General features: G+C 44.4%; 2 protein-coding genes across 2 annotated transcripts; both read right to left on the bottom strand.

The window, feature by feature from the left end:
• Window positions 1-4,228: 4,228 nt before the first annotated feature.
• GANAB (glucosidase II alpha subunit) lies at window positions 4,229-88,751 on the bottom strand. The gene is given in 26 exon segments (XM_077455857.1): window positions 4,229-5,124; window positions 13,669-13,769; window positions 14,518-14,627; window positions 17,093-17,130; window positions 17,133-17,184; window positions 17,338-17,412; window positions 17,501-17,577; window positions 17,765-17,829; window positions 17,911-18,154; window positions 18,250-18,351; window positions 20,561-20,657; window positions 31,398-31,541; window positions 31,638-31,717; window positions 35,311-35,437; window positions 35,595-35,830; window positions 36,623-36,776; window positions 36,856-37,036; window positions 37,182-37,278; window positions 43,924-43,990; window positions 45,340-45,427; window positions 46,282-46,347; window positions 48,805-48,984; window positions 49,126-49,253; window positions 58,520-58,628; window positions 63,579-63,677; window positions 88,614-88,751. Coding segments are annotated over 26 exon segments (2,844 nt in total). The 5' UTR covers window positions 88,631-88,751; the 3' UTR covers window positions 4,229-5,014.
• Window positions 88,752-133,508: 44,757 nt separating this feature from the next.
• Window positions 133,509-141,915, bottom strand: INTS5 (integrator complex subunit 5). The gene is given in 4 exon segments (XM_077449990.1): window positions 133,509-133,693; window positions 133,696-135,686; window positions 139,104-139,188; window positions 141,785-141,915. Coding segments are annotated over 3 exon segments (2,217 nt in total). The 5' UTR covers window positions 139,145-139,188; window positions 141,785-141,915.
• Between the last annotated feature and the right edge of the window lie 2,264 nt (window positions 141,916-144,179).

Here is a 144,179-nt window from a genome sequence, read left to right on the forward strand (position 1 = left end):
ACATCCTGCCAGCACACAGCTCCGGTGCGAAAGCCCTCGGGTTTTCATACTGGAGACAATGGTGCAGCCGTTTTAGGGCAGATTGCAGGCGTTATTTTTAACGTTATATCGCCTGCAAATTCACTCGGTGTGAAAAGGGTCTAAATGATCATGGCACCTGCTTGAAGTTTAGCCCTCATTTGTATATGTGGCTGCACGAATTGGGAGGCTTTTACCTTACCTTTTCATTGTCTCATACAATCTCCAGTAGGTTGTCTTAATGCATTAATGTTCATAGACAGCAGGTGTGTAAATGGCTCAGGAGAGAAAAATCTATGGTCGCTGGGACCTTACCAAGGTATATTTATGCAATCTATCAGGCCATACGGACATAAAAATTTGAAAAGTAACTGAGGAGGTGCTCTCTTATATTCTTGTATTTTTGGTATTTGGACTTGGAGTGGATGTGGACCCTCGCAGGTGCCAAGATCTCCCTGCATGGGCTTTACTTGCATAGCTGCTGTCTTCAGTTTTATCTATTCTTTCAAACTTTTTTTTTTTCTGTGTTGGAGAGTTTCTCTTCCTGTTCAGCACTGGAAGTGTAGTCTGGGCATGCAGCCAAGACAGCTGATTGGCTAAAACACACCCCCTCTCCTCATAAGTAGAGACTTTCTCAGCTGTTCGAAAATTTCAGCACTGCCAATTTATTTATTGCACCCTCCCCAACACAAAACTCAGGCTGCTTTTGTCTCAGTTGATGGAGAACTTGTCAGGAGTTATTAGGATGATAATAGAAGAACGGAGCAGGAGACAACTACTGGACTTGTTGCTTTTGAAGAGAGATAGGCATTTGGGGGGCACATGCTGCATTTTGCGGCTCCTGTCATTCATAAAGTTATCAGGTTAATTTTTACCTAGTTCATTTCTAAAACACTCAAAGCTGTCATACCAGCATTCAGAGGGGAGAAAGGTCATGGGTATGGGCGTGTGCGTGCGCGTGTAATTGGAGAAAAAAATCTCACTGGATAGATACAAGGGCCTATTATCTATGTCCATAGATAGCTCATTGAATGAAGATTATGTAGGATAAGAGCTAAAGAGATCTATAGATTGGAGATTTACCTCTAGTTTGCTTGTTCTATTCTGGAGTCCAGATTAAGACAAAGTGATTGAAACATGCGATGATGGAAGCCTAGAGCAGGGGCTATTTCTTGGGCTGAAAAGGTCAGCGCTTCTCCTCCCCAGATCTGAGGAACAGCATCTGGATCCAGCTTCCAAACCTTCATGAAACCTTACCGACCAGGCCTGTTCTATAACCAGGAACAAGATGTCAGGAGGAATGTGCTTAACCACTTAAAACTGATCTCCACCCTAAAGTGGAAGTTGCGCTCATCGGAATCATCCCCCCTCCAGTGCCACAATTAGCACCTTTCATGGGGGGTATCTGCACCCACTTCCCGGAATAGCTAGCTGCAGATGCCCACCCGCCCGCCCCCCCCATTGTGTTCTGGGAAACAGTTCCCAGGACACAACGGGGACCAGTAAGGACACGCAGCGCGACTCGCGCATGCACAGTAGGGTACCAGGCAGTGAAGCCGTAATGCTTCACTTCAAGTCCCTGACAGAGGATGGCGGCGGGGGCAGCCGAGAGACTAGCAATTGCTCGACATCGCTGGACCCTGGGACAGGTAAGTGTACATTTATTAAAAGTCAGCAGCTGCAGTATTTTTAGCTGACTTAATATTTTTTTTGTTTAAGGTGCAGCTCCTCTTTAAGGACCAAGCCTCTTTCTGGAGGCATTTTGCCAAGAGGAATTGGCAGCTTTACCATATGAGAAGATAAAGAGCTTCAGCCACAAATACCACAAAAGACTTCAAGCTGTCATTGATGTTAGAGGGGGCAATAAGCTGTATTAAGAACTAGGGTATGTAAACTTTTGATCAGGGTCATTTGGGTAGTATCTTGTGATGATAAAAAAAAAAAAAAAAAGTGTAAACACTGTTGATTGATAATAAATGGCTTCAGCCAAACACTAACCATGAGTGATAGAAAAGTTTGTGTCATTCATATTCTCTGAAAAATGGCCACGAAATCAAATTCTGCCAGGGTATGTAAACTTAGGGGCACAACTGTATGTGGTTTGAAGCATTACTTTTAAAGTGGCATTTTATAAGTGAAAAGGGATGGGGTCCTCTTCCTTGTCGTCCTGTCTTCAGTACTGGATGCCTGAGTGGTGGAGGAGTGAAGGGAAGAATACATGCCGCTGAAATGGCAGAAGTACATATATAGCATATTTTTTTTTTTTTTTTTTAGAAGCAAAACATTTAACATTGGCTCCAATTCATGAAGTGTGCAAAATCCGATACAGCTGTACATGGTAGCCAATCAGCTTCTAACTTCAGATTGTTCAGTTACGCTTTAACAAAATGGCTTGGAAGCAAATTGGTTTCTATGCAGAGCTGCATCAGATTTTGCACTCTCCAGTTTTAGTAAATCAACCCCTTTATTTTCCTCCACCTAGGTAAAACACAGGTTCACTATAAAAACTCTGGTGTGTGTATTATGATAATGCATTTATGTAAAAAAAACAATACAACCTGATTGATCCACAGGATTCACTTTGAACACTTGCAGGAACTTCTACACTATTAGCAGTATTTTAAAGCGGGAGTCCGCCGGGAGTTCTGCGTTTTTTTTTTTTTTTTTTAAAAGCCAGCAGCTACAAATACTGCAGCTGCTGACTTCTAAAATAAGGACACTTACCCGAAGCCGATCTCTCGATAGTCTCTTGGGTGCTGCCGCCGCCATCTTGGGTATGGGAATCAGGAAGTGAAGCCGTTCGGCTTCATTTCCCGGTTCCCTACTGCGCATGCGCGAGTCGCGCTGCGCAATAAGGATGGTCCCGCTGCCTCTGGGATCCGTTTCCCAGCAGGCAGCGGGGGACTTTCGGAAAGGGGCGTAATCTACGCCCCTTTCCGCAGATAGCTATGCCGGAAGTGGGTGCAGATACCTGTACTGTAAAGGTACCTGCACCCCCCTCCCCCTGAAAGGTGCCAATTGTGGCGCCGGAGGGGGGAGGATTCCAATGAGCGGAAGGTCCACTTTAGGGTGGACCTCCACTTTAAGCCAAGCCTGATCAGTGACGCACTTCAACTGGAATTTGATTACCGTATATACTCGAGTATAGGCCGACCCGAATATAAGCCGAGGCCCCCAATTTACCCCCAAAAAAACTGGCAAACTTATTGACTCGTGTATAAGCCGAGGGTGAGACATGCCTGTCCATCCCTGTGTGTGTGTCCGTCCATCCCTGTGTGTCCGTCCATCCCTGTGTGTCCGTCCATCCATCCATCCATGTGTGTGTGTGTGTGTGTCCATCCATCCATGTGTGTGTGTGTGTCTCCATCCATCCATCCGTGTGTGTGTGTGTGTGTCTCCATCCATCCGTGTGTGTGTGTGTGTGTCTCCATCCATCCGTGTGTGTGTGTGTGTGTCTCCATCCATCCGTGTGTGTGTGTGTGTGTGTGTGTGTGTGTGTGTGTGTGTGTGTGTGTGTGTGTGTGTGTGTGTGTGTGTGTGTGTGTGTGTGTGTGTGTGTGTGTGTCCAGCCTACCTGTGTCCCGAGCCTCCGTCCCGTGCCTTGCCTCCTTGCCTCCGTCCCGTGTCGTGCCTTGCCTTGCCTTGCCTCCGTCCCGTGTCGTGCCTTGCCTTGCCTCCGTCCCGTCCCGTGCCTTGCCTTGCCTTGCCTTGCCTCCGTCCCGTGCCTTGCCTCCGTCCCGTCCCGTGCCCTCTTCGTCGGCGCCTCGGCGGCCATTGTAAAATTCAAAAGCCGCGCCTCCGCCTTCGCCTGTTATAGGCGGAACACTGAATTTCCCAGCAGCCTGTGTTCCGCCTATCACGGACATCGTATCATCCTCGTCCGTAGTACGAGGATGATACGATGTCCGTGATAGGCGGAACACAGGCTGCTGGGAAATTCAGTGTTCCGCCTATCACAGGCGAAGGCGGAGCCGGAGGCGCGGCTTTTGAATTATAGAATGGCCGCTGTCTGTCTGCTCGACACGCTGATCGAGCGGGCAGACAGCGATGACTCGAGTATAAGCCGAGGGGGGCACTTTCAGCCTCAAAAAAGAGGCTGAAAATCTCGGCTTATACTCGAGTATATACGGTACCATCAATGAATAGTTCTAGAATATGATGTACACCGATAAAAAATAAATAAAATAAAAAATCACACAAAGAAAATAAATCATTTTATAGTTTTATTTCTTATTTTATCAAAACATTTCCAATTAAATGAGCTATGGATCCATTGCCCCCCAAACGAAGAGTTTCATAGAAAATCTTTACCACGTGATTAATTACTTTCCTCCAACCTTACACTTATTATCAGACTGAAAGAGGGGGGAGGGATGCAGACGAAGTCTCCCCAGTCAAACCTAGGTTTGAAGGATCACATTACTGGGCTGTATCTTGTCAGATACAAGTCTAGGAAAGAGGGAAGTGAATTTGGGGTTGCTGTCCAGATTAATGCTAGCTTCTAGTGAATCCATTTTCATCTTAAAATCACTCACACATAAATGGCTGCAGCCCTGAGTTTGTCATCTACAGGTTTGTTAGACCTCTCTTGGACATTTGGTCATCCATTTCTCTCATGTTGAGAGATGTGGAGCTGGATGACCGACAGGGGAAGGGGTGGGTATGGTGGACAGGCATGATTGAAAAGGGGCCAACAACAGATTGCATTTATTTTTCTGAGAAGAGGTAATCCCGTGTCTTAGATACTTGGGACAGGTACAGTGCATTAAACAATCTATGTACACTTAAGTGCAGTTGGGCAAAACCCAGGAAAAAAAAAAAAAAAAGGATGACAATCAAACGCACTCACACAGACACACACTCGGCACATTCTACACATCCTCTGGTCTCTAGTCTCACATTTGGTCCATGAATGATGTCCACCCACCAGCCCCCCTTACACCTGGGGAGAAAACGTCTTTGCTTCCCCCTCCCCTTCAAGACTCTATTAGTGATGTTATCGTAGGGACATTGTGAAGTCTGATGAAATATTCACTCCAGGTTTTCTTACAGTAAGTACAGAGGTTTGAGAATCATATTCAAACTCCAGCTGAGTTTCTGTTCCATCTGCAGAAAATAAGTCAGAATGTTAATGCAAGCTCAACCCAGATCATTTTTTGAAATCAGCTGCAAGGCATTCATGTACATTTTTTTAAATAAAATCGCACATGTTGTACTTAATACCCCTTTTTAGTTGCCAATCAAAATTTCTTACTTATTCAGTTATGGTTTTATTGAAATAATTGTTAATGATTGATACATGTACTGTATCAATCATCACACAGATGTTCCTCCTAAACATATAACTACCTTCTGGTTGTCAACTATAGGGCTGATCTAAAACAGGAGTGCGCGAGATCTGCTGCAGCTCTGCATGGAAACCAATCAGCTTTAATGGTATGTTATTGAATGCCTGTTTTTTTTGTAATTGAGGGCTTCTATTCCTCGACATTTTTAAACTTTTGGAAAACGCAATCAATTTTGATTTAAAATAATGAGCTTTTAGATTTTTTGTTAAAAAGGATAAGTTCACCTTTCAGAACATGTTACGCACAAAGCAGCCCCCGCTTCCCAACGCCATGGTAGTTCATTGAAAACTATAAGCCTTCATTAATAAAAGTTTGAGTCTTCCTGCCAGGTTGTATCTGCAACAGGCAAACAGATAGGTCTGCGTGAGACCTGAAATGCTTTACAGGCTCCAGGAACAAAAAAAAAAAAGACAAAGAAAAAAAAAAAAAAAAAAAAATGAAAAAAAAAGAAAAGTGTATTATAAAAAGGTGAACTTGACCTTTAATTGAACAAACTGAAGTTAGAAGCCGATTGGCTATCATGCACAATTGCGATAGATTTTGCACTCCCCAGTTTTGGAGAATCAACCCCAATGAGTCAGTCTAGAGCAAAAAAGGAGCCATTCCAAGTGGCGATGAGAACAATTCATGCAATAAAATGGTACTAATCTAATAAGATTATAGACATGTTTGATAGGTAAAGTATTTGCCAAAACTGAAAAATGATTCCATATTTTGTATTCTCTTTGGGAAATGACTTGATGCAAAAATTACACATGAACACTTTTTTGCAGGTACAGTGAGGGCAAAAATGTATTTGATCCTCTGATGATTTTGAATATTTGCTCACTGACAAAGAAATTATGAGTCTATCATTTTAATGGTAGGTTTATTTTTAACAGTGAAACAGAAAAAAAATATCCAGAAAAAACCCATTTCAAAAAAAGTTATAAAATGGATTTGCATTTTAATAAATGAAAGAAGTAGGTGATCCCTTCCCAAAACATGACTTAGTACTTGGTGGCAAAACCCTTGTTGGCAATCACAGAGGTCAGACCTTTCTTGTAGTTGGCCACCAGGTTTTCCCACATCTTAAGAGGGAATTTGTCCCACTCCTCTTTGCAGATCCTCTCAGTCATTAAGGTTTTGAGGCTGATGTTTGGCAATTCGAACCTTCAGCTCCCTCCACATATTTTCTATGGGATTAAGGTCTGGAGACTTGGTAGGCCACTCCAGGACCTTAATGTGCTACTTTTTGAGCCATTCCTTAGTTGCTTTGGGTCATTGTCGTGGTGGAATACCCATACACAAACCATTTTCAATGCCCTGGCTGAGGGAAGGGGGTTCTCAGCCAAGATTTAATGGTACATGGCCCAGTCTATCTCATCCCTTTGATGCAGTGAATTTGTCCTGTTCCTTTCGCAGAAAAAGACCCCTAAAGTAGTTCTGGTCCAATTCCTCACTGTTTTTATGATCACTGAAGCTCCACACGGTGAGATCTTTCATGGAGCCCCAAACCGAGGGAGTCTGACAGTTATTTGTGAATAAATGGCACCAACTGTTGCCCTCTCACCAAGCTGCTCGGTGATGATTTGTAGCCCATTCCAGCCTTGTGTAGGTCTGCAATCTGGTCCCTGACATCCTTGGACAGCTCTTTGGTCTTGGCCATGGTGGAGAGACTGGAATCTTATGGATTGCTTCTGTGGACAGGTGTCTTATACCGGTAACAAGCTGAGATTAGGAGCACTCCCTTTAAGAGTGCTCCTAATGTCAGCTCGTTATCTGTATAGAAGACAGCTGGGAGCCAGAAATACTGCTGATTGATAGAGGATCAAATACTGATTTCACGCATTAAAATGCAAATCAATTTATAACTTTTTTGAAATAAGTTTTTCTGGATATTTTCGATAGTTATTCTGTCTCACTGTTCAAATAAACATTCCATTAAAATGATAGGCTGATCATTGCTTTGTCAGTGGGCAAACATACTAAATCATTAGGGGATCCAATATTTTCCCCTCACTGAAAAAATAAATAAAAAAGGACCTGTAACGCATTGCACCCACGATCAGTAGATGGGTGTAATGCCACAGTCCTGCAGACTGTATGTGTCTGGCCATACCTCCAATATGAGCAAGTAGTTACACTTGACACAGGAATCTCAATGAACTACCACAGCGCCTAACAGCACGTCAAAGGCTGTCTGACCTTTGTCATTTTTCCCATTAACAGTACACTGTGAATGAATGAGGCGGCCAGCACCCCGCACAGCCATATCTTTTTTTAGATTGTGCCTGCTAGCCATAGGAGAAGATCCCCAGTAGCAGTTAGAACGGGGGAGAGTGGGGGCTGGCTCATTCATAACAGGTTACACCCTGAATAAAGTTACAAAAGGTGAACTTATCCTTTAAGAACTTATGGGGCTTTATAATCTAATGCATAAACATTTTGGAATCCGTGCTAATAAATACTACCAAGAAGCCATTGCAACAATTACAAACAAAACTCAACAAAAATAGATAGCCACACTATTGCATAGTTTAACTACATCGACTTTATAAAAATCTGGAGAGTTTAGTCTTCATGAAAAAGCAACCAAAATCATGCTTTTATTTATAAATGCCCAAAAACATGTCCTAGTGGTGGGAATGTAGAATATACATAGTGCAGCAGTTTGTGGTACATGGTGTGCCTGGATACAGGAGACATCCATCGGGTTGGCAGTGGTAGTGTGACGTGTGAATCAGTGCATTAGCAGTGAAGCGTGTGGGGTTTGTGCTTCATTGACTGCGCTGATCGTTTTTGCGAGATGCCATTTCCCCAGTGCTGAACTATCTAGACAATTTTGGGTGGATAACTTACCCTGCACACTGCAAATGTGTTATATGCTGCAATGGAATAAAGGTCTACAGTGCATGCCCAAACCGTACCATGCATTGAACAAGAAAAGTTCTGTAATTCCTAGGGTCCCGAGTCAGTCACTAGAATCCATGACTGACGAGCCTATTCCTGTTAAAGTCTATTCTACCGCTATTACTCACAAATCAAATGAGACCATTTGGCTGTTATTAATGCAACATGCACAACTATGAAATTAAAGGCCTAGCATACTGCTTCTAGCAGTGCAGTTTCATTCTTGGGTTCTTTAACCCCTTCATGAAAAAATAAAATAAAAAAAACACTTCAGCCATGGAAGGATTTACCCTCTAATAACCAGGCCATTTTTTGCGATACGGCACTGTCGCTTTAACCAACAAATGCGCAGTCGTGCGATGCTGTACCCAAACAAAATTGATGTTATCTGTGAAAAGTCGTGTACTGAAGTGGTTAAATAGGAGTCAGTACACACTTGCCATCATTTAAAGTGCCTCTGATACACCCCAAATAAGGTTCAGCTGTTCTAGTAGGTCTTTCCTGATATTCACTTAGTCGCATCCTACAGCGAAAGCCATGGTCCGCAGAGATCTTCCAAAGCATCAGAGAGATCTCATTGTTTTAAGGGGTCAGTCAGGAGAAGGGTACAAAAGAATTTCCAAGGCATTAGATATACCATGGAACACAGTGAAGAGTGTCATCAAGTGGAGAAAATATGGGACAACAGTGACATTACCAAGAATACGGTAACGTCACCAGTCCCCCCCCCCCCCCCCTTGTCTTTTCATCAATTTTGAAGGGATGGACGTCCCTTCAAAATTGATGAAAAGACAAGGGGAAAAAAAAATGGTCAAGGAGGCTGCCAAGAGGCCTAAAGCAACATTAAAGAAGCTGCAGGAAGATCTGGCAAGTACTGGCTGTGTGGTATATGTGACAACAATCTCCCATATTCTTCATATGTTTGGACCTTGGAGTAGAGTGGCAAGACAGAAGCCTTTCCTTAAGAAAAAACACCAAGCCCAGCTAAATTTTGCAAACATCTGAAGTCTCCCAAAAGAATGTGGGAAAATGTGTTATGCAAAAACACTGCACATCACCAAAAGAACACCATACACAGAGTGAAGCACGGTGGTGGCAGCATCATACTTTGGGGCTGTTTTTCTTTAGCTGGAACAGGGGCTTTAGTCAAGGTAGTGGGAATTATGAACAGTTATAAATACCAGTCAATATTAACACCTCAGACTTCTGCTATAAAGCTGGACACGAAGAGGAATTTTATCTTTCAGCATGACAAAGACCGAACGCATACATCCAAATCAACAAAGGAATTGTTTCACTAGAAGATTAAAGTTTTGGAATGGCCCAGCCAGAGCCCAGACCTGAATCCGATTGAAAATCTGTGGGGTGATCTGAAGAGGGCTGTGCACAGGAGATGCCCTCGCAATCTGACAGATTTGGGGTGTTTTTGCAAAGAGTGGTAAAACATTGCCAAGTCAAGATGTATCCGATAGACTCATACCCCCCCAAAATCAAAAAAGGTGCTTCAACAAAGTATTAGTTTAAGGGTGTGCACACTTATGCAGCCATATTTTTTTTTATTTTTTTTACTTCCCTCCACCCAAAAAAGATTGTAGTTTGTTGTTCAACTGAGTTGTACACTTTATAGGTCACATTAAAAAGGTAGAAAAAAGTTCTTTAATCATTTCACCTTTGTCTTTTTTTTTTTTTTTTTTTTTTTTTTAACAGCACAGAAAACTACATTTTAAAACAGGGGTGTGTAGACTTTATATCCACTGTATGTGGCCTCCAGAATGTGAGCTTTAACCCTTTCGCTGCCAAGCCCTGCACTCCCACTTTTAAAACTCAGATGGCTAGACCATATTTGCAATTTTTCACCATACATCATACATTTTCTGAAAGCACAGAACCAGTAGAATTAAAAAAAAAAAAAAAAAAAAAAAAAAAGTTTTCAATTTTTTTACTTACCGTATATACTCGAGTATAGGCCGACCCGAATATAAGCCGAGGCCCCCAATTTACCCCCAAAAAACTGGCAAACTTATTGACTCGTGTATAAGCCGAGGGTGAGACATGCCTGTCCATCCCTGTGTGTGTGTCCGTCCATCCCTGTGTGTCCGTCCATCCCTGTGTGTCCGTCCATCCCTGTGTGTGTGTGTGTGTCCATCCATCCATCCCTGTGTGTGTGTGTGTGTCCATCCATCCATCCCTGTGTGTGTGTGTGTGTGTCCATCCATCCATCCCTGTGTGTGTGTGTGTGTGTCCATCCATCCATCCCTGTGTGTGTGTGTGTGTGTCCATCCATCCATCCCTGTGTGTGTGTGTGTGTCCATCCATCCCTGTGTGTGTGTGTCCGTGTGTGTGTGTGTGTCTCCATCCATCCCTGTGTGTGTGTGTCCGTGTGTGTGTGTGTGTCTCCATCCATCCATCCCTGTGTGTGTGTGTCCGTGTGTCCGTGTGTGTGTGTCCGTGTGTGTGTCCGTGTGTGTGTGTCCGTGTGTGTGTCCGTGTGTGTGTGTCCGTGTGTGTGTCCGTGTGTGTGTCCGTGTGTGTGTCCGTGTGTGTGTGTGTGTGTGTGTGTGTGTGTGTGTGTGTGTGTGTGTGTGTGTGTGTGTGTGTGTGTGTGTGTGTGTCCAGCCTATCTGTGTCCCGAGCCTGTGTCCCGTGCCTTGCCTCCTTGCCTCCGTCCCTTGCCTCCTTGCCTCTGTCCCGTGCCGTGCCTTGCCTCCGTCCCGTGTCGTGCCTTGCCTTGCCTCCGTCCCGTGCCTTGCCAGGATCGCCGCTCTTCGTCGGCGCCTCGGCGGACATTCTACGATTCAAACGCCGCGCCTCCGCCTGCGATAGGCGGAACACTGAATTTGCCAGCAGCCTGTGTTCCGCCTATCACGGACATCGTCTCATCCTCGTCCGTAGTACGAGGATGAGACGATGTCCGTGATAGGCGGAACACAGGCTGCTGGGAAATTCAGTGTTCCGCCTATCAAAGGCGAAGGCGGAGGCGGAGGCGCGGCGTTTGAATGGTAGAATGTCCGCTGTCTGTCTGCTCGACACGCTGATCGAGCAGGCAGACAGCGATGACTCGAGTATAAGCCGAGGGGGGCACTTTCAGCCTCAAAAAAGAGGCTGAAAATCTCGGCTTATACTCGAGTATATACGGTACAGCTTTCAGCGTTTGTGAAGACCCCCCAAAATCATATTTTCTGAAAGCACACGACTAGTTGAATAAAAAGAAGGTGCTATATTTTTATTTTTTTAAGGCCCTACAACAGTTGCGCAAATGTCTATCAAACTGCCATTTAAAAAAAAAAAAACAGAAAGAACCCACAACGCATAAATCTTTGATCAAAGTATTGGAGACGGGGACTTTTCTGAGGGGGCCCCCTACCCTTGAGTTGATGGCAAGAGTTTGGGAGGTGGGAAAGAAAATTCTGGGCTATAGAAGATTCTCTGAGTACTCCCCCTTGCAGGATAACAAGCAGCTGGGTGAGGTGCAGAAATTGGGCCCAACTAGAGAATGGGAAAGATGAGGTTATCCATAAAGGAAACCGGGAAGCGCTGCAGATAAGGCCCTATAGGAGGAAATGGGAGAAGGACATTGGGGACATATCGGAATTGCAATGGGAAAGGATTCTTGAACTAGCTCCATGGGTATCGCTCTCCCCACCCCAGAAGATGTCACATTTTTTTGCTGTACAGTGTTTATTATATGCCACAAAAACTTTTTTGGTTTGGTCGGAGGAAAGGTGACAGGGGGGAGGGGGGGGGGATCTTATTCATATGTTTTGGAGATGTCCAAAACTATTCCGATATTGGAGGGAGGTAGTGGATACTATTGTTCGTGTTTAAAACTTGAATAGATATGGACCCTTTATTGTGTGTATTGGGGTGGATAGAGGGAGAGGGTAAACTGAGAGACACCGAGTTAGCAACGCTGAGATGCCTTTTCCAGGCTAGGAGACTCCTTGCCCAGAGATGGCAGTGCCCTGCCCCCCCATCCTGTAGGGAATGGGAACAAAATATGGATGTAGTCAGTCTCAAAGGAAAGGACGTTATATATTAAACAAGGAAGTGTTAATAAATATGACAAGATTTGGAAATTGTGGATAGAGAAATAATAACTTAAAACACTGGGGCAACGTGGGAGAGACCAGACATTTGGGATTAAGGATAAACATTTTGCTGAGGGACGGATGAAGTGGTGAGTGATGGAGGTATCAGAAGTAGGTGTAATGGGTGTGTGTTAGATTAGGGGTGACTAAAGGATAGATTTATAAAACTGTTATGAAGAGGGAGCCTAGAAGCCCCCCTCAATACATTGTTTGAAGAATGTAAAAGGCTTGTGTATTTTGTATGTTTTGTAATTTTGAAAATCAAAGCTATATAAAAAAATAAAAAATTCCTACTAATGCCTGGTTCAATGGGGTGTGCTAAAGCATGGAGGGCTAGGTTTACCTGCACAGGGATACACAAGTGTTCTGTGCATCCCTGTGCAGGCAGTCCCATTTATATCAATTTGGACACAGCAGTTGAAAGGACACAAATCTGACATCAGTGCCAGTGTAGGTGTATGGCCCCAAAACACAGAGTGTGAGTTCAGAGGCATGCACCCACACTGATGTCAAGATGGGAGCAGTGGCTGCGTCTATGTAGCTGCGGTGTCCCAACTGATATGGATGGGGCTGCCTGCGCAGGAATGAACACCTGTGTATTCTTGTGCAGATGCTGTGTCCCAACTGAGATAAGTGGGACTACATACATGGGAATAGACAACTTCTGTGCAGCTAAAACGCAGCCCTGCAGTAGTTTTGCTCCTTTATAGCAAAAGGAAGAATGTTTAGAATGACAGGCCCATACAGCATACAGACCTGGCCAGCTGGGATCAGTGCTGTATGCCATATGGACCTGGCACAGAATGTGTTCTTATGTTTGTGCTTGAAGCTCGCTTGGGCGCTCCCAACATAGAGACTGGGCTGTTGGTGACAGCCTCAAGTCTCCAATGATCAGGACCCAGGGGGAACAGATCCTGATCACAGGATTGCTGCGATTTTTCAATCTGTTGGTCGGCTCTGTGTAGAGAACACCACACTTCCCTCTAGCCAGGAGGGGAAGATAGATTACATTGAACATTTTCCTCCTAGCTAGCACATGTCTGCAAAATAAAAAAAATAAAGTTACCTAGTTCAGGGCTTGATCTGAGTGGGAGTTAGTGCCAGTGCCAGTTTCAGTTAATGTGATAATGTCCATCAGTGGCACTGTCAGTCAGTGCCTGGCCAACCATGTCAGTCCGCCTCTGTGGCCCCAATGGCAGTGTCGATGGCAAGGTTCGTGTCAGTCGCAGCGCGCCAGTGAGAATTTGTCCACAATAAGATAAGAATGGTATAATACTGAGTAACTGGAAAATACTTTAATTCAGGGTGCAGGTGCTGCTTACCTGACAGACGAAGGCTGATGGTGTTGGGCTTTGATGCTCCAATGATTACAACTCTTTCTAGCCAGGCAGGAGTCTCAAACTTTCCATGAAGATCTAATGAGCTGATAAAAACATGTTATTTTTCTGTGGTCAATAATCAAGAAACTTAGGAAATCGTTTTCCAATTTGCACTCACTTTTCTCCCTGTTGTAAAATCAATCATTCTGGGCCTCATTTAATAGAATGGCTAAAATAAAGTGTACAGCCACCTGTCATTTCTCCCAGAAAGGCTGCACTTGGATAATGTCACAATCATGTAATAATCAGCAGATATTCTAGATCAGCGATGGCATAGGAGTGTGTGCAATATCCCTGGAACCTCCTGATATTACAGAGCAACTGTTCTCTCTGCCATGAAACATTTAGATCAGTGATGGCAAACCTTGGCACCCCAGATGTTTTGGAACTACATTTCCCATGATGCTCAACTACAATGCAGAGTGCATGAGCATCATGTGAAATGTAGTTCCAAAACAGAGGTGCCAAGGTTTGCCATCACTGCTCTAGATTTTTCATGGTAGAGAGAACAGTTGCTCTGTAATATCAGGAGATCCAGGGATATTGTATATATGCACATATACACATACACAGAGATAGAGCTCTATGTCTCTATCTATAAGGGCATCCAATGACAAAGAAGCACAAATGCCCCATAATAGGCAGATCGGGGTTGTCTGAACATATCAGTTGTCCTTTAAATGTCTAAGGAGAAAAATAAATAAAATAAAAAAACGCCCAAAAATCACTACTACTTTAGTTCATACTAGTTGTTCCAGATATCACAGAGAATTCATATTTTTGTAATCTTACCTTGAAGTTAGCTGTCCATGGCTGTAATTGAATTTTCTATATAAAAACTCATTTTGCTGGTAATTAAAGCTGCGGCCATCATCCAAATACAATTCACCTTGTGCTTCACCCTAAAACAGACAGAAATAACTGAAGTAGACAGACCTAAGCAAAAAGCAATATAAACAATATAAAAAAGGTAAATAAAGGCTTGTTCACACCATGCATGCCTTTAGGCCTCATGTAACACTGCTGCTCCTAAACAGGTTTAGAAGCTTTTGGTGTTTTTTTGCCAAAGCTCTTAAACTCAACTCCATAAAAGCCTGTGTCCCCATGAGCACACAGGTTTTTATCAGAGTTTAGGAGCAGCAGAGTTTAGGGGCAGTTAAACGTCCCTCTACTGAGCGCAGAATAATTCACGTTCAGGAGAGGAACATTTTGGCCAAAAATGTGACTTGCTGAAAAACACGTGCAAGTTTAGCACTTGGGCGTTTATTCGTTTTGACGACATGCATTCTGGTCAAAGAAATTACCAACTGTGCTATACCTGAATGCCAGCTACAACGCAAATAGCTAGTCATAATATGACGGTCTCCTGTGTTTACACGGGGGTGGGGGGTTTGGAGGAGGGGGGATGGGAAGCTCTGTGATCAGTGTCCGGAGCCAATCAGTGGCTCTTTACCATGTGATCAGCTGTGTCTAATCACAGCTGATCGGGAATGCAACTAGAAGCCGGTTATCGGTACATGTACACTGGTTATCATGGTCATCCCTACAGTGCCCACCAGTGCAGCCTCATCAGTGAAGGAGGAGAAAAAGTTTCCCATTTGCAAAAATTATATAACAAAACTATGAAAAAAAATAAATAAATAAAAACTGTCAAAATGTTCAGTCTTTTGTTTTTAATTTTTAATTTTTTTTGCTACAGTAGCGAATAAAATACCGCCAAGCAAAACCTAGTTTCTTCGGACCTAGGCCCGGGTACCATTCCTTAAGCCCATTAAAGAACACTCTGAATGGATCCGGTCAGCATGGTTAGCCCCAGCACAGCACATCTTTACTCGTGGCCAACACCTTAGACACAGGCGAAAAAACTGAGGTACTCCCAGTAATGGGAGGGGTTATATAGGGAGCGCACTTCTGGTCTTAGGGCATGCCAGTGTCCATCACCTAAAGGTGGCCTATTAACCACATAGTAACTACTATGGCTCTGTGTCCCCTGATGTATGAAAATAAATAACCATTTTATTTGGGTATAGTGTTGCATGGCCAAAGTGTGACAGCACTAAAAACTGAAAATTGGCTTGGTCAGCAAGGGGATTAAAGTGGCCAGTAGGCAAGTGGCTGATAAACTCCAAGCGCTAAACGTGGCAAAAAAGCGGTACCACTTTTTCTGCTGCCAGGAGAGTTATGTTTAGGGGTAGCTAGTGTACATGTAGCCTAGGGACTCATGCACAACAATGGCTTATTGTAAAATGCTTTTTCTCCTGACAGGAGAAAATTGGCACTAAAAACGCACCTAAGCTGCAATGCCTAGCAATTAAGCACGTTTAGCAATGCCAATCTTTTTTTCTACCAAAACCCTGCTGCTCCTGGACACACTGGCAGTGGCTTTTCCTCTCTGTCTTTGTTCGTAGACGCACAATTTGTGCACGTAAGTAATATAGTAGGCAATATGAGAGCAATAACAGCTCAATAATCCATAAAGTAACAGTTCTTAGGGCGAGGTGGCAGCTGTCCTCAGAAGAAAGCCAGCTCTGTAAGCAGATTGAGGAAGGGGGAGAGACACAGGAAGTGCCAACCTGAGTGTAGTATATTAGATATGATTAGCAAAAGTAATGCACTTACAAGAAAAACAAAAACAAGCTCATCTGTAAATGGTGGTGTCTGCAGGTGTGTCTGTGCTTCCTAATGACCCAGACTGACTTCCTGGTGGCCACAGGTTGGATTAAAGCTCCCTTAGCTTTCTGCCAGATATGTGGATGCTCGTTTTGGATGCTGATCTACACCGGCAGACATCACCATTTACAGAAGAGTCTGTATGTTGAGTGTATGTTATTTCCTGTAAGTGCATTCATTACGTTGCTAATAGTATCTAATATACTACACTCAGGTTGGCGCTTCCTGTGTCTCTCCCCCTTTCTTGTTCATGCACACACGGGCTAACATGCAGGGGAGTTTACAGGCAGGAAAAAAAAATATCCAGTGTGCATGAGGCCTTAATGTGTATGTAGTTTTGGCTGACGTAGGGAAGGATTAGAACTTGAGTTACGATTTTTCTGTCTCCACTAGGTAGATTACCCCCCTATATTTGTCCTAGTTGCTATAGTTACTAAAACAGAAATGAAAGAAAAAAAAAAAAAAATGTAGCTATGTAGTTTTCCAATACCCTGAACAATTTACAGCCCAATAGCTTCCTTTTTTAATGGGGAAATTGTGCTGTGTCCATCCATGAATTGGACAGGGAAGAACGGTGTGTGTCAGTGGGCAGAGTTGTTTGAGGGTCGTTGGATGTCTTCCCATCCTGGTAGACAAAATGTCCATCTATGGTCACCCTAGACTAAACCAAAGCAATAGGAATTCTACTGGCACTAACCTGGAGGTCCAGTGCTACATATAAAGTAAAGGGATCCGTCTGGGACGGTCCTTTCGTGGAATTATAGATCCACCCCGCTGATAGACTGGTATCTGGAAATAAAGTGTGACGGTTACAAAAGAGAAAATTGGCTGCGCAGAACAGATTGGGGGGCAGAGAGGACAGAAAAACAGATCACAGACGTTACAAAACAAAAAACGATAACATGGTGGTATACATTATGTAAACCGTTTGCTCATACTCACTGAGCTGCTGGTAACTGGCAAGTAAAACTTCTGTGGTGCCTTATAGCTCTGATAGCTACGTACATCATACCAGACCTACAGACAAAAAAAAAGGGGCTGTTAGAAATCATTAATAGCTGACGTGTCATTAGGGGGTGTCAGGAAATTACAACAGTGTTGTTACCTCTCCGGCCCCTGGCAGATATATTTCAACTTCACGAGCATTGGCTTCTGTTACAGGGTGGACCAGGAGTGCGGAGCCTATATGACATGAAGGGAAATAGGCAATAAATTAACCCAAATGCTACCATAGCGATCCAACTTTCCACACCTTAATTCTCCTGTACTCTGATAATGCAAACACATAATATATTACAAAACAAAAACAAAAAAAACAAAAAAAAAAAAAAGAAAAAAGAAAAGAAAAAACTACACTCAGATTACTTACCAAGCATGTACTGGTCATCCATTGCAAAGGTAGACACATCAGAAGGAAATTCAACCCAGAGAGGTCTGAAATGGTCAACATATAGTACTGTAAGATACCATATGAATAACACTTCCAACTACATTTTGCACAGGGACCCAGCTCACCTCATGACAGGCTCTCCATCATGATGGGCATTGTAGAATAATGTATACCAGTAGGGAAGAAGAGCATATCTTTCACGAAGAGCTGTACGTATCAGGTCTGTATGGGTCTCTCCATGTAACCAGGGCTCCCGACGAGGTGTATCCAAATGGGCGTGAGCACGAAAGAAAGGCTGATAAGCACCAGCTTGATACCAGCGAAGCAGTAGTTCAGGCTCTGGGTTTTTAAAGAAGCCACCAACATCAGCTGTGAAGGGAAATCATATAGCAGTATGTTAGATAGTTGTTTGAACTATCAAAGCAACACAAAATGGCAAAGTATCTTTAGTTATTAACACCAACCTCCACAGAATGAAATGCCAGCAAGACCCAAACTTAGACACATGGGGATGGAGATCTTCAAGTGCTCCCACTCAGCAGCATTATCACCTGTCCATACAGCACCTGATAAACAAAACTCAGAGTCACACTTAAAAGCATTTGCTTCCCCAACACTTGATATTCCTGTATATGTGCTGTACCACAGTACTTGCACGAGAAGGTATCCTGTTCCCTTTTGCCGCGTACACACGACCAGACTTATGTCCGACAGACTTCCGAAGGAGTTCTGCCAGAGTTCTGCCAGAGTTCTGCCAGAGTTCTGCCAGAGTTCTGCCAGAGTTCTGCCAGAGTTCTGCCAGAGTTCTGCCAGAGTTCTGCCAGAGTTCTGCCAGAGTTCTGCCAGAGTTCTGCCAGAGTTCTGCCAGAGTTCTGCCAGAGTTCTGCCAGAGTTCTGCCAGAGTTCTGCCAGAGTTCTGCCAGAGTTCTGCCAGAGTTCTGCCAGAGTTCTGCCAGAGTTCTGCCAGAGTTCTGCCAGAGTTCTGCCAGAGTTCTGCCAGAGTTCTGCCAGAGTTCTGCCAGAGTTCTGCCAGAGTTCTGCCAGAGTTCTGCCAGAGTTCTGCCAGAGTTCTGCCAGAGTTCTGCCAGAGTTCTGCCAGAGTTCTGCCAGAGTTCTGCCGGACTTTCCGAATGAGCGGACTTGGCCACACACAATCACACCAAACTCCGACGGATTCGAATGTGATGACGTACGACTGGACTCGAATAAGGAAGTTCATAGCCCGTAGCCAATAGCTGCCCTAGAGTCGGTTTTAGTCCGTCGGAATAGCATACACACGAGCAAATTTTTCGGTAGGAACTGGGTCCGGCAGAGTTCTGGCGGAAAAATTTGAAGCATGTTCCATTTCTAAAGTCTGTCAGACTTTTGCGAATCAAAAGTCCGTTGCAGCCCACACACGATCGAATAGTCTGCCGGAATAATTCCGTCAGACTTTGGATGTTGAAAAGTCTGCTCGTGTGTACGGGGCTTTTGTGTTGCTTCCTTTATGTGAAATCCCTGGTGTTCCTGCCAGTCCCCCTGCTTTCCTATTAAAAATTGGATTTTTGTACTCACCATAAAATACTTCACACAGCTCCTTTAAATGTTGACCTTAGGGTTATATTGCCACCTTCAGGAGAGGACTAGGCAGAACATGTAAAAAACGGCAAGACTGCACAGCACCACCCAGGGGGCGGTCCCACTGGCTATAACCCCTCACTCTGCTTCCTGCAGCTCAGTTTGTCAAAAAGCAGTACAAACATAACTAGGAGGGGTGGGTGCTGTTTCAGTTAATGAACTTCAGAGAAAAGGATTTTACGGTGAGTACAAAGTCCCATTTTACTCTTTCGTTCATCATCGCTCCATGGTCTCTGCACTCCATCAGGGGGACTTCCTGGCGTCCTTGTCATGCAAGTCTCCCTACATGGTCCTCCACAAGGATAAGGCGGTGCTACGTCCGCAGTCCTCTTTTCTTCCAAAGGTGGTTTCAGCCTTTCATCTAAATGAGGACATCATGTTACCAACCCTATGTCCTAAGCCGACACATTTGAAAGAAGTTGCTTTACATTCCCTGGACGTGGTTCGGCTCTCTGGGTGCATCTGTCTGCTACGGTTCCTTTCCGGAGGTCAGACTCTTTATCTCAGTGGCTGGTCCAAAGAAAGGTCTGGCGGTCTTGTTGACCACCATCTCTCGGTGGACCAGACAGATCATGGTTCACGCCTATGCCTGGGCTTTCCGACATCAAGCGTCTGTTTCCCAGGTGTGTAAGGCAGCAGCTTGCTCGTCGGTTCACACTTTCACTAAATTTTAAGTCTTAAGCGCATCCTCGGATGCTTGCTTTGGCCACAAGGTTTTGCAGGCGGCTGTGTAAGGTTGCAATTCACACTTTCATTAAGTTACAAGTTTGATGTGAATGCATCTTTAGATGCATAAGTTGGCCGCAGGCTTTGATGGCGGCCATTTAAGGTGGCAACTTCTGTTTGAGGAGTTCCTCTTGTTGTGGGTGAAGTTATTTCTTGCCATTTCCACCCCTCTTTTTTTTTTTTTTACACTGCTTGGGGACGTTCCTAAGCTCAAGATTTAAAGGAGCTGTGTCCGTCAATGAACAAAATAGAAAACTGACCACACTAAGCAGGAGAGCACACCGTTTTTATATCTATACAAAAATGTTTTGCCTTTCATTTCTATTTTTAACTGACTGGGTTGTTTTACAAGGCGATTGTTTACAATCACTTTAGGACCTGTACATTCATCCAGATCTTTACTTTCTGTATACATCTTCTGTACAGTCTTACCATAACGTTGTGACCCTGCAAAGAATGCTCGAGTTAAGACAAAAGGTCTTTCCTTTCCTCCAGAACGATGGATCAAACCCTCAGCAGTGGCTCGGTGCTGTAATGCAAGAAGTGAATTGCAAATGAACCTATGATGCAACAGTAAGAACTGTACCATTTACATAGAACATCAAGAGTAGCAGATGAAATTGTATAGTAACCAGAGTACCTTGCATAAGTAGGTCAGTAGTGCCACAGCTATAACTCAAAATTATATTATGATCGTCCTGAGCCATGTCAAGATTTTTACTTGTACACAGAAATTGGAACCAATTCTGCCATGAGAAGAATAAGGGGGCTGCCAGTAAAGACTTTATGAAAATGCTTGTTGCTTGACTGTTACAATGGCCCAATGGTTCCAGTTTGTGTCACTGACTGAGCAAGTAACCAAATCAGGAAAGTCCAAGAAAAAAGTCAGAAATTCTGTAGGATGCATTTCATGTCAACAACTTAAAAACAAGTGGGTCAAGCATGATAGTCTAGGAGCATTTTCAGGAGAAGTCATACAGAATACACTTGGTTTCTCTCAGGACAGATTCCTTTACTAGTAGCACATCCTATCACATCAAGTAAAATAATCAGATATTTTCACAGCCAAAATAGCAATCTCATTTGTTAACATTCGTCCTAGCAAAGCGCACTGATATTCATTGTAAACTGCACCCCAACACAGTAGCTGCTGTACAGTAATGGGAAAAAGGGTCAGGTGTGTTTTCTGGCCCTTTGTATTGTGTTGACACAATTAAAAAAGGTAACTAATTCATTAACCACTTCCCATCCAGGCCAATGCTGGCACTTCACTCCCACATGTAAAAGTCACTTTGTTTTGAGAAAATCAGAAGAAATTGTATAATGTGAAAGATAATGTTACACCAAGTAAACAGATACCAAACATGTCACTTTAAAATTGCACACTCGTGGCATGGCGCCAAACTTTGGTACTTAAAAATCTCCATAGGCAAGGCATTTAACATTTTTTACAGGTTACTCATTTAGAGGTAAAGAGGTCTTGGGCTAGAATTGTTGCTTTTGCTTCAACGCACACGACTTATGTATGCATTCGCTTCTGTGCAGGGTGCGTTAAAATTTTTTATTCTTTATTTTAACTTTTAATGTTTCTATTTTTACATTTAAAATTATTTTTTTTGATCACTTTTATAACTATTACAAGGAACGTAACTGTCCCTTGTAATAAGAATAGTGCGTGACAAATCCTCTTTATGGAGAGATAAGACCCCACATCTCTCCTTCAGGCTGGAAAGATTAATAAAAAAAGAAACTCTCAGCCTTTCAGCCGCATTCCTGGCATTGTTTACTTCCGCCGACCCGGAAGTGAGGTCAGAATGCACCTGGGCCTCCGAAGGTTATAGAGATGACTGGAGACCATCTGGTCACCAGAAATCTCTATGCTTAATTTACAGAGACCGATACGTTCTTTGGCTCACCGATCGCAGGGGCGACCAGGTAGAAACACCGGAGGGCAGTCAGAGGGGCCCACCCGCACGTCCCCTCCTGCATGATCGATCAAGCAACTGAACTGCCACTATGATTGTTCTTACGATGCACAGAATCGCCAGCTGAAAAATAGGATTTTTACAACAGCTTACCTGTAAAATCCTCTCTTTTGAAGTACATCACAGGACACAGAGCCATAGTAATCACTACATGGGTTATAGTCCACCTTCAGGTGCAGAACACTGGCACACCCTAAACAGGAAGTTGCCTCCCTATATAACCCCACCCATACTGGGAGAATCTGTTTTATTGCAAAGCAATACACGTGTATACTAGAAAGAGGGGAGGGACCTCTGTGTCCCGTGATGTACTTCAAAAGAAAATAATTTTACAGGTAAGCTGTAATAAAAATCCTATTTTCTTTAATCGTACATCACGGGACACAGTCATAGTAATTACTATATGGCATGTCGCAGACCAATGCCAACTGAGGAGAGGGAGACACAACATAATTAGTGCGCCACGAGATCAGAGGACTTATACTGCTGCCTGCAGTACACTGTGCCCAAAGGCGACATCCTCATGTCTTTTTACATCCACCTGATAGAATCTGGTAAATGGATTGAAGACCAAGTTGTGGCCTTGCAGATTTGAGCCATGGAGGCCTGGTGATGCACTGCCCATGAAGCACCAATAACCCTAGAGGAGTGTCTTGATTTGAGAGGGCAGAAACGACCTCTTTAAACCATAAGCTAGAATGATTATGGTTGAATCCATTTAGAATAGTAGATTTGCATGTTGCCTGTTGTCTTTTAGGACCTTCAGGCAATACGAACAAAACATCCGTTTTTCCAAATCTGAGCAGTCTAAGTAGACTGCTCTCACCACATCAAGAAAATGTAGTGATTTTTCTTCCATAGAACAGGGTTCTGGAAAAAATTAAGATAGAATATCCTGGTTTAGATAAAAACTTGATACTACCTTTGGTAAAAAAAAAAAAAAAAAAAAAAAATTAGGATGAGGGCGCCATACTACCCTATCCTTGTAAACAATAATAATATGGTTCTTTACAAGAAAAAGCAGCCAATTCTGATACCCTTCTTGCAGCATATATGGTTACCAGAAAAAATAAAAAAAATAGTTGCCTTGTCAAAAAAAAACAAAAAAAAAAAAAAAGACAGGATTTTTAAAACCACTTACCTGTAAAATCCTTTTCTTTGATGTAGATCAGGGGACACAGAGCCATAGTAGTTACTATGTGGGTTAACAGACCAGCAATAGGTGATGGACACTGGCATGCCCCAAGAGCAGACGTGCCTCAGTTTAGTAGCCAAGCAATAAAAGTGTATACCAAGAAGGGAGGGGCCTTTGTGTACCCCTGATGTACATCAAAGAAAAGGATTTTACAGGCAAATAGTTTTAAAAATCCCGTTTTCTTTTCATACATCAGGGGACATAGAGCCATAGTAGTTACTATGTGGGATGTCCCATAGCAATGGCAACTGAAGGGAGGGAGACAACAAAAAAAGTAGGGCAAAAAAATAAAAAATAAAAAAGGAGGCTAGAAGACCGTACACTACACCCAAAGGCAATATCCTCATGACCTTTAACATCGATTTGATAAAATCTGGTAAACGTATGAACTGAAGACCAAGTTGCCGCCTTACAGATCTGAGCCATAGAGGCCTGATGATGCACCGCCCAAGCGGCACTAATCGCCCTGGTCGAGTGTGCTTTAAAGAGGGATTCCACCAAAAAAAAAAAATATTAAAAGCCAGCAGCTATAAATACTACAGCTGCTGACTTTTAATAAATGGACACTCACCTGTCCCGGGTTCCAGCGATGCCGAGGCCGATCGATCGCTCGGCCCTCGGCTGCTGCCGCCACCATTCTAGGTGAGGGAATCAGGAAGTGAAGCGAATCGGCTTCACTTCCCGGTTCCCTACTGCGCATGCGCGAGTCGCGCAGCGCAATAGGAAATCTCTGCGCTGTCACTGGGACCAGTGTGTGTCCCAGCAGACAGCGCGGCAGGGCAGGAAATGGCGTAGACTCCCACGGGAGTCTATGACCGGAAGTGGGTGTAAATACCTGTATCTCCACCCCCCTCCCCCCTGAAAGGTGTCAATTATGACACCGGAGGGGGGGGGGGGGGAATCCGATCAGCGGAGGTTCCACTTTAGGGTGGAATCCCGCTTTAACATGAAAAGGACAACAATCACTTGACGAATCAATTTGGAAATGGTAGATTTTGATGCTGCCTGTCCCCTTTTTGGACCTTCTGGCAGTACAAACAAAACATCTGTTTTGCAAACCTGAGCAGTCGCCTTTAAATAGACTTTGATCGCTCTTACTACATCAAGGGAATGTAGTGCCTTCTCTTCCCTAGATTGAAGATCTGGGAAAAAAGGAGGAAGAATAACATCCTGGTTTAAATGAAAACCTGTCACCACTTTTGGTAGGAAATCAGGACGAGGATGCAAAACCATCCAATTCTTATGCATGATCAAATACGGCTCTTTACAAGACAGCCGCTAGTACCGATACTCTTCTAGCAGAAGAAATGGTAACCAAAAAGACTGTCAAAAGAACCAAGGGAATTTACCGTAAAGGCTCAAAAGATTCTGTAAAGCCGACAAGACCAAAAATTTAAATACCAAGGATTTAGAGGTGCCTTGATATGGGGATTAATCAGTGTTACCCCCTGAATAAAACTATGCACCAGAGAGTGAGAAGCAAGAGGCTGTTGAAAAAACACTGACAAGGCCGAGATCTGGCCCTTGATCAAGGCCAGCTTAATTTCTAATCCCATTTGCAGGAAATCAAGGATCCTACCTATGACATACTTCCTGCGGTTCCAACCCCTGGATCCACACTAAGAAATATACACCTTCCAGACTCTATAGTAAATGATTCTGGAAGCCGGGTTCCTGGCATTAACCAAAGTAGCCACTACTGAGGGAGATAACCCACTGTCCATTAAAATGTGGGTTTCAATAGCCAAACTGTTAAATTTAGCACCCATAAGGTAGGATGGAATACCGGACCCTGTGAAAGAAGGTCTAGCCATAATGGCAGAATCCAAGGGACTCCTACCGCCTTTAGGATCTTAGCAAACCAAGATTTTCTGGGCCACCAGAATCGCCTCCTTTCATTCCTGCGGAGAAGGCGCAGAAGTAGCAGAACTGGAGGAGACGCATAGATCAGTGAAAACTGATCCCATGGGAAGACTAACGAGTCTGATCCGCATGCTAGCGGATCCCTTGTTCTTGACACAAAGTTGTCGACTGTTGAATCTGGACACGAACAGGTCCATGTCTGGAATACCCCATCTCTGACATATCACTTAGGAAGATGTCGGGGTGAAGAGACCATTCCCCCCCCCTGGAAATAACTGTTGGCGACTCAAATAGTCTGCCTGACAATTTTCTATTCCTGGAATGAAAAATCGCCAATAGGCAAGGAATGTTTTCTGCCCAAGCTAAAACATAATTCACCTCTTTTTGGGCTGCATGACTTCTTGTGCCCCCCTGGTGATTGAAGCCACCGCCATGGCATTGTCAGATTAAATCCTGACAGGACAATCCTGTAACCTTAGCGTCCAGAAGTCTAGGGCCAGACGCTTTCCAGGATACTGGCAGAAAGGATTTCCCCTTTTGGAAGTTGCTGGATATCAACCACCAATTTAGGCTCCGACATACATCGGGGGATAAGCGCATTGGAAAATCCAAAGCCTGAACCTTCTTGTTCCATACCGACAGAATAGTGTTTTGTAGCAGTCTTGAGTGAAACTGCACGTAAGGGACGGCCCCGAGAGAGGCCAACATTTTCCCTAACAATTTCATGCACAGCCGAATGGAAGGATTTTTCTTTGTTTTGACAAGTTGATTTAGTCCTTAACCGGAACAGATTCTTGCCTAGGGTAAGAATACCTTCTTCTGTATGGTATCTAAAGCCAGCCCCAAGTACTGTAATCTCCTTGATGGTTTTAAGGAGGATTTTTCTAGGTTGAGTATCCATCCCAGAGATTCCAGGTAGTTTACAGCTGTGACTAGACTTTGGTTTAGACCAGAGACTGAATGAGCTATTAAAAAGTAGATTATCTAAATAGGCTAGGACTGTTATGCCCTGAGCCCTTAATCTGGCTAAAGGAGGTGCCAGAATTTTTTTTAACACACCCGCGGTGCTGTGGCTAGACCAAATGACAGACCACAAACTGAAAATTATGATTGTCTATCTCGAAGCGTAGAAATTTTTGGTGAGCGGGGAATATTAGCACATTGAGATATGCATCCTTGATATCGATTGATGCCAAAAAACTCTCCTCCTTGCAGGATGGAAACAACCGATCAGATTGATTCCATACAAAATGACTGGATATTTAAGTGCCGATTCAGATCTTTGAGACCCAAAAATGGGTCTTACCCCTCTGTTTGGTTTTGGAAACGTGAAAAGGTTTTAATAAAAACCTGTGCCCTGTTCCTTTAAGGGAACCTCTGATGTCACCAAGCGAGCCGGGGTGCCCCTTCATAAGGAGGCTTTAGTATTCTGCCTTGTGGGCTCTGTCCCAAGACCTCTTTTGACCCTGGTGTTGCCCTTGGGATCTTCCCCTTGAACCTGATGCTGGAGGCCGTCGAGGCTGCCTAGAGGCTTATGCCTCGGGCACAGGTTAGGAAGCACGCTTAAAAAAAAAAAAATAAAAAAAAAAAAAAAAGAAGGAGAAATGTTTCAACTTCTTTACTGGTAAAAGAGCTTTTCCCATTAGAGATCCTTTGATGTATTTATCCAGATCGTCCCCAAATAGCCGTTCACCATGAAAGGGGAAACTGGCAAAGAGTTTTTTTTTTTTTTTTATAAACGGTGCTTCGGCTGACCAATTTTTCAGCCACAGAACTTTGCAAGAATGCACTAGAATAAGCCGTGAGGCTTGAATGATAGAATCTTTCACAGCATCTACTGTGAAACATATGCGTCGAATGAACCAATTTAGTAAGAGAGTGTACAAGCAAACTGTCTTGTGATGCTACTCCCTCTATATTAGGATTCTCAGAAGATGATATATTAGTATCTTCCAAATCTCTTGGAAGATCTTCCTGATCCCCTGCCCCTTGCACTTCAATGAGAGGGTTCTGAGCACTAGATGGGAATCTGCTACGTTTAGACCCACTATGGAGAGTGATCATAGCATTCATCTTTTGCAAATTAGAAATGGTAGAGAGAAAACCTTGCGTGATAGATAGAGAAAAAAAACATATATATATATATATATATATATATATATATATATATATATATATATATATATATATATATATATATATATATATATATACACACACACACACATACATATACACATACATACATACATACACACACATATATATATATACATACACACTGAAGTGTCCAGCGCAGCTGCAACAGTCTCCCCTGACGGCTCAATCTGACCGGCTCCATCACTCTCAGAGGAGGATGACATTCTTTTGTAAATGGATTTAGTTTGTTGTGAAACCATTGACCCTTTAGAACACTTAGAGTCCCTCTTCCACTCATAGCCTGAAGCACAAAAGCAGAGGCACTACCAAAAAGAATGTACACTTCTAGGTTATAGTTCAGCGCTATAAGCCGCTATTAATACCTAGCCTGGTAAAGTAATAATGTGTCAAAGGGAAATGCCTGTGTCATCAAACCTGCAGTAAGCCAAATCTGCTCATCTGTCCCTCCACAGCCAGCAGCATCCACACACACAGTGCTTTAACAACTTCCCTCCACGTGCAGCCAGCGTCTGACGCAGTTAGCGCGCGCGGGCACCCCCCCGTTTTCAAAAGAAAGTGCCTCCCGCGTGAGTGGCGTACTCCAGGCGCCCAGCAAACAGCCGACATGGCAGCGGGGGGGTAAAAACCACCACTGAGCAGTAGCACGGGTTGTTTTTGTTTAAGAAAAATGTTTTCGGCATACAATTCCCCCGAAGGGGTTAATTTCGACATAGGGGCGCAGGAGGAGAGACCAGTCTCCCCCACCCTTTCTTACCGGTGGAACAGCCTGCTTTTGGCTGGAGAAAGAGGAAATAATGGCTCCTGACAGTGCTGTTTCCAGCATAAAGGCAGTGGGTGCTCAATACAGCCCCCAGTGGTGACACATAGGCATGACAACATTATAAACAAAGGAGAAATTCATAAGAGAAAACCAAAGATATATTTCTTAGAAATCTCCACTTACCTTTTCACCCTTCATGGTGGGCACCGAAAACCTTCAGGAACAGGGGAACCTAGAGGTTACCCACAATCCTGGACCTGCAACAGCACCCTGCCAGTAAAAAAACAACAAAAATCTACCAAAAAGTACTGGATCCTAGGGCCCAGCTCTCTAAAAAGAGAAGCATTCACAAGCAAAACCTCGTTTCTTCGGACACGAGGCCCGGGTACCATTTCTTAGGCCCATTAAAGGACAATCTGAATGTATCCGGTCAGCATGGCTAGCCCCAGCAAGTGGAGCTCAGCATAACACATCTTTACTCGTGACCAACACCTTAGACAATGGCGAAAAAACTGTAGTACTCCTGGTAATGAGAGGGGTTATATAGGGAGTGCATATCTGGTCTTAGGGCGTGCCAGTGTCCATCATCTATTGGTGGCCTATTAACCAACATAGTAACTACTATGGCTCTGTGTGCCTGATGTATGAAAAGACGATTTTAACAGGAATTCCAACTTATCTGTTGGATCTTTAAGCATTGTCTTTTGGACAAGTTAGACTTATTCACATTGGAAATCGCAGGGTCAATTGCTGGAACCTTCCATTTTTTGGTGAATCTTTCCTCCATGGGATAGAGAAGTGAGAATCTCTTGAGGGAAAAAAATGCTTATCCGGATGATCCCATTCAGTATAAATAAGCTATTCATGTAATGCCAGCACCTGGGGGTGGAACGTTTGGTGCCTTAGTAGTAACCCTGGAAGCCATAGTGCTAAGCACAAAAGCAGAGGTACTCTAAGAAATGTTCTATTTGTTGAACAATAGTAGGAAAAAACAAAACAAAAAAAACAAAAAACAAATGGCAGCATAGATTAATCTGATACCAAGCAATGATGTATTTTCCTGTACTGAAAATGCCTGTGTACAGCCCTACGTGCTCCAGCATTCCTGTGTCCTGTGGCAGCTCTAGCTTCAGCTGCTCTGGTAGACATTTAGTTCTTTAAGCCCTTTCAGGTGTAAACCTGATTGCCTGTGCGCTTTCACAAGGACGCCGAGTCCGCAGCCAGCGCCTGACTGCTTTAGCCACGCGGCTTCCTTGACCCTCCCTCCTTCCTTCCAAAAGAATAAACTTCAGCCAGCGCAGACAGCACAGGATTCAGGTCTGAGACAGAGCAGATGGAGGAGAGGAGGCTGCCACTGCCATGCGGGTTACTGTCTTCTTGGCTTCTTTTGCACTGGCAAGTAAATGTTTAGCTAAGAAAGCTGCCCCGCACCCCTCGAGGGGGGGTGAGCAGAGGTTTTTTTTTTTTTTTTAGCAGTCTGTCAGCCTTTCGTGCTTGTCACACTGTATGGCAGCATAGCATTTCAGTAAAACAGTACTGTACCCCCAGCCACTCAGTTTCCCCAAATGGGGGGAAAGGAAATAAAGAAACTCTCTTCCAGCTGCTAGGACGCACGCTGTTGTAGCACAGACAGGGTATATGCTTTCTTACTCCCTCTAGAGGAGAATTTAAGGCATCACAAAGTAACATATGAAAGAAAAGTCATAAGTGGACTGTGCAGTTCCTAAGCTTTTCTCTTACCTTTTCCTCACTGCAGGATACTGCTGAAAACAGACAGATCCAAACTTCGACCATCACGGTGGGTAGCGTAGTTAAACCTTCAAAGACCGGGTCCCTTTTAACAGGGGATCCACTCCTTTGGACCTATATAGCACCCCTCAGGACAACTTTAGGTAATGTATCAAGACCAAAAAGAGTCCTGGTTCCTAGGGTCCAGCCCTCAAAGAAGAGTTACAGACAAAACCTTGTTCTTCTATGCAAGGCCCGGGTACCATCCTGTGGCCACAGTGGCATGGATAGATCCGGTTGTGGAGGGTCTTTAAATCCAGCATGGATCCCTCCTGGAGCTCCTCAGAGCACATCTTCACGCGTGACCTTAGACACTGGCGAAAAAACTGATGTGCTCCTGGAAGGAGGAGGGGTTGTATAGGGAGTGAACTTCCTTGATTGGGTATACCAGTGTCAACCCCTGATGGTGGTCCATAACCAATTACTTAAGGCTCTGTGTTCCATGATGTACTGCTGCTTCTGTGACACAGCATGATCTCTGAGCAAAGCATGAGAAGGTACGTGCTCCATATAGCCCCCAGTGGTGACACTTAGGCATGACAACATTTACTTTAAAAGGAGACATTTCATAAGAAAATTTAAAGATTCCTCAGAAAACGCCACTTACCTTTCCCGAAGCAGGGTTTTCTGTGGTAAAACCAACAGACCCAATCTTCACCCTTCACGGTGGGTTCCGTTAAACCTTCAGGAAATGGGGACCCTCGGGGAACCCACAGTCTTGGAACTGTAATAGGACCCCGCCAGTAAGACTTTATAGCCTTAATAACAAATGTACTGGATTCCGGGGTCCAGCTCTCTAAAAAGAGAAGCGTTTACAAGCAAAACCTGGTTTCTTCGGATACGAGGCCCGGGTACCATTCAATTTGGCCTAAAAGACACTTTGAATGGATCCGACTGCATAGCTAGCCCCAGCAAGGTTTGCTCCAATGGAGCTCAGCACAGCTTCACTCGTGACCAACACCTTAGACACTGAAGAGAATAAAAAACAAAGATGCTCCTGGTATGGGAGGGGTTATATAGGGAGGCAACTTCCTGTTTAGGGTGTGCCAGTGTCCAGCACTTGAAGGTGGACTATTACCCACATAGCAATTACTATGGCTTTGTGTCCTGTGATGTACGATTAAAGAAAACGATGTCTGGATGATGCCTGTAGCCGGGCATCATTCAGATAGCCCTACTCAAAGTCCAGGACCTCATATGATGGCCTATGGGCGGGAAGTAGTTAAGAATAAGCTGCCTTAATGCAACGCATGTCAATGCTCCATAACATACCAAATAAAGTTTGAATGGACCCTAAAAGAAACAGAGTTTAAGTTTAACAAATTCCGCAGACTTCACCATTTAGACTGCCTACTGCACTTTTTTTTTGCATTGCACACGCCAATGTCTAGTCTTCCACAAATTTTCCCCTCAGCAGCCTCTTTTGCGGTTTCACAATGTTTTTCTCCTATTAATCTTCCACAAAGCTAGAATCTAGCATCTGGACAAAAATGATAAGTTTTCAAGTTTTATACTCACCACATAGAGTCCATATATATTATGTACATCACGATGCTCCCATTCACCCCAATGTACAGCATCTTTGTGCATTGTCACTTCTGGACCATTAAACACAGACGGCTCATTCATATCATTCCAAACAAATAAATTATCCATAGACCCCTAATGGCAAAAGGCAAGAAGAGGGGTGAATTTATAAATTACAAAAATGTAATAAAGGCTGCAGATTCAAAATAGACTGAAGCACAGGTAGTTTACCTCATACTGGTCATACGAGAACATGCTGGACCACCAGGCCCTCATATCTGGATTAGTGAAGTCTGGATAGGCAGCAGACCCTGAAGAGAAAAAAAAAAAAAGGGGGGACAACGTGTCCTGGTGAACAGCTTCATCAAGTATTCTTATGTTGGGCTGTTTGCTTTTAGAAACTAAGCACATGCAATTTCACCTACACACCTATGCTTTGCAGAAAAAAAAATGTAATTGGCCAAGGATTTTTGTGAACTAGGGAGAAGTGCACTTTTAGCACACGGTGAAGCCCACATGTCCACCCCTCTGGGTCAGAGCAGGTTTGAAATAGGAAACACTTAACTAAAACAGCTTCCCCACCAAACACAAAATGGGACAGCAAAGGCTGGCGAAGACTTAAAAGCTAGGCTCTACAGGGGGCGTGGCCGCAGCATGAGAGCATTAAAACGTGCTCTCACTGAGCCCTGGGAGACCCACTCACAGATCTGCAACTGCAGCAGTTATCTAGGGGAGATAGTCACCCTCAGCGATGCCCCCAAAGAGGAAGTCCTGGGGAGGACCTTAATCCTGCACTTTAGGCCCTTACAGAGAAGTGTAAGATACAGGACCACAGAATTCCCTACTGGATCATATAGATGATCTGGAAAACTGAACCTGCAGAGAGAATAGGGGACTACCTGAAGCCACTGCGCCCTGGGACATAGTCCCTAGCCTGCAGGGTGTTTTCAAGCAAGTGGAAAAAACAATCCGCACTGCGATTGTTACTCTTAAACTTTCTTATTTTTATTTAATGTTTTCAAGCAAGCTCCTCCTTCCGATCTTGGGCTGCGGATTGGAAGATGTGGTAGATTTGTGAAAGACCATGGATTACGACTTCTGCATGCTCCGAGAGCACAGTGTGGCAGTTTTCCTATGGAGGAATGGTGTTACAGGCAGCTCCAACATTTCCTTCAGAGCCTGCCCCAAGACATTTGCTCTCCCACCTCAGCCTCCCCGTTCGAGAAATTATGCATGTCAACCTCAGCGATTCCTCATTCCATTTCTTCACTATATGGGATGTTGCAGTCGCTAGAGATTAGGGGGGGGACCAGCTTATATAAAGGAGTGGGAGAGAGACCTGCAGCACGTGTTTACCGAGACCCAACTTGACAACCTTTACTGATTTACTCATTCTAGCTCTGGACACAAAAATGCAGGGAAATTGGTATAAGATACTTACTCGTTGGTATAGAGTCCCTTCCAAGTTGGCTTAGGTTTACCCAACTGTGATGCCTGTTGGAAGGAGGGAGTGTGCACATTCTACACATTTGGTGGGAGTGCCCCAGGTTTAGTGAACGAGATCATGGCTGCAAAGGAATGGATGGTGCCCTGCAAGGATCACCATTTTATGTTTTACAGTATCTGGGCCACCTGGATAAATCATGCTAATACCATACTGAGCCCTCAGGATCACCCTCATTCAACCTTGGCATCATGTATGGTCAGGGTACCTCAGGACCACTGATCCTTAAGGCCTCAAAAAAATAAATAAAATAAAAATAAATAAAAAGCAGCAAAATGGCAACTGAGTGTATGCTCTAGAGCTGGGCTGTGTTCGTCCATAGATGCAGTGTAACTCAGTCAAGCCTCACAGGATTTGAATAACAGCAGGATGAGCCAATGGCTCCACTCAGCAAAGGAGGTGAAAGCAGGAAGAGGGGAGGAGAAGACCTGCAGCCTGGACAGCGCTGGATCGATAGAGAACTCAGGTAAGTGTTGGGGGTAGGCAGTACAAAGTTTTACTTTAATGCAGAGAATGCATTACGGAAAAAAAACAAAAAAAAAATAAAAATAAAAAATAAAAAACACCTTTAGTGTTTAGAACCATTTAAAAAATGAATCCTGAAAACATTTAGGCCTCATGCACACTACAGCTGTCAAATGACCGTTTTACAGGACTTTTTTTCTATCCCTAAATGCTCTTTTAGGTTAGCTTATGTGTCCATGCACACAGGCATTTACATGAATTGGCAGAAGCACCATAATCGTGTTAAGAGATAAGAAAAAAAAACACGCAGGCACGTTTAGCGCTTATTTCAATGGTCAAAATAAATAAAAAATCTGGCAAATGAAATTGATACATGCCTGGGACCCCTGAATGCATTCGAAAAATGGGGCTTTAGCAGCATTTTTAATGCTGCTTTTCTCTGATCAGAAAGGTGTTTAGAGCCTAGTGTACATGACAACTTAATTTAAAAGGAGAAGTCCAGCCTGGGCTCATTCGGCTGGGATTCGCCTATGGGTCACAGAAGTGCAATTCGTTTTGTACTCCTGTGACCAGTTTCCAGCAGAGAGTGGTCTGATTGTCCACTCTCTGCTGATGTCACCAGGATTAGTCCAGGCACCGCATCATGCAGACCTTGACTGGCTGAATCTGCCAGGTGCTTGGACTGATGGCAGTCTCAGCCTCATCGAGTCGCTCTCTGCTCAGGGAGGTGAGAGCCGAGCCATCGGTGGTGTTCGGTGGCTTGGTTCTCAGTGAAGAGGCAGCAGGGGACAGATGCAGCATTGGTCTGATGCTGCATCCACCTAGGTGAGAATGAAGATGGGATAAATAAATAAAAAAAATCCCATACACCTCTTTTAACCACTTCAAAAACTGGTCCAAGTTTGACATTTCTCATACACATGTAAAAAAAAACTGGAAAATTACTTAAAACCCCTAAACACTATAGATTTTCTGAAAGTAAAGTCCCTGGAGACTAAACTGGTACAATTTTCTATAGAAGATATATTTGCACCCAATTTTTTGGTAAAATATAAAATGATGATCTTCTGCTGAGTAAACAGTGGAATGGCAAACTACGGTAACCTAAAAATCTTAAGTCAATGCTATAAAACCTTTTATAGGTTATCGGTTTTAGAGTTACACAGGAATTCTGGCACTGGAATTGTTGCTCTCACTCCGACAGTTGTAATCATACAAAACCTCAAATGTGTGATGCCATCACTATTCACATATGCCCACGGGACCTACATGCGCATTCACATTTGTGCACGAGTTAGGAGGTGCTTTAAAATCTTTATTTTATTTAAATTTATTGTTTTAACACAGTCTATTTTTTTTATCAACTTTATTGCTATCACATGGCATGATCATCCCTTGCAATAGCATGGGCAGTGACAGGTTCTCTTTACTTAGAGATTTGGAGGTCTATTAGGCCTCCAATCTCTCCTCTGCCATCCAAAGCAGCTGATCAAACCAAGATTAGCTTGACCGGTTGCTTTACTAGCCACTAACAGCCAGTAAACAAAAAAAACTAAAGCAGTAGTGACAAAATCCTTGTTGCTTCCAGTTTCATATACTATAGACAAGATCGGGGAACAGAACTAATTTGTTGCTATGGTCAGCTGGCATAACTGCTCACAGCAGCCACGGGTGTTGTCCCTTTACTGCTTGCAAAAGTGATCAGGTGGCCATTTAGCCGCTCTGATCACTTTTACAAGAAATTGCATGGCCGGCTGAAAAGAATGATAATCAACATCATGGCTGCTGCAGCTATGGTGTTGATATCACCACCACTTCCCAAAGATGTATATTACACGTTGATCAATAAGTGGTTAAACACAATAAATAATTCCTGGTGCCTGAAATAGTAGGTATACCTTGTCTACAGTCATTCCAAAAACGACTAAAGCCTACCTGGCCAGCACCAGCCCTCATAGTCACTTGCATCTTTGGTTTTAACATAGAAGTTGCGGGATCGAATTTCGCTATGAATCCGGTAACCGCTATCAATCTTGATATGAGGGTCCACAATAGCTACCATCTGTAGTACCACGAGAAATAAGGAAAATACATGAACAAATTCAGCATTCACCCACAAAACCAGAAATAAACTGATAACCAAGTTTTTAAACTGAACAGTTGATCCAAATTTGAGTATAAAGATAAGAAAAGGCAGCATGACATGGAAACTAACTCACCTTCCGCCTCTTCTCCTTCAAGCCAGTAAGCATATTTTTTGGTGTGGGAAACTTATTAGCGTCCCAAGTGAAGTATCTCTTTCCATCAGCATGCTCAATATCCAACCAGATAAAGTCATAGGGAAGATCATGTTCATCGAACCCAGCGTCTACATTGCGCACATCCTCCTCATCATTGTAGTTCCATCGGCACTGGTGGTATCCAAGTGAAAAATATGGTGGCAGAGCTTGGGTCCCTGCGCGTAAACAAACAGCAAGATAGTTTTAAGTGTCTATGCAGATGGACATTGTGGCCTTTTATAAAGAACAGAGTCTAACTTAAAGTAAAGCAATTGTAAATCTTACTTTTTTTCTATAAAAGAAAATGGACATATTTTTACTTACCTGCTCAGTGCAATGGAATTGCATAGCATGGCCCTGATCCTATTATTGGGTCCCCCCATCGGCAATGCTGGCTTCTCTGGCAAGTGCTACCATAGAAAGCTATAGACACAGGCAGTAGGACTAGATCCCACCTCCCAGTCACTGGCTGACAGCAGTGGGAGCCCTAGGCTCCTGCTACATCAGCAGAGCCAGTCAGACTAGGAAGAAAGGGGAGAGAAGAGCTGCAGATGGGCACAGTGCAGGATAAAATGAGGGTTCAGATCAGTAAGGTGTGGTGAAGGGGCGATACAGAATGCAAAGAAAGCGTTAAGGTAAAAGATGCTTAGGCTTTATAATCACTTTAAATTTTTCAGCTGTAATTTTTCATTGGAAGGCTCTATTTTTTCTATTAAAAAAGAGGCATAATGGTCTGAATATTTGGTTGGTTATAATTACTATATACAGTAATCCCATAAAAAAAAAAAAAAAAAAAAAAACAGCATAGCAGCATTCTTTAGAGCTTTCCAACAAAACGAAATATACTTAAAATTTGATGTTTAGTAAAGGTTTACTTTAAAAGGGTCTTTCTCAAGGAGATACTTATTTGCAAGTAAACAAAAACAGGACAATAGGTAACGTTATACAGGTTATATATATTTGAATACCTGTGAGACTGGCATATTGCTTAAACACGTCACTTGGAGAAGGTCCTAGCAGGAGGAATACATCAATGATGCCACTCTCGGACATCCAGTGCACATCTGTCTGAGGGGTCTCTCCACCTCCCTGCATATACTGCAGCATCTTCCCAAAGAGAGTCTGATGACAGAATGGTAAAATGATCGAGTGCTTGAGATTTCAGTATTTTCTCTTTAAATTTAGTATCCTATTTGCTCACCTTTCCAGCAGTGTTGGAGCTAATATCTACCCAGGTTTCAGCAGCATTGAGCCAGAAGATACCTAAAGTGCGGTGAATGTTGTGAGCTAGCAGCAATGGCACAGCCCCATATAAGGCCATGGTGTTATACAGTTCATACTGAAAGACATCCAAGTTATACAAGCGGTAGGGATCTGTGCTCCTGAAAAACCAAGGGCAGATTTAAAAAAAAAAATATATATATTCTATTGGAAGTTATGAACAAACAAGCCAGTTGAATTACATAAGAATCTACCCGTCTGTACTGTACAAACATGAGGAAAAAAGGTAAATAATTTTGGACTTACTCTGTTGTGCGCAGTCTTAAATTGTCTGCATGTTCTGGAATGCCATAAACATGTTCAAATCCAGGTAAGGAGAAGTCTAGACCCACTGAAGAAGGTCCTGTAGAGGATTTACATAAAGATGCAAGACTATTACCTACAAAAATCTAACAGTTCTGAATAAAGCGTGCAATAACTGTCCAATCCTGTCCCAATATAAACCTTTGCTGGGTATCAGAAGTGTACCTTTATAAAAAAAAAAAAAAAAAAAAAAAATTAAAACTTTGTTCAATCCCAATGCCTCCTGGCTGATGTTTCTCTTGTAAGGTGTTAAAGGATAAGTTCACCTTTCATAACAGGTTGCTTCCATATGCAGGGTGTAATGGGTTACGAATGCACTGTCACCCCCGATAGTCGCCGAGACAGACTGAGAATATTCTCCAGGTCTACTGCCACAAGTAAAAAGTGGCACCGGCCGTGCAAGGCTCTGCCCACTCAGCCGCGTCACTCATTCCCAGTCCTCTGAATGGAAAACTACAATTGCCCAGCAGCCTTTGCAGCTGTCTGCTTGTAGCTTTCAGTGAACTACCACGGCGCTGTGAGTGCTGTGGAGTGCTGTGGTAGTTCATTGGGTTTTCCTGTCAGAATGTATCACGTTCCTCGTATGAGGTACAAGCAAACCGATACACCAACAGATCTGCAGCAGACCTGCATGGCATCAACGATCTGCTGATCGCTGGTGCAATTGCTTTACAGGCCTCACAAAACAAAAAAGCATTTTTTTTTACCTGCGAAAATTTTTTTTTGCCAAAAGCCACACTAGCAGCAGCAGGTCCTGAAACTGCAAATGATAGGCAGATTTCTCCCCACTCACTCTTCAGAGGATAGCTGGCAGTCAACAATAAGCCTAACAGGTCTAGTCAAGTACGATATGCCACCAGGCAAGAGATCGGTGCATGAGATGAGATGCAGATATTTGAGCACAAAACAATCTGCATGAAACTGGTAACATAAGTTGAATGTGAAGGAACAGTCAGACTACAGAACTATTTGTGCCCCAGTGGTTATGTGCAGGATGCATTATTGGATACCTATACCAAAAATTGAAGACCGACACCTTGTAGGAATATACAGTGGGAAATCTGATGCCCTGCAGATTTTGTAAGTTTGCTCACTTACAAAATTATAGACCCTTCATTTCTATTATAGGTGCAATTTAAAAATGATAGACTATCAACCAAAAATCCAGAAAAAAAAACACTTAAAACAAATGCTATAAATGAAAACAAAATGCTATAAATTAGGTTGCAGTTCAGAGAGTAAAACACTTATTTGATTCCCAACAAAACATGACTTCGTACTTTGAGGAGAAACCCTTTGTGGCAAGCACAGAGGTAAGGACATTTCTTGTAGTTGGTGACTATGTTTGCACACATTTCAGGAGGGATTTTGGCTGCCAAAAGGACAGCGTGTCTCCAGAGAGGCAAGGCTCTCATGGACATTGCTGGGTCGAGAGGGGGCATAGAATGCATGAAGGTAAAAATCCTTGTGCCTTTACAACCACTTTAAGCCGTTCTGCTCTGTAGCTTAAAGTGGAACTTTAGTCAGAAAATTAAGTCCTGCTATAGCTACCGTTTCCCCGAAAATAAGATCTAGCGCGATTGTCCGATTGTCGGTGATGGCTGCAATATAAGCCCTACCCCCAAATAAGGTCCTACTCTGTTTCCCCGAAAATAAGACCTACAATGACTGACTAGGGCTAATTTGGGGGGGGGGGGGGGTAGGGCTTATATTGCAGCCATCACCAACAATCATACTAGGTCTTATTTTCGGGGAAACAGGGTATGTAAATAAAAATAAGTGTCTAGAAGGTTTAAAATCCAGTAATAAACGGTCTCGCCCTGCACATGCTCAGTTGCTCTACACTTTAAGGCATTTTTAGGCACTGCCGAATTTGTTGAGGCCGATCTGCTGATGGCCTCAAAGCAGAATTAAACCCTCCTAACATTTCCAGCAAAAAGAAGCTGCTTCCGATTGATTTTCAACTGCCACTGTACTGCAAATGTGATCAGTTATGACACCAGCTATTTGATGGTTTAACAGTGTGGTTGAGAGATAGTTAGTAATCCCGGCATTCCAGGAATGTAATTTTTTTGAAACCGTTAAATTGATAGGTATACCGTATATACTCGAGTATAGGTCGATCCGAATATAAGCCGGAGGCCCCTAATTTACCACAAAAAACTGGGAAAACTTATTGACTCAAGTATAAGCCAGGGGTGGGAAATGCAGCAGCTACTGTAAGTGGCAAAGAGGGTCAACAATGCCCATCTGCAGCTGCATGTCTCACTGTGTCTATTGCATGCCTCCCTGTGTCCTGTGCAGATCTGCCTACCTCCCTGTGTCCATTGCAGCCTACCTGTGCTAATCTTCATCCTTTGTGTCCTGTGCATGCCTCCGTGTGCCCATCTGCAGCCACCGATCAGCATGTCATAAAAACATACGGCGGCCATTCCAGTATTCAAAAGCCACGCCTCCTCTTCGTCTGTGATAGGCAAAACACTCAATTTCCCAGCAGTCAGTTTTCAGCCTATCAGGGACATCCCCTCATCCTCATACCTCAGACGAGGATGAGGGGGATGTCCGTGAGGCTGAAAACTGACTGCTGGGAAATTGAGTGTTCTGCCTATCACAGACAAAGAGGAGGCACGGCTTTTAAATACTGGAATGGCCGCTGTATGTTTTTATGACACGCTCTATCTACATGACATGCCTGATCAGGTAGGCAGACGGCGGTGACTCGAGTATAAGCCGAGGGGGGGCACTTTCAGCCTAAAAAAAGAGGGCTGAAAATCTCGGCTTATACTCGAGTATATACGGTAATTTCGCTTTACAACTTACAGCTGGGGCTCTGGGCTTCAGCAAAATGGCAGCCTCCAGGCAAAAAAGGAACAGGAGCAATACTGGAGGCAATTTACAGCACTAATTTTGGTAGCATTAATTTTGGTTGCATTATTATTAACCACTTCCCATCCAGGCCAATTCTGACATTTCTCTCCTACATGTAAAATTCCTGTTTTTGCTAGAAAATTTACATAGAACCCCCAAACATTATATTTTTTTTTTAGCAAAGATGCTAAAGAATAAAATGGTGGTCATTACAACTTTTTATCGCGCACGGTATTTGCGTAGCAATTGCTCGAACACTTTGTTTTCATGCAAAAAAAAAAAAAAAAAAAAAAAAAAGTTAGCCCAATTATTTTGCATAATGTGAAATATGAAGTTACGTCGAGTAAATAGATACCCAACATGTCACGCTTCAAAATTATACACGCTCGTGGAATGGCGACAAACTTCGGTACGTAAAAATCCCAAAAGGCGGCGCTTAAATTTGTTTTTACTGGTTACATGTTTTGAGTTACAGAGGAGTTCTAGGTCTAGAATTATTGCTCTCGCGCTAATGTTTGCGGTGATACCTCAGATGTATGGCTTGAACACCGTTTTCAAATGTGGGCGGGACTTATGTATGCGTTCGCTTCTGCGTGCGAGCACACAGGGACACTTTAAATTTTTATTTTTTTTACCATTTTTTTTTTTAGTTTTAGTTTGACACTTTAAAAAAAAAAAATTTATCACTTTTATTCCTATTACAAGGAATTTAAATATCCCTTGTAATAGGAATATGGCATGATCGGTCCTCTTTACAGTGAGATATGGGGGTCAAAAAGACCGCACATCTCGCCTGTAGGCTGGGAAGCCTGAAAACCAAAAAAAAAACCCCCAAAATTAACGATCACGGCTTTCCAGGCGAGGCGCCACCATTTGAATGCAGAGGCCGGGCGTGACGTCATACCATCGCACCCGGCCTCTGAACGAAACAGACTCCAGCGGACCAGATCGATGATCACCATCTGGAGCCAGCGGATCCTGTCTCCGGCTCACTGATGGAAGTGGTGAATCGGTAGAAACACCGGAAGGCAGCAGGAGGGGGCGTCCCCTCTCACCGCCCGTAAGAACAATCAAACTATGATCATTCTTATGGTGTAGGGAATCCCCGGCACTAAAAAGATGATATCTGAATGATGTCTAACTGCAGGCATCATTCAAATATACCCCCGCAAAGTCAAGGACATCCCTAGATGTACCTTGGGCAGGAAGTGGTTAATGTGGAAGTTCTTTAGCAAAGAACATTTTTTATCAAGTTGTTATGGGTAAAGTTCTGCTTTAAAGCAGATCGAATTTCAGCTGAAATTTTGTGTGTGAGCCTTGTCAGTGCTGCTATATAGTATGAGATTTAATACATTAGTCCATCAATAAGTCCTTGAAGTGGAAACTCAGTATAAGTAGAGGGGGAGAAATGAAGAGGGGGGACCTGTATATATTTCTTTAGCCATTCAAAGAACCTTGACAGCCTTTGACGGGGGAGTTGAAAGCAAACTCTAGATATGCAAAGGGAAGAGAAACACAGGCGCCTCTAGGTTAGAACGGAAAATATTTTAAAGATACAAGAGCTTGATGAAGGCGCGTGCCCAGAGTCCCATCTGCCAGTGCGCATGCTTCGAAACGCCGTTGTGACCCACCAGTGACATCACAACCGGCGCCGCATTCCCACCCTCACCATCGGCCTGATCCCAGAGAGGCTGCTGGCTAGGATTTTTCCCCTACAGGTGCAAATCAGTTATTTGGAACGCCACTCTGCAGTTAACGCCACGCCAGTGTGGACGGACTTGTGCCTTACTTCCCTAACCTCTATGTAAGTGTATAATGCACCTGTAGTGCATTAAAAAGTTAACAGTTCTAACCTAGAGGAGCCCGTCTTTCTGTTCTCTTAAGTTAATTTGCACTGTACAACACGGGTGGAGGAATATGATACTACTATATGTGAAAAGCCAGCCTTAAGTAGGACATAGATTATGAGATTTTTTTTTCCCTGCAACCACAGGAAAAAAAAAAGCGCTAGATTCCTGACTGAATCCCTCCCTTGGAGCTATTGGGTCCTCACAACAGGGAGCTTAGGGAGCCTCCCTGCCAGGAGAATACAGTGATTACTGCTAGTAGCTGTAGCCGCTCGCAATAATTGCATGCTAATAAGTCAACATGCTGGTTGTACCAAACCTGATGGATTGACTTGGGTACAATCAGCCTAACCATAGATGGATCGAATCCTGGCCAGTCCATGCTGAACTACTTGCAGAGTTTTGATCCTTCTAAGGCCAGCTTTAAGCCGCATACACATGGGCCAAATGTTGGTGGTTCAAAAAAAATAAAAATAACACAGACATTCGGCCCGTGTGCATGTTGGTCTGTCCAACAGAAGCCACCATCTGACAGACATGCTTGAAAACCAGCAGCGGACCGATTGATGCCAATGACAGAGATCGATGATTGCAGTGTTCTGGCAGGGCTTGTCCCTGTCAGAACACAAAAACTCAGCAGTTAGTGCAGCGGCTCTGACCAGAGCTGATAATGAGATTTAGGTTTAACAAAAAAAAAAAAAAAAAAAAAAAAAAAACTGTACCAGGCATTAGTGTCACAAGATTTGAAAGCTGTGCCCAAGGATCTCCCTGCTTCATTCATTCTGTAGATATGTGCTTTTTCCACTTCCCTACTGCTTTGTGATAATTAGTCATCAGATCACCAGTCATTGGGTAGAGCTTCGACATGAGGAAGTAGAACCCTCTCTACCAAGATGCTTATTTCCACACATACAGTGTGTGGAATGAGGCATGGTAAGTTAGCAAAGGGGACTGGACTATGAAACGCAACAGCCTTTTGCTCATTCTGATAAGTCGCGCACAGTGCTTCTGAACTCTTCACACGATTCCAGGTGTGTCAATTAAATACTTCCCTGCTGTGCAGCATTATTCCTCCCACTGGGCACTACATCCTGCTTTTTTTTTTTTTTTTTTTTTAAACACAGGCCACTGGTAAGTATTTAGCCTTCTTTACAGGATATGCTTATTTCAGTTTTCTTTGCTTCCATAGAGTTACTTTTATAGTCATCAGTATCTGTATACAGAAGCACATAATAGCCTTCATTTAGTACAGTTTCTGAACTAAAGCCTATGCAGAACACAGCCTTCAAACAAATTCAATTATTATAACCACAACTGCCGATAGGAGGTACCACGAGGCCTTTTAAGGGACTCGGTGTGGTGGGATAGCGGGACAAATTGCACTGTGTGTGTCTCCCAGCAGCTGAAATCTGGTCGCCCCCCCCCTTGCAGAGGGAGACACACAGAGACACACAGTAATGGTCCACCCGTCCTGCTGCATCGATCCCCCATGTGCCCAGGCCCCCCGCAGCACCACCGGCTTCCCTCTCATGGCAGGTGCTGTGGGATGGAAAGTAAGAATCTGTCCTCAATTACTTTCTGTGTGAAAGGCGAGATGTAATGTTTTCTCTGCTGCATCAAGTCATTTGACAATGCTGTTTTTTTTCTACAACAGTGTGGCCCTTGTGAGGTTATACATGGACCCTTAAATATTTTTACTTTCTTAATTGCTGTATGTATGTATAGTGTGCTTTGATCAGTTTTGCAAAAAAATTTAAAAGTTATGTACCATCCCAAATGTAAAGCTTAAACATTTTAGTTTATGGACAAGATTTAATGTGATGCCCATTTGAACGATAAGAGAAAATATAAACATACATAGAGTATATGTGCAGTTATACAATATATATATTTGTCTCAATCACACTGTACTCCTGCAATGCAATCATCCTTCCCTTTATCAAAATCACCACCACCACCATAAACCTTACCATTAGGCTTGCTGTCTGTGTGAGTTTTAAAAGTTTCTTCCCACATTCCGGGTTCATCATCTTCTTCCTGCCAGGCGATATTACATTTGGTAAAACGTTAAATGAACGAAATGCAGTCAATCTCAAACTAAGTATATCTTTAATTTAACCACTTTTCAATATCTCAACATTTAATTTCTATAGCCATTTATTGACTTAGGACGTGTCTAGTACAGCCTAAAAAATCATTCCCTTGTTGGCCACATCACACATTTAGAACCTGTTGTCAGACTTCTTTAGTGAGAGAGAGGGAAAAAAAAAAAAATGATTTTTCTTCTCACAGGAGGAGAACATTACAGGGGTGGGTTCTAATACTAGTGATCTTGGACTGGATAAGCACAGATGAAATAGCTGCCGGAATCACTCTGTCTCCTTAGTAATTATGAACTTATCCTTTAAAACAGACTTATTGCTGTTTTTGTAATGGGAGTTCTTAAAGTGCAATATTAACCCCCTAACACCTGGAAGTAAAGCAAATCTTAACACCAGAACCCAGTTTTGCAGTGTTGACATCGCACCTAAAAAAAAAAAAAAAAAAAAAAACAGTTCTCCCACTCCCAATAATCATGGCAATAGCCCATTAAATTGGCCTTAGTAGGGCCAACAATAGTGCACATAGATTATAAAAAAACAAAAAAAACAAAACAAAAAAAACACACACACACACACACACACACACACACACACACACACACACACACCTAGCCAGGGCTGCCCTTCAGTTGAATAATATACTCCTGATCTCTATGGATGAGCTCAGCGGCTTCAACAAGAGTGTATACATGGTGCATGTAGTGTTTTTTAGGTAAAAGGTGAACTAACCCTTTAAAAACACCAAGAAGCTTACCAATGAAAAAAAAAGTGACCATCTTGTTGGCCATAGCAGTCAGTTCTTGTTTGGTTTTTACTAAGGCTGGCCATACACTGTGCAAATTTTTTCTCTGCAACCACAGGCTGCAGGAAAGAAATCCGCACAAATTCACCCATCAACATAGACCGTGTTGACAGGGACATCAATTGTCTTCTCCAAGGAGAAGGCAATAATTATTGCTAGTGGCTATAGCAGCCGCGAGCAATAATTGCAAGAGAATCCGGCAGGTTGGTTGTACCCAAGTTGATTGGCCGATCAACTTGATGCAGGCAGTCTACACATTAAGTTCCTGCTGAACCAGCCAAGATTTGAACAGTGTAATGGCTAGCCTAAGTTATACTATAAGTGCAACATCTGTTCTGGTTGATCAGGGGATCTTTTCACATATCCCCAGCAAAAAGGGCTGGACGGCACGTGTGTGAAAGGCTTTATTGCAAGATAAATATGAAAAAAATATTTTCACCTCCAATCCTTTTATATTATTATTCACATCCCAACAATCTCACCTTCTTGTTTTCTTCCTCTTTCACAACTTCCTCCTCTCCAGGAATTTCGCTATCGCTTTCTGAGGCAGCATCAGTCTTTTCTGAGTCACTACAAGCCGAACAGAGACGAGGGGTGAGGAGTGACGCTTCCAGGGAGGATGGGATAGATGGGAGCAGAGGCAAGGGAGAAAGAGGAGGGAAAGGATTAGAAGATGATAGGGGGTATAAGATGTAAGGGGGTACAAGATCTAAAACTACTCAATAGCTGTGGCGATAGTTACATTATACCTAGCTACTGTCGCTACATAGTATAGAATCAAAAGATTTGTATAAAAGTTGCACGCACACACACACACACACACACACACACACACACACACAGTGGCTGTTGGAAGGTCACCATCTACTTTTAAAGATAGGCCCAATTTCCTTTTTGGATTAACACCATTCCAATTAAAGGAACAGAATAGCTAGAGATGTTAGACTTGGCTGAACATTCAAACCCTTGATGTATGTGTGCAGCTTTTAGAATTTGGAATCAGGTATACCTGTGATTTCTGTCCCCAATTGGTCAGGTCAATTTGACTTTTCCAAACAAGCCAATTAAAGCCTCATAAAATGAAAGTGTCTGAAAGAACTCCCCCTGCTCATAAAAACTCATAAAGTCCCTTCTCTTTTCTCCTAAAGAAGAAAAAAAAAAAAAAAAAAAAAAAAAAAAAAGGAAGAAAAGGAGAAGCTTTGTGGTTGGTATGGGGCAACACAGAAAGCCCTTTCAGATGTTCTTTTATGAAGCTCTTAATTTCATCAGTGTTTTGAAATTTTTATTACCCAAGTCCCCATCTGGCTAGAATATGTCAGTTCGAAAGATTAAGAAATTTTAGCCAAGTATGTAGTTACTATGCTATTATTGACGTGTTTTAATCTACGTAGGTGGGAAGTGTCAGTGTATGTAAATGGGATTACCTAGAGAAAAGATTCTTCACCTTATGCCACATGTTACCGACGGCGCTACTAACTTTGGCCGAGAGACTGGGAGGTGATGGGGCAGGAATAGAAGAGGGTAGAAAGGGATGGGGCATAGAGCAAAAGCAAAAAAGAAAGAAAAACACATTTCAGTTTCAATCCCTGGGAAAAAGCCCATCCCTCACCCCTTCAATCATCTTCACATGTTTGAATTTTCTAGCTACACTTAAGAGACCAAGTTCACCCCCCCTCCCCCCTAAATTCCCGCACCAATATAGCAATAATGTACTTATTTAAAAAGAATAAAAAACAGGTTTCCATTTAATCTACACACGATTACCTTCATGGTCTTCATAGCGGTTGAAAAACACTGCTCGATTACTTCTGTCTTACTTCCTGAACAAACTTTAGGTCATTACACAGGAAGTAGTTGACCAGTTGAGGGTAGATGATGCAGGGCATGTGCTAACGCCTTCCTGTGTCATGGCCTATAGTCTGTCCAGGAAGTAATTATATAACAACAATACTGCGCAATGGTCAGCTAAAGAGAAATAAGGATAAACTAAAGGCTGCTAACACGCTAAAATTGGGATCTTTTTAGCTGGGAAAAATGTCAAAAATAAAGTGCAAGCGCCCAACTTATATATATATATATATATATATATATATATATATATATATATATATAAAACTCTTAAAATAATACAAACGTGTGTACACACATGTGTGGCAAATGAGTGTAGAGTGACCCCAAAAGAAATGGGGACAATACTGGTATGTATATTAAGAAAATTGATAAGATAAAAAAAGTGACAACCTATAAATATGTGCATAAAATCAGTTGAAAACTATATAAATACTTATCCCAGTGAAGAGAGAAACAAAAAACAATCAGCATAAACACATAGAGGTATAACTAATAAAAGTGATAAAGTCCATAATAAAACATGCAGGATATAAAGTCCATAAAGGAACGTGCAGAATGTCAGTCCCAATGTGTTACGGTATCAACTGAAATCCTGTGTTGTTGTGACCAAAAAAAGGTTTTCCACCCTGTGACACTCCCACCACCTTACGGAGTGCAGGCTTACCGAATAAATATGACCCTAACAGACATACGCCTCAGGGGTCAACCAGAGCTTGTAATCTCGGCTAAAATGGTCCCAAATTAGGTGTTCCAATCGTGCCACATACGGTTCACACAGGCGACTGGGTATGATCACTGTTTTTCATATACATGGACAACTCCGACAATAGCTCAGGCATGGAAGATGAAGAAACAAAGCCAACATGGCATAATAACGTTTTTAAAAAAAAGACCTTTAATAAAAAATAGTTCAAACTCACATTTCCAAAATGATCAACAAAGCATATCAGAGGAAATAGGCAGTAGCGGAGTCCTCCCAGTAGGACTCCGCTACTGCCTATTTCCTCTGATATGCTTTGTTGATCATTTTGGAAATGTGAGTTTGAACTATTTTTTTTATTAAAGGTCTTTTTTTAAAAACGTTATTATGCCATGTTGGCTTTGTTTCTTCATCTTCCATGCCTGAGCTATTGTCGGAGTTGTCCATGTATATGAAAAACAGTGATCATACCCAGTCGCCTGTGTGAACCGTATGTGGCACGATTGGAACACCTAATTTGGGACCATTTTAGCCGAGATTACAAGCTCTGGTTGACCCCTGAGGCGTATGTCTGCTTGGGTCATATTTATTCGGTAAGCCTGCACTCCGTAAGGTGGTGGGAGTGTCACAGGGTGGGAGTGTCACAGGGTGGAAAACCTTTTTTTGGTCACAACAACACAGGATTTCAGTTGATACCGTAACACATTGGGACTGACATTCTGCACGTTCCTTTATGGACTTTATATCCTGCATGTTTTATTATGGACTTTATCACTTTTATTAGTTATACCTCTATGTGTTTATGCTGATTGTTTTTTGTTTCTCTCTTCACTGGGATAAGTATTTATATAGTTTTCAACTGATTTTATGCACATATTTATAGGTTGTCACTTTTTATCTTATCAATTTTCTTAATATACATACCAGTATTGTCCCCATTTCTTTTGGGGTCACTCTACACTCATTTGCCACACATGTGTGTACACACGTTTGTATTATTTTAAGAGTTTTATATATATATATATATATATATATATATATATATATATATATATATATATATATATATATATATATATATATATATATATATATATATATAAGTTGGGCGCTTACACTTTATTTTTGTCCAGGAAGTAAGGCAGAAGTAATCAAACTGTTTTTAAACCCCTATGAAGTCAGTGAGGTAAGCGTGTGTAGAATAAGTGCAAAGTGATTTTATTTTTTCAAAATAAGTACATTAATGCCATATTGGTACATAGGGGAGCTGGAATTTAGGAAATAAAGAATAAAAGTGAACTTAGCCTTTAAGGAATGCAACCCGCTTAACTATTGCCAAGCCCAACACCCCCCCGATGAACACTCCAAAAATCACATAACATTAAGTGTTACTTACGTGTCCTTTCTTGCCCGTAGGTGCTCAAAATAAAGAAGTCCTCGAGAATTTACACTCAGTACTAAGTCTTGGCCTGAGAGGATATCCAGACGAAAAGGTGATCCTGTCACCAGGAGCTTGTTAACTCCACCTCCCAAGGACAACTCTAGAGTGTTGTCATCTTGCCCAGTCACCTGTAGGCTGTGACAAAAGCAATATAAATCACAATGGAAATCTCACAGGTATACTGTATAGTGCTATAGCAATATGCAACTCAAATGTACTGGTAAATTCTGTTAGTAGCATGAGAGGGAAACAGAGGCCATAAAGCCATCTACTTACTTTTCAGGAGTGGGTGTCCCAACCAACACATCTGGAACCTCATATCTCGGTTTTAGAGGCTTAAGCTCATTAATCTTAATGCGCGTCATATTTCCGTGTAATCCAAAGACTTCCAACAGAAGAGAGACCTGGGACAGAGGAACTTGATCAAAATTCTAATGACCAGTGAATTCTCCCACACCCTTCCAATGAGTCAAAATGCAAGTTTCCAGCAGGTTTCAAACAAAATCTAGATGCAAGAGGTTTTTAAATTTCAGTAAGAACAGGGCTCAAATAGTGACCAAAAAGCTATTAAAATGTAGGGAGTGCACTGTTAGGATGCTAAAGTTGGTGTGTTATTTCAAGGAAGTGCTTGGACATAGTTTGCACTGATTGTACTCTTGTTTGGCCCTGCGTGGCCTATATGTTTTGGCGGTATTGTACTATGTGACCGCCTATGTCTTGCTTTTTATTTCCAAAAAAATCTTTTCAATAAATTTATTTTTTTTATTCACAAAGAGTATAAAAATCCCCTCGTGCCAACGAACTCAATATTACAGCTGAAGCTCGTTTGGCTGTACTTTTCCTGTGGATCAAAGGAGGGCAGTTTGTTCTGCACTTCTGTGACCCGGTTTCAGCAGACAGAGGGCAGTCAACGGAGCACTGAGAACTGAGCGATTAGAGACGTTTGAGCACTCAGTTCCCAGTCTTAGAGCCAGTGGGGGACAGATGCAGCATCAGACTGATGCAGCATCCACCCAGGCAAGTATGATTCTTTAAAAAAAAAATAGTCCCAAACTTCTTACAAAAGGAAAGGGGGTGCTAAAAAGGACCTACTGTACAGTGTTGAAGACCAGATTGTTATGCATCACCCTTTAAAGGGGAAAGGTAGAGTATGGACCTATAGTAACCAACTTATTAAATTGGGAAAGACGCAAAGTGGTGGCGTTGGCCAATATACAGCGCCTTACCCAAGGATTCACCCCCTTGGCTTTTTACCTATTTTGTTACATTACAGCTACAGTTACATTACAGCCTTTTGCTCAATGTTTTTTTTTTTTTTTAATCTGAATTATATGTGATGGATCAGAACACAATAGTCCAAGTGTTCGGACCTTACAGAGCACAGAGTGGGCGTGGACACAGCTCACATCTCCACAGGCGCTGGATTACCTCGGGAAGCTGCTGGTAATGTACCGTTCGGTAAAACATAAGCCAAAGAACCGGCATCCCCAGAAATACTCCCCACCCTCAGGCAGAGGAAAAGGCAAGATGGCGCCTGAGCCTCCGGAACCAGACTATCCTACTCCGCTCTCTGAGGATCCAGCGTCTCCCGCAGACAGTCTACAGCAATTCCTCACGGACCTGGTGAGCTCTTCCTATAGACTCAGATAACATGCTGGCCAAGTTCCGCAGCATAGTGGAGGGATGAGATCAACAGCCTCCCACAAACTCTCCTCCGACCTGGTGCGGGGCCTTAAAGAAATAGGCCACCGCACTAATCAATTAGAGCAATGTATGGCTTTAGCCACTACGGTGCTGGAGGGACATAGGGAGGAGGTAGACAAAATGTCAGCTGGGCTTGAGGCCCTAAAAGATATGTTGGAAGACACAGAAAATAGGGCCCGCAGGGACAACCTACACGGTAATCCTGAAGTTATCTCCGAACTGCAGGGCAGCGCTACTGCCTTCTTAACTGGCCCCCAAGATTCCAGTGGACAGCCTAGAATACAATCGCATTCACAGATCCTTGGCCCCCCCAAGCCCTCAGATGGCCCCCCAAGGAATGTCGTCATTAAATTTCACTATTACCGTACCAAAGAAACTTCTACAGGTTGCAAGAGAACAGCAAGACCTCTATTTTCAAGATAACTCTCCCAACTGTTTGACGATCTTTCACCGGTCACAATCGCCAGAAGGCAGGGCCTCAAACCCCATCTCCAAATTCTACAAACTCAGGGGATCAAATACAGATGTGGGTTCCCCTTTCAGCTATCTTTTTTCCCCACTTAGGCCATCAATTCCACACCATTTCCCTGTCTGATTTGAGACGCCATTTCTACAAGTTGAAGCTGGAACTACCCTCATCTTCAAACGGATGCATCGTCCTCTTCCAGACCGGGACTCTCTCGGCCTCCTCAACATCCCTCCCAAGCAACCAAATGCTCTCAACCTGGATCCCAGGCGCTGCGGAATCTACAGGCTCAACATTTCCACAAGTCCAACAACAGCTGAAGGTACTTTATTTACATCCTTGTGATTGTGATTAGTCTTTTTTGCTGCCTGACCCCATGCCACAACCAATAAACCTGGTTTATCTGCTAGTTTAACACCCGGAATAAGAGGGTGTGTTTTGGAACATGTCCCCTGCCTTATTAGCACCCTGCTCTGACATTTGCTCCAGAAGATGAATTGTCCACGCTGCCATAGGCTGCCCCACATGTGGTAATGCATTCCTCGCAGGGGTATTCTCCAACGATTTACCAACTTGGTTGTGGTTCCTGTTTCCACCACATAGTTCTCTACTTTTGTTTGGTGGAACTAGGGGAAGGGTGGGGTTAGGCCTGCCCCCTTCGGCGGTGATAGGCCTTTCGCCATCTTCAGAGGCCCGGGGGTCCTGGGTAATTATGCCTTCACATGTTTTATATGTTTTTAGTTACACGGTTTTAGCTGGTTCTTGATTGTGTTATCAGGAATTTCTTCGATTCTGTGCCAACAACATTTCAGTTGACTGTATTACTCCGCAACAGGCTGGTGGTTCAGACGGACCACTGCTCCCCCCATGAGTCAGCACTTGGCTAAGACAGCTGTCTTGGCCAATGTCCCACCTTTTTGTGGGCCTTACGGTCCACAAAAAGATGCATTTAAGCTCTTAAGGCTTACTCTATTCCAAGTTCTCAATACATTTATGTTGGATGTCTTGCTCGCTTTCCCTCCCTCTTGTCGCTTCTACTCCCCACCCTCCCTCTCAGTCGACGGGGTGTGTGGCTGGAACACATCAGGAGCACACCTCAGACCCCATAACCTCCACTGGTTGTCCCTGTATGTTCAGGGCATGAATTCCCCCAGAAGCGGGTCAAGGTTTTTAAATACCTAAAAAAAACAAAAATAGACATTGCCTGTCTGCAAGAATCCCATTTCTCTTCCTGTCCCAAATATTTTGCGGCAGATTACCCCCATGTTTATCTGGCTAATGGTCCTACTAAACAAAGGGGTGTCCTGATTGCCATACTCATATCGGTCCCATTTATTTGTAACAAATAGCAGACCCAAAATGGTAGATACTCAATTCTGCAAGGTACCATTCAAGACAATGAGGTGACCATTATGACTTACTATGCCCCAAATAAGAATCCGGGGCCTTTTCAGACCCACATCTGCTCCCTGTTGAGATTCTACTAGAGAGACAACCTTCTATTGACGGGTGACTAATGCGACATTAAACCTTTCCCTCGACAACTACCCCTGATCATTCCTCTACCCAAGGCCTTGACACCTTCTTGACAAATTTATCTTTGCCTTCCCTATCTGAAACCCACACGTCCCTGATGGACTGAGATATACAAGTCTCGGAAGTCCTTCAGTGCATTAAGGAGTTGAAGGTGGGCAAAAAGACCTGGGCCAGATGGCTTCACTGCACTTTATTATCGGAAACCAGCAAAAGTCATTGCTCCTTATCAAATATGTACAACTCAGTTAAAGAAGGGCATCACTTGACACCAAACCTGCTGACTGCCAACATAGTCATGATCCCTAAACCAGACAGGGACCATTCATCTTGAACAAACTTCAGGATCAAGATCCTGGCCAACCACCTCCTTTCTTCCATGCCTGAAAAAGGACCAGGTGGGCTTTGTCCCAAGGAGAAAGGCAGGTGACGCCATTAGACGTCTCCTTCAAATACAACATAACGTCCACTGTAGGTCCCTAGAAACAATGTTCTTGTTGTTTGACATCAATAAAGCCTTTGACACCTTGTCATGGCCCTACCAGAAACAGGTGCTTAGTCACTATGGATTTGGCACCTCCTTCATGAGCTGGGTTCCAGCTATTTACGAATCTCCCCAGGCCAAACTGAAATACTATGGGTTTGAGTCGCCTACCCTCTCCATTAAAAACCGGGTACTCACCAAGGTTGCTCGCTTTCCCCACTCCTATTTATCCTGGCACTGGAACCCTTGACGGAGACCAGCCGATCCCATCCGGAAATATCAGGGGTGAAAATAGCGGGTACTTCACACAAGTTGTCAATGTTGTCTTGTTATCTTGTTGTCAATGTGATCTTGTTGATCATCACTAAACCCAGAATCACCCTCCCTAACCTGTTCTCTCAAGTACCTTCGCCGCGTTTTCAGGCCTATCGGTCAACCCCGCTAACTCCAAAGCAATGTTGATTAATCTATCGCCCTCTGAGCTGGAAACCCTGCAATCGGCATTCTCCTTCCAATGGTTAAATTCGTTACCCTACCACAGGATCTGGCTCAACCCAAGCTACTCGGGCCTATATCAAGCCAACTTTCCCCTCACTGTTTGGCAAGTTGGCAATTATGCTCTCCTCCTGGTCCACCCTCCTGCTGTCCTGGTTCGAAAGGATTGCAACTATCGGTATGACCCATATCCCAAAGCTGCTTTATTTCAGGGTTTTGCCAAACCAGGTCCCTTCTCACATCCTGCATATACACCAATGCAAAATCATGCAGATTTTCTGAGGTTCTGCGAGCCCCAGGATAAAAAGGCAGGTTCTGTATGCCCACAGGATCAATGGTGGCTTCTAGGTTCCTAATTTACCGGCTTACTATGCAGCAGCGGCTATCGCCCCATTATCCCATCTCCACGAGAAGCATCAAATGCCATTGTGGGCCACCATTGATCTGATGGATTCTCACCCAATACCATCAGCCTCCCTCCCTTGGCTCCCTCGAGTTCATCACCCACGTACTATAGGTCCAGGTCTGGCCCACCCACTTCGGTTGTGGGACACGGTCAAATACTTGGAGGCCCGATCTGCACCCATCTCCCCCTACTCCACCTTCAGTGCGCTTTATTCCCACCAGCTATAGTCCGCTGCAGTTTAATTGGTGGACCGAGAGCAGATTTGTGGATGTCCACTCCACGTTTACCCCCACTAAGATAATTTAATTTGCTGCCCCATTTTCCTCTGACATCTCCCCTTAGGGAGCATTACAGATATATGCAACTCCAACACTTCCTCCAATCTCTTATATAATTCGACCAACCCCTTACACTTTGACCCCCTTCAAAAGCTTTTGTAGGCCACGACACCAGTCTTCGGGTTTGATCTCTTTAATATATGCAGCCATAATAGGCTCCAAAAAAAATAAAAAATAAAAAACACCCTTGAGACCATACCATCTCGAGTGGGAGACAGAATTGGGGAAACGATTAGACACAGAGGACTGGCAGATTATGACTTTTGCACTGTCCAAGTGCTCCAAGAACGTCCTCTTCTTGGAAAACGCTTATAAAATGGTATTGCACCCCGACCAGATTAGCAAGATTCATTCCAACATATTCTCCCTTATGTTTCCGTGGGTGCTCTCAGGAGGCCATGATGGCTCACATCTGGTTGAAGTGTCCCAGGGTATGCAGATTGTGGGTCAGAGTCTATGCACTCCTTCGTAACCTCTTCAAACACTAATATAAAGAGGGGCCCTTTTGAGGCCATCCTGGGGAAACCAAATGACAGAATTACTACAACCAGAATGCCAACTGGCGTTGCATATTTTTACTGCGACTAAATTGACCATAGCAAAAGCCTGGAAAACTCAGTTTTGAAGCCGTTAAAAACCACGTAAATGACATAATGGTTAACGAGAAACTGTCAGCCGTGTTGTCTGACATACATGACAAACTCCTCCGGACCTAGCAACCTTGGGTGGCATATACCCACCCTTCCCGATTCAACCCAGCACTACTCTGTCTCTAGTATGTCTACATTACCCCCGCCCCGTGGACTCTTCCACCGCTCCCTTGTCTCTCACTCCTTACTTTTTTCTTCTGCTTCTTCCCCTCTTTTTCTATCCTACACACCTATTCCATTCTTCTGGTCCTCCTCCTTTCTTGCTACCCTTTCTTTTCTATGTCTCTCTGGCCCACAGGCTAGGTCCTGCTGGGATTGGACACATGGTGAGAAAACGTTTTACGGGTATATACTGCCTTTAGAGTACGCTCAAAAATTTATTTTATTTTCTCTTCATTGGTTCTTTTTAAATGCTGTGTTTTACATTATCTCGCGTCACTTGCGCCATATTAGAGGCTGCAAAATAAGTTAGTTATACACAAGTGGAATTGAGTGTGTTAAACAACCATCAGGATTTGCGGTCCTCATAAGATCACCCCTGAATTTTCAGGAGGTTGTGCAAACCCTTGCGTCTCGGACTAATATTTTTGACACCTGATGTTTATGTGAATATGTATACAGGATGTGTCCAATGCTGTTTCTTTTGTTTTTTTTTTTGTTTTTTTCTGTACTATTCTGTTGATCTCTATGTTCAATAAACCCCTTTGTACAAGATAAATATACACATAAAACTATTTTTTCAGAAATAAAAGAAACAAAAAACTGATAATTGGCATGTGTGTATGTATTCAACCACTTTGTTATGAAGCCTATAAAAAGCTCTGGTGCAACCAATTACCTTCAGAAGTCACATAATTAGTGAAATGATGTCTACCTGTGTGCAATCTAAGCGTCACATGATCTGTCATTACATACACACACACCTTTTTGAAAGGCCCCAGAGGCTGCAACACCTAAGCAAGAGGCATCACTAACTAACACTGCCATGAAGACCAAGGAACTCTCCAAACAAATAAGGGACAATGTTGTTGAGAAGTACAAGTCAGGGTTAGGTTATAAAAAAAAAAAAATATCCAAATCTTTGATGATCCCTAGGAGCACCATCAAATGTATCATAACCAAATGGAAAGAACATGGCACAGCAGCAAACCGGCCAAGAGACAGCCGCACACCAAAACTCAGACCGGGCAAGGAAGGCATTAATCAGAGAGGCAGCACAGAGACCTAAGGTAACCCTGGAGGACTTGCAGCATTTCACAGCAGAGACTGGATTATCTGTACATAGAGCAACATAAAGCCGTACGCTTTATAGGAGTTGGTCTTTATGGCAGAGTGGCCAGAAGAAAGCCATTACTTTCAGCAAAAGAGAAAAACAAAAACAAAAAAAACTACGTTTTGAGTTTACGAAAAGGCATGTGGGAGATTCTCAAAATGTATGGAGGAAGGTGCTCTGGCCTGAGGAAATGGAAACTGAACTTTTTGGCCAAAGAAAATGCTATGTCTGGCACAAACAAATCACATCACCAAAAGAACATCATCCCCACAGTGAAACATGGTGGAGGCAGCTGTGGGGATGTTTTTCAGTAGTCGGGACTGGGAAACTGGTCAGATTTTAGGGAAAGCTGGATGGTGCTAAATACAGGGATATCCTGGAGCAAAACCTGTACCACTCTGTGTTTGATTTGAGGCTAGGACGGAGGCTCACCTTCCAACAGGACAATGACCCCAAACACACTGCTAAAGCAACACTGGAGTGTTGTAAATTGGCCTAGTCAAAGCCCAGACCTCAATCCAAAAGAAAATGTGGTCAGACTTAAAGATTGCTGTTCACAAGCACAAATCATCCAATTTGAGGGAGCTGGAGCAGTTTTGCAAGGAGGAACGGGCAAAAATCCCAGTGGCAAGCTCATGGAGACTTATCCAAAGAGACTTGGAGCTGCGATAGCAGCAAAAGGTGGCTCTACAAAGTATTGACTGTAGGGGGGGGGGGGGGGGAGTTGAATAGTTATGCACATTGACCTGTTCTGTTATTTTTGTCCTATTTGTTGTTTACTTCATAAAAAACAAAAAAAAACAAACACATCTTCAAAAGATGTGGGCATGTCCTGTAAATTAAATGATGCAAATCTTCAAACAATCCATGTTAAATTGCAGGTTGTGAGGCACCAAGGCACTGCATTCCACGCAAGATCCATGTGGAACAGTAGATCACATAACATAACATACATTCTTATACTATCCACTGTCTCCTAATGCTGTGTGTGCTCATGTTTGTGTTTTTATAAAAGAAAAAGAAAAAAAGCCATCTATACCTGATTTCAGAGAGCCGCTCATGTGGCCGGCCTCCTCTCCTCCCGACTGTCCTCAGTGGGGGTTTCTTGGCCCCTCCCGCTGCAGCTGTCAGATGGGGAGAAGGGAGCGCCGCTCTGAAATCAGGTAGACAGCATGCTTTTTTTGTAAATCACACACACACACACACACACACACGGGCACACCGGATTAGGAGACACAGAGGATTGTATGAAGGACAGAGTGGATTAACAACCATTTAAATATTTTCTGCAAAGGAGGCACAGAAAGTGCCTCCTAAATGAGCAGCCATTTGAGATTGTAAATTTTGGCTTGAGCTACCAAACTGCACAAACAGGTCTTTTTCAAAAATAAGACAAGGGATGCCTGAAAGACACACTTACTAAAAAGGCAAATAGACTGTGCAAGTGCATTTGCACTCATTTTCAAAGCTAAGTGAAGAGTACCCAATCAGCTGCAAGGAAAACAGAATTTTTGCTTTCACATGATTGGATAATGGAAATTAGCCTATTTTCCTTTATTAATTCAATCCCATTTAGCCTTGGTCATAGCAAAGAAAATCCTGTGCGGTCTTTAATACAAATCTTCTGAAAATTTAATTTAGAAACCTTGTTGCAATGTACAGCAGCCAAACAATTATCATTTACTAATGAAAATACATCTTGTGCAACTAACCGGCAATCATCTACACCGGGGTCTCCAAACTTTCTAAACAAAGGGCCAGTTTATGGTCCTTCAGACTTTAGGGGGGACAGACTATGGTCAGTCAGAATAGAAAAAACTTTCCAGGCATTAGTTGAAGTGAACAGTGCCCCATCTTTGATACTAGGGGGGAGAACTGGTACCAGTGGCATGAATTATGTCCCATTTTTGGTGTTAGAAGGCAAAATAATGTCTTACGTCAGTGGGATGAATAGTGCCCCAAGGGCTAGATAATGGCAGGCAAAGAGCCGCATCTGGCCCCCGGGCCGCAGTTTGGAGACCCCCAATCTACACAATAGCACATATAGAGGCAGGGCCCGCATTAGAAGGCAGTAACAGCACGCTGCTTGTTAATGTAAAAACAGATAAAATAGGTAGATAGGGAAAATAGAAAGATGACTCAGTGTGCTGCTACTGTTTCCACTGTCCAATTAACAAGACAAAGATTGTATTTAAATCAATCAGTGTGGGAGAGGCGTTCCAGGACCGGACTTTGTTGTCAGGCACAGGTTTGTGGTTCTCATATGTATTTCAACTGTTTATTCAGATAACAGCTGTTATCCATTACAAACATCCACCTACCTTGGTCTTGTCATTGATGAGCTGAATCTCGAGCTTGTCAGCAGTCAGTTTTGCACTTCCAAGCAAAGCCCGATACTGAGAGGATCCTGTCTCAAGCTTGCGCTGACGTCTTAAAACAAACAAATCAAATGGTTATGCATCTGTGCCATCTAAACCAGCTACAAATAGAAGAAAGCCACATAGCCATGACTGCTTGACCTTTTCATTATACAAGCCATGGACAGCAATTTTCATTACAGCTCTATCATTCCCTCATTTCAAACTTTGAAATGGAAGTTGCTGCGTGCCGAGTTTTGACATCAATAAATGTAAAGCCTGCAATTTAAAAGGTAAAGTTCACCTTTGGAATAGATTATACCCATATTTAAAAAAAAAAAAAAAAAAAAGGTGTAACAGCTCATGCCCTGCTTACCCCCTCACCCCTTCCTCTGACAGGATCCTACACTCGCACCAGTGTTCACATTTTGAAAAATCGTGACATCTATGCAAGACACTGCCTGCACAGCCACATCATTCATTCACTGTCATCTGTAAATGAGGAAACTACAGTCCTGACTGCCACCATGGCAGATGGCTTGTAGTTCTCATTTTCAACAAACTGAAGGTGTTGATGAGCACCCTTGTAGTTCAGACAATTGCTCCAGCTTTCCAAAAGAGCCTGCACAGAGGTACGGGCATGAAAGCTGGAGTAGGTGTCTGCAATAGCCAGACATTGCAACCATGATCACAGGCCCCTGCAAAATAAATGCACTTTATTTTTCCCCCTGAAAAATGTGCATTTACTATTTTTTTCAAGAAGGTGAACATAGCCTTTAAATCTTTAAACCGTGCTTGCAACAGCCAACAACCCATGCAGAGCAACTGCATCACTGAGGAGCCTCACTACCTGAGGAATACACCTTCTCATAACTAAAGATGAGTAGATACAAACCTATTTCCTTCTTAAAGTTTGCAACCCCCACCATCCACATTGGCTTTATACAAAAAACACTTCAGGCGATTAATGATGCAATCACTTATTCATGACACCTCTGCATTATGATTACCTTCACATACTAATCCGATGGAGTGGATGGATTTGTAATGCCTGCTAGGCTAATACAGAGGGCAAGATCTGGAATACACTTACACAAACATTTAGACACTTTTTTCTCCTCAAAAGCTCCTCTCAGAACAAACCTTTGATTTTTTTTTTTTCCCCTTTCCTCTTCGCACACTCCTGTAAACACCTATGTGTGCAGGGCCACAAAGGCTTGCGTTTTATAGAACTTGCCCTAAATTAAAACATTACCCGCTTTACCCATAGGTAGAGGAACTTCATTAAAATATTCCAAAACTGTTTTTTTTTTACTGCCTGCTGCCATTTTGCTCCTCAACGGAAGAATAAAGCACTTCAAGCTAAGTGCAGAGAGATCACAAGGTTTATAAGCTTAAAAGGTTTCACATTTCTTATTTTTACTGCCTGCCCTTCCTCCTCACACTTAGGCCCGATTCACATCTATGATGTTTTGGTGCTTTTTGCAGATTTGCACTACAGTCTATTTAACATGGTTTCCTATGGAATACGTTCGGTAGTGCAAATCTGCAAAAAGCACAAAAAAAAATGCATAGGTGTGAATCAGGCTTAAGAGCCTGGTACAGATGCATTTCTCTTCAAACAATAAATACAATTTGTAGTGTACATAGATTTGCAAAACAATGGGATAAAGGAATATTCCCGAACTTTGTTTTATCTCATGGCTACTGTGAAATTGTGAATGCATCAATGCAGTGCATGTTCTCAGCTTGCAGAGCTTGGATTCATTGATGAATTGAAGTTTACCAAAAATCTAACTATTGCAGATTATACAGCCTCACGCTACATAAGTAAGCTCCAGTTTATGCTGAATAAACTAAAATTATTAATTTATCTTAAACAGATGTTTTACTTCAAAAGAAAAAAAAAAAAAGCCCACACGATTTATTTATTCTTGATAATTTTCTTTATTTTTTATTTTTATTTAAATAGATTTTTATCCACTATCCATCAAACACCTGTAACTTGTGTTAGCAGTGCCTTCTTTTGCTTTGGGTGCCCGAGGCCTTATAGAAAAACTGTACAAAAAAAAAGTTGTACTTTAAGCAGATCATGTACAAGACCACGCAGCCCGACCTTGTTTTTGAACTTGGTGGTCTGGTTGTTCGTTGTTTCGGCCACATCAAACTTGATGCAGCATCCCTACTGAACATGCACAGTCCAGAAAAGAGAATGGGGATCACGTGCATAGATCCGGATTTTCCTCCCACACCCAGTTTTCATGCAGATGGATAACAGCTGGGTGGGAAGGTTAGCAATTCTCTATACCTTTGCTGATCATTTGTACACCATTTACAAAATGTCTTTGTTGGTCAATAAATCATTCATGTACGGCCCTCTTAAAAGAGAAAACAGAACTCAAAGTGTAGAGTTGATATATTATTGGGAACATTTGGTTTCAAAGTGGTGCGCACTGCATCAAAAAGAGCCAAAATGGTCTCCTATAAATTAGACAGTAATATCAGTAGACAGGGATTTGAGAAACTCAGAACCAGTCTGTGGCCAAAAACTCAAATCGGAAACAGAATCTGCAGGAGAGTGAATGAAATCACGACTATGGCATCTGTTTAGAAAATAAAAGGTACTGGAAGTTGGCTTCAGTTTCAGGGTTTGACATGTTGGGTATTTACTTGGTGCAACCTCAGAAATATTAGAGAGAGAGATATAGAGATGGAGAGATATAGAGATGGAGAGATATAGAGATGGAGAGATATAGAGATGGAGAGATATAGAGATGGAGAGATATAGAGAGAGAGAGATAGAGAGAGAGAGAGAGAGAGAGAGAGAGAGAGAGAGAGAGAGAGAGATGGAGAGAGAGATGGAGAGAGAGAGAGAGAGAGAGAGAGAGAGAGAGAGAGAGAGAGAGATGGAGAGAGAGAGAGAGAGAGAGAGAGAGAGAGAGAGAGAGATGGAGAGAGAGAGAGAGAGAGAGAGAGAGAGAGAGAGATGGAGAGAGAGAGATGGAGAGATAGATATATACATACACACACATCTCTATATATCTATCCGGGGCTCTCCCTCCTAATTGGCTGAGACACAGCAGCGACACCATTGGCTCACGCTGCTGTCAAAGTCAGTTAGTCAATCATGAGAGAAAGGCGGGGGGCCAAATTGTAGCTCCGTCTGCTCCGTCTGAATGAACAAACAGCTGCAGCTTGGCTTGGGTGCACTCGACAGGAGGGAGGGGCCAAGAGCATTTCACAGAACAGGCAAGTGACTTTCTTTAAAAAAAAAATAATAATAATAAAGCAGGAGACCTTTGTATCACTTTAACCACTTCCATACCGCAGGCCGTTATATGACGTTCTCGGCTTTCAGTGGCTATATCTGAATAATGCCTACAGACAACATTTTTTTCAGCCGCCGATTCCCTACACCACAAGAACAATCATAGCAGCTGTTCAGCCACTTGATTGTTCTTACTGGCGCCCCTCCGGTGCTTCTCCGGGCTCGCCATGGCAATCGGCGAGCGGGAGAAGGAGTCAGCAGGCCCCGAAAGGAAGCCATCAAGAAAACAGAGGGACAGACGATCCCCGGCAATCTCTATTACTCCTCGGAGGCCCGGGCGTGAGGTTATAACGTCACGTCCAGGGCAGCAGAAGTAAGCAAAGCCAGGGGACAGGGCAGGAAAACCAGGAGATCCTCCCCCCTCAATCTCAGCCTTTCCAGCCTGAAGGAGAGAGGTGGGGTCTTAGAGACACATACCATTCCTATTACAAGTGATGTTTACATTCCTTGTAATTTATTTATTATTTTTAAAGGGAAAGTTTAAAAATGTAATAAACAATTTTATTTTATTTTTTTAATTAAAGCGCCGCCATCCCTGCAAGCTCTCACGTAGAAGCAAACGCATACGTAAACGATGTTCAAACCACACGAGGTATCACCGTGAACTTTAGAGCGAGAGCAATAATTCTAGCCAAAGACCACCTCTAACTATGTATCCTGTAAAAAATGTTAAAGAGCCACCTATGGAGATCAAGTACCGGTGCCATACCACGAGTGTGCGCAATTTTGTGAGGTATCCATTTACTTGGTGTACCATCTGTCACATTATACAAAAAAATAAAAATAAATTGGGCCTACTGACCACACAAATACCGTGTGACATAAAAAGTTGCAATGACAGCCATATAGAGTAGTATATGTGCTGTGCAGGGGGTGGTCCGGAAGTGGTTAAAGTGGATGTCAACACGAGTCCCAAATTTTGAGCTGGGTACATATATCTGTAGTGTTTGGTTATCCCTCTTTAAAGCACCATGTCCCGTAGCCGACTCCTGCTCCATTCTTACGTTATCAGCCTGATAACTCCTGACATGTTCTCCATCACACATGATAAAAGCAGCCCGTAGTTGTGTTGGGAAGGATGCTGTAAATAGATTAGCAGCACCCTGAACCATTTAACAAACAGATGAAAGTCTATACCTATGAGAACAGGGTGTGCGTCTTTCCTCCAATCTGCTGTCTTGGCTGTATGCCCAGGCTTCACTGCAGTGCTAACCAGGAAGAGAAAATCTCCTAACATGAAGTGCACTTTCTAAACAGTATATAAAAAGATGATGACGACAGCAGAGATACATGGAAAAAAACTTATGTAGGGAGATTTGTTTCATCCCTGTGTATCATCTGAGGCTGTTCACTTAACTGGGTATATATGCGAGTGTTTACATCCACTTTAATCTTTGTGCATTTTTTTACTGGAGTTTTCTCATTTCCTAGACATATGCAGTAATATGCAGTTTATAAAAAACGGATCATTACATTCTCTAGGGTGTTTGCTTTGAGAAAATACATAGTATTGGGGGTTTATGCAGTGTCCAGGGCTAAAATGATTTTTTAAACATGTGCAGGAAACAGCAACGAAAATGTTAAAAGGGATAAAACATGCTAAAATGTGTATGTATTGCATAGATGCTTATGTTCTTTAATTTTATTTTGCTCCAACATACTTTCACCAACAGGTTTCTTGCTATGATCACTGACCTGCAAAATGAGCTCTGTTCACATGTCTTGAAGTTGCTCCTATCAACACTCAGGGCAGGAGTAAGGCAGGCTGACAAAACAAGAGTAAGCTCCAGAAGCCTTCATAAAAAAGAAAAAAATATATATATATAAATATTAGTGCATTTCACTCAGAAAACACAGCAAAGCGAATATAAAATAAAAATACAGGAGAAATTTAAAACCATTCTACAAGCTTTTTCAGATTGCTCGGTTACATGCAATTATAATCACCTAGTGACAAAAGCAACAAACATATTGGTTTCCATGAGGTACTCTACGCTCACAATTTTCTACTACCTTGCTAAGCAACAGTCTCCAGAGATTGGGCATTAATGTCACATGGACGCTGTGACTCCTGCCTCCCATGCACTGGCTTAAAAGATAATTCTCAGGGATTTAAACATTAGCAGGTTTTCTACTAAAAAGAATTATAGAATAGCTGTACTGAATGCTAAATTGGAGCAGGAAAAAAAAAAAAAAAAAAAAAAAAAAAAAAAAACACCCACCACAAAACACCCCCACGTTAATACACGCGCACTAGAAGTTTCATTAAAAAATTTCTAAATAGTTATAGTTCAAGAAACGTACATGAATATCCTCGGATAGAAAGCAACTTCCGATGGTCAGTACAAGAACATGACAGATGGAAGCGCATCTTCGTACCCCAATAAAGACACAAAATCACACAAACAGGAATGAGTGTAATTTCTGCTTAGGTTTGAGGTTATCTTTTAATAAAAGGGTTTTAATTGGCTATAGAGAAGCGCTTCCTTCTCTACTTTTGTTATATAGTAACTCGGCAGCTTTCCCTTTGTTTGAAACGGCTGAATAATTACCTTTTATAAATTTACAAAAACAGTAATAAAAATACAATTAGCGTAAACGCAGCAGACAATAGCAGTTCACCTATTAAACTGCACAAAGCCTGCCTTAGGCTCGGTTCACACAGTACGCGGCACGACTTGCAACGCCGCGACCTGCCGCGACCTCAGCGGCGACTTGCAAAACGACTTCTGTATAGAAGTCAATGCAAGTCGCCCGAAGTCACCGCAAAAGTAGTACAGGAACCTTTTTTCTTGAGTCGCTCCTATTAGAACGGTTCCGTAGTACAGAACGGGGAGCGACTTGTCAGGCGGCGAAGTCGCCCCTGTGTGAACCGAGCCTTAGGGTCGCCTTCCCAGATGCCACATATATGTGCACCGGCTTTTGTGATGGAGTTGCACTCCATAGCATGTTTCAGCACAGAGATCAAATTGTCATGGACAGTTCCTCGTCTCATATCAACAGTCAGAAACTGTCTCCGATCACATGAAGGCTTTGATAGCTTGTGATTGTAAAATCTGTCTCTGTACTCGCTCTACTTTCGGAATGGAGAAAAAGATACATTGTATATTTTTTTTTCTCATACTCTGAAGAGAATATGTGTGCACAAAAGTAAACAAAAGTGTGGGAAAATAAGTGATTAAAATAGCTGGGTCAGGGTCATATCTTGGGTAATGGTTTTTATTTAAAGAGGAAGTAAAGTAAAAGTATAATGTGCTAGTATGCACCGCATACTAGCACATTATGTGACACTTAACTGCAAACAAAGCCCGCATCCATGTTCGTCGTTCTTCCTTCCGAGGCCGCGGACTCCTGCTCTGTGACTGGCTGGAACCGCGTGACATCACTTGCTCACATGAGCCGCCAGTCACTCATGAAGAAACGGCACAGAGGGGCAGTTTCTTCACAGCGCATGCGCCGATGACCTGATCCATGCAAAACACAGTAAATATTTCCTAAACGGTGCAAGTTTAGGAGATATTTATAGTACCTATTAGGTACAACTTCCACAGAGTTTTACAACCTCTTTAAAAATGTGTTAGTATATAAAATATATTATATTTTTTTAACTCACACAGCCATTAATGTCTAAATCACTGGCAACAAAAGTGAGTACACCCCTAAGTAAAAATGTCCAAATTGGGCCCAAAGTGTCAATATTTTGTGTGGCCACCATTATTTCCCAGCACTACCTTAACCTTCTTGAGCATGGCGTTCACCAGAGCTTCACAGGTTGCCACTGAAGTCTTCTTCCACTCCTCCATGATGACATCACAGAGCTGGTGGATGTTAGAGACCTTGAGCTCCTCCACCTTCCGTTTGAGGATGCCCCACAGGTGCTCGATAGAGTTTAGGTCTGGAGACACACTTGGCCAGTCCATCACCTTTGCCTCTTTAGCAAGGCGGTGGTCGTCTTGATGGTGTGTTTGGGGTCATTATGTTGAAATAATGCCCTGTGATTCCGTTTCTGAAGGGAGGGGGGGGATCATGCTTTGCTTCAGTATGTCACAGTACATGTTGGCATTCATGGTTCCCTCAATGAACTGCATCTCCCCAGTGCCGGCAGCCCCAGACCATGACACTCCCACCACCATGCTTGCCAGTAGGCAAGACACACTTGTCTTTGTACTCCATCTAGTTGCCGCCACACAGGCTTGACACCATCTGAACCAAATAAGTTCATCTTGATCTCCTCAGACCACAGGATATGGTTTCAGTAATCCATGTCCTTAGTCTGCTCGTCTTCAGCAAACTGTTTGCGGGCTTTGTGCATCATCTTTAGAAGAGGCTTTCTTAGATGACAGCCATGCAGACCAATTTTATGCAGTGTGCAGCATATGGTCTGAGCACTGACAGGCTGACCGGCTGACCCCCCACCCCTTCAACCTCTGCAGCAGTGCTGGCAGAACTCATATGTCTATTTCCCAAAGAGAATGTCTGGATATGACACAGAGCATGTGCACTCCACTTCTTTGGCGACCACGGCGAGGCCTGTTGAGTTGAACCTGTCCTGTTAAACCGCTGTATGGTCTGTATGGCCACCCTAATGAATCTCAGTATCAGGGTCTTGGCAATGTTCTAATAGCCTAGGCCAGGGATATGCAATTAGCGGACCTCCAACTACAAGTCCCATTATGCCTCTGGGTGTCACTGGTTGTGGCTCTCAGAGTCTTGCTATGCCTCAAGGGAATTTTAGTTCTGCAACAGCTGGAGGTCCGCTAATTGCATATCCCTGGCCTAGGCCATCTTTATGTAGAGCAACAATTATTTTTTCAGATCCTCAAATTTAACACACCTACTCTCCATTCACACCTGAGACCCTGTAACACTAACGAGTTACATGACATTGGGGTGGGAAAATGGCTAATTACGCCCAATTTGGACAATTTCACTTTGGAATGTACTCACTTTTGTTGCCAGCAGTTTAGACATTAATGACTGTGTGTTGAGTTATTTTGGAGGGCACAGCAAATTTACACTGTTATACAAGCTGTACACTCACTACTTTACATTATAGCAAAGTGTAATTTCTTCAGTGTTGTCACATGAAAAGATATAAAAATATTTACAAAAATGTGAGGGGTGTACTCACAGTGAGATACTGTGCATGCCTTTTTTGAATCCGATCCAACCAGATCCCACACTGAGCTGTCAGCCATGGTGTTGCAAGGTATGTATACTACTTTTTTTCTTTACAGGGATAGATAGGTTAGTGTTAGATCGGTGGTGTCTATAGATACAGGGATTTTAGTTTTTACATGTACTTCTACTTTAACCACCTCAATACAGTGCACTTACACCCCCCTTCCTGGCCAGACCAATTTTCAGCTTTCAGCGCTCTCACAGTTTGAATGACAACTACTCAGTCATGCAACACTGTACCCCTATGAAACGTGCATCCTTTTTTTCCACACAAAAATAGAGCAGTCTTTTGATGGTATTTAATCACTAGGGGGTTTTTTTTTGTGCTATAAAAAAAAAAAAAAAAAAAAAAAAAAAACGTAGATTTTGGGAAAACAAAATGCCTTTCTTTGTCATAAAATTTTGCTAATAATTTTTCTTCATACATTTTGGCGAAAATTTATACTGCTACATATCTTTAAGAATAACCCAGATTAGTTATATTATTTGGCCTTTGTGAAGGTTATAAAGTCTACAAACTATGGTGCCAATCACTGAAAATTTATCACATCTGATCAGGCCTTCAGTACATCAGGCGAATCTCGAGTTTTTTTTAAGTTGTAATTTTTCCCACAATTCTTAGCAAAATGAAGATTTTTTACAAGATTCATATTATCAGGTTATTTCTCACACACAGCATATGCATACAACAAATTACACCCCAAAATACATTCTGCTACTCTTCCCGATTATGGTGATACCACACGTGTGACACACTTACACAGTCTGGCCACAGAGGGCCAACATTGAAGTAGCACCTTCAGGCGTTCTATGAGCAAAAATTACACATCTCATTTCATTCCTACTTATCACTCTTTTGAATGTCCTGGAGCACCAGGACAGTGGAATTACCCACAAAATGATCCCATTTTGGAAAGCAAACACCCCAATGTATATTCTATGAGGCATGGGCTGCAAATAGGTACTCGGGTACTCTGATGGCCTGGTAACTGGTACTCAGGTACTATGATGGACTGAGTGACAGGTACTCTTTATTGGGGAGGCAATCAGTGTGTGTGTTGGTGTGTACTGTAAGCGGTAACGATCATGTGCGAGGAGAACCCAGTAGCATCTAGTTACCGTAGTTTGTTGACATTTAGTGCTTGTCTGTGAAAGGATCACAGCCGATCACATGGGTAAACAGCCAGCCAATGGCTATTTACCAGCGTCGGTGACAAACAGTGTTCCCGGGAACACGCTACTGCCACCGCCATGCACATGCAGTGCGCTCGCATGTGCCGTGCACAGTGGGGTAGAACCATCTGTGACTTCATCATGGCCAATCATGTGGTAAACAGCCATGCCCAATGGCTGCTCGCTCACCCACCCACCCCCCCCCCCCCTCGGTGGCGAGCGGCGTCTGACACGCCGCCACCGAAGGAACAGGAATGCGTGCATTCCCTGTTTAAATGGGAGGACGTCATATGACTCCCTCCCACAACGAGAGCCACGCCACCTGGCCGTCATATGATAGCCGGGGGTCGGCAAGCAGGTAAAGGCAGGTGTTTTTTTTTTTTTTATCTTAATGCATTCTATTATGATAAAAAAAAAAAAAAAAAAAAAAAAAACAACACTTCTGTGTGCAGCAGCCCCCCTAATACTTACCTGAGCCCGTATCTCTATCCAACAATGTTGCACGAGTGTCTAAGCTGCCCAGGAACCCCCTCCCCATTGACTGAGACAGCAGCGCTGCATGTTTGGCTGCCACTGCTGTCAATTAAAATCAGTGAGCAAATCAGGAGAGAGAGGGGGCAGGACCATGAAGCAGCTCCATGTCTGAATGGACACAGGGGGCTGTGGCTCGGGTGTCCCCATAGCAAGCTGCTGGCTGTGGGAGCACTTAACAGGAGGGAGGTGCCAGGACCAAAGAAGAGGAGGATCCAGGTTACTATATGGGGAGTGTAGTGAGAACTGCTTCCAATGGGTTGTATACGGTAGGAGATACTCTGTTGGGGGTCTAGGGCTGCTACCTTTCTGAGAATGACAATTTTGCCAATACCTTAAGGAGCACTTGAGTAACTGGAGAGGAGCATTTGGTCTCCAGAAAAACGTCTCACTTGATGTGATTGGATTAAATTACTTGTGCTTTAACTGGTCCCATGGCAACTGCAGATCAGACGTTAAGATGGCAGCTTCCTTGGCTGTAAGAGGGTTTTGTGGTGGAGATTTTTGGATTAATATTTATATCAAGAAGCTTCAAGGCTTCATTTTGAGGACTTTCTAATTAAATGACCATGATAGATAGAGATACATTTTTTTTTTAATTTATCATTGCACACATACATATGGAACAAGTGGTCTTGGAGGCTTGATATGCTCATTTCTGAATTGGTTATATTAGGATTAAAGAGGGATAACTGTTTTAAGGCAGACACGGAGGCACCGAGAGTCTAATGTTTAAAGAGGAGCTGCACCTAAAAAAAAAAAAATATTAAAAGCCAGCAGCTACTAATATTGCAGCTGCTGACTTTTAATAAAATCACACTTACCTGTCCCAGGTTCCAGCGATGTCGGCGGCAGATGACGAGCGATCGCTCGTCTCGCTGCTGCCACCGCCGCCATCCTCTGTCAGGGAATCGGGAAGTGAAACATGACGGCTTCACTGCCCGGTTCCCTACTGCGCATGCGCGAGTCGCGCTGCGCGTCTCTTATGGTCCCCCGCTGTGTCTCTGGGAACTGTGTGTTTCCCAGAACACAACGGGGGGGGGGGGCGGAGCGTCTGCGGGGGTCTGCGGCGGTCTGGCCGGAAGTGGGTGCAGTTACCTGGATTATCCAGGTAACTGCACCCCCCTCCCCCCTGAAAGGTGCCGATTGTGGCACCGGAGGGGGGGAGGGATAAGATTAGCGGAACTTCCCCTTTAGGGTGAAGAACCGCTTTAAGCATGATGGCCAACTGGACTTGGCATTTCAGCCAATCAGGATTCAATGCCACTTCTGAACCAATGAGGTGATCCTGAGTTTTGATTGGTAGGAATGGGTTATTCTAACATAAAAACCATAGCCTTGAGATGCTAAATCTCTCTTAACCTCATGGTCTGTACACAACATGGCCACACGTACAAATGTCTGTATGTGTGTAATGTATACACTTTTCTTTACTTTTTCCCCCAACTTTTTCTATCATAGGATTTTGACTTAATATATTATGAATCTATTGATGGCATGTGTATGACCATTATAACAATATTTTGTATCATTGGTAGCATCTTTGTTTTAAGGTTGTATCATTTATGTTATAGTTGCTAACCTCGGATTAATAAAAGTTTATTTTCTGTACAATAGTAAGTTTAAAGAGGAAGTAAAGGCAATTTTTTTTTTTTTTTTTTTTTTTTTTTTTTTAAACACACCCTGTAAGGCAAAGGCATAATGAGCTAATATGCATTGCATACTAGCTCATTATGAATAAATAAATTTGCTAGCACAAGAAACAAATGGAAGCTGAACTCCAGCTAACATTTTATAAGCAGTTACAGAAAACTGTTTTCTTTCTGGGCTAAAGGTTTTACATGAATAAAAGCTGACCATTTTAAGCACTCATGTCAACAGCAAATGGTTTGTCTCACCCCTCTGACTGCTACATCTGCAACACAGCTTGTTTTGTAAAAAATAAAATAAAAAAATAAAAGACATAAATGGCTAGATCACCAGGCAAAGTAAAGGGAGCCTAAAAAGAAAACAAACACAGCTACCACATCTAAGAACTGGTAAGCTGCAAATATAATATTTGCATTTAATTCCACCTTTAAGCAGATCCATATTATCTTAAAATTTTACTTGGAAAAATAATGAAGTCTTGGCGTGCGTTTGTCCCAAACGCGGCATACAAGGGCATGCTGTATGCGCAAAGCCAGGATTCTGCCATTCACTGCAGGTGAATCTTTCAAGTGCACAGGTTTTAAATCATTCACCAACAGTGAATGTTACATTCACTAAACTTTTTTCACTATAAATGCACAAAGCACATAATATACCTCAAAATGTAACGGAAATCATAGTTGGAGAATTGGAATAATGCTGTAAATCAAAGTTTGATTACTTTAGGCTTTTCGACTATTACTACTTAACCACTTGCCTACCAGGCACTAAACACCCCTTCCGGCCCAGGCCATTTTTCAGCGCTGTCACCCTTTAAATGACAAATTGCACGATCGTGCTACACTGTGCCCAAACAAATTTGTTATTTTTTTTTTCACACAAATACAGCTTTCTTTTGGTGGTATTTTAATTACTGCTGGTTTTTTTTTTTTTTTGTAAAAAACAAACGTTTTGAAAAAAATGTTTAACTTTTTTTCGGTTAGTAAATTTTGAAAAAAAAATGGGAGGGGCAAAATAAATACAACCCAACCCCCCCCCCCCCCCACCCCCCAAGCAGCTGAACACTAAAGGCAAATATAACAAAAACCTCAAAAGCAGTACTAAGGTCCGGCTCACATTGAGGCAACACGACTTACAGCGCGACTGCCTCAGGCAACCTGGACGTCACCGCTGCTGCGACTTGCAAAACGACTTCTGTATAGAAGTTAATGCTAGCCGCCCCCAAAGTCGTACAGGAACCTTTTTACAAGTTGGAGTGACTTGTGTCGCTCCGATTAGAACGGTTCCATTGTACAGAACGGGACGCTACTTTTAGGTGGCCAAGTCCCCTGACAAGTCGTCCCAGTGTGAACCGGCCCTAAATATGTAACAGTGCAAACCAAATTTATACACCGGGTGTATCATACCCCCATGCGTCTATCCAAAATCTATCCCGCTAGAGATCCGCATTGTCCCCGGTGCAAAACGGAGCTGGGGACATATATCCATATGTTCTGGGATTGTGTGCAACTGGTTGATTTCTGGAATGGGATATTTGATCATTTAAATTCCAGGCTAGTGCTGGGTGTCCCCAGGCTTCCTGAGCTAGCTTTGCTGGATATTCAGGCTGATGAGCAAACACCCTACCATACTAAACTCTTGATTTCATATCTCCTTTTTTACGCCAAAAAAGAAATTATCTGTCATTGGTTTTCACCCTCTCCTCCTAGTGTGGCCTTGTGGGAGAAGAAAATAAATAAATAGTGTTCTGCCACTTTACAAACTCACGTCACAATCGAGGCTGCCCGTGGAAGTTCGATAAGGTCTGGCTCCCATGGACCTCTGGATAGTATAGGAGCATTTACCTAAGCCAGGTGGTGTTGTTCTTTCTCTAAGCGTGTTACTGGGATGGAACCTCTGTTAGGATTGTATGTATTCCTAATTGGCTACCTGTATTATATGTAGGAAATGTCACCTTTTCTTTTTGTGTATCCGACTGTGATGTGGGCTACTCCCCTGTCTTTTGTTCTATTATTCTGTACACTTGTCTTTGACAATAAAGCACTCCTGTTTAAAAAAAAAAAAAAATGTAACAGTGAAGCGCTAATAAACATGTTACTAATAACATATAGTATTTAAAGTCCTTTGGAATATAAAGGAAGCAAATGGATGGAAGAGAAAAGTTGATAGTGACATTCTCCTCTGTGGTGGCAAGAATGCTCACAGGTATTCCTATAGTGCAAGCTTAATCAGTGATTCCACCACCAGCTAGCCAAACCGCTCACCTCAGATATCAGACCCCTGAGCTAACTGATGGGTCAAATACGCATTCTCCACTAGCAGTGGTCGTAACTGGAAGTCTGGGTAGGCAGATGGATAGGATGAGATGTCTTGCCACTTTTCACAACCTCACGTTGTTACTCTCGCTTTGCAATCATGGTGCCATAAAATACAGTAAAAAGTATATAGTGCTCACTGTATGGCTAAAACACTTATTAAAATGACAGGTACTCACATACATAGCACTATAACCCTAGTGCTGGGTGAATGGCGTACAGTCTTTCCAGACATAAAACAATAAGGTGGCTGCAGTGACGTTCCAGGGTCCTCCCGCATGCGTATCGTCCTAAACGGGACTTCCTCAGCGATACTAAATTAAGTTTTGTAACCAAGTAATTTTTCACCTTCAATGATGTGCGCTGGTGAGGCGGCACTGATAGGCTGAACTGGTGGGCAATGATGAGGCGCCACTTATGAGCACTGATAAGACACTAATATGCCGCACTTATGGGCACTGAGAAGTGGCACTGATTGCACCAATTGCCAGCACTGACTGGCATCGCTAATCAGCAATGATTGGTGGCACTTATTACACTGTTTTTCACTATTGTAATCAGGGCACTGATGATTAGTGCCCTGATTACATTCCTAAATGTCCCCCTGATCAGCTCTCCTCTCACTGTCAGTGTGAGGCAAGAAGCGCAGGTTACCAGCACTTCCTTGTTTACATGTGATTGGACACAGCCGACCACGTTTAAAGAGCCACGTGCATTTATCTGCACTACATTGTTTCCTGACATTAGTAGCATGTCTGACACCAAAAAGATGATCTGTCTCCATGCTGACACTGGCGGGAACCCCCCCTCCGCAGACTGTTCTGTCATAGATAATTGGAGAGAAGGCCAAAATGGTTAGGAGAAAGCTTGCCTTTTTTAAGTAAAGTAATTTTTCAGCTCCTTTTGCCTTGTTCTGCTGATCATTTTCATATACAGTGATCACTGAAGATAACCCATGCTGCTTTTATCTGCTCAGTTTAAATTCTAAGGCCTCACGTACACTGCTGCTGGTAAACGGACTTTCAGAGGCAGTTGGATGCTTTTTTTCCCCAACTAATCTCACTGATCCAATGTTACCTTATGTGTGTATATACACAGGTTCATTTGATGTCGTTCTTAGGCAGTTGCGTTTAGAGACTTTTCTTTGAAGGCAAAAAAAGACGCCAAGTGCGGCAAAAAAAAGGAGCAACTTGTGTTTCGTTGACAGACGTTTTTAATTTTAAGCCATTTTGGAAAAAAAACGTAAATTTTTTTTCAAACACTTCTAAATGCAAACATAGCAAAACAGATGTTTTAAATGTGAATTAGCGGTCAAGTTAAATCGTTCAGGAGAGGTTGTAAAAACATTCCGCGTACATATAAAAAAAATAAAAAATAAACACTTTTAGGCTTAAACAAACATGTCATACTTGTCGCCTCTGTGCAAATTTTTTGCACAGGGTAGGACCAATCCTCCTTTTCTGGGGTCCCCTGGCAGCACTCCTGACTCCTCATCATCAAGTGTTCCCACAGAGAGCTGCATTCCATGGAGGAACTCGTGCAGGCGTGCTTCCGAGTGCTGCTGCGTCCATTGACACAGAAAGGGCTAGGCCCCGCCCCCGTGTCACTGAATTTAAATTGACAGCAGCGGGAGCCAATGGCTTTGGTTGATATCAATCTATCCAATGCGGACCCGAGGCAGTGGCTGGAGCTGCATAGAATGCATGAAGGTGAAAAACCCCCGAAACTTTACAACTCCTTTAAGGGCTCCCTTGCAACTTGTATGTTTGATGGTAACCATACCACTGTATATAAGCTGCCAGTACTTGTACAGTCTAACTTCTATTTAATAAAATTTCTTTAGGAACATAAATAAACCTTTTGGGCACTGGGGACATACTAACTTGTGATAATTAGTGAAGAGTACGACTAAACCTCTTTCCTTTATCATTCGGCTAAAAATGTATGATTAATAATCCACTATATCTTCAGAACAGAAAAACGCAGGACTCCGCAAGAATTAAAAAAAAAAAATAAAGTTGGTAAGAATCCTTGCAATGTGCTGTACATTGATCACTCACAGGTCCCCCCCCCTCAACAAAAGTGGTTCTAAAGCAGGGCTCGACAAAACCCGGGCGCCAGGTCGCATTGGCGACTAGAAATAGCGACCTCGCGCCTGGGGCAGCACAGCTGCGGGTATCCTGTCTCTGTGGACCCCCCCCAGCGTGATCGCGTCGGGCCGTTCCGCCGGCGGCCGAAAATTTAGGCCGCGGCTTTGAGGCCTTCTGCGGTCCTATGATTCCTTATGGAATCTGGCGTCCTCTTGTGGTCGCCGTTGGTATGACAAACCAGCAATGCTAATGAAGCTTCCTCTGTTTTATATTACCTGCCTCTTCTTCCCTTTATTTAGAACCCCCTAAACATTATATATATTTTTTATTCTAACACCCTAGAGAATAAAATGGTGGTTGTTGCAATACTGTCTGTCACACCGTATTTGTGCAGCGGACTTACAAGCGCACTTTTGTTGGGAAAAATAATTTAGTTAATAAAAAAACAAAACAGTAAAGTTAGCCCAATTATTTTTTATATTGTGAAAGATAATGTTACGCCGAGTAAATTGATACCCAACATGTCACGCTTCAAAATTGCACCCGCTCATGGAATGGCGACAAACTTTTACCCTTTAAAATCTCCATAGGCGACGTTTAAAAAATTCTACAGGTTGCACGTTTTGAGTTACAGAGGAGGTCTGGGGCTAGAATTATTGCTCTCGCTCTACCGATCACGGCGCTACCTCCTATGTGTGGTTCGAACACCGATTTTATATGCGGGCAGGACAGGGCGCGTTTAAAAATTATTATTTTTTCTGCTTATTTTAACTTTTTTTTTTTCCACTGTTCTTTTAAAAAAAAATGTTGTGTCACTTTTATTATTACAAGGAATGTAAAAATCCCTTGTAATAGAAAAAGCATGACAGGTCCTCTTAAATATGAGATCTGGGGCCAGAGAGACCTCGGATCTCATATTTACACTAAAATGCAATTGAAAAAAATAAATAAAATGTCCCTCTAAGAGCTATGGGCAATGACTTGGAGACGGGGGGGGGGGGCGGCGACGGCGCTGCTATCTTCCCCTCACTCGTCTCCATGTCAGGCCAGGGACAGGTCCGGATCGCCGTCACGGACCTGGCTCCTAACTTTTTAAGCTGGCTCCTAGATTCCAAGCAAATTTGTCAACCCCTGTTCTAAAGTCACATGTATTAAGCTACTTTTTGTTTAAGGTCCCTGTTCAGTGCAGTGTGTGTATTTTCCTAAAATTATAATGCCAAATAACTTCTTTGCAGAGCCCCGCTGTGCCGTCATGTGCCCTCCCTTTGCTTCCCTTCCCTTCCCGAGTATGAACAGTGGGAGGGGCTATGACCCTCTGATTAATGCAAGCTAGCATAAGGAGGTCACATGTCTGCTCTGCAAAGAAGGTATTAAAGCGGAGTTCCACCCAAAAATTGAACTTCCGGTTTAAGGGACGTGACCCCCTAAATATGCCACATTTGGCAAGTATTTTTTTTTGGGGGGGAGCCAGTACCCTCTTTTCAAACTCAGAGATTCCACGCTCCCACTTCCTCCCAGAGCACCGCAAGGGAGATCACCTCTCCCTCTTGGCAATCATCTGGGGCACATCACAGGTCCCAGATGATTGCCCGGCCAGTGGCGTGGCCCACATTTAAAATATCAACGGCGCAGAGAGCGGGGGGGGGTCTGGAGTTGAGCGGGGCTTCGCTCCCCCTGCATTGCTGGACCGAGACAGGTAAGTGTCTATTTATTAAAAGTCAGCAGCTGCAGTATTTGTAGCTGCTGACTTATTTTTTTTTAGCAGCACTCCGCTTTAACATTACGATTTTAAGAAAACACACTGTACAGAACAGGGACCTAAAACAGAGAGGATCAAAGTAATGAATACGTGTTTCTTTACATTACAAATACTGGAGCAGATTTGCTCACACACAGATTACAGGGGAGACAGGAGCGTAAACTGATGACGCTAATGGATCAGCAGCCATGATAAACGTTTTCAGTTTACAGAGGGGAAGACAGGATCAGCCAGGTATTGTACAACATAGAAAGGGACAATTGACATGGCAAAAGTACTGCCCTATAACTTGTCCCTTAAAAGGGACAGAAGCTATTTTTTTGGGTTACAACCACTAAAATGTTACCTTATTTACAAACCACAACGAACGTTCACTTTCACAAGCAGACACTCTCTGATCCTTTTGTTAATTAACACCGGTATATTGGTCTAATAAGGGTTTGTTTGTATTTTCCTTATGATTACACAAGCAATTTCATGAGCAAAAAAACTTACACTGTATGAACATACTCAGTTAATAATAAACCTCGGAAGTACAAGATGTTGGGCAACCTCTGCTCAGCTTATTCTTTTATAGCACAGGGTTCTGCCAGCGATATTAACAACCAAGTGATTGTTCTACCTTCTGTAGTTGGTAATGTAGAAAAATGTAATGGCTTTATGGCTGGTGGCAATATCCGTGGATCTTTGTACATAGGATATAATCCCACTGTTTAAGAGATTTCCTACATACTACACCTTTATAACCCTATCTTCCCTTCGTGCTAAACAGGATATCGAATGGCTTCTACAGACACCAGTTTCCAAACCACAAATAAAAAAAATAAAAAAAAAAACACGTAAGTTTAGACAAAAGTATGACATCACCACATTAGCTTGGGCTTGTTATCGGACATCCCCATGTACGTAAAGCTCTCTCCATAACTTCCCGTCTTTTGCCACAGTAAAATCAGACATGCTATTTATGCCACACTTGGTAAAAAGTAACTTTTCAAAGATTGGGGTGTCATTGTTTAACCACTTAATAACCGCCCTATAGCCGAATGACGGCTTTAGGGCGGTTTCTTAACTGTGGGAGGCCGTCATATGACGTCCTCCCAGAATTCCGCTCTCGCGCGCCCCCCTGGGGCGCGCACTCGAGAGCATCCGTGACCGCCGGGTCCACAGGACCCGGCGCATCACGGTAAACGGTAAACGGCCGCTCGTCGCGGCCGTTTACCACGTGATCGCTCAGTCAAATGACGGAGTGATCACTTGTAAACAAACCGGCGTCATGTTATGACGCCGGTTCCTCCCTCCCCCTCTCTGTACCGATCGGAACAGCGGAGGGGGAGGAGATCGGTGTCAGCAGCGATGTGGGCTGCATCTGCAGTGCCCACATCGCTGCTCACCGAAAATAAACCCCTCAATTCCCTGCAATAGTCTGCCATTACTCTGCAACACCCGCCAATGCCCTGCAACGCCGTGCAACACCCGCCAATACCGTGCAACACCCGCCAATACCGTGCAACACCCGCCAATACCGTGCAACACCCGCCAATACCGTGCAACACCCGCCAATACCGTGCAACACCCGCCAATACCGTGCAACACCCGCCAATACCGTGCAACACCCGCCAATACCGTGCAACACTCTGCAATGCTCTGCAACACCCTCCAATATCCTGCAATGCTCTGCAACGCAATACTCTGCAACGCCATACTCTGAGATACCCAGCCATACCCAGCCATAGTCGGTGATACCCTGCAATACCCAGCCATAGACACCCCCCCCCTCCGGTGCTTCTACCGACTCGCCAATACTATCAAATCCAGAATCTTTTTTTTTTTTTTTTTTTTTTCAGGCTTCCCAGCTTAGAGGTGAGATGCGGGGTCTTATTGACCCCACATCTCACTGTAAAGAGGACCTGTCATGCCATATTCCTATTACAAGGGATGTTTACATTCCTTGTAACAGGAATAAAAGTGATCAAAAAATTTATTTTTGGGGAAAAAAAATGTCAAACTAAAATAAATAAAGTAAAATGAACAATAAATTTTTTTTTTTTTTTTTTTAAAGCGCCCCTGTCCCCATGTGCTCGCATGCAGAAGCGAACGCATACGCAAGTCCCGCCCACATATGAAAACGGTGTTCAAACCACACATGTGAGGTATCGCTGCGTACGTTGGAGTGAGAGCAATAATTCTAGCCCTAGACCTCCTCTGTAACTCAAAACAACCAGTAAAAAAATTAAATCGTCGCCTATGGGGATTTTTAAGTAGCGACGTTTGGCGCCATTCCACGAGCCTGTGCAATTTTGAAGAGTGACATGTTAGGTATCGATTTACTCGGTGTAACTTCATCTTTCACATTATGCAAAAATTGGGCTAACTTTACTGTGTTTTTTTTTTTTTTTTTTTTTTTTTTTTTTTTAAGCACAAAACAGTTTTTTTTCCAAAAAAAAAGCATTCGAAAAATTGCTGCGCAAATACCGTGCGAGATAAAAAGTTGCAACGACCACCATTGTATTCTCCAGGGTGTTTGCTAAAAAAAACATATATAATGTTTTGGGATTCGATGTAATTTTCTAGCAAATAAATGATGATTTTTACATGTAGGAGAGAAAATGTCAGAATTGTCCTGGGTGCTCCAGAACGCCTGATGGCGCTCCCTGCATGTTGGGCCTCTGTATGTGGCCGCACTGTGTAAGTCTCACACATGTGGTATCGCCGTACACGGGAGTAATAGCAGAATGTGTTTTGGGGTGTAATTTGTGGTATGCATATGCTGTGTGAGAAATAAACTGATAATATGACAATTTTGTGAAAAAAAAAAAAAAGTAAAAAAAAATCTTGATTTTGCAAAGAATTGTGGGAAAAAATGACAACTTCAAAAAACTCATCATGCCTCTTACTAAATACCTTGGAATGTCTTCTTTCCAAAAAGGGGTCATTTGGGGGGTATTTGTACTTTTCTGGCATGTTAGGGTCTCAAGAATTGAAATAGGCCGTCAGTACTTCAGGTGTGATCAATTTTCAGATATTGGCACCATAGCTTGTGGACTCTATAACTTTCACAAAGACCAAATAATATCCACCAATTTGTACTTATTTTTACCAAAGATATGTAGTAGTATAAATTTTGGCCAAAATTTATGAAGAAAAAATTACTAATCTGCTAAATTTTATAACAGAAATGAAGAAAAATTCATTTTTTTACAGAATTTTCTGTATTTTTTCTTTTATAGCACAAAAAATAAAAAACCCAGCGGTGATTAAATACCACCAAAAGAAAGCTCCATTTGTGTGAAAAAAAGGACAACAATTTCATATAGGTCCAGTGTTGCATGACTGAGTAATTGTCATTCAAAATGTGAGAGCACCGAAAGCTGAAAATTGGTCTGGTTATTAAGGGTGTTTAAGTGCCCAGTGGTCAAGTGGTTAAGCCAGGAAAAAGCAGCTGCATGAGGAGAGATGAAGGAAGTGCCTACGTCACTTCCTTGTGTTGTTCTGCACTGCTGTATTGAACTATAACTCCCATCATGCAACAGAACAGGAGTCTGGCCTATCAATCATTGGTCAGATTAGTGGAGGGAGTAGACCAGGATTCTGAAATGGGGTCATCCCACTACAGCCTGCCCCAATGTAATTACATTGCTGCCAGTAAAAATAACTACAGACATGGTGGCCACTGGTCACGACATACAAAACAAAAAAAGAAGGGGGACACAATATTCTCATTCATAGTTGCTGCATTATTACATTCACAGTGTTTGCAATAGGTAAGGCATAACCATTATAAGCACACATAAAAGCTCCTTTCCAGAGCTCAGCTTTAACATATTACAAAACATCTGAAATAATGTGAGATTTTCTGCTTGGTCCAGGCAGAGATGCTGTTCACGCTAGTGCAAGATTGCTGTATCATTCTGGAACGCATTTCACAACAGCAGTATTGCCATAATAACAGAAGGTCAGCACTGCCTTTCATTTTTCTAGCACACTTAGGCTTCATGCACACGAGACGCAGATGCAAACGCTGCTGGACACATGTTGAAACCGGCGTTTAGAAACGCGCGTTTTGCCGCGATTTTTACCGCGTTTTACCGCATTTGCGTCTAGAAGCGTTTAGTTAAGCTAACATCAAAGACCCTCCCCAGCTCAAAAATTTACTATTTCAGCAATTTTGTGAGACCAGAGTGAGTAGCAGCAGCTGTGAGAGCTGCAGTGTACTTGTATTTAGCGTGTCACTTGCCACGGCACCTGCCACAAGTTGTGGATTGTCCACTTGCCACGTGACTTGCCACATCACCTGCCACATCACTTGCCACAAGTTTTGGATTGTCCACTTGCCACGTCACTTGCGACAAGTTGGGGATTGTCCACTTGCCACATCACCTGCCACGTCACCTGTCACAAGTTGTGGATTGTCCACTTGCCACATCACTTGCCATCTGCCATGTCACTTGCCACAAGCTGTGGATTGTCCACCTGCCACGTCACCTGCCACGTCACCTGCCACGTCACCTGCCACAAGTTTTGGATTGTCCACTTGCCACGTCACTTGCCACGTCAGCTGCCACGTCACTTGCCACAAGATGTGGATTGTCCACTTGCCACGTCACCTGCCACGTCACCTGCCACAAGTTTTGGATTGTCCACTTGCCACGTCAGCTGCCACGTCACTTGCCACAAGATGTGGATTGTCCACTTGTCACATCACCTGCCACATCACTTGCCACATCACCTGCCACAAGTTGTGGATTGTCCACTTGCCACGAGATGTGGATTGTCCACTTGCCACGTCACCTGCCACAAGTTTTGGATTGTACACTTGCCACGTCAGCTGCCACGTCACTTGCCACAAGATGTGGATTGTCCACTTGTCACATCACCTGCCACATCACCTGCCACATCACTTTCCACATCACCTGCCACAAGTTGTGGATTGTCCACTTGCCACATCACCTGCCACATCACTTGCCATGTCATCTGCCACAAGTTGTGGATTGCCCAACTGCCACGTTACCTGCCACAAGTTGTGGATTTTCCACTTGCCACGTGACTTGCCACATCACTTGCCACGTCACCTGCCACAAGTTTTGGATTGTCCACTTGCCACAAGTTGGGGATTGTCCACTTGCCACATCACCTGCCATCTGCCATGTCACTTGCCACAAGCTGTGGATTGTCCACCTGCCACAAGTTTTGGATTGTCCACTTGCCACGTCACTTGCCACGTCAGCTGCCACGTCACCTGCCACGTCACCTGCCACGTCACCTGCCACGTCACCTGCCACGTCACCTGCCACGTCACCTGCCACGTCACCTGCCACGTCACCTGCCACGTCAGCTGCCACGTCACCTGCCACGTCACCTGCCACAAGTTGTGGATTGTCCACTTGCCACGTCACTTGCCACATCACCTGCCACGTCACTTGCCACGAGATGTGGATTTTGTCCACCTGCCACGTCACCTGCCACGTCACCTGCCACAAGTTTTGGATTGTCCACTTGCCACGTCACTTGCCACGTCAGCTGCCACGTCAGCTGCCACGTCAGCTGCCACGTCACTTGCCACAAGATGTGGATTGTCAACATGTCACATCACCTGCCACAAGTTTTGGATTGTCCACTTGCCACGTCACTTGCCACGTCACCTGCCACGAGATGTGGATTGTCCACTTGCCACGTCACCTGCCACGTCACCTGCCACAAGTTGTGGATTGTCCACTTGCCACATCACCTGCCACAAGATGTGGATTGTCCACTTTCCACGTCACCTGCCATGCCACCTGCCACAAGTTGTGGATTGTCCACTTGCCACGTCACCAGCCACATCACCTGCCACAAGTTGTGGATTGTCCACTTGCCACACCACTTTCCACGTCACCAGCCACATCACCTGCCACAAGTTGTGGATTGTCCACTTGCCACATCACTTTCCACGTCACCTGCCACAAGTTGTGGATTGTCCACTTGCCACGTCCCTTGCCACGTCACCTGCCACAAGTGGATTGTCCACTTGCCACATCACCTGCCACAAGTTGTGGATTGTCCACTTGCCACGTCACCTGACACAAGTTGTGGATTGTCCACTCGCCACGTCACTTGCCACATCCCCTGCCACAAGTGGATTGTCCACTTGCCACGTCACTTGCCACATCACCTGCCACAAGTTATGGATTGTCCACTTGCCACGTCACATGCCAGTCACCTGCCACAAGTTGTTGATTTTCCACTTGCCACGTCACCTGCCAGGTCACTTGCCACGTCACCTGCCACAAGTTGTGGATTGTCCACTTTCCACGTCACTTGCCACAAGTTGTGGATTGTCCACTTTCCACGTCACTTGCCACAAGTTGTGGATTGTCCACTTGCCAGATCACTTGCCACCTGCCATGTCACTTGCCACAAGTTGTGGATTGTCCACTTGCAATTGCAATTGTTTAAAATATTTTTCTAATGGTTTTTCATCATTTGCAATCATTTTTGAGATTTTTAATGTAAAAAAAAAGGTCACCTTTAAAAACGCATATAAACGCAAACGCGGCTAAACGCGGTAGCGGCGTTTTGCCGCGTTTTGCGTCTGAAACGTGGAAATTTTTGCTTCTGAACGCATTTTTTTGCTTCTGGAAAAACGAGATTAAACGCAACTGCATAAAAACGGAAAAAAACGAGACTGTGTGCATGGACACATAGGATAACATTTAATGAGTTCAGGGGCAGTTGAAAAAACTGTCCAACTGCATCTGAACGCGCGTGTGCATGAGGCCTTATACTAATTCCTAAACTTTAAACTAGAGATGCACCAAAATTTTAGTGGCTGAAACATATCAGCAGTAAATGGTGTTTTCGGCATTTTGGCGACAGAGAAAAAAAAAAAAAAAGTGGATAATGGCGCCAAAAGCATTCGGTTTTTCCACAATTTATCATAGGTCATGTGACTCAAAAAAATGTTATTGGTGTGTTCTTGGACGGATTTCAGAGGTGTTTTTTTGGTGCAGTTTATTTAACTGACCAAAAATGAGGCAAGCAAGATTTTAACACAACGGAAGCACAATAGATCAATGTGAAGACATACATAGAATTTAAAAGGTTGTGCTAAAGGTATTGATAATGGGCGACAAATTCATTTTAATGTCATGAATTTAAATGAATAAGTCAAATATAAATACAATTATATCTAAAAATATATATATTTAAAAAAAAAATGATTTTGGGTTTCAGCACAAAAAAAAAAAAAATATTGCATAGATTAACTATGCCTTTTTCACTGCTTCCATACCGGCACTTTCAGCCCCTTCCTCCCCATGAAAATTTTCAGCTTTTATTGCTGGCACACTTTGAATGACAATTGCGGGGTCATGCAATGCTTTACACAAATGACATTTTTATCATTTTTGTTCACACAACTAGAGCTCTCTTTTGGTGGTATTTAAACTTCGCTGTTTTTTTGTTTTTTGCAAAAAATAAAAAACAAGACTGAAAATATTGAGAAAAGAAGTAATAAGTAGTATTTTGTAAATAAGTAATTTTTCTCCTTCACTGATGGAGGCACTAATATGTAGCACTAATCAGCCACACTGATGGGCATGGATAGAGTGCACTGATAAGCACTTAAAGTGGTTGTAAACAATTACACACCACTTTTACCTACAGGTAAGCCTATAATGAGGCTTACCTGTAGGTACTGGAAATATCTCCTAAACATTCATGGTTTAGGAGATATTATATACGCTTGCACCATCATCAGCACATGCACACTAAAGAAAAGTCACAAGATCATTTCTTCAGTAGCGTGCCGTGACCGTCGGATACCGTGCACATGCACGACAGAGCCAGAATCCATGGCGCCGGAAGGAAGAGGGGTGAAGATGGACACGCCCACCAGCGGGGACCTCAGAGGACACCGCAGGATTCATCTACAGGTAAATGCAACATACTAGCCCATTATGCCTTTACTTTGCCGGGGGGGGGGGGGGGGGGGGGGGGAGTAAAACCCATCAGTGGTTACTTCCTCTTTAAAAGGCAGCACAGACTGGCACTGTTAGGGATACATGGATGACCAGTGCCCCGATTATCTGTACAGGTCTCCCCTGTGAGGAAATTCCACTGATCAGCTCTCTTCTCACGCTGTCAGTGAGAGGAGAACCGATAGCTGGCATTTCTTTGTTTACAAGTGATCAGCTGTGATTGGACAGAGCTAATCACATGGGTAAAGAGCATAGTCATTGACTCTTTACCAAGATGGGGTTGCGCCTTTTCCCCAGGGACACAGCATGCCTCTGATCTCCGCAGGCAAGCGTGCCGAGACTGGGGTGATGTCATAACATCGTCCCAGAACAAGAGCCACCCTGCCATTGTCATTTGTCTATATGGCGGATGGGAAGTGGTTAATCACATGATCTCTGCTGACTTTTGGCATTGCTCCATGACAGGCAAGTACTTCAGTTAATCTTTAGGCCCCTTTCACACTGGGGCGGTGCGGCCGTCGGCAGTAAAGCATCGCTATTTTTAGCGACGGTCTGCGGGGTGGTTTTAACCCGCGCTAGTGGCCGAAAAAGGGTTAAAACCGCCCGCAAAGCGCCGCTTTGCCGGCGGTATAGCCGTGCTGTCCCATTGATTTCAATAGGTAGTAGCGGTGAATACACCGCTCCAAAGATGTGGCTAGCAGGAATTTTTTTACCGTCCTGCTAGCGCACCGCTCCAGCGTGAAAGGGGCCAGTTTTTTCAGGTGCTACACAGGCGCCATTTTTAGCGCTGTAGTGCCTGAAAATTGCCCCAGTGTGAAAGGGGCCTTATCCATTCCATTTGAGGCCTCATTCACATTTTCAATTAGAGTTATGGCGCAATTTCCAGCAGCAAGAATTCAAGAATTTTTTGTGGACAGAATGACAGGCGTCTGCAAATAACTGACCACTCCATCTACAAAATGCTAAGACAGGCTGAGTGATCTGTCGTGATAAATGAACTAACAGTGATGCTTGTTCATTCAGAGCTGTGGCTCTGTGTTATGTATATACAGCTGCTTTTACTTCACACAGAGCACAGGCAGATACTTTACACAGAGCCGCAGCTCTGAATGATCTTTTATGGTTATGAATGAACAAGCAGCACTGACCTTTCATTTATCACAGTGACATCAGCCTGTCATTGCTTTGTATAGGCAGAGTGGCCGCATTTGTCCGGAAACACTATTCATGCCGTTCTGTCTGCAGGAACCCTCTAATTCTTGCCACCAGAAATCACACTGTAGCCAAGTCTGAATGGGGCCTTCAAACTAAAGCTGTAATGAATTCTTCTGAAATGGATAAAGATTAACCGAAGTACCAGCACCTGCCTTTCATGGAGTAATGTCAAAAAACAGCAGAGATCATGTGATAAAAAACAAAACAAAACACAGCATTAGGCATAGACCGGGGGGGGGCTCTGTTGTACCTCCTCCTACAGGAACACCCATAATCTGGGCTTCAATAAGGGAGTGCAGTTACAGCCAGCATGTAGAGGTGTGTTTTGGGGACAAAGGGGCCCCCCAAAAAAAAAAAAAAAAAAAAAAAAAATCGGACCAATTGCTATATGCACTTGGTCCTCTGGGGAGTTAAAGTGTCACTAAACCCACAACAGTAAAAGCTGTCTGTATATGCAGTAAAGCATTCTCCCTATACTCATTGTGGAACCTAGGGGGTTAATCCTCCTACCCAATGCATAAAGAGTTTGGTGTTTTGCTAGAGAGCGTACTTTTTTGGGGGATTGTGCATGTGATCGGCACAGGGCCAATCACCACTGCAGAGGTTCAGGGGATCATACAGTCTCAGTAGAATGAAACTCCTCCTACAAGCTTTAACCAGACACTGATAGAAGTCACGATACTGTTATATACTGCTGATGAGAAAGGGTAATTATCAGTTTATAGTTACTAAAATGTTGGAAGGCAACATGGTTTAATATCAAATTTCTGGAGTTTTACTGCGTGGTTGATACAGCCATTGGCTTATGTTGGGAAATGCCGTCTTGGAATGTCAGTACAGAAAGTTTACCCAGCAGGGCGTTTGTGACAAGGAGATTTTTCTTGGGAGAGTGCATGTGATCAGCACTAGCCAGACAGAGGATCAGGGGGGTCATACAGCCTCATAGGACAAAGTAGAATGAAAACTCCCCATACAAGCTTTAAAGGGGTTGTAAAGGTAAATGTTTTTTCACCTTAATGCATTCTATGCATTAAGGTGAAAAAACATCTGACAGTGCCTGCGCCCCCAGCCCCCCCGTTTTACTTACCTCACCCCTCGAAAGTCCCACGCTCGTCCCGACGTCCTTTCCACCGTTCAGCCTGGCCGCTGATTGGCTGGAGTGGATGGATGGAAAGCAGCGCAGCCATTGGCTCGCGCTGCTGTCAATCACATCCACTGACGCGGAGCGCCGGGCCGTGTGATACAGCGAGCGGCTATAGCCGCCGGCTGTATCACGGGAGTGCGCCTGCAGATGCTTCTCACCATGCGAGGGAGCTCGCATGAACGTGAGAAGCACCTGCAGAAGGAAGCAGAGACAGCCGCCGAGGGACCCCAGAAGAGCAGGTTCGGGGGCCACTCTGTGCAAAACGAGCTGCACAGTGGAGGTAAGTATAACATGTTTGTTATTTAAAAAAAATATAAAAAATTCACTTTACAATCCCTTTAACCAGTCACTGATAGAAGTCACAAGACTTAAATACTGCTGATGAGAAAAGGTATTTATCAGTTTACAGTTAATAAAATAACTACATTTCCATGTTCTGTGGGAGATTAGATATAGTGAATGCAGGGTCCTGGGTTTAGTAACACTTTAAAGTGGTTCTTCACACTGAGCCTGGGTATGCCCAATAGGCAGTTTAGTTTTGTATTTACCTTGAAATTACAATAAAAACCTTCTTCACCCCGGGAACAAAAAATAAAAGTAAGCAGCTACAAATACTCTAGCTGCTGACTTTTAATAAAAAAGGACACTTGTGTCCAAGGATCTCCAGCACCGTCCTCACCTGAGTCATTGGTTTTGGGGTCCCAGCTTCTGACCATGCATGCGCGAGCCCCACCGTGCTTTATGAATGGTCCAGCAGTCCTCTGGGGCCTTTGCCGTGTCCCAGAAGGCTGTGGGCAGGGGGGGGGGGGGGGGGGGGGGTTAGAACTTCCATTTAGATGACCTAGGCAATCTGAGTGAAAGTGGGTCAAACCAGGTAGTACCCACTCCACCCCCTCCCAAAATAGCAGAGCAGGGAGGGGGCAAAAAAAGCAGAAGCTCCCCTTTTGGGTGGGGTTCCGCTTTAAAGAAAAAAAGAAGAATATTGTATAAATGTTTATTTGGCCTCATTCACACAGGTGTAGTACGGTGTACAGCCAGGTGGGGGCTGTTTACCTGTGTGGGGTGGTCCAGCAATCCCATTCATGTCAGTAGGGGTGCAGCGCTTACACAGCCACCACTCCCAATTTGCTACCCATGCAGGCGCGTTCCTCCGGACGCACGCTTTGTGCTCTGTGCCATACACCTGCATGGATATTAGATTGGGGCGGTGGAGGTGTAAGCTCTGCACCCCTACTGACATGAATGGGACTTCCTGTAGGGGGATTGATGGAATACCGGTGTCTCCCCACGCAGGCGGACACAACCCTCCTCTGGGTGTACATTGGGAACCCCCCCATGTGATTGAACTCTTATTACCCCGGGTATTCCCATACACACCTTCCCCGGGGAATGTACCAGCACTGGAAACCCCCAACTAGACACAGGAAGGAGGAGGAGGAGGGCTGAGGGTCAGTCCTGTGTCTCCTCAATGATACCCCTGTGGGGGCTCACAGTGCAGAACTCCCCCTCCCCCCCCCATGTTATTGTACAGAAGAGACTTCTGCAGGTATCTGTATACAATAACTAACCCACCGAAACAATGGCGGCTCCCCCCCTCCTATACAACACACACTGCCAGCCCGGACAGCAGCTCTTCTCATTCCCGCCATACAAGACTCCCCCTCCATCAACACTACACAGAGGCACCAGCTCCCCCTCACACACGGCCCGCTCTCACCTCCACACCGCCGCCATCTTGGATCCGCTCTCACCCTCCGACCCGCCCACAGCTAGCCGGCTCGCTGACAGAGACCACGCCCAATCTGTGGACGTCAAAATCTCTTCACTGGCGCTTCCCGTTGACACGTCACCTCGTCTGGTTGGTCAAGTTCTAGTTGAATCCCAATAAGACACGCCCCCGCATGGAGAGCTGGAGGCGACGACGGCGCTCAGAGATGATTGGGGGAGCAGTGCAGACAAAGGGCGGGGCTGATAATGTGGGGAGATGATAGGCTGGAGCGGAGGGGTCAGGTGTAATATTATCATCACTGCTGACTGTTCTGTACGGCAGCCTCAGTCACAGTATGGCTGGGAGTTGGACGTAAAGAGGAGAACTTCGCGTGTCTCTTTGGGTTCGAATCCCAACCAAGACACCATCTACATGTACTCGCTGTGCTGTGTGGGCTTCCTCCTCCTGCTGCCAATTCACCTGGATCCTCTCTAAGGCCTCTTGCACAGTTATACTCCTGTTTGAGCACCTACTCTTTTTTTTATTTTTATGTATATGTGTGCGCGCAAATTCACACGCACAAAATATTCTTGCGTTTTTGTGCTGCACAATTTGCAGATGAGCATTTTCACACATTTTGCATGCATGAGGGTTAAATTACTGGCCAACAATGCAGATTTTTTTATTTTTATTTATTTTTTTAACTGAAGAATGCACGGCTCTTATTTACCTATGGGCTGTGCATAGGCACACTGCAAATAATGGGCTGTATTTTAGCTCAACAAAAGTGTACTGAGCTTTGATAACCACTTTCAGACCGGAAACATTTTGCTGGCTTAAGACCAGATCACATTTTGCGATTCGGCACTGCGTCGCTTTAACTGAAAATTTACATCCTTTTTTTCCCACAAATAGAGCTTTCTTTTGGTGGTATTTGATCACCCCTGCGGTTTTATTTTTTTGCGCTATAAACAAAAATAGAGCGACAATTTTGAAAAAAACACATTCTTTTTTACTTTTTGCTATAATAAATATCCCCCAAAAATATCTAAAAAAACTTTTTTTCCCCCTCAGTTTAGGCCTATACATATTCTTCTACATATTTTTGGTAAAAAAAAATCGCAATAAGCTATTATTGATTGGTTTGCACAAAATTTATAGCGTTTACAAAATAGGGGATAGTTATATGGCATTTTTATTAATATTTTTTTTTTTTTACTAGTAATGGCGGTGATCAGTGATTTTTTATTGTGACTGCGACATTATTGCGGACACATTGGACATTTTTGACACATTTTTGGGACTATTGTCATTTATACAGCAATCAGTGCTATACAAATGCACTGATTCCTGTATAAATGACACTGGCAGTGAAGGGGTTAACCAGGGGTTGGAATTGTAGGGGTTAAGTGTGTAGGGGCGTGTTACTAACTATGGGGGGCTGGTCTGTGTGTTAGTGAACACTGATCTCTGCTCCAATCACATGGAGCAGAGATCAGGGTCACTTGTTGCTAGGCAGAACGGGGAGATGCTGTTTACATCGGCATCTCCCCATTCAGCCTCCCCGTGAGACGATCGTGGGTATCCCCGCGGCGATCGAGTCCGCGGGACCCGCGACCGGACTCATGGGGGTCCCGACTGGTGGCACGCACATGATGGCGGGGCGGCAAATACAAATGGACGTACCTGTACGCCATTTTGCCTGCTCATGCCATTCTGCCGACGTGCATCGTCGTGCGCCGGTCGGGAAGTGGTTAAGCTGCAGTGTGCAAGAGGCCTAATGGTTTCCAATGTGCATGTGAGATTGAGTATTTCGTTTGGGGGTACAGAAAAAAAAATAAATAAAAAAAAAAAAAGTCATACTTAACTCTATGCTGCTGCAGTCCCACATTGGCACTAAGAACTGAGGGGAAACATGACCGCTAATCACTCAGCCCAAAAGGAGAGCACTGACTGTCAGTCACCCCTCTCCACGCTGCCCTTCCAGCACTCACTGGACTGTGTGCCGAGAGGCGGAGCCAGCTGTCAATCAGGCAGCTTGGTGGATCTTAACAATATGCTCCGGGCCTTTCAAGAGCTTATAGTAGCTCTGTGACATCAGCTGACAGCGTTCTATTAACTGACTCTGGGTCACACAAGTGAGCATTCATCTGTGACCCAGAAGAGAAGTATGGCCAAAAAGCACTTTGGCAATACTCTCTTAAAGCTGAGCTCCACCCAAAAAGGGAAGTTCCACTTGTTTGTAGCCTCCGCTGCCACATTTGGCACTTTTTGGTGGGGAGCAGGTACCTGGTTTTGACAGGTACCCGCTTCCCACTTCCGACTCAGATGACCGCAGCGAAGTTTGGCCCCCTTCTTCCCCCACAGTCTTCTATCACAGGTCCCAGAAGACTACAGGACCATTCACAAGGCGCAGCGCAACACTCACACGCACAGTATTAAACTGGCTGTGAAGCCACAAGGCTTAATTTCCTGTATCCCCTACTTCGGATGCTGGTACCTGCACCCAAAGCTGATTGAAAAATTGTCTCGGGTGAGGACATTGCTGGATCCCTGGACAGGTAAGTGTCCTTATACTAACTGCTAACTTTTATTTTTCATTTTTTTTTTGGGGGGGGGGGGGGACCCTGGAGCTTCTTTTTAAGCTCCTTAAGGTCTAAAGTCTGATTGTTATGGACGCTTTAGCTCTCATCTGCTCTTCTTTTCGTGCCAAGATCCCTAAAGGCTGATTCCATCTAATGCACCCATACTGATCAATAATACATTTGCATTTATTATTTGTATTCACTGTAGCTTGCAGAGCATTGCAAGGGTTATCAGTGACTCTCATGTGCAATGCTATGGCTGCTGTAGACTACTCCTCCATACCTCCCAACTTTTTATAATGGGAATAAGGGACACCTATTAGCAAAAGTATGTAGGTATAGGAACCCCCCCGCCACACCCTTTAACTACATGCCGATATACGTTAGCAGAATGGCACGGACAGGCAAATGGGCGTACAGGTACGTCCCTTTAAATTTGCCGCCGTGCCATCATACGCGCACGCCGGTTGGGACCTCCGTGAGTCCGATTGTGGGTCCCGCGAACTCGATCACCTCAGGGATACCCATGATCGTCTCACGGGGAGGAAGAACGGGGGAGATGCTAATGTAAACAAGCATCTCCCCGTTCTGCCTAGTGACAGTGTCACTGATCTCTGCTCCCTGTGATTGGCGCAGAGATCAGTGACGTGTCACACACAGCCACACCCCCCACAGTTAGAAACGCTCCCCAGGGCTCAAGTAACTCCTACACTGCCACCTAGTGGTTAATCCCTTCACTGCCAGTGTCATTTACACAGGAATCAGTGCATTTGTATAGCACTGATTGCTGTATAAATGACAATGGTCCCAAAAAAAGAAACGTGTGTCTGCCGCCATAATGTCGCAGTCACAATAAAAATCGCTGATCGCCGCCATTACTAGTAAAAAAAAAATAGTAATAAAAATGCCATAAAACTAACCCCTATTCTGTAAACGCTATAACTTTTGCGCAAACCAATCAATAATCGCTTATTGCATTTTTTTTTTACCAAGAATATGTAGAAGAATATGTATCGGCCTAAACTGAGGAAAAAAATTTTTTTTATATATTTTTGGGGGATATTTATTATAGCAAAATGTAAAAAATTATTTTTTTTTCAAAATTGTTGCTCTTTTTTTGTTTATAGCGCAAAAAATAAAAACCGCAGGGGTGATCAAATACCACCAAAAGAAAGCTCTATTTGTGGGGAAAAAAGCACGTCAATTTTGTTTGGGAGCCACGTCACACGGCCGCGCAATTGTCAGTTAAAGCGATGCAGTGTCAAAGTGCTCTGGTCTTTGGCCTGCAAAATGGTCTGGGGCTTAAGTGGTTAAAGGAGAATTATAAAAAAATATATATATATTAGTTGAACTCACAAGTGCTTTTTCTTTATACTGGCTTTTGAAATTTACAGATGCAGCAATTTAGAAATTAGATGAAAGGTTTAGCACTGGGAAACACTTTTTGAAAGATAAATAGTGCATTTTATATACAACTATACAGATCAAACCAAAATGAGGACGACAGAGGGACAGAGGGGCTTTATTCCAAATCAGTGGCAGCCCCTAAAATCAGGGACAGCTGGGAGCTATGCTCCTCCAATCGCAGGTCCATTCCTCTGTACTGACCTTCACCTATGGGGATGGAGGAGGTATCAATTGACTACAGGTAAGGTGAAGTCACCGCACTTGTGCTCAAATGAGAACTTTGCCGCCAATGTCAGACAGGATTCGTGTTTTTTAGTTTACAGATCACTGTAAATTAATGACAGGGTTGTGGAGGTTGATCTACACCAAATTCAAATAACGACAGTAGAAAGCGAGTAGAAGAACCCCGATTCTGTAAGGGGGTGGTGGGCTGCAGACTCTGACCATGTTTTATCCTAAACATGGGTGTAACATGCACTGAGGTCAGAAAGATGAACTTCTCTTTTAAACCTGTCATGATATAATATGGCAATTATGGCCTCCTCCTCAAATGTGAGTTGCATGGATGTTATGCTGACCCTCATTTTAATATTTTCTGAGCAACAGTCCCAAAACATACAGATTAGGGCAGAAAAAGCTAGAGTCACGTGACCTCAAAATGAGGAGTCAGCAATAGTAGCTTTCATGTTTTCAAAGTATTCAAGGTTTCTTTAAACCCTAGAGTCTAAAAATTGAGTCTTTTTGGTACATCTTCCCAATGAACACTTAAAGCCCAACACCTGCCAGATAAAAAAAAAAAAAAAGATCCCTTGCAGCAGGGCTGTGCCCGCACTGCATGGCTTATTAGCTAATTTTTCTAGGGTGGAGGAGACAGTTCTACTTACCTGATCCTTCACTCCCCCGGTAGGTGGTGTTCCCCCATGTTTCGGCAGTGGGCTGTCCCTCGGCATCCTTACATCCAGAGCAGGGCTCTATACTGCTAGTGCATGTGGGGATGCAGAAGCTGCATGAACTGGTCAAGCTGTGGGGTGAAGCGGATGATAGACTAACTATATCTCCTTTTGTTGTGCCCCTAGACATAAAAAGCAATTAACTCTTACAGTGCAGGTACAGCCCCCATTGCAAGGTATTTTTTTAAATGTTTTATTTGCCCAGAGTTGGACTTTAAAGAGGAAGTAAACCCTGATGAGTTTACTTCCTCTTTTTTTCCCTGCAAAGGTAAAGCATAATGGACTACTATGAATTGCATAGTAGCCCATTATGTGTCACTTACCTGACACAGGAGCCAGCGAAGTCGCCGCTGTCCCCTGTAGTCCGCCGCATCCATCTTGCTGGTGGCGTCTCGCAGCTCCGCCGCTGTCATTCGGCGAAGCCGCGATGACGTCACTCCCGCGCATGCGCACGGGAGTCGACAAATGCGGCAGCTCCATTCTTGGAACTGCCGCGTTCAGTGCGCCTGCGCGTCGCTGTCTACGGAGCATGCGCCTCGTAGACAGCGGTGCCCGTTTTCGGGCAAATATCTCCTAAACCATATAGGTTTAGGAGATATTGCTTGGACCTACAGGTAAGCCTTAATCTAGGCTTACCTGTAGGTCAAAGTGGTTTGTAAGGGTTTACAACCACTTTAACAAAGCAGGTACCATACCTTGAAAGAAAGAAAAGCAGGAAATACTTATATATTCGTCATCTATCCAATATACTAACAAAGGATGTCATAGCATAGCTTTCTTCTAGCTATCAATATTTTATGCTAAGTTTAAGTTTTGCAAGAAAATACAAGTGTTGCAAGAAAATGACAGTTAAATTGTATGACAGCTTATGTACAGTGCCTTGCAAAGGAAAAATGCCCCTTGGCATTTTTCGCGTTTTGTTGCCTCACAACCTGGAATTAACATGGATTGTTTGAGAATTTGCATCATTAAATTTACAGAACATGCCCACAACTTTGAAGATTTTTTTTTCTGTGAAGCAAACAACAAATAGTACAAAATAACAGAAAAAGTCACCCCCCTAAAGTCAATACTTTGTAGAGCCACCTTTTGTGGCTATAACAGCTTTGAATAAGTCTCTATGCCCTTGTACACACGGTCGGATATTCCGATGGACAATGTCCGATAGGACTGTGTTGTCGGATAATCCAACAGTGTGTGGGCTTCATCGGACTGTTTCCATCGGAGTATCCGACGGACCAAGTTTTCCAACTTGTCTATAAAGTTTTCTGACAACATGCTCCGATCGGACTTTGTCCGATCATGTGTAGAGAATTCCGATCGGACAAAGTGCCACGCATGCTCAGATCAAATTCCTAGACCAAAGCTATTGGCTACTAGCCTGAACGTAGTCCCGTCGTAACAAAATAACGTCATCACGTTAAGTACGATCGGATTTTCTGACAGCTTTGTCCGACTGTGTGTATGCAACAGTTTCGACGGATTTGGTTGTCGAAAAATGTCCGACCGTGTGTACGGGGGCTAAGAGTTTGCCACATATTACCACTGGGATTTTCTGTCCATTCCTCCTTGCAAAACTGCTCCAGCTCCTTCAAGTTGGATGGTTTGCGCTTGTGAACAGCAATCTGTAAGTCTGACCACAGTTTTTCTATTGGATTGAGGTCTGGGCTTTGATTAGGCCATTTCAACACATTTACATATTTCCCCTTAAACCACCCAAGTGTTGCTTTAGCAGTGTGTTTGGGGTCATTGTCCTGCTGGAAGGCGAACTTCCATCCTAGCCTCGAATCACACACAGAGTGGTACAGGTTTTGCTCAAGAATATCCCTGTATTTAGCACCATTCATCTTTCCCTCAACTCTGACCAGTTTCCCAGTCCCGGCTGCTGAAAAACATCCCCACAGCATGATGCTGCCACCACCATGTTTCACTGTGGGGATGGTGTTCTTTGGGTGATGTGATGTGTTGGGTTTGCACCAGACATAGTGTTTTTGATGGCCAAAAATTTCAATTTTAGTCTCCCCAGACCAGAGCAACTTCCTCCATACATTTTGGGAGTCTCCCATATGCCTTTTCGCAAACTCAAAAACGTGCCATTTTGTTTTGTTGAAAGTAATGGCTTTCTGGATAATGTTCCTTATGAATAAAATAAATGGGGACATCTAGAGCTCTTCATAAAAACCACCACTTATGCCACGTACACACGACCGGACTTTGCAGCAGACTAGGTCCGGCGGTCTTCCCGACTGACTTTTGGCGGAGTTCCGACTGACTTTCCGAACGGACTTGGCCACACACGAACGGACTAAGTCTATTTATTTTGGACTTGATGACATAAACGGGTCTAAACAAGGAAGTTCAATAGCTAGTAGCCAATAGCTTCCCTCGCGTTGTATTTGGTCCGTTGGACCAGCATACAGGCGAACGGTTTTCCTGATTTTAGTCAGTCGGATAGATTTGAAACATGTTCTATTTCTAGGTCCGTCAGATGTTTTTTTTTTTTAAATGATCGGACTGGTCCACACACGATCGAATTGTCCGGCGTACTAATCCCTTCGGACCTAGTCTGCCGGAAAGTCCGGTCGTGTGTACGTGGCATTATTAGAACAGAAAGTATAGAACTCTCATAATGCAAAAAATATGGTATGTTTGGAGACAGAAATCCACCTATTTAAGTCCCGTATTTTCAGGTTGTGTTTCATAAGTAGGCCTGTTTCTACAGGTCTGTGGGGTGGCAGAAACCAGGAAAGTGCGTTGAAAGTAGTGGGATGGCAGTTGGTGATTTTCAGAATTTAGGATTATTGAGGAGAGAATCTGAGATGCAGGAAATTCTTGGCTTAGTAGAATGTCAAGGAAATCATTTTCCTTTGGAATGAATTAGAGGGGATATTTACAGGAAGAGAGGCACACAATTAACTCTTTGATCAACCTAGATGTTTAACCCCTTCCCAAACAGTGTCATTAGTACAGTGACAGTGCATAAGTGTCAGTTACTGTCAGATTGTCCACCGCAATATCGCAGCTGCTGATCTCTGCCATTACTAGTATAAAAAAAAAGCTTTATGTGTGGGGAAAAAAAATTACATAAATTTTATGTACAACGTTACATGACCGCGCAATTGTCAGTTAAAGTAAAACAGTGCCTTATCGCGAAAATTGGCCTGGTCGTAAATGGAGCTTACTTAAGGCTGCTTTCACACTGAGGAGTTTTGCAAGCGTTTTTGCATTAAAAAAAAGCAACTGAAAAACTCAAGAAAAAAGCATTTTTAGAGGATGTTTGGGGAGTTAAAAAAAAATACACCTTTGGTCTGACCATCACATTGTTTCTTTCACTACATCTCGCATAGGCATGGCACCTACTCCATATAAATGGCGTATTAACCACTTCAGCCCCGGACCATTTTGCTGGCCAAAGACCAGACCCCTTTTTGCGATTCGGCACTGTGTTGCTTTAACTGACAATTGCGCGGTCAGGCGACGTGGCTCCCAAACAAAATTGATGTCCTTTTTTTCCTGTTTACAACGGCATCTCCCAGTTCAGCCGCCCCATGAGACGATCGCGGGTATGCCTGCGGCGATCGAGTCCGCAGGACCCGCGACCGGACTCACGGGGGTCCCGACCAGCATGCGAGCGCGCCACCGGCGGCAAGCTCGCGATGGCAGGGAGGCATTTAAGATTGGACGTACCTGTACGCCAATATGCCTGCCCATGCCATTCTGCTGACGTACATCGGCGTGCGCTGGTCGGGAAGTGGTTAATGACTCTCTATTAACCTACTCATTACATACCTACCTACCTACATACTGTACCCATATGAAATTTTGATAATTTTTTCCCACAAATAGACCTTTCTTTCGGTGGTATTTGATCACCTCTGCAGTCTTTATTTTTTGCGCTATAAACAAAAAAAGAGCGACAATTTAAAAAAAAAAAACAATATTTTTGACTTTTTGCTATAATAAATATCCCAATTTAAAAAACAGAAACAAAAACAAATGTCTTCCTCTGTTTAGGCTGATATGTATTCTTCTACATATTTTTGGTAAACAAATTTGCAATAAGCGTATATTGATTCGTTTGCACAAAATTTTTTTTTTTTTGTCAAATAACTTTTTATTATCTTAAAGTGAAACATTACACGTCAAACACTTCAGTTCAGCATTGGGGGAGCGGAAAAAAAGGGATCAGAAAAATTACAGGGGAGAACATACCACAAAAGCATATTGGCCTACATAATACAGCCACCTGGAGCAGGTACCAGCCAGGCCAGGTAGAGCTATTCACAGACAGCATGTTCTGCAACACATGTAAAACAGGGATACAGTCCATCCAGCAATAGACCTATCCTCTAGACTTAACCGCCAAACCAGGGTTGCAATCCGAGGATACGTGTGGTAGCGAATAATATAAGACACTTATAATACACTTTAATCCAAACAAACACCCCCCCTCAAGGGGGGGGGGGGGTCTGGAAGAATAATAGGCATAAGAGAAAGGAAGAAGGGAAAAAGAAAGAAGATGGATAGAAAGAGAGAGGAAAGGGGTACCTAAGGATAGAAAGAAAGATAGAGAGGAGAGGGAGGGGGTATGGGTGGGTAGTCATCCGAAAACTTCCGCTTGCCTGTCAGGGTCGATCGTCCTTAAGATTCCAGTGGTTCCAGACTGCGTCGTGTGCTTCCAGCCGGTCCTGTATCCTGGCGGTCATCCTCTCCATAAGCTCCACATCTCTGATGCGGGCGTATAATGCGTCCGGGGTAGGGGGGTGTGTTTTTTTCCAGTGGAGAGCAACCAGACACCTCGCTGCGGTCAGGATGTGGCGGGATAGTTTCTGTAGGGATTTGGACAATTTGGGGAAAGGGACTCCCAGTAAAAAGTGCTTTGGGTGTAAGTCCAGGGGTTGGTCCAGGATACTGGCCAAGAGCATACGGACTTCCGTCCAGAAAGGGACTATACGAGGGCATTGCCAGTATATATGCAAGAGGGTGCCCTTATGTCCCACACATCGCCAGCACCGGTCTGTTGTAGAAGGGTAAATAGCGTGCAGGACGTCCGGGGTCATGTACCAGAAGAACAATATTTTGTATGCGTTCTCCCTGTAGAGCGTACACATGGAGCTCTTGGATGCCTGCGACCAAATCATCCGCCATTGCTCCTCCGTGAACACTTCACCCAGAGCCTCCTCCCATTTAAGCATGTATGCATGTTTGCCGTTAGGGCCCATAGGAAAGGCGTTAATTATTTTATAAATATCCGATATCATCCCCTTCTGTGCCGTACCTGATGAGATTACTATTTCAAACATGGTAGGCGGGGAGAAACGGAGGTCAGAGGATATGGTCTGGGCAAAGTGACGAATTTGCAAGTAACTATAGAAGCTCTGCCGGGGGAGGTCAAACCGGGATTGGAGTTCAGTGTAAGTCAGTAGTCTCCTAGATCTGGGATCCACCAGAGATCTCAGCTGGAAAAGGTTCCGGGAGGACCAGGGGTGTTGCATCTGGCGAGATAGGCTATCTGGCACTAGAGGGTTGGATATAAAAGAGGTCAGGAGCGATTTAGCTGAGGTCAGGGCAAATGCCTTGGAAGACCTACGCCATAGGTTCTGCAGGTGGGACATAGGGCCCAACAATTGGGACTGAGGGATCGCTGCCGCCGCACTCCAGAGCATACTATTAGGGTGTGTAGGGGCCAACCACCGGGATTCAATTTCCGACCAACGATTGTGGGGCCTCTGGGTAGTCCAGGAGGCGACCGCGCGGAGTTGGGCAGCCTGATAATATCTGACTAGGTCCGGGAACGCTAACCCCCCATCCGATTTGGAGGCGGTCATGACCGAACGAGGTATCCTGTGCCTTTTATAATTCCATACAAATCGAAGTAGGTCCCTTTGCAATTTTTTCAGGTGAGAGGAGGGGACTGGAATGGGGAGGGTCTGAAAAAGGTAGAGGAGTTTCGGGAGGATAACCATCTTCACAGAGGCTATTCTACCAAGCAGAGATATCTGGTGTTTCCGCCACTTTAGCACGAGACGCCTAATATCTCCATAGAGGGATGGGTAGTTTGCCTGATAAAGGGAGGTATAGGTTGGGGTGATGTTTACCCCCAGGTATCGAAGGGAGGTGGACCTCCAATGGTAGGGGAAGTTGGATCGTAGGTGTTCCACCTCCAACGGTGGAATGTTAATCGGAAGGGCTTCGGATTTCGACGCATTAAGTTTGTAACCCGATAGCTCACTGTAACGATCCAGCTCCATATGCAGGTTGGGCAGGGATATTCTGGGTTGGGTAAGAGTGAGAATTACGTCGTCCGCAAATAGTGATATCTTAAACTCCTGGCCTCGCACCGGAACCCCTCTTATAGCCTGGTTCCGCCTGATAGACGCCGCCAGGGGTTCAATACAGAGGGCAAATAGTAGGGGTGACAGCGGGCATCCCTGACGCGTGCCGTTGGAGATGGAAAAGGGGGAAGAGGTGGCAAAGGGAGTCTTCACTTGAGAGGACGGGTCGGTGTAAAGATGTTGTATGGCTCGCAGAAAAGGTCCCTCCATCCCTATGTGGGTCAGAGTGGCGAAGAGGAAGGGCCAACCCAGTCTATCAAATGCTTTTTCTGCGTCCAAGCTCAGGAGCAGGGACGGCACTTCCTCCCTGTTCGCCACCTCGACCAGGTCTATCACCTTCCGGGTGTTATCCCCCGCTTGTCGGAGGGGGACAAAGCCCACCTGGTCCTTATGGATCAAAGAGGGTAGGACCTTGTTAAGGCGCATGGATAGCAATTTAGTGAAAATTTTTAGGTCCGCGTTCAGCAGCGCAATGGGTCTATAATTCGCACAGTGGATGGGGTCCTTATCTGGTTTGGGGATTAAGGTAAGGAAGGAACGTTGCATATCTGGGGGGACGGGTGTTTTCTGTAGAAAAGCATTAAAGAGTCTGCTCATATGCGGGGTTAAGAGGGGAGAAAATGCTTTGTAATATTCGTAGGGCAGCCCGTCTGGGCCTGGGGACTTATGTGCGGGGAGGGATTGAATGGTCTCTCCCACTTCGTCTTCCGTGACGGGTTTGTTCAAAATGAGCAAGTCCGAATCTCTAATTTTGGGAATGGCGCTGTCGGACAAATACTGCTGTATACGCTGTGAGACCTCCAGCGACACTGGGTTGCTAGGGATGTCAGGACTATTATAGAGCTCCGCGTAAAAGCCCGCAAACGTATCAACTATGTCTTTGGGGTGGGAGACAACCGCATTAGATCTAGTTTTTATCTGGTGTGGGGCAGAGAGAAGGGTTTTGTCTTTGAGCTTCCGCGCTAGAAGGGAGTGTGCCTTATTGCCCCTGTCATAGTATGTCTGTTTGATCCTCAGAAGGGCCTTCTCGACGCGGCGAAGCGCCAGGTCCGCCAGCGCCGTACGCAAATTAACAATTTTCCTAAGGAGTGGTACCGTCGGTGAGGCCTGCAGGTTCTGCTCTAACTGTCTAAGTTCCTTCTCGGTGTTAAGCTTGGTGGCCGCGACGTCTCGCTTCAAGGCCGAGGAAAGCGCAATGCATCTACCCCGCATCACCGCCTTATGGGCTTCCCACACAGTGGAGAGGGGGATGTCTGGGGTCAAATTCTCAGCAAAATATTGACGCAGGGTCATGGTTAATTCCGTTTGAGAGGGAAGGTGCTGAAGAAGGAAGGTGTTCAGCTTCCAATTGTATGGCCGGGTTATCGGGGGGCCTATATCTAGGGTAAGTAAGATCGGGGCATGGTCCGACCAGGAGATCGGCAGGATAGATGCGGCACGCGTCGCTCTCAATGTAGCATTATTAGTGAAAAAATAGTCAATTCGAGAGTGCATGTGGTGAGGGGCTGAGTAATATGTGTACTGCCGATCCCCGGGCCGGAGAGCCCGCCACGCGTCGAACAATGCATAGCGGCGAGTAAGTTGCCGAAAAAGCCTCGAATCCCGAAGGGCTCTAGGCGAGGGGACGCGGGTGGGCGCTGTCTGCCGATCAGCCGTGGCCGAGTGAGCCAAGTTAAAGTCTCCTCCCACCACCAAATAACCGTGGTCTTCCTTAAATAGTCGCGCAAAAACCTTGGAGAGGAAGCTATGCTGATGGACGTTAGGGGCGTATAGCGTGCACAGGGTGATCGGCCGTGACTGCCATGTACCCTTAAGTATCAGGAAACCCCCCCGAGGATCGCTGTAGTGATCAACATAGGTAAAGGGTGCTCCTTGTCGGATCAGGACAGCCACCCCCGCTCTCTTGTGGGATCCCGAGGATAGATACACAAGCGGAAAGCTCCTGGAGGCGAAGGCAAAAGATCCCCCTCTGTCAAAGTGCGTTTCCTGAACCAGGATAATATCCGCTCCCGACTGTTTAAACTCCCTTAGTGCCAGATGCCGTTTCCTGTTTGAATTTAAGCCGTGAACATTCATAGATAGAATCTTAGCCATCAGTCAAGTCCGGGGGGGGTGGGGGGGGGTAGGGGAGCGGTCTGTGTTTAGTAAATCTTACCCGACCACCACGTCCAGGATGGACCGCCAGGAGCCAGGAGCAGACGCTTTCCGGTCGTAGGGCCCCGCCACTACGTGTCCGATCCCTGCAGGCAGCGGAAGGATGACAGAGGAGAGAAAAGAGGGGGAAGTAGAAAGTGAGAGAAGGGAGAAAAACATTAGTACCACAAAAGAGGCATTGCATTGAAAACATGGGCCCATAACCGGACCAAACAAAGGGCAATATACGGCCCCGGGTAAAAAAGTTATCCGGGACTACGCGGATTCCCAGGGGGCCACCAGACCCAGGGCACAAGGCCTGGGCCTGGCGGCCGCATAGGAGTCCAGGTCTCCTCATTCAGGTCCTAAGGAGGAATAGAGGAGCTTAATATGTGTAAAAACTTGAACAGGAACAGAATCACTAAAGTATAGATAATATGAATAAAGTAACTAAAAATGAAAAGCAACCCCAAAAAAAAAAAGGGGTTAGAGGGAGGGTCGTGAGAGCAAGGGGGAACCCACTCTCCCGAATCTCCCAACCAGCAGCCTAAGTGCGGTTGATTGTTGAAAAGGCACCAAAGGGGAAAGGGTAATGAGTGCAACTAGAACTAGGGCAAAACAACGTCTGATCCCTACGCCGCTAAGCGGTCCGGGATGCTGCAAATCTTCATCTCCACCGGCAACAGGTCGCGGAGGGCCAACTAGGCCGTGATGAGAAAAGTTAAAAGTCACTTGGAAAAGAGAAAAAGGGGGATGAAGGGCCGGGATCTTCAGCCAGGGCCTTGCCTCTTAGGTTTGTTTTGCGTATCCCGGTTTCTGGGTCGTTGGCGTGGGGGGACCTTTTGCCACAGCGTCGGAGGGGTGGGTTGAGTAGCGATGAGGTCCCAATCGGGAAGCCTGGGTGGGCGGATGCCCAGGTCCTCGCAAAAAGTCGGCAGATCTTCAGGGTATCTCAGGGAGGCCGATTTACCCTGATGTTTGGCAGTGAGGCTAAATGGAAAACCCCAGCGGTACTGGATCTGGGCTTCTTGCAGGGTACGGAGCAAGGGTTGGAGAAGTCTACGTTTTTGCAGCGTAATCCAGGAGAGGTCCGGGAAGAGTTGCACTGGGTGGTTCCGGAAAGACACCTCACGGGCTAAACGGGCTTGTCGCAGGATATCCTCCTTGAGGTGGAATGAGTTGACTCTGCAAATAAAGTCCCTGGGGCCAGAAGTAGCATTTTTGGGGCGTAGGGCCCTATGAGCTCTGTCCATCTCAATAAATTTAGTGGGGGGTTCTCCGAGGAGAGTGTTGAATAGCTCCTGCAAGATAATCTGAGCGTCCTCTGGGCCCTCCGACTCCGGAACCCCACGTACTCTGATGTTGTGCCGGCGCCCCCTATTGTCCAAATCCTCCACATGGCGCTGCATATCTCTCAGGAGCAAGTGGTGTTCAGCCCCTTGCGTTTGGGTTTTGTGGACCGCAATTTTGGTTTCTTGTATCTCCTCTTCGGCCATCTCCACCCTGTCCGCAAGGTGCTTAAGGCCCGAGTGGAGCGTTTGTATTTCCGCCCGACACGTGGATTTGACATCTTCAATCAGTTGTTTAAAATCCTCTTTAGTAGGGATCGCTTGTAAGTATTGTTGCCACTGAGGATACGGTGGTGTTGTGGTCATGTCTCCCGGGTCGTCCCGGTCTGTGTGATGACGTGGTGACAGTGGTCTAGGGTCCGCGGGGCCTGCAGTACGTGAGGGGGGGGCATGCTCAGGGAGGGAATCCCAGACCCCCGGCCACTCTGAAGCACAGGCCAAGGGAGGTGGCTGGTGTCGTCCCCTGGTATCCTGGGGTGGAAGGGCTGCGGACCCCCCCGGATAAGCCGTCATCCCTGGTCGTTCCCCGCAATCACGTGTGGGGGAGGGGTGCCCCGAGGTGCCCAGCCTCTGGGACTTAGGTGGGGGCGACCCCGAGTCATGGTTCAGCAGGGGTCCGTCCATTCCCCCGGGCCCCCGGTACGCCCAGATCAGGGGCTCCTCAGGGGGGGGGAGGGCAGGAAAGTCCTCGGCTGCAAAAGAGAGGGGGGACCCCTCGGACCCAGCACTGGAGTCCGGGGGCGTCCGGAGCAGCCTGGGCAAGGCCAGTGAGCACTGAGTGTCCGGAGGTGGGGGGGACCTACTGCCAGAGGGCCCCAGGCCTAGTCCACCCCCCTCCCTGATCTGTCCAGTCCCGCTCAGAAACTCCTCGCCGGCGTCTAAAGCCGCGGACGTGCGGTGGGGGGACTGCGGTGCTGTGCAGCATGGGGTTAGAGAGGGTCCCAGGGAGGGCCTGGTCTTGTGCCCTGGCGGCGGCGTGGTAGGCCGCAGGCCTAGCTGGGCGGCCTCGGAGGCGGGCGGGACCGGGGTTTGACTCACCGCACCGAAGGCCTCCGGGCCCGGGGACGTCATCTGCGGTGGTCCTCGATCTCTCGGTCCGTGCTGGATGTGCGGATGGGCCCTGCGGGCTGGAGAAGGAGCCCGCGCCGGCGCGGCTGCGGCCGCCGGCGCCATTTTGGGAGGCCCGGCGGTCGGGAGCTCCGTTGTGGAAAAGAAGGACCGGAGGTCCGTGGCAGTGCCCAGCGACGGTGCGGGAGGTCCCCTGGAGCTGGAGGACCGTGTGGCCCTAGATTTCCCCATCGGATGGAGCTGGATTCTCCCCTTTGGTGCGATATAGCTGAGGCTGGTGGGAGAGCAGGAGACTTAGGCTGCCATCCGGGTCGACTTCCGGTCACGCCCCCTGCACAAAATTTTATAGCGCCTACAAAATAGGGGATAGATTTATGGCATTTTTATTATTATTTTTTTTACTAGTAATATCGGCGATCTGCGATCTTTGTCAGGACTGTGATATTGCGGCTGACAAATTGGACACTTTTGACACTATTTTGGGACCAATGACAATTATACAGAGATCGGTGCTATAAATATGCACTGATTACTTATAAATGTCACTGGCATGGAAGGGGTTAACACTAGGGGCAATCAAGGGGTTAAATGTGTTACCTAGGGAGTGATTCTAACTGTGGGGGGAGGGGAGTGACTGGGGGAGGTGATCGATCGGTGTTCTATATACAAGGAACACACAATCTGTCTCCTCTTCCCTGACAGGACGTGGTTCTGTGTGTTTACACACACAGACCCATGTCCCTGCTCTGTGACAAGCAATTGCCCCCTAGATGGCCAGGAAGCAGAGGACGTCATATGACCACCGCCCAGGATGAGAGAGCCTGCTTGCGGCCGTCAAATTATTATACATGAGATGGGAAGTGGTTAAAGTAGCGCTATTGTCATAGTAAGGACACACTGCTGCTTTGTAAATGCCTCCCTTAGAATACATGTTCAATGAATATATATTATTGTTTATCCTATCAAAGGAATGTAAGTTTGTAGGAAGTTCTACCAGTTTGAACCCAACTGGTTTTCAATGGGGGTTGTGATATACATGATGGCTACAGGCACTGTGCCATTCTGTAACCATACCACGCAGGTATACAGGATGGCTGTGAGCTTCAAAAATCCTGTTTACCCCCCAGATATGGACCCACACCTGGAGGACTTCATAGAAGTTTCTAACTCGAAGAGGCACAGGGAAGGTTTCTAGGCCTACTGCTGCTTTAGGGGTATAATGTGGGGGTGTTGTAATGGCGGCATAGCATAACGTGCACTCATTTGTTGTGCTGGAATACAATATGAATTCCATCCATGTGCAATCACCCAGCTGATCAGCATTTCAGCAGACAGACATCCAGCACCTGCACTTGGCTATATGTGTGTCTAAAATAATCCAATGGGTGAAAGGACCACCCAGGAGGAGACGCACTGTAGTCAAAGTTTTTTTGTTTTTCTAAAAAGTGCAAAATTAACTCAAAATAACTCTTAATTTCTCTTGTATATTTGCTATGAAAATGTCTGAACAAAAGGCTTGGAGTGGGCAGAGATGTAAGACGCCATCCATACATGAGACTCATTGATTGGAAGTCGCTGGATTCGAAAAGAAGATTGTTACACACGGAAAGGAGCATTGCTGTGTCCTTACAGCTAATGTAGGGGGCACAGACATATCCCAGCCTGCAGGAAAACCACAGAGATTAATCAGTCAATATTTCATTTTCCATGGGAGAAGGAAATAAAAATGATACTTTCTATGCATCAGACACAATGGGGCTGTTACTAAAACCGGAAAGTGCAAAATCTGGTGCATCTGTGTATGGTAGCCGATCAGTTTATAACTTTCAGCTTGTTTGATAAAGCTTTGACAAAACAAAAATAGCAGCTGATTGGTTTCCATGCAGAGCTGCACCAGATTTTGCACTCTGCAGGTTTAGTAAATAAACCCCAATGGTGCACAGCTGGAGGTGAGGAGTGCAATGGTACATAATACAATCTCTGAGATGTCTACAACATGTGACTTCAGCCATCATGATGTGGTGGAAGGCATGGGTTCTAGATTTGCATCCTATGTGCTCTCCCACTGCATGGAAAGTGGAAGAAGGTTCTAGGTTGTATTCAGGATGTGGGTCAATGTTAAAGCCCAAAAAAAAAAAAAAACGCGGTAGGCAAACACCATCCCCACCCTGCAATCTACACACTGGGGCGGTGGGGGCGTCGGCGGTAAAACGCCGCCATTTTTAGCGGCGCTTTACCGTATTTTTAGCGGCGGTCTGCGGGCGCTAGCAGGGTGGTTTTAACCCCCGCTAGTGGCTGAAAAAGGGTTAAAACCGCCCACAAAGCGCCGCTGCAGCGGCACTTTGCCGGCGGTATTGCCGCGCTGTCCCATTGATTTCAATGGGTAGGAGCGGTGAATACACAGCTCCAAAGATGCAGCTAGCAGGACTTTTTTCACCGTCCGGCCAGCGCACCGCTCCAGTGTGAAAGCCCTCTGGCTTTCACACTGGAGTGAAAGGGGCCGTTTTTTTCAGGCGCTACACAGGCGCTATTTTTAGCGCTGTAACGCCTGAAAACCGCCCCAGTGTGAAAGGGGCCTAAGGGTTTATTGCTTGTAAACTCTAGGGGCAGAGAAAGGGGGACCTAACCCTAATCTCTCTGCATCATCATGTAGAATACAGGCCTATCAGTCCTACATTGTATGTGAGGAGGTAAGCATGTGACTGTGAGGGACCGGTTGCACAGATGGAGGCTGTCCAAAGCAAGGAATAAATTATTACACCTTATTCCTTTACCCCTAGGCAAAAATGTACCCCCTCCCACAAATACTGCAAGGGGAGGTGTTAATTGTTTCTGGAATTGGGCTTTAAGCAATATCCCGATATTTACCCAGGTTAGATATCTATGAATACAGAATCACACAATTGTTTTTTTCTTTTTTGCAGTCCTTGGATATGGATTTGGAAATCCACTCTCGACTTCTCCATCAGATGTAAAGGCATTGGACATTCCAGGAAGGAAAATATACATGTCTGGATTCATAAACATCAATAGGTTGTGAGCACGCTTGTCAACCTTCCGGTGTTCTGGCATATTCAATCCGGCCATCATATAGAGTCCGCCCCGTACTCCGCATGCGCAGCGCTTGCGCAGTACGGAGCAGAAGAAGCTTTGGAAAATCTCCGAAGATGAACGACGCCTGCGCCGCGAGTTGAGGTGGTAGCCCCAACATCCAAGCGGCCATAGGGCTGGGAAAATTAGAGGGCCCCTCGCGGACTCGCTTCGCTCGCCAAGCTTCGGGCTTGGCCTTGCTGCGTTATATTCAAACTTATGTCCACTTGGATGGTGGGGCTAGAACCTGGACTCACGGTGCAGGCGCCGTTCATCTTCGGCTATTTTTGGAATCTGTGTGTGCTGTGTACTGCGCATGTGGACACTATCCGATGGGGGACTTTATATGATAGGACACCAGAGACATTGATGTCATCTTCAAAGGATCCAGATGTTGCAGAAAACAAGTAGTTTTAAGCTGAAAACCATCTAAAGATATTGTGATGTCCACCCAGCCTGCAACTGTGTGCAGTCAGAATATGTTATGCTATGGGACAGAGCAGCTGGGCAGTCAGGGAACACAGCCACAGGTCCTATTTTGTGTGTATTCAGGGACACTCATCCACGACTGCACACCTGTCAAATTAGGACCCGGACTGTGTTTGTCATGCTGCTGCATCTCCTTACAGCCTTACGGGGTGGACGGACATGATGATGAAGATTCCTCATATTTGGACAATACTTCTTGATGTGACACAATACCCGGATTGGACCTATATACCAATATATTCATGAAAAATTTGGAGAGGACAGTTCATCTGTAAAGACATTGATATCATCTTCAGAAGATCCAGATGAACAAAGATTCCTCATATTTGGACAATACTTCTTGATATTCATCAAACAAGCCGTTTTAAACTGAAAACCATCAAACGATATTGTGATGTCCACCCACAGATGTATAATCCAGGGAGTAATCCAATCGCCTTCGGGGATCAGGAAGGAATTACAGCCCACTTCATCAGGGTTTTTTTTGCTTTCCTCTACATCAACTGTAGGGTCTGGATAATCATACAAAAGTAGCTGTCCTGTCTTGTATACTGTTTTAGACAAAACTTTAATAAAAAACTACAATCATAAAAAAACTGGGGTAGTTGGCATGTTTTGTATACTGTTTTTAGATAAAACTTTAATTATAAATTGACACATCCTCAATACCAAAAAATGTGCCTTTTTACAAAATTCCACCGGGTATAGACTGGTAAAGGATGCATTAATACGGCAATACATTGAAGAATTCCGGGGCCTTTGCATTGGAGCATTCTGGGAGGGCTCAATTGATAGGGACACCTTAGACTTTATCATTACAAAAAACCCACGTATGCCTACCTTCTATACACTCACCAAAACCCATAAAAACATTCGATCTCTGATGGGGAGACCGATACTTTTGGAAATTGACTCTCTAACAGAAAATGCCAGCAAATTCATCTACACATTCCTGATGCCCATCCCTTAGCCTATCCTTATCCACTTGCCGCCCGCCCTATAGGCAATTGACGGTGGCAAAGTAGGTGCATAATCCTGATCGGACGTCATATGACGTGATCAGGATTATGAGCGACCCACAGTGTAAATAGGAAGAGCCGATCGGCTGCTCCTCTGACAGGGGGGGTCTGTGCTGATCGATTATCAGCACAGCCCCCCCGAGGATGCCCACACTGGACCACCAGGGACGCCACCAGACCACCAGGGATGCCCAGCAAACGGTAATCCTCCCTAGACCACCAGGGATGCCAGTCAGTGCCACAATGGATGCCAATCAGTGCCCATAATGGATGCCAATCAGTGCCCACAATGGGCATCACTGATTGGCATGCATTATTGTTTGGCACTGATTGGCATCCATTAGTACAGTATAACACCAATGCCGCCTATCAGTGCCCACCTGTGCTGCCTATCAGTGCCCACCTGTGCCGCCTATCCATGCCCATCTATGCCAATCCGTGCCAGCTATCAGTGCCAATTTGTGCCACCTATCAGTGCCCATCCGTGTCGCCCATCAGTGCCACATATCAGTGTCCATCAATGCCACCTAATCAGTGCCACTTCATTGGTGCCCATCAGTGCCCATCAGTGTAGCCCCATCAGTGCCCATCAGTGAAGGAGAAAACTTACTTATTTACAAAGTTTTGAAACTGAAAAAAAAAACAAAATATTTTTTTAAACATTTTCGGTATTTTTTTATTTGTAGCGCAAAAAATAAAAACCGTAGAGGTGATCAAATACCACCAAAAGAAAGCTCTATTTGTGGGAAAAAAATGATTAAAATTTCATTTGGGAATGGTGTCTCCTCTCGGTTTTTGAGGAGGTAGACATTGGTAACTTTCGGAAACAATTTTTGCGTTTTCTACTATATTATGCTAGGAAGACTGTCCTATTACATTGGACGCACACCTCATTGGTCTCCTTGAACAGATGGAAAGCCCTGATTAATCAGGACATACCAATATATAAAATAACGTATGAAACAAGGGGTAGGCCAGGAAAATTTCTTAAAATATGGGGAGACTGGGTAGATAAGATAGAAACGTGTGGTTCTGCTGAGCTATAACCTATCGTAAGGTGAAAGCGTTGCCATCGGTGTACTGTGACCTTGAAGGAAAGATTTGATGTTTTAGACCTCATGACCACCTAGCTATCATCCTTATGCGTGCATCAGTTACTTGCGGGGTTGTTTATTGTTGTTGGGGGGTGGGGGGGAAGAGGGAAATAAAAATAAAATCAGTATACGATTTTTGTATAAATGAGGTGCAGGGAAATTACTGTTGTAAAACTTGCTACTGTTTATAATGTCTTGGTTACATTACACAAAGCTGTATACAATCTATCGTATTTTACATGTCTGTGCCATTTGTTGCTAATAAAAAACGGAGTTTAAAAAAAAAAAAAAAAAATTCATTTGGGTACAGTGTAGCATGACCGCGCAATTGTCACTCAAAGTGCGACAGCGCTGAAAGCTCAAAATTGGTCTGGGCAGGAAGGTGTTTAAGTGCCCGGCATTGAAGTGGTTAAACATCAGTGACACAACAGATCTGCTCAAGCACATCGAGGGGGTCCAGATCCCTCAGGATGCCCTGCTTGTGGCTACTGACATTGAGGCATTCTATTCTAGCATTCCCCATGAGCAGGGTGTCCGAATGGCTGGTACCTTCCTAAAGGAGCAAAACCGGAATACTTGGCCTCTAAACATCTCCATTTTGAAATTATTGAAATTTATTTTGACTAAAAACGACTTTATCTATATGGACCAAATTTATCTCCAAACACAGGATATCGGTACGTCCTGTGCACCCTCCTATGCCAACCTCTTCGTAGGGGGATGGGAGAGAACAGAGTTTGCAGATGAATCACTCCAACCCTTCTTGAACCAGGTCCTTTGCTGGCACAGATTTATTGATGACCTGTTCCTAATCTGGACAGGATCAGAAACATCTCTGATTGAATTTATTGAGTTGCTGAATATAAATGATTTCAACCTTTGCTTTACCCTCAGTTATGACCCCAGCAGTGTCCCATTCCTTGATTTGAGAATTATTAACACAAAAATACAGCTTGGAACAATCTTGACTGTTATCTGAAAGTGATTATAAGTACATAGACTGAGCCCTGGAAGACATACAAATGCAACATTACAGAAGCCAGAGATCAAAGTTAACAGTCTACAGCACCATTTAAAGAATGTTATCATTTCATATTTGTAAAGACAGCTAAGACAAAGATGCACCCCCCACCCAGAGGGGAGAGTAAATACACTTACCAGAATGTGTGGACCCAACTGCCAGCAGCAAAGATTCAAACAGGCATAAAGATGGAAACAATAGAATGATGATCCAGAGAGCAGTCACTGAAGATCTGTCACCAGGATATTCCACTACGTTCAACCCCATTTGTAAATCTTGGACTCCACAGTTCATAAAAAACAGGCGGCCTCCCCATAGTGTAAAACCATTTCTTACAGAATTTATTAAAAGGTAGAAGACTTGCATCAGAGAAATTTTTTATGAACTGTGGAGTCCAAGATTTAACTAAAGGGGTTGGACATAGTGGAATATCCTGGTGACAGATCTTAAGTGACTGCTCACTGCATGTGGTCTCCCTACAGCTGGTTGTTTCTCCCATTACTGACTTACTACGCCTTGTTCTGCACTGTTTCCATGTGGGGGCGACCATCTTTGCAGAGGTAGGGGATTGCCTCCTCATGTTAGAGCCTCCAGCAAGGAGAACAGTGAGAGGAACACTAGTCACATCACTAAATCTCACTCCAAGCCACCTAAGACTAGCAGTCATATGATGAGGTAGGTACAGGAGTGCCTAGGCACACTCACATACCAGGAATTGCTAGCTTTTAGGAGGAACTAAAGATCAAAGGTCGATTTCTCAGGTTACTCATTAGGCACAATTAACATTTCTAGATGTTCTCTATAACAGCAAATCCTCACTTTTTGAATTCAGGTCCCATTTAAAATTCATCACATTTGTCTGGCGAGAAATAAACTCCATAACCATAGGGGCTCCGATGTGCCTGTTATATCATCTGTATGGAACTGCCTGATCAACATCATTTGGACTCCAATTCTTAATTATTCAAAGAGGAACAAACTAGAAAACTCCATCGGCTTGTTCCCTCGCGATAAAAGTCTCTTCTAGTGTAATACTGTCCGATTCTGATAAAATTTGTACTCAAAAAAATGAATAAAACCCTCACATATAAACCTGCTATACCTAATCCAATAACACGATTACGCTCAGAGCAGCCCATGATCCATATGGAGTGGAGGGACTGACTCTGCTGCACATACACTATAGTGTCAAAAATATTGGGACACCTGCCTTTACACACACATGAACTTTAATGGCACCCCAGTCTTAGTCCGTAGGGTTTAATATTAAGTTTGCCCACCCTTAGCAGCTATAACAGCTTCAACGCTTCTGGGAAGACTGTCCACAAGGTTTAGAAGTGTTTTTATGCAAATATGTGATCATTCTTCCAGAAGCGCATTTGTGAGGTCAGTCGCTGATGTGGACGAGAAGGTATGGCTCACAGTCTCTAATCCATCCAAAAGGTGTTCTGTCTGGTTGAGGTCAGAACTCTGTGCAGGCCAGTCAAGTTTCTCCAACCCACACTCGCTCACCCATGCCTTTATGGTCTTTGCTTTGTGCACTAGTCCAAATCATTTGGTGGAGGGGGATTATGGTGTGGGGTTGTTTTTCAGGGGTTGGGCTTGGCTCCTTAGTTCCAGTGAAGGGAACTCTTAAAGCATCATCATACCAAGACATTTTATAATTTTCATGCTCCTAACTTTGTAGGAATAGTTTGGGGTTTGGGCCCTTTCTGTTCCAGCATGGCTGCGCACAAGTGCACAAAGCAAGACCCATAAAGACATAGATGAGTGAGTTTGGGATGGAAAAACTTGGCTGGCTTGCACAGAGTCCTGACCTCAACCCAATAGAACTTTTGGGATGAATTAGAGCACAGACTGTGAGCCAGGCCTTCTTGTTCAACATCAGTACCTGAACTCACAAATGCGCTTCTGAAAAAATGGTCAAACATTCCCATAGACACACTCCTAAACCGTGTGGACAGTCTTCCCAGAATTGAGGCCATTATAGCTGCAAAGGGTGGGCCAACTCAATATTCAACTATACGGACTAAGACTGGGATGCCATTAAAGTTCATGTGTGTGTAAAAGCATGCATCCCAATACTGCTGACAATATAGTGTATGTATAAACTCCTCTAGCTGTCTGCATATACCCTGTTTGCCCGAAAATAAGACCTAGTGTGATTGTCAGTGTTGGCTGCAATATAAGCCCTACCCTCCCAAATAAGCCCTACCCTGTTTCCCCCAAAATAAGCCCTACCCTGAAAATAAGACCTACAAGGACTTTAACTAGGGCTTATTTGAGGGGTAGGGCTTATATTGCAGCCAACACCGACAATCACGCTAGGTCTTATTTTCAGGGAAACAGGGTAATACCGGTCAGAAGCACTTTTTGGATAAATTACTTGAAATCCCAACTCTGGGAAACTTACAAATGATCCCTTGAATTGGGGTTGTGTCCACACTGCAAGGATACATTGCTGTTTAGTCTGGGGGAAAGAGGGCAGAGTTTTTGGGGACTTTAACAAGGCAATGACAGGGTAAGGTCATACACCTCCATGCCTATTACAAGATAATTAAAACAGGAGGGAATTGGGACTTTATATGAAACACGGCTACAATCTGGTAAAATTGGTAGATATATAAAGATCATATTAATTCATTTTGTATACATGTTCAATCATAACATAATACAAATAGATAAGGTCCCATTTATTAATTCATCTATGTACACATGTTCCATCATGACAAACTACAGTAATAAAAGGAATGCTCATTGGTAGCACATTATTAATTTACAAATGTCCACATGTTCCATCACAGCATGATACAATTGTACATAATGATGTTGATTGTGACCTAAATGCCTCTCTAGTCTAACATCAAACTGTCACCATAGAGATGGATCATAACTGCAAAGAATTCATATAAGTGATCTGATGATTAGCACATCATTGTAGTGACGTAGAATCCAAAAGAATTCACGCATTCCGTGGATTTATCCACTCATCAGGAGCAGATGCAAAGTGCATATAACATATCTGCAATGAGATATCTAGTTGTCAATATAATCTAATAATTGGCCAAGGAGAGGAGGGGGGAGGGGGGGAAGGGAATAAAGCAAAACTTCCCCATTTTTACTTACAGATCAACTGTAAGTTCAAAATGTGGTACTGAGAGCTGATGGCGCATTGGGGCATCATCTCCGGGAGCTGTGGCAGTATGGACCGTGGCACACAAGTCAATACAAGCAGCAATGAGTGAACATCTATAAGAGTGCAGTCCCTAACAGTGATCAGAAGTGATATAATCATTTCTCCAAAGGATTCCTGTTGAAGATAGTTGGACGTGTGTAAATGTATATAGTAACATATCTGATTCTATATTAGAAGCCATAACTCATATGAGTGATACCGGTGGTAATAACCCCAGGTGAAGAAAGGAAGCAAAATAATATACAAAAATGAAAACATGCATCTCTTGCCAAAGGAGATTAGGTGATAATAAAGAGACTGAACACCAAAATAGGGACCAGTGACAATAAAATAAAATGATATCTTGTAATGCTAAGTGCAGAGGCCTAATCCAAGATGGTGCATATTATCCCACGATAGCAAGGACCAAAGAAAACGAGTGTGCCACCTAGGGTGATACTAATATTGAGGTGCAGCCACAGGGCTCCCCCCAATGTCACGCTAGCATAGTCCATGAGGGGGCGGCACCAGCACCTGTGTGGCTATTTTTCACTAGGCAATTGATTTACCCTCACCTGACCGCAGATGGAAAGGCCACGCGACGGCGCGTGACGTCACATGTGACATCACATTTACAGAGCGTGGAGTGAATGCACAATGAGTATTTGCTACTTTTTAGTATTTTGGTACTGAGAGCTGATGGCTCAGTACCACATTTTGAACTTATAGTTGATCTATAAGTAAAAATGGGGAAGTTTTCCCTTATTCCCTCCCCCCTCTGCTTGGCTAACTATTAGATTATATTGACAATTATGTATCTCATTGCAGATATGTTATATGCACTTTGCATCTGCTCCTGATGAGTGGATTAATCCATGAAGCGCGTAGAGTTCTTTTGGATGCTACGTCACTACAATGATGTGCTAATCATCAGATCACTTATATGAATTATTTGCCGTCATGATCCATCTCTATGGTGACAGTTTGATGTTAGACTAGAGAGGCATTTAGGTCACAATCAACATCATTACGTACAATTGTATCATGCTGTGATGGAACATGTGGACATTTGTAAATCAATAATGTGCTACCAATGAGCATTACTTTTTATTACTGTAGTATGTCATGATGGAACATGTGTACATAGATGAATTAATAAATGTGACCTTATCTATTTGTATTATGGTTTTTTTTTTTTTTTTTTAACAGAAACGTTTTTGTTGGTCTCCTGGAGGAGAAACATACTGTATTTTCTGCCGTATAAGACGACCTTTTACAGTAAAAAAAAAAAATGGTCAAAAAGCGGGGGTCGTCTTATACGCCGGGTATAAAGCTGGGGTTATCATATGCCAGCCGTCTGCTGGATGTTAAGCCCTCCGGATACTCGCCAAGTGTGCGGTAATACTGTATACATACAATTTACACCGCTGAGCCAATCCCGGCGAGTGATGTATTCTATTAATGAATACAGCGCCTGCTTGGATTGGAGTAACAACCTCTGCCAATCCGAGCAGGCTACATACAGTAGCCTGCTCGGATTGGCTGTGAGAGTCAGAGGCGCGGGCTGATGATGTAACAGCCTCTGCCAATCCGAGCAGGCATTGTATGCAATAATAGAATGCATAGCTTGCCGTGATTTGCTCAGGGCGGTATACTATATGTATACTGTGAGACAGCATGTTACCCGGCGCCAACTTAGTTTTTGAACATACAGTATTCCCGCAGGAGGGGGTCGTCTTATACAGTGAGTACAGCACAAAACCAACTTTTCAAATCGAAAAGTAGGGGGTCATGTTATATGCCCAGCCGCCTTATACGACGGCAAATACGGTAAGTACAATACAACAGTGCACCATACATTTGCAGAACTCACAGAACAAAATAGTGTACAGTCAATCTCTCAGTTACATCCATTACATAAGGTCAATTCATCATACAGTGCTATAAGCACACCGGACAATTCTTCAGCAGGTACCTTGAGTGCGATCAGAACAGTATTCAATTGTTACAGTATTCTACTACCTGAGGGGTGGGGGAGGGTGGGAAGAAGGGAAGGGAAGGAAAAGAGGTGACAACAGCATCAATATGAGCTACACTGCCCCTCTGAGAGTGAGCTACTCCTTAACCCAGCATCCCCATATTTTATCAAATTTTTTGGGGCACTTGCGACTCATATAGGTAAGTTTATATAGGGGGAGAGCAGAATCAATCAAAGCTTTCCATTGAGAGACGCTGGGTGGTTTGGGTTTCTTCCAATTTAGGAGGATAGCCTTTCTGGCATAAAATGCCGCATAGAACACGAACAACTGCCTATGTGTGCTTGATGCCACTCTGTCACAGATACCCAAGAGCAGGACCAACGGGTCCAAACCTAGCGAGAAGTTCCCCACTGCATTAATCTCTTGCACCACTCCCTCCAAGAACTGTCTTATGACCGGACATTCCCACACCACGTGGAGAAAGGTTCCCATCTCTGTAGTGCACTTCGGGCACCTATCCGATTGCATCAGGTAGATTCTTGAGAGCCGTTGTGGGGTATAATACGCCCTGTGGATGAATTTAAGCTGGATATATCTATCCTTAGCTAATATCATTAAGGGTATATACTGTTGTATCCCCTCCTCCCAGTCCTCATCCACTAAGGCCGGCAGGTCTGCTTAACATTTTTGGAAGAGTCTGGGCCCACCACTGGGCACCTCTGAAGAAATCCTGATGTATAGGGAAGAGAGGACACGGTCAACATTTTGTGATGTTAAAAACTTTTCGACTCCATGAGACTGTAGAGCAACTCCAGAGGGGAATTGGGCCTGTATCGTGTGTCGCAATTGTAGGTAGCGAAAGAGCATTGGAGATGGTTCTCTTCCCTGAGAGAATCAAAAATGAGGAGTGTGCCATTTGGCATTATATGCTGGAGAATTTTGATGCCATATCTGGCCCACAGGGCAGGGTCAGGGACAGAGCATAGATGTTTTAGCCTTGGGTTTCCCCATAGTGGTGTAAATGGCAAGACCGTGGCGGGTGGGTTCAGCCTACCTGTAACCGGTTGCCACACCTGGACCGTAGTTCGCATGGGGGTGATGTCAGGGTGAGCTTTCGGTCCTCTAAAAACTAAGTTGCTGAGTGCAGCATATGAGCCCAGGATTGCCGCCTCTAGGTTAACGGATGGGTTAGAGCGATTTTGAGTGAACCACCACCGCCGCCCAATAGTATTGTTTCAGACAGGGTAGGGTAAGTCCCCCGAGAGAGAGAGGTAGTTGGAAGGTAGTTTGCGCTATTCTCAGGGTTGCTCCAGCCCATATATGTTTACTATCTGTTCTACTTTTTTTAAAAAGGAGTTGGGAATTGCGACAGGGGTGTTCCGAAAGACATACAAAAATTTAGGAAGGAACGTCATTTTAAGTAGATTGACCCTACCTACTGGTGTCAGAGGCAGGTATTTCCATGTCTGGCACTTGGTAATTAGGCTTTGTAGCACCGGGTAGACATTATCTTCCAGATAGTTTGGGATCTCTTTGAACCTCTATCCCCAGATAGCGAAATTTATTAACGCACCTCAGGATGGATAACGCACCTCTGGATGGATATGGTAGGGGCCGCCGGTGAGAGGGGGAATGGTATAGATTTATCCCAGTTGATGCGCACACCGGAAAAGGAGCCAAATTCATCTATAAGTCTGAGGGCCTCATCTAAGGGCGAGGATGCATCAGGGAGGTACAGGAGCGCATCGTCTGCGTATAAGGAAATTTTATCGGTCAAAGGGCCCACCTACAGCCCCCCCACCTCCACCGAAGCCCGTAGAAGCACGGCCAGGGGTTCTATAGCTAGGGCAAACAAGCCCGGGGAGAGAGGGCACCCCTGCCTCATACCCCTACCCAGGGAGAAGCTCTCAGACAGCAGGCCATTGGCTGTGGGGTTCCTGTAGAGTAGCTTAATCCAAGAAATAAATTTGGGGCCAAAGTTAAATCTCTCTAGTACCAGCCAAAGGAATTTCCATTCGACCAAATCGAACGCTTTCTCCGCGTCTAATGAAGCGACGACTCTTTGTGAACCCTCTTTAGCTGCTAGGGAAATATGAGTGTATAGACGACGTATGTTTATGTCAGTGCCTTTGCCTGGCATAAAGCCCGTCTGATCCCCCTGAACCAATGTTAAAATTACGAAGTGGAGCCTATTTTCAAGGATTTTGGTGACAATTTTGGTGTCCACATTAAAGTGGGGTGCCCCTAAAAAAAAAAAAAAAAAATTTAAAGTCAGCAGCTACAAATACTGCAGCTGCTGACTTTTAATAATCAGACACTTACCTGTCCCAGGGTCCAGCAATGCGGGGGAACGAAGCGCCCCCCCTCGTTCCCCGCTCCGTCATTCGTACTGTGGGCACCCACTGTGCATGCACGAGTGACGCAGGGCGCCGTGATACGCCGCACAGTCACCTGGGACACGTGACAGGTCCCAGATGACTGTGCGGCGCGAGGGGAAGTGATGTCACCAGCCCATGCAAGGAAGAAGGCAGAATACGAGGGACCCCCTAGCAACAGGTATTTAGAGGTGAGTAAAAAAAAAATTTTTTCCAATTATTATTTTTTTTAAAGAATTTTAAACAATTTTTTTTTTTTTGGTGGCAACACCACTTTAAGTAACAAATCGGGCGATAGGAGGAACAAAGGCCAGGGTCTTTATTGGGTTTAGGAATCACGATGATCACCGCCTCGGACATCGTAGGCGGCAGATCCCCCCCTTCCAGCATGGACAGCAGTAGGGCATGGAACTGGACCAGTTCAGCATTTGTTTTGTAAAACTCCACCGGTATCCTATCCGGACCCGGGGTCTTCGCCGTCTGAAGAGAGGCCACAGCTACCTGCACCTCTTTAAGAGTTACAGGGCTGTCCAGCCGGACACGGTCCGAGCCGGAGAGCGGCGGGATGTCCACACGGTCCAGAAACAGGTCCAGTGCTTCAGGGGTAGAATCATCTCTGAATATGTATAAGGTCTCATAATAATTTGTGAATCGGGCATTGATTTGTTGGGGATCAAAAATCATCTCACCCTGTTCCCCTCTAACATTAGCTTTGTGGGAAACTGAGGCTCTCTCCTTGGCCAACCACGCCAGTAGCTTTCCCGTCCTTTCCCCCTCCTCAAATATGTGCTGTGTTTGACTCAACAATATCTTCCTACTGGCTTCAGTTCTTAGCAGAGATATCTCCCTATGGGCCTTCTGCCGATCAGCATAGGTCACTTCATCACCTCCCTGTACATTACTACTCTCCAATCTCAGTGCTCGTATTTCTGCAGCCTCAAGCGCCAATCTGGTATCTTTCCTAGTCTTAGCAATAAGAGCCTGGTACTGTCCCCTGGCATATGCATTGTATGCATCCCATAGCATAGGCGGTGCAGCGGTACCTCTATTATGTTCCCAGAAGGCTCCCAACTCTACTCCCACCCAATAATCCGAGAGCCGCCACAATGCAGGCCCAGAGGGGAAGCCCGTATCTAACTTTAGAAATACTGGTGCGTGGTCGGAGATGCCCCGGGGCAAAATCTCCACCCCCAGAGTTTGAGAGAGCAGCGAGTCATCAGCTAACACCAGATCAATTCTGGAAAATGAGGCATGTGTGGCAGAGTGGCATGTATACTGTTTGACACCCGGGTATTTCCATCTCCATATATCTGTTAAACCATAGACTTCCATCCACCACGACAGGGCAGAGTCCCTAGACGTGCCTATGTTAAATCTGTCTAAGGAGGGGTCAGGGACCATATTAAAATCTCCTGCCAGCAGAACCCCAGCTCCCAGATAAAGTGCAATTATTGGGGTTGATTTGTGCAGGAGTTCCATAGTAGCGGGGGGGGTGCATAAAGCCCTACAATGAGCATTTCCAATGAGTCTCTTGGAGTATAAATAATTGAGGGCCTACAGGCACCATGAGCTCCATCGATATACCCGCCACTAAGGCTCTCACACCCCCCCTAGTGGGCGGACCGCACCCCTACACCATTGTACTTAAAGCGGGAGTCCGCCGGGACTCCGCGTTTTTTTTTTTTTTTTTAAAAGCCAGCAGCTACAAATACTGCAGCTGCTGACTTTTAAAATAGTGACACTTACCTGTCCAGCGCGCCCGCGATGTCGGCACCCGAGGCCGATCTCTAGATCGTCACTCGGGTGCTGCCGCCGCCATCTTATGTATGGGAATCAGGAAATGGAGCCTTTCGGCTTCATTTCCCGGTTCCCTACTGCGCATGCGCGAGTCGCGCTGAGCAATAAGGACGGTCCCCGCTGCCTCTGGGATCTGTGTGTTTCCCAGCAGGCAGCGGGGCACTTGCGGAAGGGGGCGGGCACTTGCGGAAAGGGGCATAATCTACGCCCCTTTCCGCAGAGAGCTATCCCGGAAGTGGGTGCAGTTACCTGGATTATCCAGGTAACTGCACCCCCCTCCCCCCTGAAAGGTGCCAATTGTGGCGCCGGAGGGGGGGAGGATTCCGATGAGCGGAAGGTCCATTTTAGGGTGGACCTCCGCTTTAACAGAGTATCAAGAAGCATGACTCGTGAGAAAAAAATAAGGGTAAAACAAGGATTAGAAAGATGAAATGTACACTGTAATGCCCCGTACACACGAGCGGACTTTTCGACATCCAAACTCCGACGGACTGAGTCCGGCGGACTATCCGATCGTGTGTGGGCTGCAACGGACTTTAGCGAAGCTAAAGTCTGACGGACTTTAGAAATGAAGCATGCTTTAAATTTTCCCGACGGAACTCCGCCGGACCCGGTCCCCTTTGAAAAATCCGCTCGTGTGTGTGCTACTCCGACGGACTAAAACCGACGCTAGGGCAGCTATTGGCTACTGTCTAGGAACTTCCTACGTCGAATCCAGTCGTACGTCATCACGTTCGACTCCGTCGGAGTTTGGTGTGATGGTGTGTGGTCAAGTCCGTTCGGTCGAAAAGTCCGCCAGAACTCCGTCGGAACTCCGGCGGAACTCCTTTGGAGGTCTGTCAGACTTAATCCCTCTCGTGTGTACGGGGCATAACACTGCGCCCCATTTGTATTATGTTATGATTGAGCATGTATACATATATGAATTAATAAATGTGATCTTTATATATCTACCAATTTTACTAGATTGTAGCCCTGTGTTTCATATAAAGTCCCAATTCCCCCATTTTAACCACTTGCTTACTGGGCACTTAAACACCCTTCCTGCCCAGACCAATTTTCAGCTTTCGGTGCTCTCCCACTTTGAATGACAATTACTCAGTCATGCAACACTGTACCCAAATGAATTTTTTGTCTTTTTTTTCCCACAAATAGAGCTTTCTTTTGGTGGTATTTGATTGCCTCTGGGGTTTTTATTTTTTGCGCTATAAATGAAAAAAGACCGAAAATTTTGAAAAAAAACACATATTTCTTTGTTTCTGTGACAAAATTATGCAAATTATTAATTTTTCGTCATAAATTTTGGCCACTATTTATACTGTTACATATCTTTGGTAAAAACAACCCAAATTAGTGGATATTATTTGGTCTTTGCGAAAGTTAGAGAGTCTACAAGCTGTGGTGCGAATCGCAGAAAACTGATCACATCTGATGTACTGGTGGACTATCTCACTTCTTGCGACCCAAACAAGTCAGGAAAGTACAAATACCCCCCAAATGACCCCTTTTTGGAAAGTAGACATTCCAAGGTATTTAGTAAGAGGCATGGTGAGCTTTTTGATGTTGTCATTTTTTCCCACAATTCTTTGCAAAATTAAGATTTTTTATTTTTTTCCACAAAATTGTCATTGTAATAGGTTATTTCTCCCACGTGGCATGTGTATACCACAAATGACACCCCTTAAAAAATTCTGCTACTCCTCCTGAGTATTACAATACCACATGTGTGGGACTTTTTCACAGCCTGGCCACATAGAGAGGCCCAACATGCAGGGAGCACCGTCACATGTTCTAGGAGCATAAATTACACATCTAACTCGTTGACTACCTATTACACTTTTGAGGGCTCTGGAGCACCAGGACAATGACACGTGGCACTGATGACACTTATACGTGGCACTGATGACAGATGGCACTAATATGTGGCACTGATGACAGATGGCACTTATACGTGGCACTAATGACATGTAGCACTAATACATGGTACTGATGACAGATGGCACTAATACGTGGCACTGATGACAAGTGGCGCTAATATGTGGCACTAATACCTGGCACCGATGACACTAATACGTGGCACCAATGACAGATGGCACTGACAAGTAGCATTGATGACATGTGACACTGACAACAGATGGCATGTGACACTGACAGGTGGCACTGATGACAAATGGCACTGATGACAGATGGCACTAATATGTGGCACTGATGACAGATGGCACTGGGGACAAATGGCACTGACAACGGGTGGCACTGGGGACAGATAGCACTAACAGGTGGCTCTGGGGAGGATGGCACTGGGCGAGGATGGCAATGGGGGAGGATGGCACTGGGGCGGATGGCACTTTTTTTTTTTTTTAAACTTACGGCCGCTGCAGCCGTTGATCTCTCCCTTCTCACACGCTGTCTGTGTGAGGAGGGAGAGCGGCACTGAGAGATGATCTCATATGTTTACATATGAGATCATCTCACATTGGACACGCCGATCGTGCTGTAAACGGCCGCTGTGATTGGCCGTTTACAGCGATCTGTGACTCTCTGTGTCCAAGGGACACGGCCAGCACAGAAATTCCTGATGCGTGCTCGCGGGAGCACGCATTGCGGAAGTAAACAGAAGGCTGTTCAGGAACGGCCTCCCGGCAGTTAGCGTCCGCTCTGCAGCTGTATTTTGGCTATAGGGCGGGCGCGAAGTGGTTAATTATGCTGTTTAGTCTACGGGAGAGGAGAAGCACTTTTACTTACTTGATCCTCCAATTCAGCGGATGCCCCTCCCCCACACTCTGGTGGTGGACTGTCCCTCAGCTTCAGAGGTGTGACAAGGGGTGGACAAGAAGGGAAGTTGCCCTGAGCATAGTGGTAGAGGGACTCCCCTCAACAGCACACATGCCGCAGATCAGTATCAGGCAACCAGTAGGCTGTGGCTTCATGTCTGCTCTGATAGCTACTGCTGTCACACTGTGCTCCAACATGCCCACTTTCCACCCTATTAACCCAAAGCTGACATGAAAAACAGAATGTGTATGTGCAACTTACCTTCTAGCTGCTAGAAAGGAAGAGATTGGTCACTTGTGTGCACTGTACACTCCATGCCAACCATGAACACCCGGAACAAAGGGCCAGAAAATGGGCACAGGGTGGTACATCCATTCAACAGTATGCATTAGCAGCGGGGGAGGGGATGCAGCTCTGCATCCTCTCCCTGTCCCAGTATGTTCAATGTCATCATGTCCAAAGCAGGGCTATGGACCCTTTTCTCCAATTGTCCACCCTTTAAACATGGACATATGACTCAAAGAGCACTTTTTGAACATCAGCGCCTTTTTGTGAAGAGTTTGACAGGATTAAAGGCCAGTTCATACCATGAATCACACAGGAACGCTCTGTGTATACCTAAGCAATTCACATGTGATCCAGGTGCAGTGCGATTTCAGCCCATTTGAATGACCAAAAGTTGTGCATACAATACTTTATAACAAGCACAGCAACCACGGGAGTCTATGCCCGGAAGTGGGTGTAAATACCTGTCTTTGACAGGTATCTCCACCCCCCTCCCCCCTGAAAGGTGTCAATTGTGACACCGGAGGGGGGGAGGGATCCGATCAGCGGAGGTTCCACTTTAGGGTGGAATCCCGCTTTAAGGACCAGAGGTCTTTTTCCAATTTCGCACTGCGCTGCTTTAAATGGTAATTGCGCCGTCATGCAATATTGCACCCAAACAAAATTTGCGTCCTTTTTCATCCCACAAATAGAGCTTTCTTTTGATGGTATTTGATTGCCTCTGCAATTTTTATTTTTTGCGATATAAATGGAAAAAGAGCGAAAATTTTGAAAAAAAAAAAAAGATATTTTCTTCTTTTTGTTATAAGAAAAATCGAATAAACTAAATTTTAGTCATACATTGAGGGCAAAATGTATTCAGCCACATGTCTTTAGTAAAAAAAATGTCAATAAGCGTATATTTTTTGGTTTGCGCAAAAGTTATAGCGTCTACAAACTAGAGTACATTTTCTGGAATTTACACAGCTTTTAATTTATGACTGCCTATCTCATTTCTTGAGGTGCTAAAATGGCAGGGCAGTACTACAAACCCCCCCAAATGACCCCATTTTGGAAAGTAGACACCCCAAGGAAATTGCTGATGGGTATGTTGAGCCCATTGAATATTTTTTTTTTTTGTCCTAAGGGATTGAATAATGACAAAAAATAAAATAACATTTTTTACAAAAAGTTGTCACTAAATGATATATTGCTCACACATGCCATGGTTATATGTGGAATTGCACCCCAAAATATATTCCGCTACTTCTCCCGAGTATTGGGATACCACATGTGTGGGACTTTTTGGGAGTCTAGTCGCGCACGGCACCCCGAAAACCAATCACCACCTTCAGGATTTCTAAGGGTGCAAATTTTTGATTTCACTCCTCACTACCTATCACAGTTTCGAAGGCCATAAAATGCCAAAATAGCACAAAACCCCCCCAAAATGACCCCATTTTGGAAAGTAGACACCCCAAGCTATTTACTGAGAGGCATGCTGAGTCCATGGAATATTTTATATTTTGCCACAAGTTGCGGGAATATTACAAACTTTTTTTTTTTGCACAAAGTTGTCACTAAATGATATATTGCTTACACATGCTATGGGCATATGTGAAATGACACCCCAAAATTAGGGATGCACCGAAATTTCGGCCGCCGAAACATATCGGCCGAAAATGCCCTTTTTGGCAATTTGCCGAAAGGAAAAAACAGCCGATAATTGAGCCGAAAATGGGGCGGGGCCTGGGGCGGAACTCCGCCCCCGCCCCTGGTGCCTCCCATGATGGGGGTGAATAGCGCAGCCAGCGATGCCCCTCTGCATTGAAGAGAGCCGCCTGGTTGAATAGAGCGCCGGGAACATCACAGCTTTAATTTCAATAGCTGTGTGTTCCCCGTCGCGCGCCGTCACACACAGCCCCTCCCCCTTGTCCGGGGTTACTTTGATAGACAGATCACCTGTCCAGATTGGACGGGTGATCTGTCTATCAAAGTGACTGGACAAGGGGGAGGGGCTGTGTGTGACGGCGCGCGACGGGGAACACGCAGCTATTGAAATTAAAGCTGTGATGTTCCCGGCGCTCTATTCAACCAGGCGGCTCTCTTCACTGCAGAGGGGCATCGCTGGCTGCATCAGAGGAAGGAGATTTTCACAGCATTGCCACATATTGATAAGATTATTTACATTAGACTGATGTGTTTATCTAAGAAAACTATTGATAAGAGCGGACATTCCCTGTAAGTAAGCACAGGATCACCTCCCAGAATTACACCTACAACTGGGGATGCACCAAGACAGTAAGTACTCGCTGATTACCTGGCTGTATCACAGGGGGCAACACTGGCTGCATCACTGGGGGCAACACTGGCTGCATCACTGGGGGCAACACTGGCTGCATCACCGGGGGCAACACTGGCTGCACTTATCTCTTTTATCAGGTCGCCAGTCTCTGACCACCTCCTGTACCGTGTCGCCAGTCTCTGACCACCTCCTGTACCGTGTCGCCAGTCTCTGACCACCTCCTGTACCATGTCCCCAGCCTCTGACCACCTCCTGTACCATGTCCCCAGCCTCTGACCACCTCCTGTACCATGTCCCCAGCCTCTGACCACCTCCTGTACCATGTCCCCATGTACCATGTCCCCATGTACCATGTCCCCAGCCTCTGACCACCTCCTGTACCATGTCCCCAGTCTCTGACCACCTCCTGTACCATGTCCCCAGTCTCTGACCACCTCCTGTACCATGTCCCCAGCCTCTGACCACCTCCTGTATCATGTCCCCAGTCTCTGACCACCTCCTGTACCATGTCCTCAGTCTCTGACCATCTCCTGTATAAAAATATTTTTTGAAAACAGTCATTTTCGGTATCGGTGCTGTTTCGGTATCGGTTTTCGGCCTAGTGTATTTTTCATTTTCGGTATCGGTTTCGGCACCAAAAAACCCATTCGGTGCATCCCTAGTTAAAACCATTATTGGGTAGTATATGGGGGTACCTAACGCTATAAAAACCTGGCGGTGAACCTAAAAAAATAACTAGCTACCTAACGACACTAGTGACACTAATGCAGCGATCAGAAAAATGATCGCTTAGTGACACTGGCAAAAGGGGGTGACAGGGTTAAAAATAAAAATAACTAGCTACCTAGCGACACTAATGCAGCGATCAGAAAAATGATCGCTTAGTGACACTGGCAAAAGGGGGTGAAAGGGTTTACTAGGGGCAATCAGGGGGTTAAAACCATTATTGGGTAGTATATCGGGGTACCTAGCGATATAAAAACCTGGCGGTGAACCTAAAAAAATAACTAGCTACCTAGCGACAGTAGCAACACTAATGCAGCGATCAGAAAAATGATCGCTTAGTGACACTGGCAAAAGGGGGTGACAGGGTTAACTCTAGGGGCAATCAGGGGGTTAAATCTTTATTGGGGGGTGATAGGGGGCTACCCTGGACCTAACACTAACTGCCCTGACAGTTTTAACTGTTACAACTGACACTGAATGCATTGATCAGTAAAGAAATGATCAATGCAATCAGTGACACTGTGACTGGGGGGGGGGGGGAATCGGGAGGGGGAGTTTGTGTGCCTGTGTGTACCTACATGTCAGTGTAATGTTGGTGCACACTTACTTTTAGTCTTCTCCTCGTAGTCCGGTCAAAAAGACCGCCCCGAGGAGAATGACATCACTTCCTCCTTTCTGTGTAAACAATACACAGTGGGAGGAAGCTTCTCATTGGCCAGGAGCGATCCAGAGGGGGTGGCCAGAAACCAACGGCCATCCCCTCATCACGGATCGCTCCTGGAGCGAACCGGACCGCCGTATCCAGCGGGAGGGGGTCCAATCGGACCCCCCACCCGCTGGAAGGCAGGCACGTACATGTACGTGCTTGTGCCTGCGCCATTGTAATGACATACAATGGCAATACGGCGGTCCTTAAGTGGTTAAAGGGACACATTTTTTATACGTTTTTGTTCAGATTTTTAAACAAAACTGATCAGTGTGATTGGGGCCTAAGTGTATGGAAACCCCAAATCAGCTATTGAGTATATCTGGCATTATATCTCATTATATAAAAAAATTGTACAGTGCATCCAAAAAGTATTCACAGCGCTTCACTTTTTCCACATTTTGTTATGTTACAGTCTTATTCCAACTGGATTAAATTCACCATTTTCCTCAAAATGCTACAAACAATACCCCATAATGACAACGTGAAAGAAAAATATTTTCAAATTTATTAAAAATGAAAACAATCCAATGTACATAAGTATTCACAGCCTTTGCTCCATACTTTGTTGAAGCGCCTTTGGCACCAATTACAGCCTCAAGTCTTTGCGAGTATGATGCTACAGGCTTGGCACACCTATTTTTGGGCATTTTCTCCCAGTCTTCTTTGCAGGACCTCTCAAGCACCATCAGGTTGAATGGGGAGCATCGGTGTACAGCCATTTTCAGATCTCTTCAGAGAGATTCAATCAGGTTCAAGCCTGGGCCACTCAAGGATATTCACAGAGTTGTCCCATAGCCACTCCTTTGTTATCTTGGCTGTGTGCTTAGGGTTGTTGTCCTGTCCTGGAGATGAACCTTTGCCCCAGTCTGAGTTCATGTGCACTCTAGAGCAGGTTTTCATCAAGGATGTCTCTGTAAAGTGCTGCATTCATCTTTCCCTTGATCCTGACTAGTCTCCCGCTGAAAGACATCCCCACAACATGATGCTGCCACCACCATGATTCACTGTAGGAATAGTATTGGCCAGGTGGTGAGCGGTGCCTGATTTCCTCCAGACATGACGCTTGCCATTCAGTACAAAGAGTTCAATCTGTTTCATTAGACCAGAGAATTTTGTTTCACATGGTCAGAGTTCTTCAGGGGGGCTGCCATGTGCCTTTTACGGAGGAGTGGCTTCTGTCTGGCCACTCAAACAAACAGACCTGATTGGTGTAGTGCTGCAGAGATGGTTGTTCTTCTGCAAAGTTCTCTCTCCACAGAAAAACACCGGAGCTCTATCAGAGTGACCATCGGGTTCTTGGTCACCTCCCTGACTACGGTCCTTCTCCCCCGGGTACTAAGTTTGGCCAGGCACCGTGCTCTGGGAAGAGTCCTGGTGGTTACAAACTTCCTCCATTTACGGATGATGGAGGCCACTGTGCTCATCGAGACCTTCAATGCTGCAGACATTTTTCTGTACCCTTCTCCAGATCTGTGCCTCAATACATTCCTGTCTTGAAGGTCTACAGCCAAGCCAATTCCTTGGACTTCATGGCTTGGTTTGTGCTCTGACATGCACAGTTAGCTGTGGGACCTTGTATAGAGAGGTGTGTCTTTCCAAATCATGTCCAATCAACTGAATTTACCACAGGTGGACTCCAATCAAGTTGTAACAACATCTCAAGGATGATCAGTGAAACCAGGATGCAACTGAGCTCAAATTTTGAGTGTCATGACAAAAGCTGGGAATAATTATGTACATGTGATTTTTTCGTTTTTTATTTTTAATAAATTTGCAAAGATTTCAAACAAACTTCTTTCACATTATCATTTTGGGGTATTGTTTGTAGAATTTTGAGGAAAATAATGAATTTAATCCATTTTGGAATAAGGCTGTAACATAACAAAATGTGGAAAAAGTGAAGCGCTTTGAATACCTTCCTGATGCACTGTATTCCAATATTTCTCTTCTCTTTCAGTTTCGCACCCTGATTCAGCTAATGTGACCAAAGTGCTGACAGAAGGGGGCAGGGGAGGAGCAAACAAGGATGCTGTGCAGGCGCCCGACATCCTCCTTTTCAACTGATGACATTATTGGTTGTTAGGATGCCAGCCACTAGAAGGTTGTAATGGTGAACATTGAAAGCCTGTGGTTTCATATAATGAAAAGGCAGGTTTGATCCACCCACTGGCCTGTATACAATTTCTGGCCAATTTATAGGCATTTTGCCAAGGCGCCCCTGCAGAAGTGTGAAAGCACCCTGGCTGAAAAAGGCTGGTCGAACATGTTCTTGTGATTCTTACATAGGCCACATGATTTGTTCAAGTTTAGAAAGCATAAAACAAATATATATAAAAAAACAAAAAGGGTTACTAAAAAGTACTATACTATACCAACACCAAAAAAGTGCACCCGAATCACATTAGTGCGTTGGGATTGAAACTATAGAGACTAGGCTCCCAGAGTGTACAATTTAAGGTGCCCAGGAAACATTTGCATTTTCAATCTCAAACAGTTAATTTCTGTATGGGCTTACTGAGGAATTTGAGGTTCACTCTCTATTGTGCGTTCTCCTTATATGTATAGTAGGCAATTTGTTTATGTACTGTATGTGCGTTTCTTAGTCTCCAGATTTGACCTTAAGTTAATCCTGTTTTTTTTAGGGATGCACCGAAATTTCGGCTGCCCAAACATATCGGCCAAAAATGCCCTTTTCGGCAATATGCCGAAAGGAAAAAACAGCCGATAATTGAGCCGAAAATGGGGCAGGGCCTGGGCGGGGCAGAGCACCGCCCCCGCCCCTGGTGCCGCAAATCATGGGAGATCTATAACGCAGGAGAGCCGCCTCCGCCGTCTGGCTCAGTAGAGTGCCGGGAACATCACAGATTACCCTTCCAGATTGGACGGGTAATCTGTCTATCACAGTCCCCCGGACAAGGGGGAGGGGCTGTATGCGACGGGGGAACACACAGCTATTGAAATTAAAGCTGTGATGTTGCAGGCGCTTTATTGAACCAGACGGCGGAGGTGACTCTCCTCTCTCTTCGCTGCATCACTGGCTGCATGGGGACAACACACTGGCTGCACAGGGGACAACACACTTATCTCTTTTATCATGCCGCCAGTCTCTGACCCTCTCCTGTACCATGCCGCCAGTCTCTGACCACCTCCTGAACCATGCCACCAATCTCTGACCACCTCCCATACCATGTCCCCAGTCTCTGACCACCTCCCATACCATGTCCCCAGTCTCTGACCACGTCCCGTACCATGTCCCCAGTCTCTGACCATCTCCTGTATAAAAATATTTTTTTTAAAAACAGTCATTTTCGGTATCGGTGCTGTTTCGGTATTGGTTTTCGGCCTAGTGTATTTTTCATTTTCGGTATCAGTTTCGGCACCAAAAAACCCATTCGGTGCATCCCTAGTTTTTTTGCAATGTTCTCACACTTATTTGTTTCATGTCAGCACAAGATATGTATTGGCTACATTCTTTTTCTTTTCGTGGATACTTTGGTTAATTTTTCTTGTGATTCTTCTGGTTTTAACCTTGGTTCAGACCGATGTGGTGCGCGTGGAATTAGTTTTGTAGCGCGATTTTAGGGAGCAGCTGCAGTGCGAATTGATGTCTTTCTCATTAGCACATATATGTGAACAGCCTACACAGAAACTTATTTCACTTGTCAAGCGATTCCATACATTCTGGAATGCATAAAAATAAATACATCACATCAGTGTGAACTGGGGTTTATTAGCCAATGCTACAATCTATTTCATTTAAAGTGGTAGTAAACTCTGTACTACCACTTGTACCTAGAGGCAAGATTATAACAAGGCTTACCCGAAGGTACTGTAAATATATCCTAAACTTGCACAGTTTAGGGGATATTCACAGTGCATGCAGCCGATGACATTACCAATGCATTAACTCTGACTTACAGTGCCGGACCTTCAGAGCCTGTGCCGGAAACGCAGGGAGTTAGGTCATTGCGCCCCCGGCCATTCTTTGTAGGCCGCAAACCCGGAATGAAGAATGGGGGGGAAGATGTCAGCTGCTTCAGTGGTGGCATCGCCGCATGGGAGGGCTTTGAATTTAATCAAGTCCATCATAATGTGCTAGTACACAGTGCATACTAGCACATTACAACATTGCCTTGCAGGGCTTTTTTTTTTTTTTTTAATCACCTGCGGTTTACAACTGCCTTAATTGTCTATTACCAACACTAATATATAATATAAAAATGTTTATATTACAACATGTATATTTTAGATCATATACACATTTATGCATTTTATATACTTTTTAGCTTTTCAAATTTATAGCCTTTAGTGGTGGTACATTCTTCTATATATTTCACAGAATCATTTAATATTTGTGTTACTACTGACTTTATTTAGGTCTCCATAGCATTGTCATCTAGGATATGGTATTTATTTTGGATCCTCTACTGACTGCCTCCAAACTTTTAACAGCTTGTTTCATTAGCGGCTCTGCCATCAAGTATTTCTGCTGGGCCAGCCTGTCATGCTTCTGCTGTGTTCTGAGGCTCCCTCTGCTTGGGTCTTCAGACACATGGAACTTCTGTGGGCTCATACTCCTTTATTTCTTGTGCCACCTTATAATGGGACTTTGTATCACTTCCCCCTCCACTCTGAAAGAAAGAGATGTCACCCCCCCTACCCAGTCAGTGTTTAGCTGAGGTACAGCCTTCAAACATACAACTTTGGTCTCAATTTTACACTAGCTTGAGAGGTCTTTGTATCTTTCTCCTTTATGACTCCCCCAGTGTCAACAGTGAAACTTAGACCTGGTTCACATCTATGCAGGTTTCAGATTTCAATACAGATTTTTGATCCATTGAAGTCTATGGAACCAAAAACCAGAAAAAAAAAAAAAGTCCCTGGCCCTTTCCACAAAATGCACAGATGTGAATGTGACCCATAGGAAACCATGTTAACGGACTGTAGTGAGTTTCTGCAAAACTGAAACCGCACAGGTGTGAACCAGGCTTAAATCCCTGTTCCATTACTGGCTTGACATTGAGAGATTTTTCAGTAACTGGCAACAAGTCTGGTTGTTCCCATGGATATACTTTGGTGGTCTGCACCCATCAAGTCACTTCATTGTATGTAACTTTTTTTTATTTTTTATTAAAGTGGTTTAATATACACTATCCAGTGTGCTCGGTTTCCATTTTTAGCTTTCTTCTTATATACTGTACACACAGCACTTGCAAGGAAGCATCTCTAGATTCAGTAAAGCTTGGCACATGTGTAGATTCAAGGAGTAGACCATATGAAAATCTATCATCAAGTTTCTTTAGTGGTCTTGTACTACCCATGTCTATTCTTTCCAGTATAAATGTGGTAGAGCTAAATAATTTAGAGGGTCTGATTCATAAAAACTGAATAAAATAAATAAATCAATTTACAAAATACATTGAATAGTAACAATAATATCATGAAAATAATATAGTAAAGTAATAGTAAAAATAACATCACCATGCACAAAAGCTCAAATTTTGTGCCTTTTTTCCCCAGACTCATAAAACACTAAACTATGGATGGTTGTAATGTCAGCAGCCATACCAAAATTAAAAAGAGAAAATCACTTTATTTAACGTAGAAATTTCCAGGGGTTGAGTGACTTGTATGTTATAGTAAAGCTGGAGTTGACCTATATTACACCTGAAACCGCCCTGAAAGGAGTCCAAGGCGATCAATGTTTCGATGTAAAACACTATGCACAATACCCATGTACTTGGCTGGGTCGCCTTCTCGAGTGAAGTCTCTATAAAATACTGCTCGCTCTGCCTGAAATACAAATCGCTGTGGAAAAGGCCCATTTTCTCGTACAAAGTCCCAAACACTGAGCAGTAGCAAGCGGACCTCATATGGCGCCAAGAGGGAGAACATCTCATGCATGTTTGTGAGCGCTGGAGGAAGGAGCTGTCCCTCTCCCATACAGGATACTAACTCACAAGAAGCCATTAGATGCCATGGAGAGTTGACAGAAGAGGACTCACGTGATGCTTCCCAGTGTGCCAAAAGTGTAGCAAGAAGACCCCTAAGCAAAACGGAACAATAACAAAGAGCAGGACGGCCCTGCGCCACAACATGGAGAAGCTGAAAAAGTAAAGGATTTTTACGGAAGCATCCATATATAAGCAAGTCTCTTTGCACTGTGGTTCGTGCATGTTCCTCTGGTTGGCCACCAGAGGAACATGCACGAACCACAGTGCAAAGAGACTTGCTTATATATGGATGCTTCCGTAAAAATCCTTTACTTTTTCAGCTTCTCCATGTTGTGGCGCAGGGCCGTCCTGCTCTTTGTTATTGCACAGCAAGCCTGCATAATAGGGGTCTTCTTGTATTTTGGCACACTGGAAGCACACCCCTTCTGTCGACTTCTCCTTGGCATTAATCTGAGTTAGTATCCTGTATGGGAGAGGACAGACCACACACTGAAAAGTCCTCCAGCGCTCACAAGTGACTGTTACTCTCTAAAAGAGAACCAGTTGCTCCCTCTGATTTCTGAGAAACTGGGACAGTGCTTTGTCCTCCAAAAAGTCCTGCATTGCCCTGATGTAGTGCTCCTTCAACAAGTTGATGTAGCACTGCTTTTCTGCCAGCATGAGAGACTTTACTGAGGCACAAAAGAAGCCGAGAGGCACTGCTTACTCCAGAGCTGCTGCGTATGTGCATGGAATGGAATAAAAGGTATGAAGATGAGCGAATAAGAAGGTGCAGCTGGGCAGGGGGTAGAGATGAAGGGAAAGGACAACAACACAGTAGTAGACAAGCAGCCTCACACACTCCAGGGTTGCTGTGTAGAAGCAACTGGCCAAAATCAGACAAATGCTCAGAAAGTGCTGCTCCTATCTCTCTACCCATTCCCCCTTCTTCGTTTTGGACAACAAGAGCCAAGTTCTGCAACAACTGAAGAGCTCTCTTATCTGTCAGAGCACCTGCATGTACCTGAGACACACTTCGTGCTACTACCGCTAGAGCTAGACCTTGCATAGAGGATGAAAGTACTGCATGAAGTTGGACTGCTAGGCCCAGCTCCTCAGGACTCTGAGCTAGGGTAAGCAATAGGCAAAGGGCTTCCGGGGCACATGGTGGATTACTATAGATGCAGAGCAATCCCAGAAGCTGATGAATCCACAAGTGACGCTTCCTCTCTAAACGTAGCATTTCAGCACACAATTCTGAAAGATGGCCCCTCATAGCATCTAAAAATGGAACTGCTCTTGGCTGGGCTTCACTTGCTCCCCTTCCCGATGTTCTTCCATAAACTTGCTTTTGTAGACTGAGAAGCAGCAATCTTACAATGCGATCACAAGCCTCCCTGACAGAATCATGCACCGCTAACCCTGGCGTAGTTATAACAGAAGCAGGCATTGCTGTATCCAGAAGAAAACGCAGAAGGCGTGGAGCACCAGCAGATGTTTGGCATGCCAGGTGTACACTCAGATTAAGCATGTTGTCCAGTTCTTCACGAGGAAGAGTTGAGCAGTGCTGTTGTAGCTGGGCTAATGTGGAGGGCTTTAAAGAATCTACCAAATCTTGACATACAGTTCCCAACAAAGATGATGAAAGAGCTGCCAGCTGCAACAAGTATGGCAGAGTTGCTCTCTGTTGCTTGCTCCCGGGCCTCAGACTTTCATGAAACATTCTCAGGATCTCCTGACGAATACTGTTTCCATGGCGAGAGCTTAAATGGCCTAAAATACCCACCACAGAGCCCAACTTCGGCACACGCTTTTCAGGGGTCTCCGCAGGAGAGCTGTGTGCACAAAAATCCTTAAGTCCACATGATAGCACTCGGCTAATTATGGTACTGGGAAAGGAGTTCCCAATGTGTGCTACCACCCAATCAAAATGTGGAGAGTGTTGAACTGAAGTATCTAGCAAAGCGTCCACACAGGCATCTGGGCAGCTATCTATCATAGTGGAAAGACAGAGTGTGTAAATGTCCATAAGAACTCGTGTGGCTCTACATGACATCCACAGTTGTAACAATTCATTGAGACTTGCAGAGTGTGGCATTCCTTGTCTGTTTGCATGTTTACTGCTCAACTGTCCCATAAGCTCAATAGACCATGCAGAGATGAGAGGTGCCCAAGCTCTTGGATTAAGCTTAATAAACTCTTCTAGCACCTTTTGCACCTCCTGTGTCACTTCATCCAAACCTGGAGTGGATAGTGGAGGAGGACCTCGACGCTGAGAGGATGAGGATTGTGGAAGGGATTCTTGAGAGTCTCTTTCACTTAGGAACCAAGAAACGCTGTCATGAAAAACGGAACGCAGGTGTTCCAGTACGGCATGCCGGGCAGAAGGCAAACAACGCATTAGTAACAGGGCACAGCGGGCATGGTCACGAGGGCTCAACTTCTGGCCGTGCTGAGGATCAGAACCACTTAGGAACGACTTGATCTGAAGGGAGAGATCCTGCGGGCTGTGAAGGAGAAATTAGTTGCCAAAATGTTATTACAATACTTACAAGGTCAGAAAATAAATTGGATGCAAAAACTATTATCATATATATCAACATGTATCAGAAAGGTTTTCTTGAACACAAAAGGCAATAAAAAAAAAACAAAAAAAAAAAAAAACTTCAGAGTTTCAGAAGCTCTGAAAGGATATATAAGGATTTTCTTGGTAAAATTGCTGACCTTTGCTTCTGAAAATGGTAGTTTTGTGGCTGTAATGCTGATGCTTATAGCAGCATCACTTTTCTTGGATGGGGACATACAGCTTCTTGCCATAGATTATAGTGGAAAGCTTGTGCCATAGCAGGTTTGGAAATGCCAGTCTTTCCATTTTACTGTATGGCAGAATAGAAGCAGCTTCCAAGAAAGAAATAATTGTGACAATTTATTGAATTAAAGGGATTCCAAAGGCATTTTATCTTCACAAATTCTTTGCATTTGGTGAAAAGACTTCCAGTAACGCCGTGTACACACGACCAGACTTTGAGGGACTAAGTCTGACAGACTTTCGACAGAGTTCTGACAGAGTTCTGACAGAGTTCTGACAGAGTTCTGACAGAGTTCTGACAGAGTTCTGACAGAGTTCTGACAGAGTTCTGACAGAGTTCTGACAGAGTTCTGACAGAGTTCTGACAGAGTTCTGACAGAGTTCTGACAGAGTTCTGACAGAGTTCTGACAGAGTTCTGACAGAGTTCTGACAGAGTTCTGACAGAGTTCTGACAGAGTTCTGACAGAGTTCTGACAGAGTTCTGACAGAGTTCTGACAGAGTTCTGACAGAGTTCTGACAGAGTTCTGACAGAGTTCTGACAGAGTTCTGACAGAGTTCTGACAGAGTTCTGACAGAGTTCTGACAGAGTTCTGACAGAGTTCTGACGGACTTTCCGAATGAACGGACTTGGCCACACACAATCACACCTAAGTCCGACGGATTTTAACGCGATGACATACGACCGGACTAGAATAAGGAAGTTCATAGCCAGTAGCCAATAGCTGCCCTAGCGTCGGTTTTTGTCCGTCGGACTAGCACACACACGAGCTGATTTCTCAGTAGGAACTGGGTCCGGCAGAGTTCTGTTGGAAAAATTTGAAACATGTTCCATTTCTAAAGTCTGTCAGACTTTTGCAAATCAAAAGTCCGCTGCAGCCCACACACGATCGAATAGTCTGCCGGAATCATTCCATCAGACTTTTGATGTTGAAAAGTCTGGTCGTGTGTACGCGGCATAAGAGTTCCTCCAGCCACTCCCCATCCCCTTTAAACACTTACCCGAGTCTTCTCTCGATCATGCGCTTTCCTGTCTCCAGCAGCTCTTCTCCCCTCTTCCCTTATTCACAGGAGGCTACCACAGCAGCTGGAGCCATTAGCTCCTGCTGCTGCCAATCAAATCCTGTGATGAGGAAGGAAGGGCCTGAGCAGAGCTGTGCATTTATGGATGCAGACAGCCAGGCTTGAGTACACGCCAGCACAAGTGCCCCCATAGCAGGTAGCTTGCAATGGGGGCATTCAGAGAAGAGATGTGGGGAGCACTGGTGGGGGATCCCAGTAGGGGAGATAAGGGGGCAACTATATGCAAAACCATTGCACAAAGCAGGCAAGTATAACATCTGTTTTATTTTAGAAAAAGAGTTTACAACTGCCTAAAAGCTGAACCATATCTATTACAACTTGATAAAAAAAATAATGTTGTTTAGCGAGGAATATACATTGCACATTAATAATTATGCTACCAAATTAGTGTGTGCTGTAAAATGCATTGCTCCTGTTTCTTTTTGCCATTCTGCTGAAGCCCAGAGACCCTTATCAGCAAGTAATTATAAAGAGGAACTAAACCCATCGATTTAATGATTTCAAAACACCGTTACGATCCTGGAATGTCAGAATTGCTAACTAACATTTTCTTGTGTTCTCAACCAAGCTGTCAAATCATCAAATGACTGGTGTCATAACTGATCACCTGCCATAGCAGTTGCAGATCACACAGAAGCAGCTTGTCTGTAAAGGATAGGAGGGTTTAATTCTGCTTTAAGCCTGTCAGCAGATTGGTCTCTACAAACTCGGCAGTGCCTAAAAACGGAGAGCAACTGAGCATGAGTGGAGCAGGGTGAGACCGAGTGTTACTGGATTTTAAACAGTATAGACACTTAATTTTTAAATGTTTTATATTAAAAAATACCTGCAAAAGGGGCCAGCCTGAAGTGATCTTGCAGGACTTATTGACCGACTAAAGTTCCCCTTTAAAGCAGAGCTCCACCCAAAAGGGAAGCTCTGCTCGTTTTGCAAATCCACCTACCTCCCTCCTGCCACATGTGGCACTTTTTTTGGGGGGAGCAGGTAACTGGTATGAACAAGTGCCCACTCCCGGCTCAGATCCCCCCCCTCTTCTGGGACACATCACAGGTTCTAGAATACCAAGTGACCATTTGTGACTCGTGCATACACAATAGGAATACAGCTGTGAAGCCGGAAGGCTTCACTGCCTGTTTCCCTTACTTGCTATGCAGTTGCCTGCACCCAAAGCCAACTGAAGATTTGTTTGGGTGCCAACATTGCTGGATCACTGGACAGGCAAGTGTCCTTATATTAAAAATAAAAAGTCAGCAGCTACAGTATTTGCAGCTTTTTTTTTTGGGGGGGGGGGGGGGGGGGGGCTGGTATCCATTTTAATCTAAAAATAGTTAAGATCTTTTAAAATGGACAAGATCTTTTGCATCATACCATGATTGGTTTGAAGGAAAGGGTTGTTAAAGAGGGATTTCACTGAAAATAAATAAATTATTATATATATATATATATATATATATATATATATATATATAAATAAAAAGCCAGCAGCTATAAATACTACAGCACCTGACTTTTAATAAATGGACACTCACCTGTCCCAAGGTCCAGCGATGCTGGCAGCCAAGGCCGATCGTTTGCTCGGCTGCTGCCACCGCCATTCTAGGTGAGGGAATCAGGAAGTGAAGCGTTGCGGCTTCACTTCCCAATTCCCTACTGCGCATGCACGAGTCACGCAGTGCAATAGGAATGGTCCGCGCTGTCTCTGGGACCCGTGTGTGTCCCAGCAGACAGCGCACCGGGACAGGAAACGGCATAGACTCCCGTGGGAGTCTATGCCCGGAAGTGGGTGCAAATACCGGTCTTAGACAGGTATCTGCACCCCCCTCCCCCCTGAAAGGTGCCAACTGACACCGGAGGGGGGGGGTTCTGATGAGCTGAAGTTCCACTTAAGGGTGGATCCCCGCTTTAAAAAATAAATAAATAAAAATGAACCAACTTATGTCTACAAATGGAAAACAGGTGACTAAAGTCAGCAAAACATTTGAAGTAGAAGTAGATTTGTATAGAAAAAAAAAATTACAGCAGCACCACTTTACCTGAGCTGAGGAGGGACCCCTTGTGGCTGGGAAGAAATCATGATGAGTTTTTCCAAAAATATTTTCCCACACACAGAAACATCACCTGAGAAAATAAATCAGCAATGACAGCTTTCAACAACTGCTAAACATTTAGGTCATACTATCCTCACGTTCCTTTCTGCGCATGACATTTTTTTGGCCCATTTACTTGACCATAACTGTGCAAAACGCAGTCAATAATCATGATGTATTTTCACCAGTCTTCATCCTCGATAAGCTGACATACTGGTATATGCAAGTATAATTTATGAGCAAATGTGAAGGGTGTGGCTCTCATTCAAAACATTATATTAGGCCTGATTCACACCTATGCATTTTTTGTATGTTAAATGGACTGTAGTGCAAATCTGCATAAAGCACTTAAAAAGGTGTGAATCAGGCCTTAGACCTTAGGCCATCAGCGGTGCCGTTTTTAGCACCGCTTTACCGTTGTTTTAGCTGCGCTATTCGGCTGCTAGTGGGGGCGTTTTGCCAGTGGTATCGCAGCGCTGCCCCATTGATTTCAATGGGAAGCAGTGGTGGAGGAGCGGCAAGTTCACCACTCCTAAGAAGCTGCTGGCAGGACTTTTTCTGACGCCCTGCCAGCGCACCGCTCCAGTGTGAAAGCCGCCGGGCTTTCACACTGGAGTGAATGGAGCATCTGTTTTAGCGCGTTTCGCAGGCACTATTTTTAACGCTATAGCGCCTGCAAAAAGCTCCAGTATGAAAGGGGTCTTAAAGAATAAGTTCACCTCTTGTAACAAGTTAAACCCTTATTCGGGATGCAATGTTACATATGCACTGACCCCTGTTCCCCCCATTCCCATTTTGGCATCTAGCAGGGGATCGTCTCTCCCCACTAGCTGCCACAATCTAAAAAAGATGTGGCCGTGCGGGGCTCCGCATCATCCATTCACAGTGTTCTGTGAATGAGAAACTACAAAAGGCGGGGGATTTATTTTCTTTACACCATTATTGCTTATAACAGTGATAATTATGGTTCTAAAAAAAAAAAAAAAAGTTGCAATAGTTTTACCTGTCATTGATGGCTTTTATTCAGGAAATCTTGATTACTATTGTGATTTGTGAATGGCTACAGCTAATCACATGGTGCAGGGTGCTGTGATTGTCCCAGGTACCAAGTGATCGCTGTGGGCCAATCACAGCATTACATAACTAAGCAAAACTGTTATAGACTATATGGTTTTTAATTGCTGTTTTACATGGTCTATTGGTCATTGAACCAGCATATTGATTCATTTACTGCCCTTTCCCCATATATTCCCTCCTTCCCAGTAGTGTATCGTTTTATTTAGTATCATTTTATTTTCATATCCAGAGTGTGCCATATTAACTATTGTTTCTATGAATGGAAGCCATTCATGACTATTTTGTTGACATTCTAATCATAAGACCCCGACCACTCACAGCAGCCAGTTACCAATCACCGTGATACACCACACAGCGATCCTAGGTTTGCGCCAATGTGCGTATGTTTTCAGCAATGTACCAGTGGGTCCCTGAGCCTGCAGCTGACGCCCGCCTGCAGTATAATTATGGAGATCGGGTCAGAAGATGGTTAAATGGACTTTGAATTTGCAGTTAAGCTTTAAAGTTTACATGGGAGCCAAAATGGTTTTCACTTTGGATAGGGAAGCAATAAAACCCGAGTTAGGTTCTTTTTTAGTGTCTGTCCCACTGAGATTCCTTCACTTTCTATCTTGGGTGGCACAACAGGAAACGAGAGAAAATCTCCCTGATGTGAGGGAATTGTCACAGGAACATTTCCCTTCATTGGAGGACTTCCCCCTCAGATTCTTCTCTGGTGACATCTCTAAAACGCGGATCTCCCCTCACGTCCTGTGACAGTGGTCAGCAGCACACATACAAAACAGGAATGGACATGGTGATTACCAAGGATGAGCTCCAGCGTGTTCGCACAGCCCATGCGCAGAGCCAGGAAGGCAGTGCAGCGCTAATCACAAGCAGTGAGACATTGCCCCGATGTGCGGCTGCAGAGATCGGGAAAAGTCTCATTTAGTGTGATTAGCGCAGCGCCGACTTCCTGGCAGGCTCTGCATGTGGAGCATGCGACTACGCCAGAGCTCATCCCTAGTGATTACTATATAGCAGTGATGGTGAACCTTGGCACCCCAGATGTGTTGGAACCACATTTCCCATGATGCTCATCTACCCTGTAGTGCAGTGGAGAGTCATGGGAAATGTAGTTCCAACACATCTGGGGTGCCAAGGTTCACCATCACTGCTATATAGATCTGCAGGGAGATTCAAGGAAGAGGTAGCTGGAGTTCCACTTTAAGAAGAGCCAAGAATCATTATATTTCTTCACTGAGAGACTCCAACAACCTACTGAGGGGCAACTCCACACCCAGGACCTCTCCTCCTGAGAGCATCCGATGGATGAAGTCCCTATGGGGGGCAGGGGATCCCTACAAGACTTGTACTCCGCATTCTGGGGGCTCACAGTACAGAACCCCCCAATCCATGTCAGTGTACAGAGGAGACGTCTGTAGGTGTCTGTGTACAATGTCTAACCCACCGAAACAATGGCGGCTCCCCCTTCCTCCTACACACCGCCAGCCCTTCTCATTCCCGCCATACAGAGGAGCCAGCTTTCCTCATACACAGTCCGCTCTCACCTCCAGGTCGCCGCCATCTTTGCTCCGCTCTCACCCTTCACCCCGCCCACCAGCTAACACTGACAGAACCCACGCCCAATTTGCGCCATTATCCCATAGACTGGCGCTTCCCATTGAACCGTCACCTCGTCTGATTGGTCAGTTCTAGTTTAATACAACAAGCTACGCCCCGAATACAGAACCAGAGATGACGTCGCCGTTCGCTGAAGATGATTGGGGGAGCAGTGCAGACAAAGGGAGGAGCTGATAATGTGGGAGATGATAGGCTGGAGAAGAGGGGTCAGTTGTGATATTGTCATCACTGCTGACTGTTCAATCTGTACGCCACCTCCTTTATAACCGAGGTTCCTTCAGGGGTGTTTTGGAAAAATGCCTAACAATTGGCCAAATATTGTAAACAAGGCAGTGATTGGATGAAGACTGTTAGTTACACAAAATCACAGCTTTCAGTGGGCATTAGAGCTGCAGGATTCTGGATAAAACAAGACACAATTTTTTTGCTTACAATAAAGATCTCGATTCTCTTAGATTTTCGTGATGTAACATTATCTTTTATATTATACAAAAAAATTGGGCTGACTTTAGTTTTCTTTTAATTAATTGAAGTGTATTTTTCTCAGAAAGTTGTGTTTGAAAGACCGCTGTGCAAATACCGTGTGACATAAAGTATTGCAACAACCGCCATTTTATTCTCTAGCCACTTGCCGACTGCCGCGCGCTGATGCACGTCTCTAATTTGGGGATGGATATCATTGTTATGGCAGCACCTAGCTGCCATAAACCCTGTATCCCCATGTTCAGACACAAGATAAAAGTGGTCTCTGCGGCAGACTCGCTGCAAGAAAGGGCCCCCCCCCCCATCCCACCGCGATCCGGTGCCCTCCGCTGCTTATGGGAGCCATCGGCAGTGGCGGAGATGATCGTGTCTGTCCCCTGGGTTGACATGGGGATGAGTGAGGGGAAGATGCCCCCCACCCGTCTCCATGACATTGCAGGGCGGAAGCAAAGTCAAAACGCCACTTCCGCCCATAGCTCTTAAACTGACAATTTATTTTGTTTATTTTTTTAAATGTCACATTTTTTTTATTGCATTTTTATGTAAATATAAGATCTGAGGTCTTTTTGACATGCTTTTTTTTCTATTACAAGGGATGTTTACATTCCTTGTAATAGGAATAAAAGTGACACAATTTTTTTTTAAATAGTGTTAAAATAAAAAGTAAAAGGCAATATAAACAAGAAAAAAAAAATATAAAAGCGCCCCTCCCGCCGAGCTGGCGCGCAGAAGCGAACGCATATGTGAGTAGCACCCACATATAAAAACAGTGTTCAAACCACACATGTGAGGTATCGCCGCGATCGGTAGAGCGAGAGCAATAATTCTAGCCTTAGACCCCCTCTGTAACGGAAAACATGGAACCAGTAGTTTTTTTTTAAATGTCGCCTATGGAGATTTTTAAGGGTAAAAGTCGCCATTCCACGAGTGGGCGCAAATTTGGAGCGTGACATGTTGGGTATCAATTTACTCTGCGTAACATTATCTTTCACAATATAAAAAAAAATTGGGCTAACTTTACTGTTGTCTTATTATTTAACTAAAAAATTATATTTTTTCAAAAAAAAGTGCGCTTGTAAGACCGCTGCGCAAATAAAGTGTGACAGAAAGCATTGCAACGACCACCATTTTATTCTCTAGGATGTTAGAAAAAAAATTATAATGTTTGGGGGTTCTAAGTAATTTTCTAGCAAAAAAAAATGTTTTTAAATTGTAAACAACACATCTAAAAAAGAGGCCTGGTCTTAAAGTGGCTAGGGTCTCTGCTAAAAAAAAAAAAAAAAAAAAAAAAATATATATATATATATATATATATATATATATATATATATATATATATATATATATATATATATAATGTTTGGGGGTTCTAAGTAATTGGCTAACAAAAAATACAGATTTTAACTTAAAGTGGAGTTCCACCCAAAAGTGAAACTTCTGCTTATATGCTTACTCCCCCCCCCCCCCCACCGGTGTCACATTTGGCACCTTTCAGGGGGGAAGGGGGGACGGGACCCATTTTGGTCCCCTTCCCCACTTCCGGGAGACGGGCCGCGGCATGATCTCCCTGAAGTTCGGCCCCCTCCTCCTACCTCCGCTGCTGGGCCAATTAGAAAGCACAATGCGCTTTGCACATGCGCAGTAGGGAACCAGCAGTGAAGTTGAAAGTCTTCACGGTCTGGTTCCCTTAACAAAAATGGCGGCGCCAGTGCCCGGGAGTTGATCCGAAGATTGGTTAGGGTGCCGGCATTGCGGGCTCCCTGGACAGGTAAGTGTCGTAATATTAAAAGTCAGTGGCTACAGTATTTGTAGCCGCTGACTTTAAATTTTTTCACCCAG

The sequence above is a fragment of the Lithobates pipiens genome, unplaced genomic scaffold, assembly GCF_037356315.1.
Source record: "Lithobates pipiens isolate NorthernLeopardFrog02 unplaced genomic scaffold, aLitPip1_a1.2 Scaffold_10, whole genome shotgun sequence".
NCBI classification, from domain to species: Eukaryota; Metazoa; Chordata; class Amphibia; order Anura; family Ranidae; genus Lithobates; species Lithobates pipiens.